The following is a 144,179-nucleotide window of genomic DNA, read 5'->3' as shown; positions in this document are numbered from 1 at the left end:
GAAACAGCAGGCCCAGGCTTCTGAGTATCTGCAATGTCAAGAAGACAAGAATAGAGAAGAGCCACTGAGGACTCAGGCTGGAAGACAACACAGAAAACGGATAGCAGTGTGCCTAGACTCCACTCAGCTTTTTCTATTCAAAGGGTTCCCCTAAGATTTTAATGGTGATAAAGAAATCAAACAGTTAAGAATTTTCAGAAATGAGATAGTTCTGCTGATAGAAAAGGACAAATGACAAGGACAACAGTAAATCCTGAGTCCTTACAAACCAAATTAACTTTGAAACTATTATTTGTGTGCATTTGTACAAAATAATGACTTGGGAACATAGGTCATGAAAAAACATTCATTGAACATTCATGGGTTTAATTCCCAGTACAAAGATAAATAAATAGAACTATGCCCTGGAATACTTGCCACCTGACTCTACCTGCCCTTGGGGCTTGAAGGTGAGGTGGTTCAGAGTCAAAGACACAGAGTCAAGAAGCAGGTGAGAAATACCAAAGCAAGCTCTCTAAACACTGCTTCAAGCTTCTTTAATATCTTCCACCCACACACCATTGGTCTCAAGAAAACGTCTCTTCTAAACAGCAGTTTTCAATTGGCTGGACTTGTCTGCAGTGGCAATCCTTGGTCTCTCAGGCAGTCTTCAATTAGATCCTCCTGCAGGAGATGCTTTTGAGACTGTGCGACTCCCAGCATTTGCATAGAGGCAGCCCCACCGTTCTTGCTACATATCTAGTCTTTTTTTTTTCAGATTTTGACAGCCTAGTGGGAGTTGGAGTACCATTGCCTTGATATTGTTGACCCCACCTCAGAGTATTCCCAGTATACTGGACTGTTCCTGTCTTAGGTTGTATTGTCTTCCATGATCTTACCCATCATTGACTACCAGGCCTCAAAGAGATATCACTCCAGACTCATGTCACACAAAGGGGAGATGAGGGAGAGCCTACATGGTTTCACAGATCTCTGTTAACCATGCTTTGATCACTTCTTTGTAGGGCCAAAATTTGGAATTTCAAGAGCCATCAGCACCTGGAGGGTCACCCTATTTAAGGAATGTTGCCTGGAGATATATCTCCAAATGAGACATTTAAACAAAATAATTATTAGTATGACAATTCCTCCCATCATATCATAAGTAGCTATCCACAAGGGATCAAACAGCCTCTTAATATTGTCCCACATTTTTCCTAAGAATCCAGCATCTAGGGAGAGCACAGATACTCTGGTCGCATAGAGGTTGGTTATGTTCTCCCTTAACAGCACAGAATAGTTAAGGTACCTTTAAGATATTGAACCAACTGTTGTTAGGCTTCAGAGGTGTTATGTACCTGGTAAGAGGTTAGGCAGATTGAGTGAAACCTTGGATCACATGCCAATAAAGACATGGCCCTAACAAGGGCCTACTCTTCTGCCAGTAAGTCAATCAGTAGTAAAATATGGATGGCTTGATAAAGATGTGGATTCAGTACCTCCTGTTCTTTCAGCATCTCAGCTGACTTAGAGACTACAGCATTGACAGTCTCCACCATAGTAGCTGTCTGGGTCAAGGCAACAGCCATCTGTTGTTGCCCTGGTAATGTCTATAATGATGGCTGCAATGATGGCAGCTGTAATGGATGCTCTTTCCCCAGTGTAGGTGTTTTAAGTGAGCCTGGGCCATCAGAGTGACAGCATGAAAGTGGATGGTATTTACCACAGACATCCAAGTAATGGCTGGTGCCCTCATCAGGATAGCTGCTGTTGAATATACCATTCAGCAGGCAGATAAGAGACATTTCTCACTAAAGCCAGAAAGAAAAAGGGAAGTACAACACAGACTAGGGCAGCTTTGTAGCAAATTTAGCTACCAATGGTAACATTCAGAAGAATTGCCCCAGTCCACATTTTGGCCGACCGATTTATGTGGAAATATGTCCCAGTAAAGAGATATAATTCAGAATTGTCCTTAAATACCCATTCAAAAACACACATAACTGGAATTCCTTTTTATGTGTGATTAGGAATGGCATTCTTTGCCAACTTACTAGATGGAAAGATGAAAATAAAGGAGATAGTTTGTATCGATGGTAAGAAGATAATTAAAAATAATCACATCATAAAAAAAGAGAGAGGTGACACCCACCAACTACCCACGACACCCGCCACAGGATCTTAAGACTTTTGGTGAGTGGAACACAGCTTCTGCTCCAATCCAATTGCGCACGGGGCCTGAGACTGCATTAGTTAGGGAAGCAGAAAACCGGCCTGAGTAGGGCCACAAGCCTCTTCCAGTCAGACCACCACCGGGGTAGCTAGGGCGCAGGGTCGGCTGACACTTGCCAGCTACCCACAACACCCGCCACAGGATCTTAAGACTTCTGGTGAGTGGAACACAGCTTCTGCTCCAATCAAATTGCGCACGGGGCCTGAGACTGCATTAGTTAGGGAAGCAGAAAACCGGCCTGAGTAGGGCCACAAGCCTCTTCCGGTCTGACCAGCACTGAGGTAGCTAGAGCGCAGGGTCTACTGACACCCACCAGCTACCCACGACACCCACCACAGGATTTTGAGACTTCTAGAGAGTGGAACACAGCTTCTGCACCAGTCCAATCACGCGGGACCTGAGACTGCTTTGGTTGGGGAGGCAGAAATCCGACCTGAGTAGGGACACAAGCCTCTTCTGGTCAGACCAGCACCGGAGTAGCTAGGGCGCAGGGTCGGCTGACACCCGCCAGCTACCCACGACACCCGCCACAGGATTTTGAGACTTCTGGTGAGTGGAACACAGCTTCTGCTCCAGTCCAATCGCGCAGGAACTGAGACTGCTTTGGTTGGGAAGGCAGAAATCCGGCCTGAGTAGGGCCACAAGCCTCATCCTGTCTGACCAACACCAGGGTAGCTAGAGCGCAGGGTCGGCTGACACCAGCCAGCTACCCACGACACCCGCCACAGGATTTTGAGACTTCTGGTGAGTGGAACACAGAGTCTGCTCCAATCTTTAAACAGTGACAATGATAACAACTAACCCCAGAGATTACCAGATGGCGAAAGGTAAACGTAATAATCTTACTAACAGAAACCAAGACCACTCACCATCATCAGAAGCCAGCACTCCCACTTCGCCCAGTCCAGGGCACCCCAACACACCTGAAAAGCTAGACACTGATCTAAAAGCATATCTCATGATGATGGTAGAGGACATCAAGAAGGACTTTATTAACTCACTTAAAGAATTACAGGAGAACATGGCTAAAGAGTTACAAGTCCTTAAAGAAAAACAGGATAACACAATCAAACAGGTAGAAGTCCTTAAAGAAAAACAGGAAAACACATCCAAACAGATGATGGAAATGAACAAAACCATACTAGACCTAAAAGGGGAAGTAGACACAATAAAGAAAACCCAAAATGAGGCAACACTGGAGAGAGAAACCCTAGGAAAGAAATCTGGAACCATAGATATGAGCATCAGCAACAGAATACAAGAGATGGAAGAGAGAATCTCAGGTGCAGAAGATTCCATAAAGAACATTGGCACAACAATCAAGGAAAATGTAAAATGCAAAAAGATCCTAACTCAAAACATTCAAGAAATACAGGACACAATGAGAAGGCCAAACCTGTGGATAAAAGGACTGGATGAGAATGAAGATTTTCAACTCAAAGGACCAGCAAACATCTTCAACAAAATTATAGAAGAAAACTTCCCAAATCTAAAGAAAGAGATGCCCATGAAAATACAAGAAGCCTACAGAACTCCAAATAGACTGGACCAGAAAAGAAATACCTCCCAACACATAATAATCAGAACAACAAATGAACTAAATAAAGATAGAATACTAAAAGCAGTAAGAGAAAAAGGCCAAGTAACATATAAGGCAAGCCTATAAGAATTACACCAGATTTTTCACCAGAGACTATGAAAGCCAGAAGATCCTGGACAGATGTTATACAGACACTAAAAGAACACAAATTCTAGCCCAGGCTACTATACCCAGCCAAACTCTCAATTAACATAGATGGAAAAACCAAAGTATTCCACGACAAAACCAAATTTACACATTATCTCTCCACCAATCCAGCCCTTCAAAGGATAATAACAGAAAAAAAACCAATACAAGGACGAGAACCATGCCCTAGAAACAACAAGAAGGTAATCCCTCAACAAACCTAAAAGAAGACAGCCACAAGAACAGAATGCCAACTTTAACAACAAAAATAACAGGAAACAACAATTACTTTTCCTTAATATCTCTTAATATCAATGGACTCAACTCCCCGATAAAAAGACATAGACTAACAAACTGGCTACACAAACAAGACCCAACATTTTGCTGCTTACAGGAAACTCATCTCAGAGAAAAAGATAGACACTACCTCAGAATTAAAGGCTGGAAAACAATTTTCCAAGCAAATGGTATGAAGAAACAAGCTGGAGTAGCCATTCTAATATCTGATAAGATTGACTTCCAACCCCAAAGTCATCAAAAAAGACAAGGAGGGGCACTTCATACTCATCAAAGGTAAAATCTTCCAAGAGGAACTATCAATCCTGAATATCTATGCTCCAAATACAAAGGCAGCCACATTCATTAAAGAAACTTTAGTAAAGCTCAAAACACACAATGCACCTCATAAAATAATAGTGGGAGACTTCAACACACCACTTTCACCAATGGACAGATCATGGAAACAGAAACTAAACAGGGACACAGTGAAACTAACAGAAGTTATGAATCAAATGGATCTGGCAGATATCTACAGAACATTCTATCCTAAAACAAAAGGATATACCTTCTTCTCAGCACCTCATGGTACCTTCTCCAAAACTGACCACATAATTGGTCACAAAACAGGCCTCAACAGATACAAAATTATTGAAATATCCCATGCATCCTATCACATCACCATGGACTAAGGCTGATCTTCGATAACAAAATAAATAATAGAAAGCCAACCTTCACGTGAAAACTGAACAACACTCTTCTCAATGATACCTTGGTCAAGGAAGGAATAAAGAAAGAAATTAAGGACTTTTTAGAGTTCAATGAAAATGAAGCCACAACATACCCAAACTTATGGGATGCAATGAAAGCATTTCTAAGAGGAAAACTCATAGCTCTGAGTGCCTCCAAAAAGAAACTAGAGAGAGCACACATTAGCAGCTTGACAACACACCTAAAAGCACTCGAACAGAAGGAATCAAATTCACCCCAGAGGAGTAGACGGCAGGAAATAATCAAACTCAGGGGCGAAATCAACCAAGTGGAAACAAGAAGAACTATTCAAAGAATCAACCAACCAAGGAGCTGGTTCTTTGATAAAATCAACAAGATAGATAAACCCTTAGCCAGACTCACTAGAGGGCACAGGGAAAACATACTAATTAACAAAATCAGAAATGAAAAAGGAGACCTAACAACAGATCTTGAAGACATCCAAAACACCATCAGATCCTTCTACCAAAGGCTATACTCAACAAAACTGGAGAACCTGGATGAAATGGAGAAGTTCCTAGACAGATACCAGGTACCAAAGTTGAATAAAGATCAGGTTAATGATCTAAACAGCCCTATATCCCCCAAAGAAATAGAAGCACTCATTAATAGTTTCCCAACCAAAAAAAAGCCCAGGACCAGATGGGTTTAGTGCAGAATTCTATCAGTCCTTCAAAGAAGATCTAATCCCAGTTCTTCACAAACTATTCCACAAAATAGAAACAGAAGGTACTCTACCCAACTCATTCTATGAAGCCACAATTACTCTGATACCTAAACCACAAAAAGACCCATCAAAGATAGAAAACTTCAGACCAATATCCCTTATGAATATTGATGCAAAAATCCTCAATAAAGTTCTTGCTAACGGAATCCAAGAACACATCAAAACAATCATCCATTCTGACCAAGTAGGTTTCATCCCAGGGATGCAGGGATGGTTCAATATACAGAAATCCATCAACGTAATCCAGTATATAAACAAACTCAAAGACAAAAACCACATGGTCATCTCATGAAATGCGGAAAAAGCATTTGACAAGATCCAACACCCATTCATAATAAAAGTCTGGGAAAGATCAGGAATTCAAGGCCCATACCTAAACATGATAAAAAGCAATCTACAGCAAACCAGTAGTCAACATCAAAGTAAATGGTGAGAAGCTTGAAGCAATCCCTCTAAAATCAGGGACTAGACAAGGCTGTCCACTTTCTCCATACCTATTCAACATTGTACTTGAAGTCCTAGCCAGAGCAATTCGACAACAAAAGATCAAAGGGATACAAATTGAAAAAGATGAAGTCGAAATATCACTTTTTGCAGATGATATGATAGTATATATAAGTGACCCTAAAAATTCCACCAGAGAACTCCTAAACCTGATAAACAGCTTAGGTGAAGTAGCTGGATATAAAATTAACTCAAACAAATCAATGGCGTTTCTCTACACAAAGAATAAACAGGCTGAGAAAGAAATCAGGGAAACAACACCCTTCTCAATAGTCACAAATAATATAAAATATCTTGGCGTGACTCTAACTAAGGAAGTGAAAGATCTGTATAATAAAAACTTCAAGTCTCTGAAGAAAGAAATTATAGAAGATCTCAGAAGATAGAAAGATCTCCCATGCTCATGGATTGGCAGGATCAACATTGTAAAAATGGCTATCTTGCCAAAAGCAATCTACAGATTCAATGCAATCCCCATCAAAATTCCAACTCAATTCTTCAACGAATTAGAAAGTGCAATCTGCAAATTCATCTGGAATAACAAAAAACCTAGGATAGCAAAAACCCTTCTCAAGGATAAAAGAACCTCTGGTGGAATCACCATGCCGGGCCTAAAGCTTTACTACAGAGCAATTGTGATAAAAACTGTGTGGTACTGGTATAGTGACAGACAAATAGACCAATGGAATAGAATTGAATACCCAGAAATGAACCCACACACCTTCGGTCAATTGATCTTCGACAAGGGAGCTAAAAACATCCAGTGGAAGAAAGACAGCATTTTCAACAAATGGTGCTGGCACAACTGGTTGTTAACATGTAGAAGAATGCGAATCGATCCATTCCTATCTCCTTGTACTAAGGTCAAGTCTAAGTGGATCAAGGGACTTCACATAAAACCAGAGACACTGAAACTTATATAGGAGAAAGTGGGGGAAAGCCTTGAAGATATGGGCACAGGGTAAAAATTCTTGAATAGAACAGCAATGGCTTGTGCTGTAAGATTGAGAATTGACAAGTGGGACCTCATGAAACTGCAAAGCTTCTGCAAGGCAAAAGACACTATCAATAAGACAAAAAAACCACCAACAGATTTTGAAAGGATCTTCACCTATCTTAAATCAGATAAGGGACTAATATCCAATATATATAAAGAACTCAAGAAGGTGGACTCCAGAAAGTCAAATAATCCCATTAAAAAATGGGGCTCAGGACTGAAAAAAGAATTCTCACCTGAGGAATACCGAATGGCAGAGAAGCACCTGAAAAAATGTTCAACATCCTTAATCATCAGGGAAATGCAAATCAAAACAACCCTGAGATTCCACCTCACACCAGTCAGAATGGCTAAGATCAAAAATTCAGGTGACAGCAGATGCTGGCGAGGATGTAGAGAAAGAGGAATACTCCTCCATTGTTGGTGGGATTGCAAGCTTGTACAACCACTCTGGAAATCAGTATGGCGGTTCCTCAGAAAATTGGACATAGTACTACCAGAGGATCCAGCAATACCTCTCCTGGGCATATATCCAGAAGATGTCCCAACCTGTAAGAAGGACACATGCTCCACTATGTTCATAGCAGCCCTATTTATAATAGCCAGAAGCTGGAAAGAACCCAGATGCCTCTCAACAGAGGAATGGATACCGAAATTATGGTACATTTACACAATGGAGTACTACTCAGCTATTAAAAAGAATGAATTTATGAAATTCCTAGCCAAATGGATGGGCCTGTAGGGCATCATCTTGAGTGAGGTAACACAATCACAAAGGAACTCACACAATATGTATTCACTGATAAGTGGATATTAGCCCAAAACTTAGGATACCCAAGATATAAGATACAATTTGCTAAACTCATGAAACTCAAGAAGAATGAAAACCAAAATGTGGACAATATGCTCCTTCTTAGAATTGGGAACAAAACACCCATGGAAGGAGTTACAGAGACAAAGTTTCGAGCTGTGATGAAAGGATGGACCATCTAGAGACTGCCGTATCCAGGGATCCATCCCATAATCAGCTTCTAAACGCTGACACCATTGCATACACTAGCAAGATTTTGCTGAAAGGACCCAAATATAGCTGTCTCTTGTGAGACTATGCCCGGGCCTAGCAAACACAGGAGTGGATGCTCACAGTCAGCTATTGGATGTATCACAGGGCTCCCAATGGAGAAGCTAGAGAAAGTATCCAAGGATCTAAAGGGATCTGCAACCCTATAGTTGGAACAACATGATGAACTAACCAGTACCACGGAGCTCTTGTCTCTAGCTGCATACGTATCGAAAGATGGCCTACTCAGCCATCACTGGAAAGAGAGGCCCATTGGACTTGCAAACTTTATATGCCCCAATATAGGGGAATGCCAGGGCCAAAAGAATGGGAATGGGTGGGTAGGGAAGTGGGGGGCGGTATGAGGGACTTTTAGGATAGCATTGGAAATGTAATTGAGGAAAATATGTAATAAAAATATTAAAAATTTAAAAAAAGAGAGAGATGGCCACCTTTTAGGAGAGTAAGGAGGCATGAATCAAATCAACTAGAGTGGCCACATAAATCCTAATTGCTCATAATGGGGTCATATCAGAATTTAATGGGATCCCTGTTAACATAGGGGGTAATATTGGAAGCATCATGTGAGATAAACCTCCACATATCAAGTGTGAGTTTAGATGACAATATTGGGGAGTCCCTGGCGAATTTTACCCCTAGTCAGACCTGCAGTGCTCCAAAGGCATAGGAAGTCCCACAAAAGTGAGCTTTTGAGGGACCCTTGGAAAGGGAGGCAATGGTGGATATGATATGCTTGGGGCATCCTTTGGGGATTCATAAACACTAAGGGTAACATGAAGTTCCATGCCTAAAATAGTGCTATAGGTTATGGTACCAAGAAAGCCCCCGCCATGGCCATATTGTGTAGTTTGATACAAGGGTCAATGAAGGAGACATTGGTACTAAAACAAAGAATTTCCTTTTTGGGCCAGGTGCCTTCTAATTGTCAGGTAGTGTGACTTAACTCTATGAAAGGCAAACCCAAACTCACATTGGAAGAGAAAAGAACAGGGTAGCCTGGGGAGATATAAAATATAAAATTTTCTTTATTTACATTTCAAATGTTATCCCCTTTCCTAGTTTCAACTCTGAAAATCCCCTATCCCCTCACCCTCCCCCTGCTCCCCAACCTACCCACTCTCCTGGCCCTGGCATTTGCCTATACAGAGGCATAGAATCTTCAAAAGACCAAGGGCCTCTATTCCCATTGATAGCCGATTAAGCCATCCTCTGCTACATATGCAGCTAGAAACATGAGTCCCTCCATGTATTTTCTTTGATTGGTGGTTTAGTCCCAGGGAGCATTGGGGGTACTGGTTAGTTCACATTATTGTTCCTCCTATAGTGGTGCAAACCCCTTCAGCTCCTTGGGTACATTCTCTACCTCCTTCATTGGGGGGCCCCATGTTCCATCTAATGGATGAATGTGAGCATCCACTTCTGTATTTGCCAGGCACTGGCAGAGCCTCACAAGACATGGCTATATCAGGCTCATGTAACCAAAATCTTGTTGGTATCTACAATAGTATCTGGGTTTGGTAGTTGTTTTTGGGATATATCCCAGGTGGGGCAGACTCTGGATGGTTATTCCTTCAGTATCAGCTCTGAACTTTGTCTCTGTAACTCTTTCCATGGGTATTTTGTTCCTCCTTCTAAGAAGGATTGAAGTATCCACACTTTGGTATTCCTTCCTCTTGAGTTTCATGTGTTTTGCAAATTGTATCTTGGGTATTCTGAGTTTCTGGGTTAATATCCACTTGTCAGTAAGTGCATATCATGTGTGTTATTTTGTGATTGGGTTATCTCACTCAGGGTGATAATTTTTAGTTCCATCCATTTGCCTAAAAATTTCATAAATTCATTGATTTAATAGCTGAGTAATACTCCATTGTGTAAATGTACCACATTTTCTGTATCCATTCCTCTGTTGAGGGACATCTTGGCTCTTTCCAGCTTCTGGCTATTATAAATATAAGCATAGTGGAACATGTGTCCCTAATACATGTTGGAGCATCTTCTGGGTATATGCCCAGGAGTGGTATTGCTGGATTTTCTGGTAGTACTATGTCCAATTTTCTGAGGAACCACCAAACTAATTTCCAGAATGGTTGTACCAACTTGCAATCCCACCAGCAATCGAGGAGTGTTCCTCTTTCTCCACATCCTAGCCGGCATCTGCTGCCACCTGATTTTTTGATCTTAGCCATTCTGACTGGTGTGAAGTGGAATCTCAGGGTTGGTTTGACTTGCATTTCCCTGATGACTATGGATGTTGAACATTTTTAGGTGCTTCTCAGTCATTCTGTATTCCTCTGTTGAGAATTCTTTCTTTAGCTCTGTACCCATGTTTTAATAGGGTTATTTAGTTTTCTGGAGTCTAACTTCTTGAGTTCTTTATATATATTGAATATTAGGCACCTATCAGAATTAGGATTGGTAAAGATCTTTTCCCAATCTGTTGGTGGCCTTTTTGTCTTATTGACAGTGTCCTTTGCCTTACAGAAGCTTTGCAATTTTATGAGGTCCAACTTGTCGATTCTTGATCTTACAGCACAAGCCATTGCTCTTCTGTTCAGGAGTTTTTTTCCCCTATGCTCATATCTTCGAGGTTCTTCCCCACTTTCTCCTCTATAAGTTTCAGTGCCTCTGATTTTATGTGGAGTTCCTTGATCCACTTAGACTTGAGCTTTGTACAAAGAGATAAGAATGGGTCAATTCGAATTCTTCTACATGATAACAGCCAGTTGAGCCAGCACCATTTGTAGAAAAGGCTGTCTTTTTTCCACTGGATAGTTTTAGCTCTTTTGTCAAAGATCAAGTGACCATAGGTGTGCGGGTTCATTTCTGGGTCTTCAATTCTATTCCATTAACCTACCTGTCTGCCACACCCACTCCAGTGAAGTCTATGTGACAAGTCCAAAAGCTTGGCCACAGTCCAGAGGCAAAAATTTCAGGGAAACTGGTCCCCTGGAGGTTCTTGGTGTCCTGTAACACAGATGTAGTCCATATTTGTTCTTGCAATAGTTGGTGGAGGATTTAGTGTGCTTTCTTTCAGTATTGTTTTATTATAGGTGCCCCAAGGAATGATTTGACAAATAGCTAAGTTAGATTGGATGTTGTTTCCTGGCCTCCATAGGTGTCCCAACATCGTAGTCAATAGTTGAGCTGACCTTGGCTTGGAATTTTGTAAGAATGTTACTTATTCAGACAAAATGCCTCCAGTATTGAAAGAAAGATTGTGAAAGAAATCAGGCATTGCAGTTTACTGGATAAGAGTTAAATCTCAGGGCAAGTTCAACAAAATAAACTTAGAATTCTCATTACAGTCATGTATGGTAGAATACATTATATAATAGAAGAAAGTTGGTAGGCTCCTCTGATAAATGGAGGTTCCCCACAAACACTTAGAATAACAGTTGAGTCACTTCCATATGCAGGAAATTACAGTGGTCTAGGAAGGAACTAGAGTATTGTATTATTCATGGAAAGGTTAGCAAGAACGAAAACTACCTGGTTCATGCTTTCACAAAGCCCAGAAGAATAGCATAATTTAAGTGTTTACTAAGGGACGCCTAGTGGTTGGTTATACAATAGACTAGAATTGTGGTTAGGCTGTGAAGCCCTTGCAAATGGAACATGAAGCCCTCACACCTGGCTCCTAAGAATAAGCTGACTTTAGATAGGGCTGCTTTTATCTGTTTTAACCACTGCCTGGTTCCTGCTTCTTTTGTGTATACATTTTTCTGTTTTGTGTAGAGTTATTATGCATCAGATGACCTCAATGTATCTTGGCTTATTTATCACCTAACTTTCATGTCTTCTTCTGTAATGACTATGTAAGTCTGATGCTTGCTTTGAAAAATTACACTCAAATTCAGCACTCTCTTATATTCCTGACTGTTTATCACTTGCCAACTCCTTGCCCACCAGAGTACCAGAACCTTGATTCTCCCGGGGTTGAGGGACCCTGACTGGTGTGAGGAATTGCAGGCTGGTACACAGTGGAGCTGAGGTCTGAACCCTGATGGTCATAATTCACCTACATGACACAGTTGGCATTTCGTCATGCTCCTGGAACTCCTGCCCCTGCCTAAGGTACCATCTCCCACAGCCCCCACAAGAGAAGCATGGTCAGTAGTCACATAAGCAATGGCCCTAAGATTCTTTCCTTCATGGTAAACTCCTCCCCAGTTACCTAGCATCAGTGAAGACAATAAAAAGGGGTGCTCAGCCTCCACCACATTCATTTACTCTTAATCCTTTGTTCCTTTACCTCTCACTTCTCTCTCCTCTTCCCTTTCTCTTTGTCTTCTTCTTTCCTTCTTTCCTCTCCTCTCTCCCTCTTTCTCTGTAGCCCCCCCCCTCTCTCCCTTCTCTCTTTCCCCCTGCATTTCTGTACTAAAGCTCTTAAACCATAAAGAGTCTCTGCTCCATTAAGACCCTCTGTGCACTCTGGTCAGTGTTGGGAACTTCTTCCCCTATTCCCTCTCTCCTATTCTGCACTAAACCCATCTGGTCCTGGGCCTTTTTTTGGTTGGGAGACTATTAATAACTGCTTCTATTTCTTTAGGGGAAATGGAACTATTTAGGTCATTAATCTGATCCTGATTTATCTTTGCTACCTGGTATATGTCTAGGAAATTGTCCATTTCATCCAGGTTCTCTGGTTTTGTTGAGTATAGCCTTTTATAGTAGGATCTGATGATGTTTTGGATTTCCTCAGGTTCTGTTGTTATGTCTCCTTTTTTCATTTCTGATTTTGTTAATTTGGACACTGTCCCTGTGCCCTTTAGTTAGTCTGGCTAAGTAAGGGTTTCTCTATCTTGTTGATTTTCTCAAACAACCAGCTCCTGGTTTGGTTGATTCTTTGTATAGTTCTTTTTGTTTCAACTTGGTTGATTTTAGCCCTGAGTTTCATTATTTCCTGCCATCTATGCCTCTTGTGTGAATTTGCTCCCTTTTGTTCTAGAGCATTTAGGTGTGCTGTCAAGCTGCCAGTGTATGCTCTCTCCAGTTTCTTTTTGGAGGTACTCAGAGCTATGAGTTTTTCTCTTAGGACTGCTTTCATTGTGTCCTTTAAGTTTTGATATGTTGTGGCTTCATTTTCATTAAACTCTAAAAAGTCTTTAATTTCTTTCTTCCTTGACCAAGTTATCATTGAGTAGAGTATTGTTCAGCTTCCATGTGTATGTTTGCTTTGTATTATTTATGTTGTTATTGAAAATCAGCCATATTCCATGGTGATCTGATAGGATGCATGGGATAATTTCAATATTTTTGTATCTGTTCAGGCCTGTTTTGTGACAGAATATATGGTCAATTTTGGAGAAGGTACCCTGAGGGGCTGAGAAGACGGTATATCCTTTTGTTTTAAGATAAAATGTTCTATAGATATCTGTTAAATCATTTGTTGCAGCAGAAAGAATGGAAACAGCCAAACTAAGGAGTAGGAGGTGCAGAGACTCTACAGAATATACTAGAGACCTGGGAGGTGAGAGACTCTCAGGACTCAAAAGGAGGGACCTTAGATGAAATGCCCTACAATGGGGAGAGGGAACTTGTAGAGCCCACCTTCAGCAGAAAAACAGGACATCGAGTGATAGATTGGTTTGCCACCCCACATTCACAACTCTGACTCATAATTGTTCTTGTCTGAAAGAACTGCTACACAGGACAAGATATATTTTACCAAAGTACTAGAATTTATGGACAAATTTGAAACAAACAAACAAACAAACAAAAATAACAGTAACAGTAGATTAGCTGATATATACATATTGATTATATAAAATAACTTATTTCATATACTGTATTAAATTATTTTCCTACTGCTATGATAAAAATTGGACAACAAAAATCAAATTAAGAGAGAAAGCCTATTATCTCAGACAGAGGATAGCTCTGCATAGTGAGCAAGGCTCCTTTCCTTGATTAATATATTCGGGTTGGGGGCATGTTCAAAGTCCCATTTCCCAGGTGATTTTATATTCTGACAAGTTAACAGTTAACACCATCACAAGAAGCAAAACAAAACTAAGGAGATTTTGTATAACTGAAATTGGGCTGTCATCAATTAAAAAGCAGTTGATACAATTGTGATCATAAAATGAGAAAGAGCTATAAGAGTATGTTCTGGCAGAGTGTGGGGAAAGGGGATGTCTCAGCGGGCCCATGCCAAGTCATTTCTTCCCCCTGAGAGACCAGACACACATGTATAGTATAGAATAGAGTTTATTTAGGGAATGGGGAGGGGAGTTAAGAGGGTAGCAGAGGCATAGAAAGTCAAGAGAAGAGAAAGTAGAGAGGCAGAGGCCAGCCATGACCATGAGGAAAGAAGGGGAAAAGGAGTAGGAAGTAAGGAGGCAAGAGGCAAGAGGCAAGAGGCAAGAGGCAAGAGGCAAGAGGCAAGAGGCAAGAGGCAAGAGGCAAGAGGCAAGAGGCAAGAGGCAAGAGGCAAGAGGCAAGAGGCAAGAGGCAAGAGGCAAGAGGCAAGAGGCAAGAGGCAAGAGGCAAGAGGCAAGAGGCAAGAGGCAAGAGAGAGGCAAGAGGCAAGAGAGAGGCAAGAGGCAAGAGAGAGGCAAGAGGCAAGAGGCAAGAGGCAAGAGGCAAGAGGCAAGAGGCAAGAGGCAAGAGAGAGGCAAGAGAGAGGCAAGAGTGTATGAGGGTAAGAGAGAGAGAGGAGGGTCCAAGCAGCCCCTTTTATAGGGCCAGGCCTACCTGGCTGTTGCCAGGTAACTGTGGAGGTAGAGTCCAGAAAGAATACCAACAACAATCATAATCTATTGTTGATGGGGATGACTGGAGCTGATGAAGTATTGAAAGTAAAGAGCACAAAAGAATGCCCTGAATTAATTAAAGACATCCAATCAGTCAAACAAAATGCAAGGTCCTCTAAATTTCAAAAAGAAAACACTGTTGGGCAAAAATGAAAACAATAAAGCACACAAGGAAAAGGACTCATTGCCTCTAAAGAAAGAACAATAAAGCTGCATTTTGTCAGCCAAAGCTACAGAAGCCAGAAATAATGACATGATATTTTAGATGTCAAAAGAGATGAACTGCTAAGCAAGGATTTTATAAACAGATAAAATATTCTTCAAAGAAGTATGTTCAAAGAAAGAAAAATGGAATTCCAGGCTATGTACTATCATTAAATAAACCACTACAATATTTATTTAGACACAGGGAAAGTGATTCATATAAAAGCACAGAAAGACAGGATTGGATTGAAATGGTCCACATGTGGCTATATTTGAGTGGGTACTGCCTAGATAAAATAGTAAAAATAATAGTGTATTCTCAAACTTAAAATATATTTAAAGGTAAATACAACATAGTACAAATGCTCATTTATGTTCAATTAGGGAAAGCAAGAGGGTGCATGGTGATTTCTTGGTGAACATTAAAAGAATAACAGAATATAATTACAAACCTAGTAGAATAGTCAAATTATGTATCGTATTCCAACTGTTTTTCTAAAAGAAGATTAAAAGGGTATGCAATGAGTAAAATAGTATATAGAAACTAAAATAAAACATGATGCTATTTATATGTAAAGGTCCGCTTGAATAAAAATGAACAACTTTAAGCTGCCTTCAAGAGACATACTATAAAATCTCAAAAAAAAAAAAAAGATATGAAGTAACTAGGTGGGAGAAAACACCAATTACTTAAAGAACATGCATGGAATTTCGAGCTACTACCACTTCATTGTGCTATAAGAGAGTAAGTTCCTCCATAAGGACTTCAACCCAACCGTGCAAACACCATAAGGGCCAGAGGACAAGGGGAAGAGGATGAAGATACTATGAAAGAGGATAAAGCACTTCTCACACACCTCGTGGAAGGATGTTTTTGTGCCCTGTGTATTCAAATGCTGACTTCAATACCCTGATATCTGTTCCCTGTCTGGATCTTGGGATTGTCATTATTATGAAGCATCTCCTGGCTTAGTACTTTGTAAAACATTGTTCTCCATTGCCTTCTTTTTTTTTAAGGATGATTCTGAATTGACTTCACTATTTATTCAACTACAACAAATAAGAGTAATTGACTACATAGAACACATATAAGATCCCATACAGATTTGCCAGGCTCTCCGGCACAGAGTAATAATGAAATTGACCATTAATTGATAGGAAGTGTACTGAAGGCTTTGGAATTACATTTTAAAAATTCCATGTAAATAGCAAAGGTTTAAAGAAAGAATTCTCTATCACAAGAAAAGTCTGTCAATTGTCCTCATGTCTCTTTGATATAGTTTTAGAAGTTCTAGCTCAAGCAATAAGGCAATTAAGAGAAATCAAGAAAATACCATTTGGAAAGAATAAAATAGTGATTTTTCTATTTTCAGATGATACGATAGTACACACACGTGAGCCAAAAAAATTCCACCAAAACATTACATTGATAAATGTAGCAGAGTGTCTGCATACACAATTGACTTGAAGAAATCATTAGTTTTGCTCCACAAAAAGTGATAAACAGGCTGAAAAAGAAGTCAGGGAAACAGAAGACTTCACAATAGCCACAACCAAGTAGATAAATAAATAAATAAATAATATACACTCATATTTCTCCAAGTAAGCAAGTGAAAAACTGCATGACAAGAAATTCAAGTATCTGAAGAAAGAAACAGGAAAATATCAGAAGCTGGAAAGATCTCCCTTGCTCATGTATCAATGGGATAAACATAATGAATATGTCCATCTTACCAAAAAGCAACTTAGAGATTCAATGCAATTCCCCTCAAAATTCTAGCACAATTCTTCACAGATTTTGAAAGAAAAATTATCAACTTCATATGGAAAAGCAAAAATCCACAGGATAGATAAAATATTTCTAAACAACAACAAAAAGAACTTCTGGAGTTATTAATATCTGTAACTTTAAGCTTTACAGCACAAAAAATAGCAATAAAAATTTGCACAGCACTGATATAGAACTAGACAGATGGATCAATGGAATTCAATAGAACACACAATAATAAACCCACTCACCTACGGACACTTAATCACTGGCAAAGAAGCTAAAACCATACATTGAAAGTGGAGAGCATCTTCTATGAATGACATGGTCTAACTGGATGTCTTCATGCAGTAAAATGCATATAGATCCATATTTATCACCCTGCATATCACTCAAGTCCAAATGAATCAAAGACCTCATTATAAATCTATGCACATTTAACCTAATAGAACAAAAATTGGGGAATAGCCTTGAACTCATTGGAATAGGAAACAACGTCCTAAACAGAACACCCACAGCCCTGACACTAAGGTCAAGAATTAATAAATGGAACCTCATAAATGTGAAACCCTTCTGTAAGTCAAAAGACAGCATGATCAGGATACCTATAGATTAGGCAAGTATCTTCACTTGTTCTACATACAATAGGCAAGGATTCCTGCTTCTAAGTAGAATGAGGGAAGACTTGAGTGAGGGGTTATAGGGAGAAGAGGAAGGGCTGATATTGTGATCTAATATAAACAAATAACTTCAATCTAAAAGATATGCATGAAGAATAGGAAGACCTTCATTTACATGGAAAACAGAAAATAGAAACATGACATGTGAATATGCATGTACTGCTTGCAACGTGAAATGATGATTGTCTAAAGAATACTCCAAATATTTCAGACCAAAAAAGTATAGAAATATGAATTGTCCTAATTTTACAATGCATTACAATTATCATTTCTATGTTTATTAACATACAAAGAGATATGAATGTATCTTGAGTGGTGATCTCATCATTCATATGCACAGTTCAGTAAATTGTAAACTCCCTAATATTTATTCTTATATAGAAAGTCAATTACATGGTCATTAGGAAAATCTTGAAAATAAATCTTGAAATAGGAAAATAATATTTAAAATAGTTTCATACAAAATTGATTATAGAGACAGAATATGAAAAAGAAAATTCATACCAATGATAAAAGAATCTCTGGTGGAATCACCATGCCTGACCTAAAGCTGTACTACAGAGCAGTTGTGATGAAAACTGCATGGTACTGGTGTAGCGACAGACGGGTGGACCTAAGGAATAGTACTGAAGACCCAGAAGTGAACCCACACACCTATGGTCACTTGATCTTTGACAAGGGAGCTAAAACCATCTTTTAAATAGAAAACTGGTTCAATGCCCAACCCCCATGGTGGCTGACAACAACCCTAAATGTCAGGTTGGGACATCTGATGCCTTTTTCTGAGTCCAGTTAGCAACAGCACAGAGCGTATACACATATGCTCTGTAAAGAGGTAAACCTCAGCTAAATTTAAAAAAAAAATCATTGAAAATGTATGGAAAAAATATGATACGGATTCTCCATTGCCTTCTATTGGTCAAATAAAGAGCTGAATAGCCTACAGTTGGGCAGGAGAGGGAAAGGTGGGATTTCCTGACACAAAGAGAGATGGGGTGAGGTGGGGAGAGAGAGAGAGTCTCAGGCGGGAACCAGAGGAGTGGCCATTGGGACACAGATAAAGAAGGAGGTGCCAGAGCAAATGAGAATGGCAAGTAACAGGCCACATGGTTGGAAAGTAGGCCAGGCCAATGTTGTTGTGCTAGAGCATTTCAGAACCCACCCAACTATAGTGTCTGAAGCTTTTAATAAATATAAAGGTCTCCATGTCATCATTCAAAGCAAGGGCGTGCACAGAAAAGCCCATAGTTTTACAAACATGCAACTGAACTCATACAGATGCTGAAGGAAAATGAGATTTTGTAACTTGTGATTCATGTAAAAGAGTTGTTTATGAGCCCTCCGAGAACAAAGCTGAACAGGCCCAGGCATGACAGGGCAGGGCTATTGTTAAGACATTCCTAAGAACAGCTTTACCTTAAAGATAAAAAGGAATGCAAGGACACAAGCAGGGCTATCTTGGCTGAGTCAACACCATCTGGCCAGAACCTCCCCTCTGTCTATTGCCCCTTAAGGCAGGGTAAAGTCATACATCAACTGGTTGCTATGTGAACAAAGATAAGCCCCCAGCCCCCAGCCCCCAGGAACAAAGTCCTGATGCCCTTTTACTGACATGTAATCTTTCTGCTAATGTTTGAATGAGCCAATCCCATACCTTTGTCGAAACTCCTCGCACCCCTAACCCTTTTCTTCTTTAAAAACCCCTAGCTTTAGAGCTAATTAGGTCGACTCCCCTGCCTCCTGTGTGAGGTATGTGTTGGCCCAGAGCTCTGCTAATAAAGCCTCGTGTGTATTGCATCAAGAAGGATTCTTGTGTGTTCATGGGTGCACCCTATCCCTGGACTAGAGTGGGGGTCCCCATATCAAGGTTCCTACAATGCAAATACTTGAAGAACGTTGTGCTAGGATTTAAGAGAAACTAAAATCAATATGAAACTATGGCATCGATTCCTCACATATGCTGTGACCAGACATTGTGTCATTGTTTAAGTCTCCGTGTATACAGATACACACATATTCTCACATGCCAGGGAGATTTGCTATGTGCATATATCCACAAATTTATGCAAATTAAACTTCAAAATATGGACGAATCTATGAAGGCCTAGAAATGAAAATTAGAAATACTTTAATTTGAATAACAAATCAATATTTCAGATATAAGAATAGAGGTAAATCGGTTGTTAGGGGAAATTCAAAACCTAATGTATGTGCTAGTGCAAAAGAACTCTAAAAGCAAATGACATGAGTATATAATATTTTTAGAACTAATTTTTATTCTATCTTTAGAATTAATTTTAAGATAAATTAGAAAGAAAGAAAAGAGTAAAAAATTTTAAAGCAGGAAAAATTCTGAAAGAAAATGCAATCAACAAAACTGAAATTTGGATATTTAACAATATTAACAAAATTGAGAATAGGAGAATAATTAGTAATAATTTAAAATAAAATAATTATATGACTATATTTGAATTGCTTTGCACAAAATAGAGTTAAAAAGATAAATTATTGAAAAAAACAAAACTAAAATTATTGAAAATGACCCAAGAAATAGATTATCTGCTTGGTATTGTTTCTGTGATGTGGAACCTTTATCTGACTAAGTCTTGAAACTCTTCTACAAAAATCTTCTCTCTAAAATAAAGCTATTACAATCTTATATTAATTGTTGAAAAATATAATTCAAGGGTAAAACATTATAGAACAAAGTTACAAACCTTTTATATACATCCTAGGATATTGAAGACAAATAGTCCCAAACTGCACTCATTCCCAAAATGTAATGGTTGTTTAAAATTCAAATTTCAATTGATGTGATACTCTCAGAAAAATCCAAAGAGAAGGAATAGTCTAAAAATATCTGACCTTTATTCTTCGAAAATGTCAGAGCCTTGAATTGAAGACAAAAACTTAGCACACCCCTTCAGAAGTTGAAAAACACAGAACAACCTTTGCAGGAAATGAAACGTGTGATCTTGAGCTGACCCTGTGCAGGACAGAAAAAAACAAAACAACAACAACAACAAAAAAAACAAAAACAAAAAAAACCCTCAATAAAAGATATTATTCCAATCATTAGTTCTAATAAAACATAAATTATATACTACGTGAATGTTTGCTTCTGAATTTGTTCATTGGGGTTGGACAAACGTAATGGTCCAAAAACTGCTGAAGGAAGACCTTGGACTCAGACAGTATGCAGAGACAAAGAGCCTTTATTCTACAGAAATAACCAGCATGTGGGGGTCAACCATTCTCCAAAATGGTGACCCTAGATAAAAGTGAGCAAGTCCTCTTATAGAAAACCAGAGGAACTCTCTAGAAGGATTAGGCAATCCAAAATTCCATAGGTGGTCAGTGCTCTTCATTCTTATGTTGTGAGCAGTTAACCACAAGAAGAGAAAGGGCTGCCCAGCACAGACAGCTCATTTTGAGATAAGGTATTTCCCCCATTTTTGTGGTTATCCCTGGACTGTTCATTGGGAGGGGGTTTTATGTCCTTGTTTCTGGATTTTATGGTCTGTTCCTGGAGCTAGTGCGTTATGGCCATCTTTTAAAAATCAATCCTGGTCCTTAGATGGAGAGAAATGGGGTTTATATCATCCTTTCACAAAGAGTTGACTGGTGATCTGTAATATTCTAACAGTAGAACTTATCTTTGCTATTTCTGACACACTTATCAATGGAAAATTACAAATTGAATTGTGGGTCTTATGAGCTTTCCTTTCTTTTCAGGTTGGAGCGAACCCTATTCTCCAGGCATGAGTGAGTTGCCCATGAGTGACAGCAGAACGAGGGTGGTCATAGGGAGAGGGAAGTATTGCCCGCCGCTTTTGTTCCCCCTGGTAAGAACACACTCAGGGCAACCGGAATCTTCTGCGGCACAAGCTTTATTGCTTACCCCATCAGGAGCCAGTGGAGAAGAGAGAGAGAGAGAGATGGCGGAGCCCCCTCCCTTTTATGGAGGACTGTCCTCCGCCTCGGACGTGTCACTCCCTGATTGGCTGCAGCCCATCAGCCAGAGTTGTCATCACGGGAAAGGCAGAGCACATGGGGTGGGAAACTACCCCAGCGCATGTGCAGATGGTTTGTTTACTACTTAGAACACAGGTGTCAGTGCCATCTTATAATGGCGAATGTGAGGACGGCTCCTTACATCTCCCCCTTTTCTTTTATTTAAGAGCAATAGGCCACCCATAATAATGAGAGTGGAGATAGAGGTCAAATCCCCAGTGTGTAAAATAGGGGCTTTACACAAAACCTCCTCCCAGGCTCATCACCCGAAGGGGTCTTGGTCTGCTCCCGTGTCGTTTTTCCTGGGGGAAGGACACTTGGACACTCAACCTTCTTGAAAGATGACATGTCTCCCTAGAATAGGCTCATAAATGCCACAGAGCCCTTCTACTGCAGTGCTTAGCCGTGCAACTCTCTCGGGCTGCTGAAGCACACTCACTCTATCCCGTGCAATGAGACTAGCCTCGTGGGGTGCAAGAGCTGAGTGGCCAGCGACCTATTGCTTAAGCATAGATAACCATATATCAGGGGAAGCACCATGTTCTAGTGCTGCAAGCACCTGGGAAATAACCACCATGTCTCTCCTAATTTGGGCCTTAAGCTTACAGACCAATCAGAGAAGCAACACTAATCCACAGCAAAGAACAGCTCCAAATAATTCCACCCCCACCCATTCTTTAAAGAAGGAAAATGTTGAAAAGATAGTCCTTAGGTCAGGGACAGGTCCAAGTGCGTGGGGCAAGTCTCAATTTTCAAAGGGTCTGTTCAAATTTAGCCGTCCAATTCTGTATCTCCCAACGCTGCTCTCCCTTTGTTGTTATCGCACTGGACATCACCAAGACGAGGGACATCAGTATTCCCTTGGTCAGTCTGGATTTTTCGGGTGAGTCTTTCTGGTATCCAAAATGGGTTGTCTTCATTCTGTGGAAAAACACAAACAGCTCCCCTGGATCTTATCAAAATAGGATCCGGGCCTTTCCATTTGTTATTTAAAACATCTTTCCATTTAACCATCTCTTTGGGCCTATCTGGCTCTGAACAATGACGTTCAGCCGCTGTATCTTTGTTAATTGTCCAGTGGCTTCACCTGTTCGGGAGAGCGCCTTCCAGGCCTTAATAGCCGTGGAGGAAATTTGGGCATAAGCTCCCCAGTGATAATTTGTTTGATCAGCGGTATAAGCTCCCTGACCTGTTAACAGGTCAAAGGTCCAATCTCTCTGCTCTGGAGTCAAAGCGGCAGCATTTGCTCGGGCCTGCGTTTGTGCAGCCTCTTGCCATAGAGCTCTCCATTCCGTATATTTGCCCGCACTGGGGAGAGCAGCTTTTGCAATCATTTGCCAGACAGCAGGAGTTAATGCCTTGCCAGCAAGCCTGCCTAACTGCACCAAGGTGAAATTAGCATTGGCTCCATATTTACGAACCGATTCGGCAAGCTCTTTAATCTGTGTATAATCTACCGGAGCGTGAACACACCCACCCTCAGCTCCTTCAAAGACCGGAAATGCCTGTTGTATCTTCCTTTGTGCCTCTCTTGAAATGAACGAGTCCACACACTGCCTCTCTGCACAGGGCTGACGCACTACGCAGGGAGGGGGCTCGCATAGGGCGGAGGTGCACTATGACCTTGAGGCCAAGCAGCAAGCTGGCCTTTGCCAGCTGCTTTTGGCTTTTTTCTTGACCTATAAGCTCGCATTTCTCTCTCATAACGAGCTGCTCCCTCCTCTAAGTCTGTTTTCTCAGAAGGGCTAATTTTTTTATCTGATTCACAGCTACTAAGAACTGGCTCTTTAAACTCATCTCTTTTCTCCTCTTTCCTTCTAATCTCTCCCCAGGTATTTTTCCCTGACATTAACTTTTCTTTTTTCCTTTGTTTTTTCTCCTCTTTCCTTCTAATCTCTCCCCAGGTATTCTTCCCTGACATTAACTTTTCCTTGGGTTCAAGACCCGTGGAAAGGCCTGTATACTTATTTGGCGCGCCATGCTTTCTCTTTTTTCCTGCTCTCTCTCCCCGCTTTACTTCTGATAGACTGTCTTGAATTTTGTCCAGAATTCTCCACCCTGCCTTAACCACTTCTTGACATGTGAAAAGAAATAAAAGGGCTTTTAACACTAGAGAAAGTTCAAGACCAGACATACCTTGTAAAGCTGTAACGAACGCGCATCCGTTCCCCAGCTGAAGAGTTCTGAACCCACGCCGGATCCTTCTCAACAGTCTGTTTTGTGGGAACACTTCATTACCACAGTTCCCCAGCTGAAGAGTTCTGAATCCACACCGGATCCTTCTCAACAGTCTGTTTTCCGGGAACACTTCATTAACCGCTCCTTCCCCGTGATGCAGTAGTTCGCGGGTTTCAGCACCATTTGTTGCCCGCCGCTTTTGTTCCCCCTGGTAAGAACACACTCAGGGCAACCGGAATCTTCTGCGGCACAAGCTTTATTGCTTACCCCATCAGGAGCCAGTGGAGAAGAGAGCCAGAGAGAGAGAGAGAGATGGCGGAGCCCCCTCCCTTTTATGGAGGACTGTCCTCCGCCTCGGACGTGTCACTCCCTGATTGGCTGCAGCTCATCAGCCAGAGTTGTCATCACGGGAAAGGCAGAGCACATGGGGTGGGAAACTACCCCAGCGCATGTGCAGATGGTTTGTTTACTACTTAGAACACAGGTGTCAGTGCCATCTTATAATGGCGAATGTGAGGACGGCTCCTTACAGGGAAGTGAAAACATGAATGCTCACTTACTCCAAGTTACTTCTCAGTATAAACTCAAGTCAAAAGGGCTTCCTTGTTACCTGAATCTGGGGGAAGACAATCTGTTCCCAGAAAAGGTTACAGAGGCAAATTGCTTGGTTTTGGGATCTGTTTACTTTTTCTTTCTTTCTTTCTTTCTTTCTTTCTTTCTTTCTTTCTTTCTTTCTTTCATTTCCTTATTTTATTTATATTTTATTAGATATTTTCTTTATATATATTTCAAGTGCTATACTGAAAGTTCCTTATACCCCCCCTCTGCCTTCCTCACCTACCCACGCACTCCCACTTCTTGGCCCTGGCATTCCCCTGTACTAGGGCAAATAAAGTTTGCAACACCAAGGGGCCTCTCTTCACAATGATGGCAGATTGGCCATCTTCTGCTACATATGCAGCCAGAGATACAAGCTCTGGGGGTACTGGTTAGTTCATATTGTTGTTCCACCTATAGGGTTGCAGACCACTTCAGATCCTTGGGTGCTTTCTCTAGCTCCTCCATTGGGGGCCCCGTGTTCCATCTTATAGATGACTGTGAGCATCCACATCTGTGTTTGCCAGGCACTGGCATAGCCTCATACAAGACGGTTATAACAGGATCCCTTCAGCAAAACATTGCTGGCACTGGCAATAGTGTCTGGGTTTGGTGGCTGATTATGGGTTGGATCCCCGCATGGGTTACTCCCTGGATAATCCATCCTTTCATCTTAGCTCCGAACTTTGTCTATGTAACTCCTTTCATGGGTATTTTGTTCCCTAAACTAAAGAGGAATGAAGTATCCACCCATTGGTCTTCCCTCTTCTTGAATTTCTTGTGTTTTGCAAATTGTATCTTGGGTGTTCTATGTTTCTGGGCAAATATCCACTTATCAGTGAGTGCATATCTAATGACTTCTTTTGTGGTTGGGTTACCTCACTAAGGATGATATCCTCCAGATACATACATTTGTCCAAGAATTTCATAAATCCATTGTTTTAATAGCTGAGTAGTATTCCATTGTGTAAATGTACCACACTTTCTGTATCCATTCTTCTGTTTAGGGACATTTAGGTTCTTTCAAGTCTGGCTGTTATAAATAAGGCAGCTATGAGCATAGTGTAGCATGTGTTCTTATTACCAGTTGGAACTTCTTCTGGGTATATGCCCAGGAGAGGTATTGCTGGATCTTCTGGTAGTATTATGTCCAATTTTCTGGGAAACCTGCAGACTGACTTCCAGAGTGGTTGTACAAGCTTGCAATCCCACCAACAATGGAGGAGTGTTCCTCTTTCTCCACATCCTTGCCAACATCTGCTGTCACCTGAATTTTTGATATTAGGCATTCTGACTGTTGTGTGGTGGAATCTCAGGGTTGTTTTGATTTGCATTTCCTTGATGATTGTGGATGTTGAACATTTTTTCAGGTGCTTCTCAGCCATTTGGTATTCCTCAGTTGAGAATTCTTTGTTTAGCTCTGAACCCCATTTTTAATGGGGTTATTTGAATTTCTGGAGTCCAGCTTCTTGATTTTTTTGTACTTATTGGATATTAGTCCCCTATCAGATTTAGGATTGGTAAAAATCCTTTCCAAATATGTTGGTGGCCTTTTTGTCTTATTAACAGTGTCTTTTACCTTACAGAAGCTTTGCAATTTTATGAGGTCCCATTTGTCAATTCTTCATCTTATAGCGCAAGCCATTGCTCTTCTGTTTAGGAATTTTCCCCTGTGCCCATATCTTAAAGGCTTTCCCCCACTTTCACCTCTATTAATTTCGGTGTCCCTGGTCTTATGTGGAGGTCTTTGATCCACTTAGACTTGAGATTTGTACAAGGAAATAAGAATCGATCAATTCACATTCTCCTACATAATAACCACCAGGTGTGCCAGCACCATTTATTGAAAATGCTGTCTCTTTTCCACTGGACAGTTTTAGCTCCCTTGTCATAGATCAACTGACCATAGCTGTGTGGATTTATTTCTGGGTCTTTAATTCTATTCCATTGATCTACCTGTCTGTCACTGTACCAGTACCATGCAGCTTTTATCACAATTGCTCTGTAGTGCAGCTTAAGGTCAGGCACGGTTATTCCACCAGAGGTTCTTTTATTGTTGAGAATAGTTTTTGCTATACTAGGTTTTTTATTTTTCCAGATGAATTTGCAAATTGCCCTTTCTAACTCAGTGAAGAATTTAGTTGGAATTTTGATGGGGATGGATTGCATTGAATCTGTAGATTGCTTTCAGCAGGATAGCCATTTTTACTCTATTAATCCTGCCGATCCATGATCATGGGAGATCTTTCCATCTTCTGGGACCTTCTTCAATTTCTTTGTTCAGAGACTTGAAGTTCTTATCATACAGATTTTTCACTTCCTTAGTTAGAGTCACACCAAGGTTTTTTTATACTATTTGTGACTATTATGAAAGGTGTTGTTTCCCTAATTTCTTTCTCAGTTTGTTTATCTTTTCTATAGAGAAAGGCCATTGATTTGTTTGAGTTAATTTCATAGCCAGCAAATGTACTGAAAGTGTCAGGTTTAGGAGTTCTCTGGTGGAATTTTTGGGGCCACTTATCTATACTATGATATCATCTGCAAATAGTGATATTTTGACTTCTTCCTTTCCAATTTGTATCCCCTTGATGTCCTTTTGTTGTTGAATTGTTCTGGCTAGAACTTCAAGTACTATATTGAATAGGTACAGAGAAAGTAGGCCACCTTGTCTAGTCCCTGATTTTAGTGGGATTGCTTCAAGTTTCTCTCCGTTTAGTTCGATGTTGGCTACTGGTTTGCTTAGATTGCTTTTATTATGTTTAGGTATGGGCCTTGAATTCCTGATCTTTTCAAGACTTCTGTCATGAACGGGTGTTGGATTTTGTCCAATGCTTTCTCAGCATCTAACGAGATGATCATGTGGTTTTTCTCTTTGAGTTTGTTTAAATAGTGGATTATGTTCATGGATTTCTGTATATTAAACCTTCTGTGCATCCTTGGGATGAAGCCTACTTGGTCATGATGGAGGTAAGTTTTGATGTGCTCTTGGATTCGGTTTGCAAAGATTTTATTTAGTATTTTTGCATCAATATTCATAAGGGAATTTGGTCTGAAGTTCTCTTTCTTTGTTGGATCTTTGTGTGGTTTAGCTATCAGAGTAATTTTGGCTTCGTAGAATGAATTGGGTAGAGTACCTTCTGTTTCTATTTTGTGGAATAGTTTGAGAAGAGTTAGAATTAGATCTTCTTTGAAGGTCTGATAGAACCCATCTGGTCCTGGGCTTTTTTTGGTTGGGAAACTACTGATGACTGCTTCTCTTTCTTTAGGGGAAATGGGAGTGTTTAGATTGTTAATCTGATCCTGATTTAACTTTGGGACCTGGTATCTGTCTAGGAAGTTGTCCATTTCATCCAGGTTTTCTAGATTTCTTGAGTATGGCCTTTGGTAGTAAGATCTGATGCTGTTTTGAATTTCCTCAGGTTCTGTCTCCATTTTCATTTTTGGTTTTGTTAATTAGGATACTGTCCCTGTGCCCTCTAGTGAGTCTGACTAATAGTTTATCTATCTTGTTGATTTTCTCAAAGAACCAGCTCCTGTTTGGTTGATTCTTTGAATAGTTCTTTTTGTTTCAACTTGGTTGATTTCGGCCCTGAGATTGATTATTTCCTGTAGTCTACTCCTCTTGGGAAATTTTGATTCCTTTAGTTCTAGAGCTTCTAGGTATGCTGTCTGGCTGCTAATGGATGCTCTCTCTAGTTTCTGTTTTTGGAGACACTCAGGGCTATGTGGTTTTCCTCTTAGGACTGCCTTCATTGTGTCCCATAAGTTTGGATATGTTGTGGCTTCATTTTCATTAAACTCTAAAACATCTTTAATTTCTTTCTTTATTTCATCCTTGACAAAGGAATCATTGAGTAGAGTATTGTTCAGCTTCCACATAAATATTGGCTTTCTATTATTTATGTTGTTACTGAAGATCAGCCTTAGTCCCTGGTCATCAGATAGGATGCATGGGATAACTTCAATATTTTTGTATCTGTTGAGCCCTGTTTTGTGGTCAATTATATGGTCAGTTGTGGAGGAGATACCATGAGGCGCTGAGAAGAAGGTATATCCGTTTCTTTAGGATAAAATGTTCTGTAGATAACAATTAAATCCATTTGTTTCATAACTTCGGGTAGTGTCCGTGTGTCTCTGTTTAGTTTCTGTTTCCAGGATCTATACACAGGTGAGAGTGGGGTGTTGAACTCTACCACTATTATTGTGTGAGGTGCAATGTGTGCTTTGAGGTTTACTAAAGTTTCTTTAATGAATGTGGCTGCCCGTGTTTTTAGAGCATAGATATTCAGAATTGAGAGTTCATCTTGGTAGATTTTACCTTTGATGAGTATGAAATACCCCTCCTTGTCTTTTTTGATAACTTTGGGTTGGAAGTCAATTTTATTCAATATTAGCATGGCTACTCAGCTTGTTTCTTCAGACCATTTGCTTGGAAAATTGTTCCCCGGCTTTCACTCTGAGATAGTGTCTGTCTTTTTCCCGAGGTGGATTTCTTGTAAGCAACAAAATGCTGGGTCCTGATTGTGTAGCCAGTTTACTAGTGCATGTCTTTTTATTGGGGAATTGAGTTCATTGATGTTAAGAGAAATTTAAAAATATAATTGTTGCTTCCTGTTATTTTTGTTGTTAAAGTTTGGATTCTGTTCTTGTGGCTGTCTTCTTTTAGGTTTGTTGCAGGATTACTTTCTTGCTTTTTCTAGGGTATAGTTTCCATCCTTGTGTTGGTGTTTTTCCTTTATTATCCTTTGAAGCACTGGGTTCATGGAAAGATATTGTGTGAATTTGGTTTTATCATGGAATACTTTGGTTTCTCCAACTATGGTAATTGAGAGTTTTGCTGGGTATGGTAGCCTGAGCTGGCATTTGTGTCTTAGGGTCTGCATAACATCTGTCCAGGATCTTCTGCCTTTCATAGTCTCTGGTGAGAAATCTGGTGTAATTCTAATAGGCCTGACTTTATATGTTACTTGACCTTCTTCCCTTACTGCTTTTACTCTTCTATCTTTATTTAGTGCATTTATTGTTCTGATTATGTGTCGGGAGAAATTTCTTTTCTGGTCCAGTCTATTTGAAGTTCTGTAGGCTTCTTGTATGGGCATCTCTTTCTTTAGGTTTGGGAAGTTTTCTTCTATAACTTTGTTGCAGATATTTGCTGGCCCTTTAAGTTGAAAATCTTAATTCTCATCTACTCCTATTATCTGTAGGTTTGGTCTTCTCATTGTGTCCTGTATTTCCTGAATGTTTTGAGTTAGGATCTTTTTGCATTTTCCATTTTCTTTGATTATTGTGCTCATGTTCTCTATGGAATCTTCTGCACCTGAGATTCTCTCTTCCATCTCTTGTATTCTGTTGCTGATTCTTGCATCTAAGATTCCAGATTTCTTTCCTAGGGTTTCTATCTCCAGAGTTGTCTCACTTTGGGTTTTCTTTATTGTGTCTACTTCCCTTTTTAGGTCTTGTGTGGTTTTGTTCAATTCCATCACCTGTTTGGTTGTGTTTTCCTGTTTTTCTTTAAGGACTTGTACCTCTTTAGCAGTGTTCTCCTGTATTTCTTTAAGTGAGTTATTAAAGTCCTTCTTGATGTCCTCTACCATCATCATGAGATATGCTTTTATATCCAGGTCTAGCTTTTTGGGTGTGTTGGGGTTGAGGTGGGAGTGCTGGGTTCTGATAATGGTGAGTGGTCTTGGTTTCTGTCAGTAATATTCTTATGTTTGCCTTTCACCATCTGGTAATTGCTGGAGTTAGTTGTTATAGTTGTCTCTGATTGAAGTTTGTTCCTCCTGTGATTCTGTTAGCCTCTGTCAGCAGAGTATAACTGGGAGTGTAGCTCTCTTATGAGTTTCAGTGATCAGAGTACTCTCTGCAGGCAAGCTCTCCTCTTGCAGGGAAGGTGCACAGATATCTGGCGTTCAGGCTTGCCTCCTCGATGAAGATGTAGGCCCAAAACAGGGCCTGTCCCAGAAGCTGTGTAGTTTCTGCCTGTCCCAGAAGCTGTGTAGCTTCTGTAGTCCACACAATCACCTGCACAGACTAGTCACTGAGAGATCCAGGACCCAATATGGCTTCTCCAGGTGCTCTGATGCAGAGCTCTCTTGGGCGGGGCAGATACCTCTCCTCTGGTGGAGAACGTGCCAGGATGTCTGGAGCCTCAAGTGGGGTCTGTCTCAGAAGATGTGTCACTTCTGCCTGTCCCAGAAGCTGTGTAGCTTCTGTAGTCTGCCCTGTCACCTGCACAGACTAGTCACTGAGGGATCCAGGACCCAAGATGGCTCCCCCAGGTGCTCTGCGGCAGAGCTCTTTTTTTTATTATTAGATATTTTCTTTATTTAAGTTTCAAATGTTATCCCCATTCCTCATTTCTCCCTATGAAGATCCCCTATCCCATCTTCCCTCTCCATGCTCATCAACCCACCCACTCCTGCTTCCCTGTTCTGACATTCCCCTACACTGGGACATCAATCCTTCACAGGAACAAGGGTCTCTCCTGCCATTGATGTCCAACAAGGCCATCCTCTGCTACATATGCATCTGGAGTCATGAGCCCCACTATGTGTACTCTTTGGTTGGTGGCTTTGTCCCTGGGAGCTCTGGGGATACTGGTTGTTTCATATTTATGTTCCTCCTATGGGGCTGCAAACTCTTTTCAGCTCCTTTGGACCTTTATCTAGCTCCTTCATTGGGGGGGGGGTGGGTGAGGCTCATGCTCAGTCCAATGGTTGGCTGAGAGCATCGATCTCTGTATTTGTCAGGCACTGTCAGAGCCTCTCAGGAGACAGCTGTATCAGGCTCCTCTCAGCAAGCACTTGATGGCATCCACAATAGTGTCTGGTCTGGTAGCTGTATATGAGATGGATCCCGAGGTGGGACAGTCTCTGGATGGCCTTTCCTTCAGTCTCTGTTCCATACTTTGTCTCTGTATCTCCTCCCATGGATATTTTGTTCCCCCTTCTAAGAATGAGGGAAGTATCCATACTTTGATCTTCCTTCCTCTTGAGCTTCAGTCTGATTATTTGTCATTTAACAAGAATGAGACAGTTGTGTGTGCTTTCTTTTGAAGCCTTGTGCAGTTTATTCCAAAACAAGGGCCACTCGGAGTATTTGCCTATGACCTCCAAGCCTAAGAGAACACAAGGATTACACTAATGTAAACTAATCACATTTACCTTCAGCTTGCCAGGTGGAAAACTGTGAGCCAATCTAATCACATGCAAGTCCATGCTAAGCATATTTCATACTGCCAAGAAAAGGAAACTTCAGGCCTCCCTTACCACATGACAGGGATATGAATATACTATGTCCAAATCATCGTGTGAATTTTGCATGATGAGCTGACTATCAGCTTTCCCACTCACACACCCAGTCTATTGTATAATTGGCTTTCCCTGTTGCTTTTCTCTTGAAATACTCCCAAGATGAAAACAAAAAGGCATTTTTATTCAGGGACATTTTCATTCAACCATTCAGTTCTTGTAGAATAATGAAATCAGAGTTCTGTGGCTCTAATTCTCTTGTGCTTCCTTCTCTTTTCTGCCTCCTCTGACATATTCTTCCCCAGTGCCCAATGTGGCAATAGTACCTGCTAATCACTAAATGTCAGCTACAGGAAAAAAAACAAAAAGACAAAAAACCAAAAAACATAGAAACCAAAGCTTTTGTTAATTACAGTAGTGCCTGAAGCATGTTCAGCTTCAGGACAAGTGTGTATCTTTCCCCCCACAGTAGCATAAATTTTGTGTGTCTTGTGTGTGTGTGTGTATCTTTTGATCAAAGGAGATTATCATGGCCAATTCAGAGCAATTCAGGGCCAAAATAATCTAGCCATATGAAAGTGACATAGGATCAGAGAGGGAGATGGGGTGTTTCTGCTTAAGTGGACATAGTTAAGAGATTAAATTCATTCCCATTTAAAGGCTGCAAGAATCTCTGGTTGATATAGTAGCTGAACACATGAGCTCATGTTCATCAATCTCCTGATGTAATAGAACAGAAAAAAAAAAAAGTGCTACCGACCTGAAGGACAAAGAGAATGCAGGAAATCCTGTTTACATGGTCCTAAACTTTTAGAGAGTAAAAAGCAAGTGAATAATGCTATCTGGCGACTTACGTATAGGGTGTAGGAAGATATATGTTAAAAGGTGAGTACTGAGGTGGAGTCAGTTTTTGCCTGCTTGCTGCTGAGGCCAAGAACAAGGTCACCTGACTCAAATAGGCAATTATCTTATTCCAGCAGCAAATGCCATGCTTGGAACATCAGATCTTACCCACATAGTGAAGAACAGCAGGAACCATTTTAAAATAATTTATAAATATAAACAACTGCTCTTGTTAATTTTTAACAAACACATAAAATAGTTAAAATCAACTTTCAACCTTCATTATTCCCTGAGGAGTGTTTGCAAATTTCCTAATTACAGTTTTCCCATTGGGCAAAGAGAGGAATGCCTGGGGAAAGTAGTTGACTATCCATAGAACAGGTCATCCTATCTACTTTGTTATTGAACTCCTCCTCAGTTGAAGTCACTTTTTATGAACATTTAAAGGGGTCACAGGTGTCTTTACATCCTTGGCCCATAGAGAGATCTATCCATGTACTTCTACCCCAGTTTTCCAACCATACTCTTTCCAGGACCCTGACCATTCAGACAACCCATTGGCTATAGCCCATGAATCAGTGAACAATCACCCATCTTGCCATTTCTCCTTCCAAATAAAATGTCTAACAGTGTGTACTGCCCAAAGCTCTGGCCACTGTCAAGATTTTCCCTTTGCCAGAGTATTTCAGGGCTGTGCCAAAAAAAGGTGTTATAATGCTGTAGTGGTCTATTCCTGGGTGATACCTGAATAAAATGCAAAATCATCAATGAACCAGGCCCTTTTCTTTCCCTCAGTCAACCGATCATAAGGAACACCCATAAGGCTACAGGTCCATGCTTGGTAACAAACAGCACGTTAATGGAAGGGAAAACATAGGCACTTGAGCAACTTTTTCACTTGCTTATGCCTGCAGGACCTGCTTGGGCTGGATCACAAATATGTCACTTCCATTTAGTAATAAATTTTTGTTGAGCACATCCCACTTTATAATGTAGTGAGACACATAACACTCAGCTCATGATGGGAAGCTCATATCTCATGATAATTGGTGGTCCACGGTCAAGCATTCAGTTGCCATTAAGGCCCAATAGCAGGCAAAGAGCTGTCAATGGGAAAATGGGTTTTGGTTTGGTTTGGTTTGGTTTGGTTTTTTGGTGTTGTTTGTTTGTTTGGAATTTTTGTAGATGATAGAGCCTTCCTCTAAAATCCCAAAAATCCATGCTGTGATTCATCTATAGGGTCATGCTAAAGGCTCCAGACAGTATCCCCATCTGCCACTGACATCTTAAATACCATCAGATATGATGGATCATATGATCCAAATAATAAGGCAGCCCACACAGCAGCCAAGGCCTGTTGAAGAGGCTTCTCCTGTTCTAGGCCCCACTCAAAGCTAGCCACCTTCTGAGTCACTTGGTATAAGTGAGAAGTAAACTGTCTCTAGAATCTAAATAGGCCCACTAAATACTGTGCTTCTTTCTTGATGGTATGGCAGGCCAGGTGCCATAACTTATCCTTTACGTTGGAAGGAATACCTGTGCATGCCTCATACCATTGGACTCCTAAGAATTTCCCTGAGGGAGAAGGTCCTTGGATTTTGGTTGGATTTATTTTCCATCCTCTGATGTGTGTATGTGTTACCAACAAGTTCAGGGTGGTTACTACCTCCTGTTCACTTGATCCAAAGACCATATGTCATCACTACTGTGCACCAATGTGACACTTTGTGGAAGAAACTGATTATGAAGATCCCTTCTAACTAAGTTATGACATAGAGATGGAGAGCTAAAATACCTTTGAGATAAAACTGTAAAGGTATACTACTAACTCTGCTAATTGAAAGCAAATTACTCCTGGTGGTTCTTATGTACAGATATCATTTGCTAATTCAATAGCTGCATACCATGTACCAGGAGATGTATTAATCTACACAAGTAAGGACATCACATCAGGACAGGCAGTGTCATCAGAGTCTACTTGACTGTGTTTTTCATATACATGTATATAGGTATGCGTATATATATATAGGAGATCTATAGAGAACTTTCACCCTGGCCTCTTTTAAGTCCTAGATGGTGGCACTAGTTTCTGCAGTTCCACACTGTTTTTGATTCACCATTTTCCCTGGCAGAGGCAATTCTAATGGCTCCCATTTAGCCTCTCCAACCATAACAACCCTCAGTCTAAGGGTCAGGGAACCAATGTGAAAATTCTGCCAACTAATTATATCTACCCCAATTATATATTCTGGGACTTGGAAAACAGCCATAAAATGAGTTCAGAGATGTGATGGACCTACTGTGAGTCAAACTTCTGACAAAATTCCATTAATCACCTGACTCCATAAGCCCCTAATTTAACTGGAGGGCCACAATCTTCCTTAGGGTATAGAGGAATGAGCATCAATTCAGAATCAGTCCAATAAATACTGAAACATCTCAATGTTTCCTGCCCCCATGTGTATATTTACCCTTAAAAAGCCTTAGATCTCTTGGGGAAGGACTAGAGAAAGGCTAATGGTAAAACTCACATACTTTAGCAAAGTTCAGATTGTCCTGAACTTCCCTTTATTCAAGGTCTTCTGGATCTGCAAACTAGCTAAAGTCTGGAAATTAGTTCACTAGCCAAGATTCCCTCTTGGCACAACCCAACATAGCCTTTCTTTCACTTTTTGAGAATTTTACCGAGACTTATACAGAGCAACAAAAAAGGAAGTAAACCTCTTATCATTTCATGCTTGGAAAAAAACATGATTGATTAGCCAGTACCAAAGGTCCCTATGAGTCATGCCACTATAAAAACTACTTTGCCTGTGCTGCCAATTTATAGATCAGGCTATCAAGGACATTGCTTTGTCTATGTGGCTCACTATGATAACTATGATTACCTTGCCTTGATTATTCAACACTGCTGCCATCTGTCCCCTGCTACTTAGGGGCTCAATTAAACCCATTGTATTTATTTCATCCAACTGAGCCTAAGCTTCTCCAACCCTAAGGTCTTATGCAAGGAAAAGTATAGTACAAACAATTTAAGCTTATCCCCGACTATCTTACAAATAAATGAGACTCAGACTATGGTTATTTTATTTGGCTTTGACAATTACTAGGGGTTAACCCAAATCTACTCTTCTAACTGTAAGTCTGGCTACCTGCCCAGTGGTATACCCCAGATACTTGCTGTCTCTCCTGACCATGTCCTCTTGGTTCCTCTCTCTTCATGGCTGCCTCCTCCTCTTCCCTTGTCCCCCCTACTTCCCCTTCCTCTCTCATCCTCCAACCAGGTCACTCTAAATCCACCTACCTCTAATCCCTCCAGTATATGCTAGTCAGTGGAGGAATGGACTTGTTAGTGAGAATGAAAGCAATCAGGCAAAGGCCAAAAGCTTGCTTTTTATAAGTCTTCATATAGGCTGCAACCAGAAAGTGTGTCCCAGATTAACCGTGGGTATTCCTACCTCAAAAGATCTGGATTGAAAGTGAGTCTTTCAAATTCAAATTTAATTAAGAGACAAAGACATCCCTCAAATATGTAACCAGTTGTTTGGGGTTTTAGTTAACTCCAGATGTAGTCAAGTTGACAGCCAAGAACAACCATTATAAAGTACAACAGCATATTATAGTGTTGTCATAAAAGGGGGGGGGGTCAAAAAAAACATGGAATCAAGATAAATAAATATGGTATCAAGTTCTAAGAAATGCAGAGAAAGACAAGCAAACAAACAAAAACTATGGCTCTTATTTCATGTAGGGAGAAAAACCGAAGTGGTAGAAAGATTTGAAATATCAGTTGTAGTTATTTGCTACTTTAAGTCTCCATTTCTGTTTGGTTTGTTGGTTTTGTTTTTTTCATTTCTTTGTTGTTGTTGTTGTTGTTATGTTTTGTTTTTTGGGGTTTTGGGGGGGGTTGTTTTGTTTTGTTCTGTTGCCTACCTATGTAGATATTTTAATAAAGTAAAGACAATATCTTTTAAAATATAAAATTCAATCTCCTGAGGATGCATGCTAGACTTATTCTTTTTGCCTAGCTTATATAAGAGCCTGAATTCTGGTTCCACACAGTATGTTTTAAGTCTATTGAAGGAAAACAGCACAATAGGCTGGTATTATGGTATGGCCAGGGAATACTTAAAGACAGTAGAGGACAAAGTAAAGCAAACTTTCTTAGAAGCCAAAGACTTCTAATTCCTCTCCTATCTATTATTTGTTGTATTACCTTGGCTAATATCTTAAGTGCTTGGGCCATAAATTATCCCTTATTAAGTTTGGCAGAAAAGCAGGGACAGTCACACCAAAATTTTCAACATCCTTTCAATCTCAAAGAGCATAAGTCTAGAACCCCCACACTTTCTCTACACCCAAGTCACACAAAAAAATGTTCAGGATTGAAAGTGATCATTTACATGGTAGCTAAATCTAATAATAATAAAAAAGAATGGTTTCTTTTTAGAAGACATTTTTAAATAAATATTAAAGAAATGTTTCTAAACATAATAATTTTCTTTTTTTCATTTTTTCTTTCTCTACTATAACAGATTGCAATTTCTATGAAGGCAGGCTTTTTCACTAATTATTTGGTGTTTTGTTTTGATCTGTCTTTTTTGGTTTTTTTTTGTTTTGTTTTGCTTTTTTATACTATTTAAGGGGATGAAACAGGTCCAGAAGTGAAATTTTGTAAAATGGGTTAATAAAACTCTTTAGAAACTGATAATGTTGATATAGTTCTCCTAAGGGTAAAAAAATAAGTGACTGATTACACAGAAAATATATTGTATTTATTGTTATGATTTTAAATATTTCTTGCTTCTGTTTATTTTACTATTTACCATTTGGCAATTACATTGTTGAGAGAACCAAGCAAAATGATTCACTTTTGAATATTTAACCCCAGTGTATACCTGAAACCTAATGGAAGAATGTGAATGCATTGAGTCAAATAGGTAAATCAAGATAAGACTATAGCATGCTGAAAGGTATAGACGACTAGATGGCATAATCACAAGTGTGAGATTTCAGAGATACATCCTCTGCAATAGTATTCAAGATACTTGAGACACTGGAGGCCAAAACTCAAACCTGAAAGCTGACCCAAGAGTTTGCCAAGACCTATCTACTTCAATCAATGTTTTCTTCCCACAAGGTTCTATGTTGGTTATTATCTAGTCCATGTTTTTCTAATATCCTAGAAGGAATAAAACTATAACTTTAACTTGTTTTTATGTCAATCTATATTTTTTCACTGTATTGGTTTCTTTGCCTTACCGTGGTAAAGCACCTCAACCAAAAGAGAGTTCTGAAGACTTTATATTGGTTTACTGATCCAGAGGGAGAGTCTATAATAGCGGTGAAGGCATGGCAGTGGATGGCTGGAGCAGGAGGCTAAAAGATCATATCTTTAACCACTGCAAGTGGGGGGATTCTATAAACTCTCAAAGCCTTCCCCCAGAGATGCACTTCCTTCTGTAAGTTTCTGTGTCCTAAAAGTTACATAATGTCTCCAGAGTGATCCCCAACTAGAGACCAGTTATTCAAATACATGTGCCTATGGGGGACATTCTCATTCAAACAACCACAGTTGCTATATGAAACCAGTTTTAGATTAGAAGTTTAGTACCATTTAGATAAATAATATTTTCCAAGAGCCTGTATGTTAGATGCTTGGTTCTAAGCTGCAATTATCAGGAAAGATATCTCTCTCTCTCTCTCTCTCTCTCTCTCTCTCTCTCTCTCTCTCTCTCTCTCTCTCTCTCTCTCTCTCTCTCTCCTCACTCCTGGCCCTTGCAATCAGTAGTTTTATTTCACTATGCATGCTCTGTTGAGATGTATTCCTTCACTTAATGCCCAAGTCTAAAGAATAATCAGTCATTAGTAAATTCTAAGTAAACTTTCTCTTGTTATCACTTGCTTCATATATTTGATACAGAACTGGAAGGTTACATAAAACAGGAAAAGCCTATAGGACAAAATTTTCTTTTTCATTTTGAAGAATTGTGAAAGTGATGGCTAATTCCATTATTATACTATTCATTGTTCAAATCTCAACAACTGTGCAAATAAAAATAATCCTTATATTATTTTTATATAGAAAAGATTGTTGCATCATATGCCAAATTTATGAAAGCTTACTTAGTGGAATCCATATGTGGGCATATATGTATACATATAAAAAAACTGAGAAATTTTCTTATAATTTGTTATGCTTAGTTATTCAACAGTATTAGATGTTTATATTAGTCAAATATAAAAATAATCACTATTCAGACATGGCCTTTAAGGGACTAGGGTTTTGTGCAGTGGAATGAAAGAAAGTAATAACTAGAAAGGCTTCTAGTGGTCATAATAACTCACAATATTCAGTGTGTTTCATAAGAAATATTCTAAAAAGACATACCAGTTTAAAGGATGACAAAATGTAGTATTTTATCTGTACAGCAATGGTGATTATGAAATACATAAAGGTGTAAGAAAGAAACACATTTAAAATGGTCCATCAATGGAATCACCATGCCTGACCTAAAGCTGTACTACAGAGCAATTGTGATAAAAACTGCATGGTATTGGTATAGTGACAGACAAGTAGACCAATGGAATAGAATTGAAGTCCCAGAAATGAACCCACACACCTATGGTCACTTGATCTTTGACAAGGGAGCTAAAACCATACAGTGGAAAAAAGGCAGCATTTTCAACAAATGGTGCTGGCACAACTGGTGGTTATCATGTAGAAGAATGTGAATTAATCCATTCCTATCTCCTTGTACTAAGGTCAAATCTAAGTGGATCATGGAACTCCACATAAAACCAGAGACAATGAAACTTATAGAAGAGAAAGTGGGGAAAAGCCTTGAAGATATGGGTACAGGGGGGAAATTCCTGAATAGAACAGCAATGGCTTGTGCTGTAAGATTGAGAATCGACAAATGGGACCTCATAAAATTGCAAAGCTTCTGTAAGGCAAAAGACACCATCAATAAGACAAAAAGGCCACCAACAGATTGGGAAAGGATCTTTACCAATCCTAAATCAGATAGGGGACTAATATCCAATATAAATAAAGAACTCAAGAAGGTGAACTCCAGAAAATCAAATAACCACATTAAAAACATGGGGCTCAAAGCTAAACAAAGAATTCTCACCTGAGGAATACCAAATGGCTGAGAAGCACCTGAAAAAGTATTCAGCATCCTTAAACATCAGGGAAATGAAAATCAAAACAACCCTGAGATTCCATCTCACACCAGTCAGAATGGCTAAGATAAAAAAATTAAGTGACAACAGATGCTGGCGAGGATGTGGAGAAAGAGGAACACTCCTCCATTGTTGGTGGGATTGTAATCTTGTACAACCACTCTGGAAATCAGTCTGGCGGTTCCTCAGAAAATTGGACATAGTACTACCGGAGGTTCCAGCAATACCTCTCATGGGCATATACACAGAAGATGTTCCAACTGGTAAGAAAGACACATGCTCCACTGTGTTCATAGCAGGCTTATTTATAATAGCCAGAAGCTGGAAAGAACCCAGATATCCCTCAATAGAAGAATGGATACAGAAAATGTGGTATATTTACACAATGGAGTACTACTCAGCTATTAAAAAGAATGAATTTATGAAATTCCTAGGCAAATGGATGGACCTGGAGGGCGTCATCCTGACTGAGGTAACACAATCACAAAAGGATTCACACAATATGTACTCACCGATAAGTGGATATTAGCCCAGAAACTTAGAATACCCAAGATATAAGATAGAATTTGTGAAATACATGAAACTCAAGAATAACGAAGACCAAAGCATGGACCAGTTCCACTTCTTAGAATTGGGAACAAAACACCCATGGAAGGAGTTACAGAGACAAAGTTTGGAGCTGAGACAAAAGGATGGACCACTTAGAGACTGCCATATCTGGGACCCATCCCATAATCAGCCTCCAAATGCTGACACCATTGCATACACTAGCAAGATTTTTCTTAAAGGACCCTGATATAGCCGGGTCTTGTGAGACTATGCCGGGGCCTAGCAAACACATAAGTGGATGCTCACAGTCAGCTATTGGATGGATCACAGGGCCCCCAATGGAGGAGCTAGAGAAAGTACCCAAGGAGCTAAAGGGATCTACAACCCTATAGGTGGAACAACAATATGAACTAACCAGTACCCCCCTGAGCTCATGTCTCTACCTGCATATGTATCAGAAGATGGCCTAGTCGGCCATCAGTGGAAAGAGAGGCCCATTGGTCGTGCAAACTTTATATGCCTCAGTACAGGGGAGCGCCAAGGCCAAGAAGTGGGAGTGGGTGGTGGGGGGGGAGGATATTGGGGACTTTTGAGATAGCATTGGAAAAGTAAATGACGAAAATACCTAATAAAAAATTAACAAAAAAGAAATGGTCCATCAAAAAGAAATACCTTAGCCTGATAAGGTATGCTTATAATAAAATAATAGCATGAATAAGAGTATAAGAGTAACCATTTTCTGTTTGTATGTAAGGCTCATTCCATAAGACCCAACCTAGCACCCTTGAAAAGACCAAGAACTATAACCAGATAGATCATATTCTCTATGTGAGAAATGACTAGTGTTATTCTGCTCCATGAATATTGAATTAAAATGACTCCTAATGACTTATTGCAATAGCCATAGATCCAAACATCTTTCAGCTCTCATCTGAGAAGTTTCTTCTTGAGATATTTTAGAATGAACAAAGATCTTCAACTGGTCAATATACAGAGAAGAAAAGGCTGTGAAGTGCTCAGCCCTTTCTGGGACATCTATATCCCACTCATCCTCACATGGCTCGGGGATCTTCTTGGAAGAAAGGGAAGAAACAAGGCAAGAGCTAGAGGTGGTGGAAACCATCGAGAAAACAGACACAACAGGGCAGTTTGCAAATATAGACTCATGTTGATTGTGAAAGCACATGCAAACCTGTGCAAGCTCCAGCCAGACAAAATCCAGGCAAAACATGTGGAAGGTGGACATACATCACAAGCCAAGCAGCTTTTGACTTTTCATAGGCTCTGGAAGAGGTTAAACCAGTTGTCTTTAATGATATCACACATGGTAGATCAAAAAATGCCAAGGCATGAAGACTAACTTATTAAACAAACAAAGGAAGGAAGGAAGGAATATCAAAGTTGTATGGGAAAGAATGGGAGGGAGCTCAAGGAAGGAGTTGGAGAGGAGGTGAAGTTTTTCAAAATATATGAACTTCTCAAAGAATTGATGAAAATGTTTAAAATAATAGATACAGAATACATTCTAGCTTCTCAAGTATCCAGCAAAATGCAGCCTTTGTGCCAGGTCCAGGAAGCACATTGGATCAAGGAGAGGATGCTACAGTTGGTAATGTAAACAGTGGAGGCTATTGCACTCACTGATATGTGGATATTAGCCAAGAAACTTAGAATACCCAAGATACAATTTGCAAATTCACACAAGAAAATCAAGAAGGAAGACAAACACGTGAATACTTCATTCCTCACTAGAGTAGGTAACAAAATACTCATGGAAGGAGTTACAGAGACAAAGTTTGGAGCTAAGATGAAAGGATGGACCATCTAGAGACTGCCCCACCCAGGGGTCCATCCCATAATCAACCACCAAATGCAGACACTATTGCATATGCCAGCAAGACTCTGCTGAAAGAACCCTGATATAGCTGTCTCTTGTGAGGCTATGCCAGTTCCTGGCAAATACAGAGTGGATGCTCACAGTCATCTATAGGATGGAACACAGGGCCTCCAATGGAGGAGCTAGAGAAAGTACCCAAGGAACTGAAGGGCTCTGCAACATTATAGGTGAAACAACACTATGAACTAATCAGTAATCCCAGAGCTCGTGTCTCTAGCTGCATATGTAGCAGAAGATGGCCTAGTTGGCCATCATTGGGAAGAGAGGCCCCTTAGTTTTGCAAACTTTATATGCCCCAGTACAGGGAAACACCAGGGCCAAGAAGCCCACTTCTTGGGTGGGTGGGTAGGGGAGTGGGGGAGGGGTAATAGGGGACTTTTGGAATAGCATTTGAAATGTAAATGATGAAAATATCTAATAAAAAAAGAAATGGCATACAGACTGATAGTGTCAATCACTTAGAGCAGATTGTGTGAGCAGGACTAGGGACATTAAACACAATCATTTAAACTCAACTTCTAGTCATTTTAAAAGAAACACAAAAAAGGAAAAGACCATGATAGCCCAACACATTCCTATTTCTTTTGTGTATAAGAGTTTTCATGTATGGTTTCCTTTTTCTTTTTTTTTTTTTTTCTCTTTTTCTTTTATTAGATATTTTCTTTATTTACATTTCAAATGTTATACCCTTTCCTGGTTCCCCCTCTGAAAACCCCTTATCCCCTCCCCCTGCTCATCCACCCACCCACTCCCACTTCTCTGCCCTGGCATTCCCCTAAACGGGTGCATAGAGCCTTCACAGGACCAAGGACCTCTCCTCCCACTGATGGCCTACAAGGCATCCTCTGCTACATATGCAGCTGGAGCCATAACTCCCTCCATGTGTACTCTTTGGTTGGTGGTTTAGTCTCTGGGAGCTCTGGGAGTAATGATTGGTTCATTTTGTTCTTCCTCCTATGGGACTGCAAACTTTTTTTTTTAATTTTTAATATTTTTATTACATATTTTCCTCAGTTACATTTCCAATGCTATCCCAAAAGTCCCCCATAGCGCCCCCCACTTCCCTACCCACCCATTCCCATTCTTTTGGCCCTGGCATTCCCCTATATTGGGGCATATAAAGTTTGCAAGTCCAATGGGCCTCTCTTTCCAATGATGGCCGACTAGGCCATCTTTCGATACATATGCAGCTAGAGACAAGAGCTCCGGGGTTCTGGTTAGTACATCATGTTGTTCTGACAATAGGGTTGCAGATCCCTTTAGCTCCTTGGGTACTTTCTCTAGCTTCTCCATTGGGAGCCCTATGATACATCCAATAGCTGACAGTGAACATCCACTCCTGTGTTTGCTAGGCCCCGGCATCGTCTCACAAGAGACAGCTATATTTGGGTCCTTTCAGCAAAATCTTGCTAGTGTATGCAATGGTGTAAGCGTTTAGAAGCTGCTTATGGGATGGACCCCTGGATATGGCAGTCTCTAAATGGTCCATCCTTTCATCACAGCTCCAAACTTTGTCTCTGTAACTCCTTCCATGGGTGTTTTGTTCCCAATTCTAAGAAGGGGCAAAGTGTCCACACTTTGGTCTTCATTCTTCTTGAGTTTCATGCGTTTAGTAAATTGTATCTTATATCTTGGGTATCCTAAGTTTTGGGCTAATATCCACTTATCAGTGAATACATATTGTGTGAGTTCTTTTGTGATTGTGTTACTTCACTCAAGATGATGCCCTCCAGGTCCATCCATTTGGCTAGGAATTTCATAAATCCATTCTTTTTAATAGCTGAGTAGTACTCCATTGTGTAAATGTACCATAATTTCTGTATCCATTCCTCTGTTGAGGGACATCTGGGTTCTTTCCAGCTTCTGGCATGTATGGTTTCCTAAGCCAAACAGTGCAACTTGTCCCTCCTCTTAGTCTACTCCCATACTGACTAACAAAGTACATTTACTGCACTTGAGACGTGGAATGATTAGCACTTTCCCTAATGAGAACCTGCAGTATTTGTCTGCAAGAATGGTCAGGTGGATACAGAGCATGTGGAAGAAGTAGGAGACAGACTCGGGTTTTCCACACTTGGTTGACTTTGACTTGGGATTTTCTTGGCAGAATCACTTGGTTTTGAATCTATTGTCATTAGGAGAGAAAAAAATGGTTCCTCACTGAATACAAATGCTCCTGAAAAAAAAAGAATAACTGTTTCATTTTAATTTTTAATTTCCTTTGCTTCTATTCTGTTCCCTTACACTCACAAGTTTTCTCACTAATCAATTGCCAGCAATTTTACACATTACAAAAATATAGGGCATTTTATGTGATCTTGATTCTCAGGCCCCTGTCAATACCTTGGAAGCCCCATGATTGCCAAGACACCGATGAAAGTTAATAAGTTAATTTCTTAGTACATTGGTTCCTCAGTAGCTAGTGTCCGAATAAATTTATTGTACACTTAGAAGAAGACCTATGCACAGCGTTTTTTCCTGATCTCTAGAATTATCTCTCACTCCACAGGACAAGTGGAACCACACCTACTTTCTAAAGACGTCTCTGCAGCCACAAGAGCTATTGCAACAACTCTGAATGTGGAAATCACTGCAAATAACTCAAAACCATAGAAACTGCTATGCTTAGAATTTTGGGGTTTCTGCTTATCTAAGCTAATTATTTCAAAAGTCAGAGTTTCGACACAATGTTTATTCTGTCAACAGTTTAGGTCACTGTTAGGGTTTTTGGACTGTACTTGTGTTTCCCAGTAGTATAAAGAAGGACGCTTTGGATGTTCACACAAACCCCTGCTTAGGGTGTGAGTCTTTGGTTTCTATAGCCATTCAGAGCTTAGGTTCCTGAGCACAACTAGGTCAATTTGAAGGTAAGTGATCTAATGATTTCTATTTCAATTTTAATATTTCAAAATTGTAGATCATGTTTCCAAGAGACTCCCCATGTCAAGGAGAAAGTATACTTCTCAGACTATCAGTGTTTCTTTGTCTTTCTTTTGAACTAAGAAATATCTACTTTGCTTAAATTTCAAAAGAACCAAAGGTTCATAGACTTTGAGTCTCTTGTGAGTTAAACCGCAGTAAAAGGAAGAGCAGACACATGCTTCAGCCAAGGTTAGCTATGTGTCTGGACTCCAAGCCTACAATTAGCAGTGGTAAGTATCCTTTTTAGAGCCTCTGGGACCCCATAGGATAAAATGTGAGCTCTAAGAGGTTCAAGAAGTCTGCAAACAGATGAAAATGGAAAGATAAACTGTAGCATCTGCTGAGTTCTGTCAGGCCAGGTGCACTGAACTGCCCTGCAGATATGTTGTTTATGAGAGTAATGTGTACCTAAAGGTGATGGGAAACTGTGAACTTCCTTCTCAACCAGGATTCTCTAATGGTCACCAAGCCATCTTCAATGGTTCAGTGAGACTGTTGACTTCTGGAGAGGTCAAGAGGGTAGAGCAATTACCAGAAAACTGCAAAAACAGCTGCCCTTGTACTGTGAGCCCAGATTAGAAGTTGTTTCTCAATGATTCTCAATAATTCTCCCTCTCCCTCTCCCTCTCTTTCTCTCTCTCTCTCTCTCTCTCTCTCTCTCTCTCTCTCTCTCTCTCTCTCTCTCTCTCTCTCTCTCTCTCTCCAATCAATTCTACTGAACATTTGTTAATTTATATTTCCATTAAAAATATGTGCCACTGAGTCAAATATTTACATTAACTATTAGCTACCCTTAAAGTGTTTAAAGAAATTAAGAATCAGCAAACAAGGAACTATATGATAATATATGTTGAATGATGATAACATTAAATTAAAGAGACACTTTTCTTTGTATGAGAATTCCTCTTTTAACAACAACAAAAAAATCACCCTTTTTCCCCCTAATTTACTTATCTTAGTACCCAAGAAAGACACTCAGGACCTTGTACATACATGCAAGACAAGCAGTCAAATGCTGTGGCACTAATTGACATGCAAACCCAATAACCTTTCATCAAAACAAAATTGTTATAAAAGGAGAAGTTGACAGCCAGTTTTGTAACTAGTGTCATCAAATAAGTTGGGAGTCACCATCTTTTTTATATTCCCCTAGCAGATGTACGATCAAATAATAGATCAGAATATTTTATGTAAGCTCTGTCCTGGAAACTTTGATGATAATTGTGAAGAAAATCCACCTCTGATTTCAAACATCTACAAATCAAAGCAGATGGTATTTACTAAGAACTGAGGCCTAGTGATGTCACACATTGCCAATTATCCCAACCATTTCCATACTAAGTATACAAAATTAAGAGTTTGTTTTCTTTCTAATATGTATAGGGAGATTTTAGAAAGAATATATCTCTGCAAAGAATGATTCTTTAAGACTTGCAAGCATTTACATGGATAAATCACCCACATTTTCTCTGATCTCTCTCATCCCTGTGCTTTTAAGATGCTGAGGCAAAAACAAACAAAACAGGAAATATGAATTACCAGGGAACAACAGTGAATAGGCAAGTTGAGTGATCTGTAAAGGAGACCTGATTTGACTATCAAAATAAACTAGGGCTACAGAAGCTTATGAGTTGGGTTAAAAGAGACTAGCCAAAAAACATGAGGAAGATCTTCAATGTCTGCCTACCCTTTGCTGACAGAGACAATGGCTTCCATTTCTCTGTATCATGTTCACAGCCCACCAGGATCAGATACACAAATGCAAGTAGAATGCCATTAACATTGAAGACTGTATTCAACATGTGGCCCTTTCCTCTGATCTGTCAGATAAGATAAAAAAAAAAAAAGTCTAGCAAGAAAGTCCTCATTTCTGAGTCCATTAGAGAAACAATTCTGACACCCACCGTTGGCTTAAAATAAAATCCATTGTCCCATTGTATTGTTGCTGACATATCCTTTTATCACAAATAAGAAATGTAAGCTCATTACATTAAAATATAAGCAGAAAATAATCCTCTGAGACAGTTAAAAGAACTATAATTCAGTAGGATAATTGGGCAATATTAAAAATTGTATGTTTGCAACATACTTGCTGTCTTCATGGATATGCATCTAAAGTGTACTAACACCTAATTACAGAGTTGTGGCAATTGCTTATACTGAATTTTCACAATGATGATAATTGTTAAACACAATTGAGGAATAAAACTATGTAGCCAACAACAGTGAATAGAAATAGCCAGCACTGGGGCCTAAGCCTGTAATTCTAGCCATAAGAAGTCTGAGGCAAGAGGATAGGAAGTTTCAGATCAAATTGAGCTAGTTAAGTGAGTTCAAGGCTAAAATGGGTGAATTGGCAAGACCTTATCTCTAAATAGCATATCAAAAGAGATCTGGAGACATAGATAGTGGTAGAATATTTGTTTAACATGCATTGGTTTAATGTATAGTACCAGAAAACAAAACAAAAATTAAGGACATAAATATTTCCCTATTAATAGGAAAGATATTATGTCTTGAAAAACCTAAGCAGCATAATATGACTTCTTCTGCTGTGCTTGCATACATATAGCTAGGGTGTGTCCATATATTTTTATTGACATATAACAAGACATGTAACTATTAGTTTTTGTTAGAAATAAATAAGCTGAGACATAATGAAGGTAAGTGAATGTCATTTTTTGTTTTAGATGAAAGTTACTATATTAACTGCAAGAGCATATATTGTATTCATTATTAGAGCAAATTCAAATTGTGAATGTCAGGAACTAGTGGTGACTTTTAAATAACTCCAGATACTCCCACAGCACACCAAGAGAACACACACACATCCTGATTTTTATTCAAGCATTAGTCATGTAAATCTTTCTTGTACTCAGGGTAGTATAACTCTGGACATCCCAATGTTCCAGTAATCTGATAATTAATATTGCTAGAAAATTGGCAAAAGAATGCACTTCATTCAAGAGTCAAGCATTTTGAATCAGCTCATAGCATGCTGCCTCAATTGTACCTCCTTGAACTTCACTGTCAGTGATATAGAGAAGCGTGGTTCTTTCTCTCTTTTTTTAATTGAAAAATAGATTATTTGCTAATCTAGATTTCCTTTTCCCCTACCCCTCCCAGTTCCTGCCTCCACTCCCATTCAGGTCCACGCCCTTTCTGTCTCTCTTCAGAAAACAAGCATCCACCTTTGGAATAATAACAAAATAGATTAAAACAGAGTTAATTAACTAATTGATTAATTAATTAAAATATGACAAAGCAAACAAGTAAAAGAACCAAAGAAAACACAAGAGATGCTGTGAATATAGCAGAATTTCATTAGGACTTATGAATTCTAGTCCTCAGGACTGAAGGCTCTAGGCACTAGCTCAAGTTCTCCATGTTCAATGAGTGTGTAGGTGTTGTCTTAAAAAATAGGGCTTTAATGTCATTTTGTGGAAAGTCACCAATAGCCTTGGCAGTACCTGGGTTGTTTAGGAATTCCTATGGTACCCCATTAACCAACAACTTAATTAGATATAGCATATTTCAAATACTGGAAATTTCATTTGGCGATGAGAAATTTCCAGCTGGGCTTCTGTTGCCCTCCTCCCCATTATTTGGCAATTTAATGTACATCACCTTCATATGTTTATATATTTTAGGAAGATTCTACTGTATTCAGTTTCCTTATGACTCATCAACTACCCCTTTGTTTTCCCATCCCATAATCCCTCCCTTGCCTGCTTTCCTTCCCCTCTCTGTTTGATCCTCTCATTCCTGTCTCCCCTTCTCCCCCATTCATAACTATCTACCATATTTCTTATCCTAGAGGACTCTAATGTGTATCACAGCTCTAACTTTCTATGAACCATCTATAAAGGACCAAGGCAGTGAACTCTTGCTTGAGCTCCCTACAGAGTAGCCTAGACTTCTCCCCCAGTTTCCAGAAAGTATGAAAAAACTGAGTGTACCCAAGCTAGCACAGCATAAAATGAGTGGCTATTCTGAGAAATATACTATAAAATTTTCAATATTTTCATGAATTAAGTGTCTTCCAAATACATACTACATAATGTATCTTGTTTATTATCACTAGTTATTATATATGAAGTATATATTTAGGTTATCACTCTGTTAATTTTTATCCTAAAAAAATCTTTTTAAAAATCACACTTATATGAATTCACATATGAATTTATAGATTAACTTGTCATGTGAAACCTAGAAGAATGAAAGATAAGTAAATCTCATTACTTACCTATCAGGGCATTCTATTTCAGGGTCTGGAGATTGTGGAAGCATGACCAGACATCTTACCTTGTGTTTAATTTTGCTGGTCATACTGATTGACAAGAGTAAAGCCTGTTTCTGTGACCACTACCCATGGACTCACTGGTCCAGCTGTTCTAAGTCCTGCAATTCTGGAACCCAGAGCAGACAGAGGTGGGTGTGAGATATTCAGAATATTCTGAAGGATATCAAGGATGGGATAAGCAATATCAAATAGATCTTACTGTGCAATGAAGAACAATTATATTTCAACTAAGAACTTAGTATATCAGTCAGGATTTGAGTTCTATTTTACATGAAGTTGAAATGAAGTTTCTACTTTTGTTCTTTCTGCAAAATTAAAGGACTTCATAAAAATGATTAAGAATCTATACAGGGTGTTTATCTTTAATTCCTTAAAGCATCACATAACTCTCTGCTTGCCTACAGTTAATGAGTTAATTATACAGAATTTTATAGTCATTAAACAAATCCAAACTGGACATCAACTGAACAGCACTGCTATTTCCTTGATTGTTGGCACAGTTGATATAGCAAGAAAATTGTGCTTACTTACCAATATTTAATAATTCAATCTTTTCACAATTCAGACTCCTCAACTATACATCTTGCTTGTATCCATTAGATTTTTCTGTGCTCTTTCTTGATTTGCTCACATGACTTAGAGAAATTTTAATCCAGAAATATGGCTATTCTGGCAAGGGATCACACACAAAGACCTAGATCTGTGTGATCTGGATGAAATGCAGACATGCCACACACCTTTAATCCCTCTGCCTGTAATACTACAGACATGCCCTTAGTACACACCTTTAAGGTAAAATTAGTTTGTAGAAGGAAGAAGCCATGTTTGAAAGTGGTATGTAATTGAAGGGCAGACAACGTGATGAATCAGATAACCATTTGACAGAATAAGTCAGTGATAGGATATGCCTATCTCTTGTGAGAATAACACAGAAAAGAGAAGCTATTTAAGAGCACAGAGAGTCAGGCAATTGGGACTCAGTGCAGTGAGTACAGTGCAGTGGAGTTGAGTTCATTCATGAGATCATGCACTGCAGTGTAGGTCAACAGAGGCAGTTGAAGCCAGAGAATAAGGAGCCAGAAGAGTAAAACAAACTGCTAGAGTCAGTTTGCAGCCAAGCAGAGCAATTCATTTTTTTAAAAAATGAGAAAAGCCATATTAAATCAGTCCACCTGGGGAGGAGTATTTAACCAGAGCAGCCAAGTTGAACCAACCAGCCAAAGTTCAGGAAGAACTAGAAAGAGTGAGCTTATTCATCAGTAAGCCTCCAAGACAATTACATCAGGCGACTAAAAGTCACTTGTACTACATGACTTAAGAGAAAAAACACATAGTTCACATTGTTTACTATTATACTTCTTTTAGAGAATTATTTTTAAAAAGTATTTTTCTGTATCTCATTAAATTTACCAATTGACTTCCAATAAACAGTCCATGAAGTATGCGAAGAGACTCTTCTTCAAGAGTCATTCTAGCGTTCTCAACTGCCTTCTAGAGAGAAGGAGATGTAGTCCATCCCTCTCAGCTGCGCGCTGTCAAGCTCCTCCCTGGGTTCTCAAGCTCTCTTCAATCTTTAGTTTTCACTGCTTTCATATAGCAGTATATTCCTTTCCATTTCTACTTAGGGAATTTACATCAGTATTGTGAATTTTCTCCCTGATGTCAATATCCTAATCCAACTCAAACATTCCATTTTGTGTCAGCATCTTTCAAACATAGAGTAATTCATGAACAACCTTTATACTTAGAAGGGCTTCTTGTGTGGCTTAATGATTGGCCATCACTGTCTTGAAATTCTCCACTTTTGACTCTCCTTTTCATTATGATCTTGAGCTCTGTAAGGTTGTACAAACTATCCATGCACCATCCTTCCTGATGTCTATGATAATGTTATATTCTTATTCTTGGTAGGTAATGCCATACAATATTTTATTATTGATGTGAAGGCACTGTGAAAACACTGACTTTGAGTAACTTTTTCTCACTGTTACAGACGAATAGTAGTGAACAATTACTATCGGGAAAACTCATGTGATAAGCTTTGTATCAAGCAGGAGACCAGAAAGTGCAACTTGCAGACATGTCCCATCAACTGTGTCCTAGGAGACTATGGGACATGGTCAGACTGTGACCCTTGTACTGAAAAACAGGTATGTGAGCCACAGACATACCCAAATAATCTGAGTCCCAAGTAAGTGTCAGTATCCCATAACAGATTCAGTATAAGAGACATTGAATTTTTGAAAATACATTGTCCTAATTTTCATTAGAGGAAAATTGTGTTTAGTGGTGATGGTGGCAGTGGTGATGGTGATAGGGTTCTATTACATGAACTTTGGACATATGAACACCAAAAGGAAAGTCCACCTCTGATCATACCACACTTATCCATATCGGAACCCCACTGACTTCTCCTGAGACTTCTGAAAGCAAAAATAAATGCTAAAAACTTCTGCTTTTATCCAGTGCTTAAAACTAAACTGAAATAAGGGAAATAAGTCAAGATCCTGACCCTTTGTTCTTCCTCTAAACTCTGTTTACCCTTCAGAAAGTCCCTTAACTTGTTTATTTTTTCCAGCTGCAGTATTTACCCAGCTCTTAGGCATTCCTGTAAAGGCCACATCATATGACCAACATTAACCTCAGTCAGAGTCCTGTGTTCCCAACAGCTACACATTACAGAGGAAGAAGAAACTTCATTTGTGGAAGACAAACTCCGAGAACTGTGCTGGTTCCCTTAAGTCAATCATGAAAACCGCATCCTAGTTTATGTTTATATACAGCGTATGTTCCAGCTCCTTAGGGGACTAAGTATTTTGACCAAGAATGTACCATTAATTAATACCGGATCTGTATTTTGAACTCAGGCTTTCCTGGAATTTAAGTCAGCACCGGCTAATTCTGTCATATTTCTACCCTCACTCTCCATTTTCCTCCTCATCAAAATGTGTCAAAGTGTGGCGAATATGTCAAATCAGTTTCCATAGTGACTACTTTCTGATGCAAAAACATCTCAAGAACCTTTCCCATTTGTCACTTGACACTGTCAGAGATATAAAAGGACTATTTTATTGCCTGCACCCAGGAGACCCTCAGTAAACACTTTTGCATTTGCTGTTGGTGTAATTTAGAAATCATATGATTTCGGAGTGAGGAAAAGCCTTCTCATTTTTCACTCTGGGAAACTGAGGCAAACCAAGTGCTGATTTACTAAAAAGATGCACTATAATGAAATTGAGGGGAAGTATTAGTGCAGTCCAGGTACTGTCACGATGGGAAAGATTACAACTGTGACTGACAAGGACATCCTAGGATGGATTCTTACTTTGACTTTGGTATTGCTTTGAAATTATTCACTCACCCTTACTTCTCTTTCAGGTTAAAGTTAAATCTGTCCTGCGCCCAAGTCAGTTTGGGGGGCAACCATGCACAGAGCCCCTGGTGACCTTTCAACCATGTGTCCCCTCCAAGCTCTGCAAAATTGAAGAGACTAAGTGCAAGAATAAATTCCTCTGTGACAGTGGTAATATATTCTGCTAAAAAATTCAGTCTCCACTAAAAATACTGACTGCCAGGAAAAGCTATGAAAGAAAAATCCTTCCCCATTGTAAGCATTCAGGGGACTGTTGTTATGTTACAAATTACCCAGGCACTCAGGTGTGAAATTAGCTTTCGAGACTTAATAATCTTGACCAGTTCCCTGATACGTTTGCTTAAGTAACAGTGTTCAAAGCCCTACTTTATTATAGCGGTGGAGAGGGAAAGAAGAGGACAAAAGAAAAGACAGTAGCAGATTGTTTAACAAATAGATATTAATACCACAAATCTATAATGAGGATTACCCAAAAGTGATGAGACAGGGGGTGGGGGTGGGGGACAGGAAAATGGCTCAGTGGATGAAGTAGCTTGCAGCCAGCCTCATAACATGAATTCCACTCCAAGCGCCTCCGTTATAGAGAACTGCTGATAGTTACTCTGATCATGTTCATCTGGCATGTACATGCGCGCGCACGCACACACACACACACACACACAAATAAAAACACATACACATACTCTACATAAAATAAACAAACACATAAATAAATAATAAATGAATCAATGCAAAACCAGTTTAAATAATAAGTGACAGACCTTTTTTTAACCGTTGAAACAAGACTGATGAGATATTATTATGTCATGTGAATCTTAAATAAATTTTCATGATTGGTCCTCAAAGGTTGTCCCCCACAATAATTAAAAGTCATGTTGGTTTAAATGTTATCAGCATTAGGTATAAAGTATCCTAAGATTTGTAAGAACTGATATTTAAGTTACATTAGAATACAGTCAAGTCTTAAATACTTTAATCATAGGGACTCATCTGTTGATTACTAGCTCACTAACTCCTACCATTTTGAACAGTTTAGATGTAATTTCTACAATGCTTCAGCAAACATCCAAATAACCAAGGTCGATGTTACAGTTGTCTGGTCTATCTTGCTATCAGTCAACTGTCAACCCTCCTACATCAATATATGTGCTTGTATCAACTCGTGTGTGTGTGTGTGTGTGTGTGTGTGTGTGTGTGTGTGTGTGTGTATGTGAGTGTGAGTGTGTATGTGCAAGCATGTAGGCCAGTGAATCCTATTTACAAAAATGAACTCAAGTCAATTTTGGCATCTGAGCCATAGTTCTTTGATCTTCTACATAAAAAACCAATTGTAGTTATAAAAAAGAAAGAAATTTCACATGGATAAGCCCCAGATTGCTTCTCTGTGCTAGCAAAATTTTATGTAATAGTAACTAGGAAGTTTTAGATTTTATAGATAGTTGCCTTAAGACCTCAGAACTAAAATTCTCCCTTTCTTACGCTCTGCTCTTGACCTTAGTCTCTGCCAGCTTCTTCTAAATACAGATGAAAGTGTTAGTGTCAGGGTTTTTTCCTAACCTAGAAAATGAGGGTACATTTTGGGTTCAGAGATAGACCTTGTACCTTCATGATGAGGTCACATCACAAATTAACTTAAGAGAAGATAATAAAAATTTTGATGGAATTGGCTGAGAATAATCCAGACATGAACATTACATCCAAAATCCTAAAATCAAAATTTACAACTGAAGTGCAGCTCTTACAGGTTTTAAATGCAGTTATTATAGTGAACAACTGAGAGGCTTTATTCAGCAGACCTATGAAATTGGATGTAGAAGAGGTCTATGTAGATAAAATGTTCATGAGCCTACAAAAGCCTTAGAGTCACATAGTGATCACTAATGCACTATGGCAAATTTAAGGCAAGTCTGCAGCTGCGGCTGCTGTATTCCAGGTCAACAGCATTATGTCCACAGCCACTGTTTAAAGACTGGAATGACAAGATGGTTCAGCATCCTGATGAGCAACCAGAGTTCATTCTCTGAGAATTACATGGTAGAGAGAGAACCAAGTCCTGCAAATTGTCTTCCATTCTCATGTACCCCACTACCCATGGCTGCTGCACCATCGTCCCTCCAATAAAAACTAATTAAGATTTATAATAAAATTAATACTTAAAACATGCAAATTATCACAATGTCTGTAATTGTTGGTAAGCTGTTGTGTCCATATTTTCTGATTGAGTGATTTGAGGCAAGATGATATTTAGTCTGTTTAAGACTCAGTCTTGGCTTTCAGTCTTCTCAGAATCCTCAAGGCTACAATACCATTTTAATATTTGTATGGAATTTTGAGCCTTACCATGGCACTAGATGTAATAGAGTATGCCAGTTTACCCCCCAGGGTTCTAATTTTAAACAATGAATAAAAAAATTATCTAGTCTTTCAGGAATTTATAAAAATAATATGCAATCACAATAACACAGTCAGTCTAATTTAAAAACAAAGGTTTATAATGTCTAAATGACTACCTGGAGCCAACTAGCGATCTGTTTTATCCACGATTTCAATTTTGTGATTACAGTCACTCATGGTCAGCTACAGTCTGATATTTTGAATAAAACAAAGTCCAGAATTAAATAATTGTATCTTTTAAATTCTATGTCAGAAGAGAGCAAGGAAACTGTGTGTCACCCCACCATGTCCTTCCCATGCTACTGATCACCTCTTTGTTTTGCATTCCACAACATACACTACCTGCCCATTGTGTCAGTTATAAGATCACTGCAACAGTCAGCTGTAGCAGCACACCTGATCATCAACACTTATTTTACTTATAAATGGTCCCTAAGTACAAGGGCTGTGGTGATATCAATTCATGTGAGCCCAAAAGAAGCATGAAGTGTCAAGATGGAAGTTCTCGACTTAAAGAACTTAAGAAAATAGTATACTGAGGAGGGTAAGACCCAGGGTAGGAAAAAGCTAGTGTCTGTGCACTTGTAAAGAAGGGAAAATAAACTAGACTAGCATAGCTGTCTCATCTCAAACTACAGGGGTTTGGGACGAAATGTATGATGGGAACTTGAGGCATGAATTACAGGACTTTGTGCTCCCTAAAGTCTAGACATGTGACAAGTCTTGTGAATTGTCCCTCACAGGTAAGAGGGACTACTGCATATGTATTCACTAACCTTAATAAATTCTGAAGCATTCAAACTGCTCTTCAACTTCCCATCCCCCACTTTGGTATAGGCTTCAATCATAGCTCATAATGTCACCTCCTTCCTGCTTCTTATTCCATTGAGTTGGTATTGCCTACGGTCATTCTCAGCTGTGTCCCACCTTGCCTATGTAACCCTTGTCCTCTATTACTAAACACTACTCCAAAAGTATCTTGCTTCTTTCATCTCAGCACTTGTCGACATATCCCTTCCAATGTCTAGAAGTGTCAAAGCATAGTTAAAAAAACAAAAACAAAAGCAAACAAACAAACAAAAAAACAAAAAACATGTGTTTTCCATGAGTATCCTTAGAGCTATCTAAGAAAATATAATGCCTCTCTAAAAGGAAACACTACCCCAAACTGGATTTTTTCTTCAATATGTTAGCACCAAGAGCAGTACTTTAAAAATGCATCATAAGTCAGAATGGCCCTCCTCTCTGTTTCAAATTAAATAGCCCGTTCTCTTCTCTTTACCAAAAAAAGACTAAAAATACATAAAAACAAAAACCCTAGACTTTATACATTACACTATAATGTACAGTTTCCTAAAAGTAACTTCTTCTGGTTTATATCTTAAAATTGACAGAAATCCAATCCCATCTTTTAGTTCTGTATGATTATGATCATAGCCATGATTATAATAGCTGTCTACAGAACATAAGACAAGATCTTGAATAATCTAAAGAAGACAGTTAATTTTGAATATGCCTTATAACTAGAAGTTATTAACCAAACTCAGTGAAACTAAGTGTTTGCAGAAGTCCTTTGTAGTAATAAGAAATTTAATTCAGCAAATACTCAAGTCCCCATGCCAAGCATGATTTAGTCTAATTAGTGGAACACAGTGTAAGGGAATCACCTGACACAGCTTCTCAAGCTGGTAATCTCCAGGAAGATGTATATGAGATGAAGATTAGATGTCTGGCTTCTTCCACGCAACATAAACTTTTAGAGATTTGGAGATGTATTGTTTGCACAAGTAGATTCCAAAAGTAATTGGGTTTTTTTGGGGTTTTTTTTGTTTTTTGGGTTTTTTTTAATATTTTTATTAGGTATTTTCCTCATTTACATTTCCAGTGCTATCCCAAAAGTCCCCCATACCCTCCCCCCACCAAGTAATTGTTTTAAAACAAAAATAATGTAGACTCTACCTAGAAATCAAAACAAAATTCTGAACCTGTTACTACTCGCTTTCTTCAAACCAATATCTCTGTAGAAAGCTCACTATAATGTAAATTTAAAATTCTCTTTGGAGAAAAAGAAGAAAATTCTCTTCTTGAAAATATACCAAATGCAACTAAATAATCTTACAGTAACTCTTAGACACTCAAGCCCTAAAGGTGACATCAGTTTATCACTTCACTTCATATATCCCTCATACCTTACCTGCAACATTCTCTTGACATTTTAAACATTTGTGTCTCACCTGAATAAATGCTTTCCTGAGTAATAACACATTGGTGATGCTGTGGTGTGCTTTCTTGACCAGGGCGCTGTATTCCCAGCAAGTTAGAATGCAATGGAGAGAATGACTGTGGAGACAATTCAGATGAAAGGAACTGTGGGAGGACAAAGCCAGTGTGCCCACAGATAAACACGCCCATCCCTAGTGTGCAGCTGATGGGCACTGGGTATGTAACATCCTTTTATAATTTTGGAAAGAAAGTGTATCTTGGAAATAGTGGGAGGCATGTCAACAACAGAACTATAGAAAGTACACAAAGTCATGAAAAGTAAGCAACTTGCTGTTGTATGATGTTCGGGTCATTGAAGAAATTGATCAGGAAAAAGAGAACATTGCTTATGGTTGTATTTATAAGTCAACATCCCAAAAGGAAAATCCATCTGGTTTTGGCACGAGAGGGTAGGACAGGGTAAATAATGGAGGGAGGATGGGAGGAGAAAATGGAGGAAAGGAGGGAGAGAGAGAGGAGAAGAGACAGAAAAAGAGATAGAGAGAAAGAGACAGAAACAGACAGAGAGAGCTCCTCATCACCTTCAAGTGGGAGACTCTCCTTAGGAACAGCACTGGGCTCCTCCAATGTCACTTCATCTTCATCAATACCTAAGCCTAGCTTGATCATATAGTTGATCATGTGGCAAAGAGTTAGAGTTCCTATTGGAAAGCCTGTGCCTTCTGTTGTCCCCCACTCCCATAGTTCTTTCTCCCTCTCCCACCTAGTTTCTCTCTCTCTCTCTCCTTCCCTCCCCCTCTCTCTCCCCCTCCTCCTCCTCCTCCTCCTCCTCCTTCTTCTTCCTCTCTCTCTCTCTCTCTCTCTCTCTCTCTCTCTCTCTCTCTCTCTCTCTCTCTCTCTCTCTCTCTCTCTCTCTCTCTCTCTCCCTCTCTGCTGCTATCTAATGACTGCTTCCTTCTCTACTTTTCCTGTGTCTAAGGCAGAAAAAAATCCCCTCCCCCTCCTCCTCTCCTGACAACAAGGTTGTGAGGATTGTTTTGTTTTGTTTAATTCTGATATTTAAGTATTCTAAACAGAAACAAGAAGAAAGAAGGGAGGGATGGGGGAGAGAGGAAAGGAAGGAAGAGGAGCTAAACATTCATAAAAATAAAGAATTATTATGACCAAGTGAAGATGTAGAATAAGATGTGTGTCATTGTGGCCTGAGATTCCCTCCCCTAGACAGTATGATTTATGGATAGGTCAGTGCTTCTCAGACAGAACAACCTTCTGGTCTTACCTTAAAAATGAGAAACTGAACTTCAGGAGGTTTAATTAAGTATGCCAAGTTGTGAATGGTGGGACTAGAACTCAAGGAGAGATTTATCAACCAAATTTGTTTCTATAACCCCACAGCAGCACCACTTAGAGAAACTATGAAGGAAATCTGAGACCTGGCAGCCCTTGTTGACTGGGACTCAAAAATCCTCATGTTGCTATTTCAGGAGGGCACCTACGTTTAGCAAGGGGATCTATATTCTTTAAGCTGTGCCTATGTTTTCAAATAATTTAAAGACTATGAAAGGAGTCAAAGAAAAAGGAACTGAACCTCAGTTTGAAACATAAGAGAAAATGTATAAAGATAATCTTCCTTTTCCCCTATTCCCATGATGAACCCAACACTTTAATTTGGGGTCAGGACACCAATTAGCTGTCAGGTTCTATTGCTTCATACTGGAATTTTAAAGCATTTAACTCATCTTGGACTGGAGAAAGGACTCGGTGTGTAAAAGCAATGGCTGCCCATGCCTGGCCACCTGAGTCTGGACCCCCAGAACAGAACACATGTAAGACTCAGGTGTGTCAGAGGCAGGAGACTGCTATATGCTTACAAGCCAAATACTTTGGAGTTTGCAATGCAGAATAAGCAACAAGAAAGACCCAGTCTCAAAAACAGAGGAAGGACAGAGTGAACTCTTAAAACTTGTCCTCTGACTCACACGTGTATGCCATAGCATGCCACTGTGCACAAGTGCAAAATGAAGATTCTAAGTCTTTAAATTTAATTTAAAATAAATCCCTCAGTGATGTTTTCAACATTACTTTTTTTGCCACAGTTGCATAACACAGAATCCTGCGTCTGAAAGGCTATCAGCAATGCCATTATAGCCTCATTTGATTTACAACAAAAACCAGTAACCACTGGGCCCAGCTCCAGAACACTTGTGAAATACAAAAGACATTAGCCTGGAATGAGGGAAGTTGGCTTCCGCATGTATTTCTGCATTAACTATCACAACCAAGTTATTTAATATCATGGGCCTCAGTTTCCCCATATGTATCCCGTGTGACTACAAACTGATCTGTGGTACGGCCCTAAGACTTTCTGTTTCCCACTCACAGGAGAGTGTTTTGATGTCTTTATTTTATTTTTTTTTAATCAACGGGTAGAAATATCTTCCCTATTATCTTTTCCCTGCAAGAAAATCCCAGACCCCAAATGCCCACTGATGATCACAGTGTTCCTGATGCTCTGATTTTCAAGAGTTTGTTATGTTCCTAATGGAAGGAACATTACTTTGGCAGGCAAACTGTGTGGCCTTCTGACAACCAGAACTGTTGTCTCTAGGCTTCTTAGAAATGAACAGAGGCTGCCAACTCAAGGACAGCCAGTCCTCTCTGTTCTCCCCTGAGGGAGAGACTTGAGATTTACTATAACTTCTTTCTAATCAGCTGGCCTAAGTGTCTCAGCCTCCTTCTTCAGGCTTCCAGTAATTTTCTGCCCACAAAAGATATATTTTAGACATCTGGCTATTTTTTAAAATTACCTCTTTCTGAGAAAGAAAATTAGCAATACAATATTTCCAACATCAATCACTAAGCCCCATACCTACAGCGAGTGTCACACAAGATGAACGTGTGTGGTTCATTTTCTTTTTCTTTTTTTTTTAATTAGGTATTTTCCTCAATTACATTCCCAATGCTATCTAAAAAGTCCCCAATACACTACCCCCCAGTCCCCCCCCCACCCCCAAACCTTGGCCCTGGCATTCCCCTGTACTGGGGCATATAAAGTTGGCAAGTCCAATGGGCCTCTCTTTCCAGTGATGGCCGACTAGGCCATCTTTTGATACAAATGCAGCTAGAGTCAAGAGCTCTGGGGTACTGCTTAGTTCATAATAATGTTCCACCTATGGGGTTGTAGTTGTAGTTCTCTTTAGCTCCTTGGGTACTTTCTCAAGCTCCTCCATTGGGGGCCCTGTGATCCATCTAATAGCTGACTGTGAGCATCCACTTCTGTGTTTGCTAGGCCCCGGCATTGTCTCACAAGAGACAGCTATATCTGAGTCCTTTCAGCAAAATCTTGCTAGTGTATGCAATGGTGTCAGCGTTTGGAAGCTGGTTATGGGATGGATCCCTGGATATGGCAGTCTTTAGATGGTCCATCCTTCCTTCACAGCTCCAAACGTTATCTCTGTAACTCTTTCCATGGGTGTTTTGTTCCCAATTCCAAGAAGGGGCACAGTGTCCACACTTTGGTCCTCATTCTTCTTGAGTTTCATGCGTTTAACAAATTGTATCTTATATCTTGGGTATCCCAAGTTTTTGGGCTAATATCCACTTATCAGTGAGTACATATTGTGTGAGTTCCTTTGTGAATATGTTACCTCACTCAGGATGATGCCCTCCAGATCCATCCATTTGCCTAGGAATTTCATAAATTCATTCCTTTTAATAGCTGAGTAGTACTCCATTGTGTAAATGTACCACATTTTCTGTATCCATTCCTCTGTTGAGAGGCATCTGGGTTCTTTCCAGCTTCTGGCTATTATAAATAAGGCTGCTATGAACATAGTGGAGCATGTGTCCTTCTTACCGGTTGGGACATCTTCTGGATATATGCCCAGGAGAGGTATTGCTGGATCCTCTGGTAGTACTATGTCCAATTTTCTGAGGAACCGCCAGACTGATTTCCAGAGTGGTTGTACAAACTTGCAATCCCACCAACAATGGAGGAGTGTTCCTCCTTCTCAACATCCTCGCCAGCATCTGCTGTCACCTGAATTTTTGATCTTAGCCATTCTGACTGGTGTGAGGTGGAATCTCAGGGTTGTTTTGATTTGCATTTCCCTGATGATTAAGGATGTTGAACATTTTTTCAGGTGCTTCTCTGCCATTCGGTATTCTTCAGGTGAGAATTCTTTGTTCAGTTCTGAGCCCCATTTTTTAATGGGGTTATTTGACTTTCTGGAGCCCACCTTCTTGAGTTCTTTATATATATTGGATATTAGTCCCTTATTTGATTTAGGATAGGTAAAGATCCTTTCCCAATCTGTTGGTGTTTTTTTTTTTTTGTCTTATTGATCTTGTCTTTTGCCTTGCAGAAGCTTTGCAGTTTCATGAGGTCCCACTTGTCAATTCTCGATCTTACAGGACAAGCCATTGCTGTTCTATTCAAGAATTTTTCCCCTGTGCCCATATCTTCAAGGCTTTTCCCCACTTTCTCCTCTATAAGTTTCAGAGTCTCTGGTTTTATGTGAAGTTCCTTGATCCACTTAGACTTGACCTTAATACAAGGAGATAGGAATGGATCAATTCGCATTCTTCTACATGATAACAACCTGTTATGCCAGCACCATTTGTTGAAAATGCTGTCTTTCTTCCACTGGATGGTTTTAGCTCCCTTGTCAAAGATCAAGTGACCGTAGGTGTGTGGGTTCATTTCTGGGTATTCAATTCTATTCCATTGGTCTACTTGTCTGCCACTATACCAGTACCATGCAGTTTTTATCACAACTGCTCTGTAGTAAAGCTTTAGGTCCTGCATGGTGATTCCACCAGAGGTTCTTTTATCCTTGAGAAGAGTTTTTGCTATCCTAGTTTTTTTGTTATTCCAGACGAATTTGCAGATTGCACTTTCTAATTCGTTGAAGAATTGAGTTGAAATTTTGATGGGGATTGCATTGAATCTGTAGATTGCTTTTGGCAAGATAGCCATTTTTACAATGTTGATCCTGCCAATCCATGAGCACGGGAGGTCTTTCCATCTTCTGAGATCTTCTTTAATTTCTTTCATCAGGGACTTGAAGTTCTTGTCATACAGATCTTTCACTTCCTTAGTTAGAGTCACGCCAAGGTATTATATATTGTTTGTGACTATTGAGAAGTGTGTTGTTTCCCTTATTTCCTTCTCTGCCTGTTTATCCTTTGTGTACAGAAAGGCCATTGACTTGCTTGAGTTACTTTTATATCCAGCTACTTCACCAAAGCTATTTATCAGGCTTAGGAGTTCTCTGGTGGAATTTTTAGGGTCACTTATATATACTATCATATCATCTGCAAAAAGCGATATTTTGACTTCTTCTTTTCCGATTTGTATCCCCTTGATCTCCTTTTGTTGTCTAATTGATCTGGCTAGGACTTCAAGTACAATGTTGAATAAGTAGAGAGTGAGTGGGCAGCCTTGTCTAGTCCCTGATTTTAGTGGGATTGCTTCCATCTTCTCACCATTTACTTTGATGTTGGCTACTGGTTTGCTGTATATTGCTTTTATCATGGTTAGGTATGGGCCTTGAATTCCTGATCTTTCCAAGACTTTTATCATGAATGGGTGTTGGATTTTGTCAAATGCTTTTTCAGTATCTAACGAGATGATCATGTGGTTTTTGTCTTTGAGTTTGTTTATATAATGGATTACATTGATGGATTTTCATATATTGAACCATCCTTGCATCCCTGGGATGAAACCTACTTGGTGAGGATGGATGATTGTTTTGATGTGTTCTTGAATTCGGTTAGCGAGAACTTTATTGAGGATTTTTGCATCAATATTTATAAGGGAAATTGTTCTGAAGTTCTCTATTTTTCTTGGGTCTTTATGTGGTTTAGGTATCAGAGTAATTGTGGCTTCATAGAATGAGTTGGGTAGAGTACCTTCTGATTCTATTTTGTGGAATAGTTTGTGAAGAACTGGGATTAGATCTTCTTTGAAGGTTTGATAGAACTCTGCACTAAACCCATCTGGTCCTGGGCTTTTCTTGGTTGGGAGACTATTAATGACTGCTTCTATTTCTTTAAGGGATATGAGACTGTTTAGATCATTAACCTGGTTTTGATTTAACTTTGGTACCTGGTATCTGTCTAGAAACTTGTCCATTTCATCCAGGTTCTCCAGTTTTGTTGAGTATAGCCTTTTGTAGAAGGATCTGATGGTGTTTTGGATTTCTTCAGGGTCTGTTGTTATGTCTCCCTTTTCATTTCTGATTTTGTTAATTAGAATACTTTCCCTATGCCCTATAGTGAGTCTGGCTAAGGGTTTATCTATCTTGTTGATTTTCTCAAAGAACCAGCTCCTCGATTGGTTGATTCTTTGAATAGTTCTTCTTGTTTCCACTTGGTTGATTTCACCCCTGAGTTTGATTATTTCTTGCCTTCTACTCCTCTTGGGTGAATTTGCTTCCTTTCGTTCTAGAGCTTTTAGGTATGTTGTCAAGCTGCTAATGTGTGCTCTCTCTAGTTTCTTTTTGGAGGCACTCAGAGCTATGAGTTTTCCTCTTAGAAATGCTTTCAATGTGTACCATAAGTTTGGGTATGTTGTGGCTTCATTTTCATTAAACTCCAGAAAGTCCTTAATTTCTTTCTTTATTCCTTCCTTGACCAAGGTATCATTGAGAAGAGTGTTGTTTAGTTTCCACATGTGTGTTGGCTTTCTATTATTTATTTTGTTATTGAAGATCAGTCTTAGTCCATGGTGATCTGATAGGATGCATGGGACAATTTCAATATTTTTGTATTTGTTGAGGCTGGTTTTGTGACCAATTATGTGGTCAATTTTGGAGAAGGTACCGTGAGGTGCTGAGAAGAAGGTATATCCTTTTGTTTTAGGATAGAATGTTCGGTAGATATCTGTCAGATCCATTTGTTTCATAACCTCTGTTAGTTTCACTGTGTCCCTGTTTAGTTTCTGCTTCTATGATCTGTCCATTGGTGAAAGTGGTGTGTTGAAGTCTCCCACTATTATTGTGTGAGGTGCAATGTGTGCTTTGAGATTTACTAAAGTATCTTTAATGAATGAGGCTGCCCTTGTATTTGGAGCATAGATATTCAGAATTGAGAGTTCCTCTTGGAGGATTTTACCTTTGATGAGAATGAAGTGCCCTTCCTTGTATTTTTGATGACTTTGGGTTGGAAGCCAATCTTATCAGATATTGTAATGGCTACTCCAGCTTGTTTCTTCCTACCATTTGCTTGGAAAATTGTTTTCCAGCCTTTCATTCTGAGGTAGTGTCTATCTCTTTCTCTGAAATGAGTTTCCTGTAAGCAGCAAAATGTGGGTCCTGTTTCTGTAGCCAGCCTGTTAGTCTATGCCTTTTTATTGGGGAGTTGAGTCCATTGATATTAAGAGATATTAGGGAGAAGTAATTGTTGCTTCCTTTTATTTTTGTTGTTAGAGTGGGTGTTCTGTTCTTTTGGCTGTCTTCTTTTATGTTTGTTGAGGGATTACCTTCTTGCTTTTTCTAGGACGTGGTTTCCATCCTTGTATTGGTTTTTTTCTGTTATTATCCTTTAAAGGGCTGGATTCATGGAAAGATAATGTGTGAATTTGGTTTTGTTGTGGAATACTTTGGTTTCTCCCTCTATGGTAATTGAGAGTTTGGCTCGGTATAGTAGCCTGGGCTGGAAATTGTGTTTTCTTAGTTTCTGTATAACATCTGTCCAGGCCCTTCTGGCTTTCATAGTCTCTGGTGAAAAATCCGGTGTAATTCTGATAGACTTGCCTTTATACTTTACTTGACCTTTTTCCCTTACTGCTTTTAGTATTCTATCTTTATTTAGTGCATTTGTTGTTCTGATTATTATGTGTCAGAAGGAATTTCTTTTCTGGTCCAGTCTATTTGGACTTCTGTAAGCTTCTTGTATATTCATGGGCATCTCTTTCTTTAGGTTTGGGAAGTTTTCTTCTATAATTTTGTTGAAGATATTTGCTGGTTCTTTGAGTTAAAAATCTTCATTCTCATCTACTCCTATTATCTGTAGGTTTGATCTTCTCATTTTGTCCTGGATTTCCTGGATGTTTTGAGTTAGGATGTTTTTGGATTTTGTATTTTCTTTGATTGGCGTGCCAATGTTCTCTATCGAGTCTTCTGCACCTGATATTCTCTCTTCCATCTCTTGTATTCTGTTGCTGATTCTCACATCTATGGTTCCAGATTTCTTTCCTAGGGTTTCTATCTCCAGCGTTGCCTCAATTTGGGTTTTCTTCATTGTCTCGACTTCCCTTTTTAGGTCTTGGATGGTATTATTCAATTCCATCACCTGTTTGATCTGATTTTCCTGCAATTCTTTAAGGGATTTTTGTGCTTCCTCTTTAATGTTTTCTACCTGTTTAGCAGTGTTCTCCTGCAGTTCTTTAAGGGATTTTTGTGCTTCCTCTTTAATGTCTTCTACCTGTTTAGCAGTGTTCTCCTGCAATTCTTTTTTTTTAATATTTAATATTTTATTACATATTTTCCTCAATTACATTTCCAATGCTATCCCAAAAGTCCCCCATAGAGCCCCCCCCCACTTCCCTACCCAACCATTCCCATTCTTTTGGCCCTGGCATTCCCCTATATTGGGGCATATAAAGTTCGCAAGTCCAATGGGCCTCCCTTTCCATTGATGGCCGATTAGGCCATCTTTCGATACATATGCAGCTAGAGACAAGAGCTCCGGGGTTCTGGTTAGTACATCATGTTGTTCCAACAATAGGGTTGCAGATCCCTTTAGCTCCTTGGGTACTTTCTTTAGCTTCTCCATTGGGAGCCCTGTGATACATCCAATAGCTGACTGTGAACATCCACTCCTGTGTTTGCTAGGCCCTGGCATCGTCTCACAAGAGACAGCTATATTTGGGTCCTTTCAGCAAAATATTGCTAGTGTATGCAATGGTGTCAGCATTTAGAAGCTGATTATGGGATGGATCCCTGGATACGGCAGTCTCTAAATGGTCCATCCTTTCATCACAGCTACGAACTTTGTCTCTGTAAGTCCTTCCCTGGGTGTTTTGTTCCCAATTCTAAGAAGGGGCACAGTGTCCACACTTTGGTCTTCATTCTTCTTGAGTTTCATGCGTTTAGCAAATTGTATCTTATATCTTGGGTATCCTAAGTTTTGGGCTAATATCCACTTATCAGTGAATACATATTGTGTGAGTTCTTTTGTGATTGTGTTACTTCACTCAAGATGATGCCCTCCAGGTCCATCCATTTGGTTAGGAATTTCATAAATTCATTCTTTTTAATAGCTGAGTAGTACTCCATTGTGTAAATGTACCATAATTTCTGTATCCATTCCTCTGTTGAGGGACATCTGTGTTCTTTCCAGCTTCTGGCTATTATAAATAGGGCTGCTATGAACATAGTGGAGCATGTGTCCTTTTTACCGGTTGGGACATCTTCTGGATATATGCCCAGGAGAGGTATTGCTGGATCCTCCGGTAGTACTATGACCAGTTTTCTGAGGAACCGCCAGACTGATTTCCAGAGTGGTTGTACAAGCTTGCAATCCCACCAACAATGAAGGAGTGTTCCTCTTTCTCCACATCCTCGCCAGCATCTGCTGTCACCTGAATTTTTGATCTTAACCATTCTGACTGGTGTGAGGTGGAATCTCAGGGTTGTTTTGATTTGCATTTCCCTGATGATTAAGGATGTTGAACATTTTTTCAGGTGCTTCTCTGCCATTCGGTATTCCTCAGGTGAGAATTCTTTGTTCAGTTCTGAGCCCCATTTTTAATGGGGTTATTTGACTTTCTGGAGTCCACCTTCTTGAGTTCTTTATATATATTTGATATTAGTCCCTTATCTGATTTAGGATAGGTGAAGATCTTTTCCCAATCTGTTGGTGGTTTTTTTGTCTTATTGATGGTGTCTTTAGCCTGGCAGAACCTTTGCAGTTTCATGAGGTCCCACTTGTTAATTCTCGATCTTACACCAAAAGCCATTACTGTTCTATTTAGGAATTTTTCCCCTGTGCCCATATCTTCAAGGCTTTTCCCCACTTTCTCCTCTATAAGTTTCAGTGTCTCTGGTTTTATGTGAAGTTCCTTGATCCACTTAGACTTGACCTTAGTACAAGGAGATAGGAATGGATCAATTCGCATTCTTCTACATGTTAACAACCAGTTGTGCCAGCACCATTTGTTGAAAATGCTGTCTTTCTTCCACTGGATGTTTTTAGCTCCCTTGTCGAAGATCAAGTGACCGTAGGTGTGTGGGTTCATTTCTGGGTCTTCAAATCTATTCCATTGGTCTATTTGTCTGTCACTATACCAGTACCACGCAGTTTTTATCACAATTGCTCTGTAGTAGAGCTTTAGGTCCGGCATGGTGATTCCACCAGAGGTTCTTTTATCCTTGAGAAGAGTTTTTGCTATCCTAGGTTTTTTGTTATTCCAGATGAATTTGCATATTGCACTTTCTAATTCGTTGAAGAATTGATTTGGAATTTTGATGGGGATTGCATTGAATCTGTAGATTGCTTTTGGCAAGATAGCCATTTTTACAATGTTGATCCTGCCAATCCATGAGCATGGGAGATCTTTCCATCTTCTGAGATCTTCTATAATTTCTTTCTTCAGAGACTTGAAGTTTTTATTATACAGATCTTTCACTTCCTTAGTTAGAGTCACCCCAAGATATTTTATATTATTTGTGAGTATTGAGAAGGGTGTTGTTTCCCTAATTTCTTTCTCAGCCTGTTTATTCTTTGTGTAGAGAAAGGCCATGGATTTATTTGAGTTAATTTTATATCCAGCTACTTCACCGAAGCTGTTTATCAGGCTTAGGGGTTCTCTGGTGGAATTTTTAGGGTCACTTATATATACTATCATATCATCTGCAAAAAGTGATATTTTGACTTCATCTTTTCCAATTTGTATCCCTTTGATCTCCTTTTGTTGTTGAATTGCTCTGGCTAGGACTTCAAGTACAATGTTGAATAGGTATGGAGAAATTGGACAGCCCTGTCTAGTCCCTGATTTTAGAGGGATTGCTTCAAGCTTCTCACCATTTACTTTGATGTTGGCTACTGGTTTGCTGTAGATTGATTTTATCATGTTTAGGTATGGGCCTTGAATTCCTGATCTTTCCAAGACTTTTATCATGAATGGGTGTTGGATCTTGTCAAATGCTTTTTCCGCATCTAACACGATGACCATGTGTATTTTGTCTTTGAGTTTGTTTATATACTGGATTACGTTGATGGATTTCCGTATATTGAACCATCCCTGCATCCCTGGGATGAAACCTACTTGGTCAGGATGGATGATTGTTTTGATGTGTTCTTGGATTCAGTTAGCAAGAACTTTATTGAGGATTTTTGCATCAATATTCATAAGGGATATTGGTCTGAAGTTTTCTATCTTTGTTGGGTCTTTTTTGTGGTTTAGGTATCAGAGTAATTGTGGCTTCATAGAATGAGTTGGGTAGAGTAACTTCTGTTTCTATTTTGTGGAATAGTTTGTGAAGAACTGGGATTAGATCTTCTTTGAAGGTCTGATAGAACTCTGCACTAAACCCATCTGGTCCTGGGCTTTTTTTAGTTGGGAAACTATTAATGACTGCTTCTATTCCTTTGGGGGATATAGGGCTGTTTAGTTCATTAACCTGATCTTGATTCAACTTTGGTACCTGGTATCTGTCTAGGAACTTCTCCATTTCATCCAGGTTCTCCAGTTTTGTTGAGTATAGCCTTTGGTAGAAGGATCTGATGGTGTTTTGGATGTCTTCAGGATCTGTTATTATGTCTCCTTTTTCATTTCTGATTTTGTTAATTAGGATGCTTTCCCTGTGCCCTCTAGTGGGTCTGGCTAAGGGTTTATCTATCTTGTTGATTTTCTCAAAGAACCAGCTCCTTGATTGGTTGATTCTTTGAATAGTTCTTCTTGTTCCACTTGGTTGATTTCGCCCCTGAGTTTCATTATTTCCTGCCGTCTACTCCTCTTGGGTGAATTTGCTTCCTTTTGTTCTAGTGCTTTTAGGTATGTTGTCAAGCTGCTAATGTGTGCTCTCTCTAGTTTCTTTTTGGAGGCACTCAGAGCTATGAGTTTTCCTCTTAGAAATGCTTTCATTGCATCCCATAGGTTTGGGTATGTTGTGGCTTCATTTTCATTGAACTCTAAAAAGTCCTTAATTTCTTTCTTTATTCCTTCCTTGACCTAGGTATCATTGAGAAGAGTGTTGTTCAGTTTCCACGTGAAGGTTGGCTTTCTATTATTTAATTTGTTATTGAAGATCAGCCTTAGTGCATGGTGATCTGATAGGATGCACGGGACAATTTCAATATTTTTGTATCTGTTGAGGCCTGTTTTGTGACCAATTATGTGGTCAATTTTGGAGAAGGTACCATGAGGTGCTGAGAAGAAGGCATATCCTTTTGTTTTAGGATAGAATGTTCTGTAGATATCTGCCAGATCCATTTGATTCATAATTTCTCTTAGTTTCTCTGTGTCCCTGTTTAGTTTCTGTTTCCATGATCTGTCCATTGGTGAAAGTGGTGTGTTGAAGTCTCCCACTATTATTGTATGAGGTGCAATGTGTGCTTTGAGATTTACTAAAGTTTCTTTAATGAATGTGGCTGCCTTTGTATTTGGAGCATAGATATTCAGGATTGATAGTTCCTCTTGGAGGATTTTACCTTTGATGAGTATGAAGTGTCCCTCCCTGTCTTTTTTAATGACTCTGGGTTGGATGTCAATCTTATCAGATATTAGAATGGCTACTCCAGCTTGTTTCTTCATACCATTTGCTTGGAAAATTGTTTTCCAGCCTTTCATTCTGAGGTAGTGTCTATCTTTTTCTCTGAGATGAGTTTCCTGTAAGCAGCAAAATGTTGGGTCTTGTTTGTGTAGCCAGTTTGTTAGTCTATGTCTTTTTATTGGGGAGTTGAGTCCATTGATATTAAGATATATTAAGGAAAAGTAATTGTTGTTTCCTGTTATTTTTGTTGTTAAAGTTGGCATTCTGTTCTTGTGGCTGTCTTCTTTTAGGTTTGTTGAGGGATTACCTTCTTGTTGTTTCTAGGGCGTGGTTCCTGTCCTTGTATTGGTTTTTTTCTGTTATTATCCTTTGAAGGGCTGGATTCGTGGAGAGATAATGTGTGAATTTGGTTTTGTCGTGGAATACTTTGGTTTCTCCATCTATGTTAATTGAGAGTTTGGCTGGGTATAGTAGCCTGGGCTGGAATTTGTGTTCTTTTAGTGTCTGTATAACATCCGTCCAGGATCTTCTGGTTTTCATAGTCTCTGGTGAAAAATCTGGTGTAATTCTGATAGGCTTGCCTTTATATGTTACTTGGCCTTTTTCTCTTACTGCTTTTAGTATTCTATCTTTATTTAGAGCATTTGTTGTTCTGATTATTATGTGTCGGGAGGTATTTCTTTTCTGGTCCAGTCTATTTGGAGTTCTGTAGGCTTCTTGTATGTTCATGGGCATCTCTTTCTTTAGATTTGGGAAGTTTTCTTCTATAATTTTGTTGAAGATGTTTGCTGGTCCTTTGAGTTGAAAATCTTCATTCTCATCCACTCCTATTATCCGTAGGTTTGGTCTTCTCATTGTGTCCTGTATTTCTTGGATGTTTTGAGTTAGGATCTTTTTGCATTTTATATTTTCCTTGATTGTTGTGCCGATGTTCTCTATGGAATCTTCTGCACCTGAGGTTCTCTCTTCCATCTCTTGTATTCTGTTGCTGATGCTGGTATCTATGGTTCCAGATTTCTTTCCTGGGGTTTCTATCTCCAATGTTGCCTCATTTTGGTTATTCTTTATTGTGTCTACTTCCCTTTTTAGGTCTAGTATGGTTTTGTTCATTTCCATCATCTGATTGGATGTGTTTTCCTGTTTTTCATTAAGGACTTCTACCTGTTTGATTATGTTATCCTGTTTTTCTTTAAGGATTTGAAACTCTTTAGCAGTGTTCTCCTGCAATTCTTTAAGGGATTTTTGTGCTTCCTCTTTACTGTCTTCTACCTGTTTACCAGTGTTCCTTTGTATTTCTTTAAGTGTGTTATTAAAGTCCTTCTTGAAGTCCTCTACCATCATCAGGAGATATGCTTTTAGATCCGTGTCTAGCTTTTCCGGTGTGTTGGGGTGCCCTGGACTGGGCGAAGTGGGAGTGCTGGGTTCTGATGATGGTGAGTGGTCTTGGTTTCTGTTAGTAAGATTATTACGTTTACCTTTCGCCATCTGGTAATCTCTGGGGTTAGTTGTTGTCGTTGTCACTGTTTAAAGATTGGAGCAGACGCTGTGTTCCACTCACCAGAAGTCTCAAAATCCTGTGGCGGGTGTCGTGGGTAGCTGGCCGGTGTCAGTCGACCCTGCGCCCTAGCTACCCCGGTGCTGGTCAGGCCCGAAGAGGCTTGTGGTTCATTTTCTTATCAGGCTCAGTCAAGGTGGATGTGTAAAAATTTTGGCCACATGTATATGCATATATACATGCACATGCATCTCTTTTAATTTATTTGTTTATAGCTAGTACAAGGCCATTTACCCAATATGTGTGAAACTCCAGTTCCTCAGCACAGAAACAAAAACAAAAACCAAAACAGGCTGAAATATAAAGCAAGTGTGATAAAATCAATTTAGAAAGCTAAAGTATTTAGTATCAGTATATATTGAAACACAAAAATATGGGGTCAATAAACGTTTCAACAGTGACTGAAAATATAAGAGGTAAGATCTTGTGCATAGTTGGTTTAGCTCTGACCAAAAAGTGACTTTGAGCAGAAAGGGTTTAATCTAGTTAATTGGTTCTGATCCATCACTGAGGGAATCCAGGACAGGAGCTAAAGGCAAAAACCTGGAGGCAGGAACTGAAGCAGAAATAGCAGAAGCCCTGCTTTCTCCAGCTCACTCAGTTGCATGGCACTGCCCACAGTGGGCTGGACCCTTCTGTATCAGTTAGTAATTAAGAAAATGCCACACAGACATCAGCCAATTCGGCCGGGGAAAGGTTTCAGTTCAGATTTCCTCTTTCCAGATAATTCTAGGTTTGGGTCAAATCTCTAGCCAAAGCTAACTGTACGTGAGTGACAAGCTCCAAAAGGTTCCCACAGGTGCTCTGAGAGAGTAACCTTCACAAAAAATCTTGTCTTTGAACTCTGCAAGCAGCGGCACAGATTCCTTGAGACCAGGGAGTTAGTTTTCTATTCTGAAGCTCCTTCTCACTTGTTACAAATGCAGGTACACAGTCCGAAGTAGTCCTATAAGAACCATCCTTTACCCTTCATTCATCCCTCTTAGAGAAGGCAAACACGTGAGTCTCACACTTACTTGTGCTTCTCCTGTTGAGAACTTCAGAAAGCTCTTCCCAGATCAACTTACAGTAGTGCATCATTCAGATACTGGCTGATATAAATTGAAACCTGAGTGGACGCAAATCTCAAGTTGTACTTGGAGCTATTTGAGTATGTGGTGCTTTTTATGAATAATTTTATTTGTTTACATTTCAAATGTTATCCCCCTTCCCAGTCTTCCTCCAAGAACCACCTCCCATCTCCCTCCCTTTTGCCTCTAAGAGGGTGCTCCCTCCACCCACTCATTTTCGCCTCATTTCTCTAGCATCTCTCTTCTCTGGGGCATCAAGCCTCTACCAGACCAAGCACCTCCCCTCTCACTGATGCCAGATAAGGCAATCCTCTGCTACATATAGACCAGACCATGTATACTCTTTGGTTGGTGGTTTGGTCCCTGGGAGCTCTGAGTGGTCTGGTTAACTGTTGTTCTTCCTATGGGGTTGCCATCTCCTTCAGCTCCTTCAGTCCTTCCCCTAACTATTCCATTGGGGTCCCAGGGCTCAGTCCAATGGTTGGCTTAAGTATCTGCATCTGTTGCTGGCAGAGCAAAACCATACCAGGCTCCTGTCTGCAAATACATCTTGGCATCAGCAATAGTGACAGGGTTTGGTAATTGCAGATGGAATAGATCGCAGGGTGGGGAAATCTCTAGACAGCCTTTCTTTCAGCCTTTGCTCCGTTTTTCTCCCTGCATTTTCTTTAGACAGTGACAATTCTGGGTTAAAAATTTTTAGATGAATGGTTGACTCTGTCTGTCCACTGGGGACCATGATTATCTGCTGGAGGTGGTCTCTTCAGGTTCTATCTCCCTGCTGTTGGGTATTTAGGCTAATATTGTCCCCACTGGATCCTGGGAGCCTCTTGAATCCCTGGCATCTGGGACGTTCTAGTGGTACCCCAAGTTCCCTGCCCCCGGCTGCTACTTATTTCTACTCATTCTGTTGGCCCCCTGGACTTCTCTCCTATCTCTTCCCATGCCTGGTCCTGCAATCCCCTTTTTTCCTCCCCCTCTCCTTCCCCACCCAGGTCTCTCCCTCCTTCTGCCCTCCATGATTATCTTGTTCCCCCTTCTAAGTGGGTTTGAGGCATCCACACTTTGGCTTCCTTCTTATTAAGTTTCATATGGTTTGTGAGTTGTATCGTAGGTATTCTGAGCTTATCAGTGAGTACATACCCAAAAGGACATAGATGGTATGTGCTCACTGATGAATGGATATTAGCCCAAAAGCAGTGCTTCTTAAAGAACTCATCGAACCCATTTCCACTCAGAACAGTATCACGGAGCTGTACTCAACATTCACTATGCATTCAAATTGGCCATTCGAAGCAAGCACATTGGAGGTTGAGCAAAAGATCATGGTTTGCAAGCTGGATTGTGCTATTCAGCATGGTTCTATTTCAAAACAGTTTGCAAATCTATAGTTTCTTGGTATATTCACAGATTTAGATAGCCACCACATGAATATAATTTTAGAACATTTTATACAGATTTTTTCAGAGCAGCTGCAACATTTTATGTTTTCATTGTTTTGTTTGATTGAAAAATTAGTCTCCCTTTAGTTTGCCTTTTATGGAGCAAACGTTTAATTACTGGTAAGTGTTGGAAGTAAGTTACTAACAAAAAATGTATTTTATTTTATTTATTTATTTATTTATTTATTTATTTATTTATTTATTTAGTGTGTGTGTGTGTGTGTGTGTGTATGTATGTATGTGTGTGTGTGTGTGAAAATGGGCATCTATGAACCACAGGTCACATAAGAACATCAGAAGGCATATTTTCTGGAATTAATTTTCTTGTTTCACCCTGTTTTGAGGCAACATCTTCTCTTATTGTTTCTGATGCTGTACTGCAGACCATTGTATCTGGCCCACAAGCTTCAGGCTAATTCCCCTGTCTGTACTTCCTGCCTCACTTTTAGGGCACTGGGATTATAGATGTGTACCACCTCATAGAGCTTTTTGACATGTTGCAAGGATCACACTCAGGCCACCAGGTCATCGGGCTCACTAACAAACACATTTGCCCTCTAAGCTATCTCCCTATTTTCCAACAGTTGTTTCGAATGCCCCTTTCCATTAAGGCTGTCTATCCTAGTGGGTATAAAAGGATAGCCCATTGTGGTTTGGGTTTTTATTTCCTGAATGTTTCACAATGTTGAACAACTTTTTGCATGTTTGTTACTTGCTTCCATTTGTTCTATAAAGAAATGTCTATTCAGATATTTTGATCACTTACACACTGTAGGCTAAGATATTCTTTATATTATTGGGTTAGAAGTATCCTTTGTATATTCTAGATGTAAGTTCCTCAGCAGATAGGTAATTTATTTATAAATATTTTTCTCCATTGGGTTGTTTTAATATTCTAGGTGTCTCTAGAAGTGTAAAAATTTTAAAGACATTGGTGGGTTTTTTTTTTTTCTGAGTATGTGTGAGCACCTTCATGCATTTATGTCCACAACAGGCATGTAGGAGCCTGCAGAGTCCTGAAAGGGTATCACATCTCATAGGAGAGAAATGTATAGGTGGCTGTAAGATGCTATATGGGTTCTGGAAATCAAATATATGTCCTCTGCAGGAGTAGTAAGTGCCCTTAAAGACTAAGCTACATCTTCTGCATACCTAAAGTATAAAAGTATAAATTCTTAATTCCAATAAACTCTAATATATACATATATGAAGAAGTGTGTGTGTGTGTGTGTGTGTGTGTGTGTGTGTGTGTGTGTGTGTGTGTGTGTGTGTTGAGTGCTTTCAGCATCTCATCTGAGAAGATTTTGCCTATATAAGATCATAAAGATTTAGTTGTATAGTCCTACATTGTCTTGATCACTCAGGCTTTAACTATCTTTCATAACAAAAACTGTGATTCTTCTGATTTTGTTCTTGTTTTTCAAGATTCTTTTTGGCTATTTCCAGATGACTTTTGGAATCTGTTTGCCAATTTTTATGAAGAAAATGTCAGCTTATATTTTATGTTACAATTTTCATTGTTGTAACAGAATATCTGATAGACATAACTAAAAGGAAGATTTGTTTTCAGATCTTTCCCATAGTTTCTGAAAGTTCAGTCTCTAGTCATTGGCTGTTTATCCCAAGTCAATAATGAGAAAGAGCACCATTGTATGTGTTCAGAGATCACTCAGCTCATAGTTAGAAGACAAAGAGATAGACATCGAGAGACCCAAGACAAGACACAGCTACAAGACTCAAATAATCATTCTCCTATCAGTCCCTGCCTCCTAAATATTCTAGAATCTTCTAAGGTCTCAACTTTACAACTGGGTACTAACCTTCACCACATGGACCATCTGGGAGGACACTTCCAATCTATACCATAAGAGAGTTTGATGGGGTTGTTCAATATCCAAATGTCAGTTTGGAAAATACTGCCACATGAATAAAGGAAGTGCTCTAAGTCCATGAAGATGGGTGTCTTTTGATTCATTGACCCTCTATTTACTCTTCCAACAATTTTTATATGTTTCAGGATACAGGTCATAGATTTTTTTTTTTTTTTTTGCAGTATGTTTCTAAAACATTTCTTATAAATGTCATTATAAATGAAATTGTTTCTTAATGTTATTTTGAGTAGAAAATGAATTTTATTTGTACCATTCAACATCTTGAATCTATTTTAATCAGCACATAGTAGTCATGAATATCTGTGAATTATGGTGTAGCATTTAAGTATGTATGTGCAGTGTGTATTTATCAGATCAGAGAAATTGACATATCTGTCATCTAAGCACTTCATTTCTTTCTGTTGAGAACACTGAAAATACTTTCTACTACCTATTTTGAAATATTCAATTAATTCAATTAAATGTGGCCAAGTTTACAAACCCTACTGTGCTATAGACATAGAGGTTTTCCTTCTTTATAACTTTACCTGTGTATCCATTATTTATCCTCTTCCTATTCCTTCCAAGACATAGGTAGTCATTTTTCTACATGTCTCTGAAATTACTTAGCTTCCACATCTAAATGAGAACATGTGGCATTTGCCTTTCTGTGCATGTTTGCCCCATTCAGTATAGTATCTTCCACCATTCATGTTGGTGATGATGTATTTTCTTCGTATACTAGTTAGTCACTATGCATTTAGATTAATTCCAAATCTTCACTATTATGAATAGTTCTCTAGTAAAATGTGTATAGATGTTTCTTTGACATACACAATTTCTACTCCTTTGAATATGTATCCAATAGTAAGGATGCTATATCATGGAACAGTCATAGTGTATTTCAGGAGTCTTTATGCTGTTTTCCACAGTAACTATACTGGCTAACATTTCCACTGTCCCCTTTTTGTTCTCTGCCCACATATCTTATTGTTGTCTTCTGAGTAATTGCCAGTCTAACTGGAGAAAGATCATCTTTAATTGTGTTTTAGGTTTGCCTTGGTTACATGGTTGACCTTTGTCCATTGGTCTTGGATACTACAAGAAAAAACTCTTGAAGTTAATGTGATCTCACTTAATGGAACTAAAATCCATTCTCTCCATTAGAAAATTAGGAAAACTAAAATGCACTATTCCATCTTGCAGGGCAGGCTAACAGGCTAATCTTGTGCTAACCACTATTAACTTCCCAAACTACCTGAAGGCAGTGACTGTTACCTCCATCTTTTAATGGGAGATAACAGCTGCACATGGTTTAAAATTGTATGTTCTACATTCATATTGGTAGAAAAATAACAGCTATTTATACTAGACAAGTATTTGCTTTTAAAGTTCTAACTTCATTTTCTAACTTTCTAATTATTCCTGTTCCTCTCTTAACTTTCTTAGTCATTTATTATTCTGACATTTTCATGTCCATGCAGCTGAATTGCTGTAGTGTTCACATCACTACACTCTGTTCCCATCCCACCCCATTCACCTTCTCTTCTTCTTCCTCCCATTGTTTGTCTTCCTCTAAGGACACTGTGCCAATAGGTTAGAGCTAAATGTCTGAATAATTAATTCTATAATGTAAGTCCAAATGTCTAGCAGCAGACTACCCAAATTCACATATTGAATTGCTTCATGATGCCTTCCCAGAGAAATGGATCTGTTTGTCTTTGCTTAGCTGTGTAGGAAGTTAACAGTGCAGCCTCTGAGAAAGGTGAAGCCATGTAGACACCACGTGTTTTCTAAACTAACACTATAGGGCGACAGATATCAGAAGCACACGTGTGTAAGTGATGCATGATTTTCCTGAGGATGTGCATGCCCACGTGAGCACCTGAGCATTATCAGAATGGACGTGTGTATCATGAGTGAGGCAGGGCGGAGGAGAACACTCCTACTACATGGAACTTCTGAATATTTCCTAAAACTGAAATATGTCCTATGGAAAACAAAGTTAACTGGTCAAGTATATGTAGAAATTGACTATATATATTTTTAAAGTCTAGCGTAATCTTAATAAAGACAATTTTATCATCTATAATAAATTTGGTAAATGCAAAATTACCAAACTTTTGATTAAAAAAAAAAAAAAGACAACTTCTTTTCTTAGAGAATATGCACCACAGTCTCTAAGAAACTGGAAGACTATATGAGGTGAATGAAATTTTCCTCACGTTGCTAACAATTTTTTGAATATATGAATTTAAATAGGCTAATCTTTGTGCCTCAATTTCTTTATTTGTAAAAATAAGTATAAACAATTTTATCAAAAATATATATTCATTAAGTGTTAAACTCCTTAATATTTATAGAACACTTACTACTTTTTAGTTTATAGAATGCTAATGATAATCATTTAATAAACAAAATACATTTTAAATGTAATTATATGACAATATAGGACTATTTTTACAATACTATTAAATAGTTGCTATTGCTATTTTATAATTTACTTTCTATCAATGTTCTCTTACTTTATCATAATGTGCTTCTGATATCTCTATCAACATTGTAAATGATAAAAATTATAAGCTCTAATTTTATCCCACGTTGAGCTCCCAGATCTTTCTGAGTCAATAGGGCTGGGTTTAGGATATCCAGTTCTTTATGCGTGTCTCATTAGAGAGTAGAAAAAAAGTGAGCCTTCCTCTGGAGTCATTTGTCAGAAGTCAAGAATCTCTAGAAAAAGGAATGTCTTCCATATAAGTAAGATAAATTTTAAAGATTGCTCTATGTCCACTGAATTCTTCAAAATTGCTTTGTTTCCAGGTTTCATTTTCTGGCAGGAGAGCCCAGAGGAGAAGTTCTTGATAACTCTTTCACTGGAGGAATATGTAAACTCGTCAAGACCAGTCGAGCCAGTAATCCATACCGTGTTCCAGCCAATCTGGAAAATGTCAACTTTGAGGTATGACAGTGTGGCGTGGTGGTCACTCCCACACTGATAATGATTATAAGTTTCCAGTGGCAATTTTGATGCACGATGGAGCTGAATGGAAGAATAATGAACAATTTCAATCACACATTTTATGTTTCTATTTAATCTTACCAAAACCCAATGAGGTCAAGATTATCTTCATTTTTTTTTTAAACTAGAGGAAAGGGAAAAAAGAATGAGTCATTTACCCAGCATAAAACAAAGTAGGAAGTTACAGACTTAAGCCCACATTTCCTTGACTGCTCATCTTTTCTCCGTGAACATAGAACTTTAAAACATATCCATGCCAAGAAAATTTAATTATTCAGAATGTTCTCTTGCCGGGCGTGGTGGCGCACGCCTTAATCCCAGCACTCGGGAGGCAGAGGCAGGCAGATTTCTGAGTTCAAGGCCAGCCTGTTCTACAAAGTGAGTTCCAGGACAGACAGGGCTACACAGAGAAACCCTGTCTCAAAAAACAAAAACAGAATGTTCTCTTATCATAGCTTTTTACATGAGACAGAATAGTCTCAAAGTTCCTACAAAACAACAACAAAAACAAAAAAACAAACAAAAAATCATGATGAGTCTGAATATAAAACACAGTTGGCTTACCGCTCTTAATAAAGTAGAAATTTTATTGATTTGATTGTTTTCCTGTATAGTAATGAGCAGCACAGTGCAGTGCTGGAGAATAACCTAGTAATCAAAAAATAAGTGCTCCATTCCTGTTGCACTAAAGTGAATGGTGGGGGGAAATGGGGATCTGAATAAAATAGGCTCAAAGTTCAGTCACCAGGGAGTGGAACTGTTTGCAAGGATTAAAAGGATTAGAAGGTATGGCCTTGTTGGAGGAAGTGTGTCATACAGTATAGGCTTTAATGTTTTAAAAAGCCCAGGCAAGGTCTACTGTTTTGTAGATCAGGAGGTAGCTCTCAGCTACTTCTCCAACAACACACTGGCCTGATGATAATGGATTAAGCCTTTGAAACTATAAGCCCCCAATTAAATGCCTTCTTTTATAAGAGTTGCCTTTACTAGGTGTCTCTTCACATCAACAGAACAGTGAGAAAGACAGAGAGCAATACTTTTCCTTTAATTTTTATGGTTTTAATAGTCATGTTCTTGCATACAGACTATACTGCCCAAGATATTTTTGAAATCTAACCGTTTGTGAGACCTTCTTTATGATAGTAGGTACTCAATAAGAATTCGCTCAACATTTCTTTACAGCACTCATAGGTTAATAGGCTTATTGCCAAGTTCAAAGACTTAATTTGAATCCACAGAACTTACACTGTGGGAAGGAGAGAACAGACTCCTGTACGCTGTCCTCAGACATCTAAATGTGCACTGTATCATGAGTCTGCCCATGCATATAAACACAGAATAAATGAATAAATATATAAATGTAATCTTTAAAAATTATGACACCTCCATACATGTAAATACAGGCACTTTCCAATCTAATGCACTCCATTTAAAAACATATAAGATATACATTTGGGTTTAGAAAGTAACTTGAGAGTCCAACAGCATATTCTAACACCCCTGGAACACTAATGACAATATTTTCAGGGTATACAATATTGAATGAACTTTGAAGAAAGAAACATACCTGTGTTTACATGTGATATTCTGCTGAAGGCATTTTCTAGCTTCCAAACAGGGAGTCCAGAAGCTTGCTTTCAAAAATACAATTTTCACAAACAACCACACCCCAGTATTCTCAGCAGGGATCTACTTCACCCAGTTTACAGAACAGCATTCCCATGATCCTTCATTCCATCTCTGGAATCATTTATCTTTATAATGAGTGTTGATTTACCTTCTAAATGCCCTTCCCAAAATACAAATGTGATTGATATTAAACATTTTATTCATACACTTGGTATTTATTAATAATGTATAATTAAAAGTGCTTTTATCAAGGAATATGAATTCGTAAGAAAAAATGTTTACTAGACCTCATTCCAATTTCCCTGTCTAATATAATTTTTTGTCACTGCTCACTTATAAATCCATCTCCTTCCCAGCTAACACATTTGGCAAGAATCTTCTCTAAGCTTCTGTTCAGGACATCTACCCCGCCCCCCACCTCTTGCCTGCCAACATCTGACACCTGCCTTCAATAAATTATTTTTATTATCTACTTGTTTATTCATGCTTCTGTGTGTCTGTGTGTGTTTTTGTGTGTGTGTGTGTGTGTGTGTGTGCGTGTGTGTGTGTGTGTAAGAAGAAGACAATGTACACACCACAAGTTGTAATCAGAGGACAACTTTCATAATTCTACCTTGTGGGTCTTCGGACTTAAATCCTGTCTTAATCAGTGTCCTGTTGCTGTGAAGAGACTCCATGACTAGGGCAACTCTTATTAAAAAAGGCATTTAGTTTGGGCAGACTCACAGTTCAGAGGTTTAGAACATTGCCATCATGGTGGGAAGCATGGGGGCATCTAGGCAGACATGGTACCTGACAGGGAGCTGAGACTTCTACATCTGTATCAGCAGGCAGCAGGAAGAGACAGACACCCGGCCTGTGTTGAACATTTGAATACCCAAAGCCCAGCCCAGCCCATGACACATTTCATCCAGCAAAGCCACACCTATTCCCATATGGCTACACTTCCTAATCCCTGTCAAGTACGGCCACTCTCTAATGACCAAGCATTCAAATATATAAGCCTTTGGGGCTCATTCTAATTCAAACCTCCACAAACCTATTAAGCCATCTTGCTGGCCCCTAATATCTTATTCTTTGAGCTCATACAGAGTAAAAAAAAAAAATTACAGTCTAGGCTTTTTTTTAAGAACCTGTGAATAAATCTACACAGCTATGTTTATATGCACATATTCTATAATAGCATGGCCTTACTAGTTTGTAACTGACTAAGAGGTTCATTATGTGAGCATTTTAGACACTAACCATTGCATTCTGTGGTTTCTGAAAGCAACAGTGAGATGTTGGTTATGTCACCATCATTGAACAGTCATCTTTTGCAGCAGGGTTAGGTTTCTCTCTTTTCTAGGTTAATTTTGAAAGTTGTTTAATACAACATATGATTTGTCTTTCAGTGGATTTTACTAATGAGTGGTTTGGGTTTTTGTTTGTTTGTTTGTTTGTTTGTTTGTTTTTGTATTTTTGTTTTTTCTATTGCTGACCAGACCAGATAGATCTCATACATTCTGAGTGACTTAAATCAATCTTGTCCTTACTGTTGTGACAATGGCAGAGGCTTAAGGTCCTGAGACATGACCCAGTTTTACTCTTTGCTCAAGTGGGTTTCAAAGCTGTCCTGCATCTCAGAGGCATAACCAATAGATGATGAGAGAGAGAGAGAGAGAGAGAGAGAGAGAGAGAGAGAGAGAGAGAGAGAGAGAGAGAGAGAGAGAGAGTCCAGCTAGGGTCATACCTCACCCTCTTTTGTCTCAGTAGTAGATCTCTGAAACATAATTTAAATCAAATCTCAATACATTAAAGTCATTAGCAGTCTTAAAAATTGACTTTATCACTGGCAATATCATGAAGAAATGATTTACTTTGTATAATTAAGAGCACCAGCTGATCCTGTAGGGAAGTTAAGTTTGGTTCCCAGTGACACATGAATGACAGCTTGTAGCAGAATTTCTCCCCACTTAATTTAAATATTAATACAACAAGAAGCCTGTGATTGGACAGTGGAAAAGGAAGACTGAGAATTTTAGAGATGAAGAGAGACAGATAGAGGAGAAAAAGAGAAGGAGAGAAAGAGATAAGATGGAACCTATCGTAGAGGAAGAGGAGCCAGAACCACACAGGCCTGGGAGCCAAAAGTATGGGGGATTTCTTAGATAGATGATTAAATAATAAGTGGGGTGCGTTTCCCCATCTAGCTGTGTAGCTTGTGTTTATTTCAATTGAGTTTTTTTGTTCATTGTGCGGGCGTTTTGTGGGTTGAGAATTTACTGATATAAATCTGATAAATTACAAGCCTCTAGAGTTTTGATTTTGCCGGGTTGCTGAGATTTGTGACCACTGACCACAGGGGGTAGATGGCTGGGAATGTGAGCAGGATCCACAGCAAGAGAACTGCCAGATGGGCGGTCGCTGCAATGGGTTAGTCATCGATGCGGCAAGACCGCTGGGGCAAGAGGGTAGCCAGTGCTAGCATGGGATGGTGCATTATTTAATATGTCCCACAATAGCTCATGACTTGTTTCTGCAGGCATCAGGCACACAAGCCGTGTGCAGACATACACACAAACAAAATGCTTATACATATAACATTATGAGGGTAGCCCTCGCTGCTTATTATCTTTCAAGTCTCTGGTTTTGTGTTCTCTCCTTAGTTGAGATTCTTGAAATACAGACTCTCTTGGTCTATGTTGATCTGTTATCCAATGAGTACTGTGTCCACCATACTGTATTCTCTCCCTAACTAAACTATTAACTCTCTGAGTGTAAGGATTAACAGATTCTCTTGCTCTCCAGTAATATGAGATGGGTAATGACTACTTGTTGACTGCTGAATGGATGAATGATCATTGTGCAAGATGACAGCAAGTAGCTCTGCTGTGTATTCCCCAAGTTATGTTTTATTTCTTATGCACTTTTTTGGTCAGGTACAAACTATAGAAGATGACTTGAAAACAGAATTCTACAAGGATTTAACCCCTTTTGAAAATAATAAAAATGAAGACAGTCTTTCAGTGGGTGACAGAGAAGAATTTTTCTCTATACCAATTTTCTATTACTCAAAGAAACATGAATATTCCCATTATAGCTCTTCCTTCAACAAAGTCATTAAAGCTTCCCACAAGAAGGTAAGGGAAATAGTTGATGATTCACTCTTTCTTCAAAATGAATAACTAACAAAGCAATCAAGCAAGCAGAACAAGAAGCAGAACATTTCTGTATCAGTAGGATTTCTAAAAGATGCTCAAATAGACTCTTTTCATAATTCTCAATGTAGTATTAAAAGATGTGCTGCATGGAGTTGTTCTTGTCTTATTTTCAGTTTTCTCTCCCAGGTTGTGGTCAATATGGATTGTTTTCAATAAATTTTAAGGCTCGTTTTTATTTTCATATACTGTGTATATCTGTGTGAATAAGTATATGCCACGGGAGTGGGTACCCACAGACCCAGAAGAAGGTGTAAGATCCCTTCCAACTGGAATTACAAATAATTGTGAGCTGCTGGATGTGGGTGCAGGAACCAACCCCAGGTCCTCTAGAAGAATAATCAAGTAACTTAACTGATGATTGGTCTCTCAAGCCCCAAAGAGAGCTATCTTTCTAAGCATTTGGAAGCTATACAAAGTAAAAGGTTTCATCATGATGCTGCCAATGATGGAGATAGTTTTTAGACTGCTTGTGATGTTAATGTATTTTTTTATTTTAAAAACTCTTTTGAGACTTTTATATATGAGCATTTAAGATTTATATCATTTCTACTTTTTCTTCTGTCCTTCTAACTCCTCCTTTGCCCCTTCATTCTCTCTGAAATTTAATACCTTTACTTCATTATTTAGTATTGTTATACACACACACATATTTAACTTACTGAGTCCATTTAGTACATTTGTCCACATACACGTGTTTAGAGCTGACACCTTGAGATTTTGTAATCTATTGGGTGATTCATCCCTGAAGAAAACTGATTCTTACCTCCTCAGCAGCCATCGATTGCCTGGACATCTTTGCCCAGGGGTAGAATCTTATGAAATTTATCCCCTTCACTTTGGCATGTTTACTGATGTACCTAGCCATTATGCAGATCTTGTTTAGGTAACCATATTGTTGAGACTTGGTGGGTTGAAATTTCCCCATCATGTTTAAAGAAACTTTTTTAAAAAAAAATGCATTTAGTGTGTGTGTCCGTGTGTGCAAATGTACACACCCTACAATATGTCTATGGAAGTCAGAGCATCACTTGTTAGATTTGATTCTCTATTTCTATTATATGAGTCTCAGGGTGCACCCTCAGATTGTCAGGCTTGCCTTAACTAACTGAACATGTTTCTTACAAAGGACATATAATAACTTTGTCTTTTTATGCGATCTGTTTCGGACTTTCTCTAGACATAGATTATCTTGGGATCTGGTCTTTGATCAAATCCCCAGCTCGCCCTGACAAAGCCTTCATGGCTATACATTATTGTCTAAAAGTACAGAATAGACAGGGAAGGAGATGAAGATGCTGAAAATGTGTAGGTTACATGCAAGTAGTGAGCTGACTTTGAGACAAATCTCACAGAGTAATATATAAATGTTTTAAACATACTAGAGAGCACACATACAAACTCTTTTCTATGGATAAAGAGCTAGTTTTTATCTTAATAGCCTTTCCCAAAGTCAAAACATTTGGAGCTATTAAGAGATTAAAGTATATGAAAGTCCTACTTTTCAACCATTCTGCCTTAGAATTGTCACTCTTGTATAGCTCAGGACAGTATCAAGATGGATGTAGAAGAGAGGATCCATCTGAATAGAGGATTCCTTATTCTGGCCCATCTATGGAGAAAATGCTACTGTGACCTTTCTTAGTCTGCAGATACTGAGACACACCAAAGACTTGGGAATTAGTGCAGGCCATTCAGCTTCACCTAATATGTGTTGTTTTCTTTTGTTAGTCTCAGATCTGAATAAACATTCATTGGGCAGAGAATCTCTTCAGAGCAGAATAATAATCCTGTGAGGCTTGGTGGTTACCTCATTTATGTTACAAAGCCAAAACCATAAAATACAATTCAAGCACAGCACAGCACAGCACAGCAAGATCTCACAAATGAAATGTGCTTAAGAGCCTGGTATAATGTAACTTCTTGATCCAAATTGCCAGTTCCAGCCATTGTACAGTAGTAATGTATCAAGCCTGTGCTTCTGTTATGTTGAGCTATCAAAGTTGCATGTGTGTTTCCAATGATTTAGTCTGTTAGAAAAGCTATAAATATTGAACCTCCAAAAGCTTACAATAAGGGTACATGTTTCTTAATAAAAGCACAGAGATACTCCAAGTTTGAAGGCTGTTGGATAAAATTCAAGTGTTAAATTTCAGAAATAGAATTCACAAGCATCCAAAGAAACATAAACTTCTCAAAGCAACAAACTTTCTCTGCTTTGTTCGCTTCTATAACAAATGCATCTGACACAGCTGAATAAATTTAAATTGAAGACCAGAACATAGGACAGGAAGAAAGCAGAGTGGGGAAGAGAATAAATGATAGCTTCTTTCTAACTTTGCAAGGTTTTGGATTTTGCATTAGCAGCGTTTTGATTTTGTAATTACAACATGCAGGAAAATGGCTGTTTCATAATTAGCAGTTACAATAAAATCCTTTTGCTAAAGCCTGGTAGTTATTCTGTAACCATTGCTTGTATAACACAATTTGTTAGAAGCAGGAGAGCAGATGAAATGCATAACTTGTAAACACAGCATACCTGAGTATGCTCATAAATGCCAGTAGTTACGTGAGAGAATGGACAGGAATGAAATCACAACACAGTATCAATTGTTTGACCTTGGATTAACCTACATATTAAGAAGTGAAAAAAAAAAAAAAAAAACAAGCGGATGTGTTTGCAAAAAAAAAAAAATGCCAAGAATAAAAAAACCTTCACACTTCTGCACATGGGTGTCAGAGTGAGAATATAAAGAATTGGTTTAATTTCATTATTTAGTGATGAAAAATGTGGTGTCCTTTGGCTTTAAGAGTATGAAATGTCACTTGGTACACATTTCCTCAGTCTGGCAGTAGATAACTAAAGTCTACAGAATTTAATGCTTCTTTGTGGTTAGTGAATATTGCCTTAACGCTTCAGTTGAATCTTTGTGTCATCATTTTTACTCTTGTTTATTTGCATTAGGGCATTGCAAATTAAAACTCACTGATGGTCCAGCTATGCACTAACTGTCGGAAAGACTAGTGCGTCTGACCACTGATCTCTTCCTTGCTAGAGAATTCATAACAGAGGCATGCAGTAGACATTATTAAGGTGGTCTCATCTGTTTAGTCCTTTGAACATCGAAGGGAAAAGATACTGGAGTGCAGCCTGAAGACTGCGTGTATGAGAACACGAAATAGAGTTGAATTATTTTACATCCTGCAGTAGGAATGGGGCTAATCAGAAGTTAATGACATTTAAAGAACCTCTCCATCTCCATCTCCATTTCATTATTTTCCTTCTCATGCTTTTGCCCTTTTTACTTAGGATTCTAGCTTTATCAGGATCCATAAGCTGATAAAAGTCTTAAACTTCACAATGAAAGCGACAGACCTGCAGCTTTCAGATGTCTTCCTGAAAGCCCTTGTCCACCTGCCTTTAGAATACAACTCTGCTGTGTACAGCCGGATATTTGATGACTTCGGGACCCACTACTTCACCTCGGGCTCCCTTGGGGGCAAGTATGACATTATCTACCAATTCAGCCGCCAGGAGCTACAGAACTCAGGTGTGTGCGCTTCGGTTAATTTGTCCCGATAATAACTGGGAATGCCTCTTTTCTCATACTCCCTCATTCTAATGGATCTACTCTTACTTCATTTAGATCTTTTGCTGTGACTGTTGCCAAAAGTGATATAAAGAATAATCAAAAACAAACACACCTAAGTAAAATAAAAATAGTAAATAAGAAAAAAAAAAGAGGAAAGTATGTTTGATCTCTGTGGCCCAATATCAGTTATGGTCACTAAGAAGGGATATGCTAGCCAATACCAAAACAAGAACAGAATTCCTTAAATTTTATATAATTTATATATAATATTTTATAGGAAATAACTATAATAATTTACAGCAAATTCATTATCAATTATTCTCTTTTAACGATTTTAAGTACAGACCAGTGGTATAAGATAAAAGAATAATCAGAGATTTGACAAGGGACTAGGTTAATATAGGCCAAATATTCGTAACTATTAAAACCTGCAAACAAGTTCGAAGTATTTTATTTTAAGAAAGTTTTCAGTGTTATGTCCTAAGGAATAGAGCAAATATTTGAGCTTTTATACAAAATTACAATATATTAAGCATCTTGCTTTCTTGAGTTTCATCTCAAATTTCAAATACTAATTATCACTATTATTATATGCATAAGAGCTTTGGATTACTTTGCTTTCAGACACTTGTGTGAAATTAGACAGTCCCCTTGTGATGGTTTCTCATTTGCCCCTTGAGAAAAAACCTGGGAAATAATGGTAACCAGACAACAACTCCTAAATTCACCCAAGTAAGAAAAACATTATTTTTCACCAAGTTTTGTTTTAAGAGACAGTAGCAGACCAGCACTGGTGTTAAAAGCCATCAGTTCTTACGTCTCATTATAGAAAATACTGATGTGTAATATGCTCTGCTCTGAGTTCTTCTAAACCATGAGTTCTCTCTTGATCTGCTTCCTAATAAAGGGGATGAAACAAATGGCATTGCAAGTTTTCAGTAAAACAAATTTAAAATTGATCTGGTATAAAGCTATGGTACAGACAAAGCATCATGACATGCTATCTATAGTGCCTGTCCATTGTGTTATATTTTAACCATTCTCTCTATTGAATGCAGCTTTCATGATGTATTGGGTGTATTGCACAACTAAAAAATGGCATCAACATTATCACTGTGCACAAATGGTTAGAATAAACCCCATGCCCTCGCCTTGACTTCATCTAGCCTGCAGATGAAATTATTCTGGCCACTGCTGCAGTACCATAGGCAATGGGTTTCAATTTGATGACTGTTCTCATTATGTCTTCAGAGCAAAGCCTCTTAAGGCTTAGAGACTAGATCTAAGAACACAATTAAACCAAACTGTGTTTGCTTGCTTGCTTCACCATTTCATTCCTATGTTGGTCTGGGCCCCCATCAGTACATTGATGAGTCTTGAAACAATTACCCAGTATTTCAGAAGTCAAAGGTTTGTAACCAAAATGGAGAAATTACAGTCTCTGCTTTCCTCCAAAAATATTCCCACCTTCAATCTTTTCCTATATAAACAGAGGTAGAGATTGCTAATTGTAGACAGAAACAAAGAAAGATTGAGATATGATAGGAAACTAAAATTAAATATAGAATTAATATGTACATATTCATATATATGTGTACATATAGACATTATATACACCAGATATTATATATATATATATATTCACTATATATATTCACTCATCAGTGAGTGCATATCTAATGACTTCTTTTGTGATTGGGTTACCTCACTAAGGAAGATATCCTCCAGATACATCCATTTGTCCAAGAATTTCATAAATTCATTGTTTTTAATAGCTGAATAGTAATCCATTGTGTAAATGTACCACATTTTCTGTATCCATTCCTCTGTTGAAGGGCATCTGGGTTCTTTCCAGCTTCTGGCTATTATAAATAAGGCTGCTATGAACATAGTAGAGCATGTGTTCTTATTACCAGTAGAAACTTCTTGTGGATATATGCCCAGGAGAGGTATTGCTGGATCTTCTGGTAGTATTATGTCCAATTTTCTGAGGAACTTCCAGCCTGACTTCCAGAGTGGTTGTACAAGCTTGCAATCCCACCAACAATGGAGGAGTGTTCCTCTTTCTCCACATGCTCTCCAGCATGTGCTGTCACTGGAATTTTTGATCTTAGCTATTCTGACTGGTGTGAGGTGGAATCTCAAGGTTGTTTTGATTTGCATTTCCTTGATGATTAAGGATGTTGAACATTTTTCAGTTGATTCTCAGCCATTCGCTATTCCTCAGTTAAGAATTCTTTGTTTAACTCTGTACCCCATTTTTAATGGGGTTATTTGAATTTCTGGAGTCCAGCTTTTGAGCTCTTTGTATATATTGGATATTAGTCCCCTACCAGACTTAGGATTGGTAAAAATCATTTTCCAATCTGTTTGTGGCCTTTTTATCTTATTGACAGTGTCTTTTGCCTTACAGAAGATTTGCAATTTTAAGAGGTCCCATTTACCAATTCTTGATCTTATGGCACAAGCCATTGCTGTTCTGCTTAGAAATTTTTCCCCTGTGTCCATATCTTCCAGCCTTTCCCCACTTTCTCCTCTATTAAGTTCAGTGTGTCTGGTTTTATGTAGAGGTCATTGATCCACTTAGACTTGAGCTTTGTACAAGGAGATAAGAATGGATCAATTTACATTCTTCTACATGATAAGTGCCAGTTGAGCCAGCACCATTTGTTGAAAATTCTGTCTTTTTTCTACTGGATGGTTTTAGCTCCCTGATCAAAGATCAAGTGACCATAGGTGTGTAGATTCATTTCTGGGTCTTCAATTCTATTCTATTGATCTACCTGTCTGTCACTGTACCAGTACCATGCAGTTTTTTCACAATTGCTCTGTAGTACAGCTTAATGCCAGGCATGGTGATTCCAACAGAGGTGCTTTTATTGTTGAGAATATTTTTGCTATCCTAGTTTTTTTTTATTATTATTCCAGTCGAATTTGCAATTTTTCCATTCTATCTCAGTTAAGAATTGAGTTGGTATTTTGATGGGGATTACATTGAATCTGTAGATTGCTTTCGGCAAGATAGCCATTTTTACTATATTAATCCTGCCAATCCATGAGCATGGGAGATCTTTACATCTTCTAAGATCTTCAATTTCTTTCTTCAGAGACTTGAAGATCTTATCATACAGATCTTTCATTTGCTTAGTTAGAGTCACACCAAGGTATTTTATATTCTTTGTGACTATTGTGAAGGGTGTTGTTTCCCTAATTTCTTTCTCAACCTGTTTATCCTTTGTGCAGAGAAAGGCCATTGACTTGTTTGAGTTAATTTTATATCCAGCTACTGCACTGAAACTGTTTATCAGGCTTAGGAGTTCTCTGGTGGAATTTTTGGGGCCACTTATATATACTATCATATCATCTGCAAAAAGTGATATTTTGACTTCTTTCTTACCAATTTGTATCCCCTTGATGTCCTTTTGTTGTTGAATTATTCTGGCTAGAACTTAGAGTGGGTGGCCTTGTCTAGTCCCTGATTTTAGTGGAATTGCTTCAAGTTTCTCTCCATTTAGTTTGATGATGGCTACTGGTTTGATGTAGATTGCTTTTATTATGTTTAGGTATGGGCCTTGAGTTCCTGATCTTTCCAAGCCTTTTATCATGAATGGGTGTTGGATTTTGTCCAATGCTTTCTCAGCATCTAATGAGATGATCATGTGGTTTTTCTCTTTGAGTTTGTTTAAATAGTGGATTATGTTCCTGGATTTCTGTATATTAAACCATCTGTGCATTCCTGTGATGAAGCCTACTTGGTCATGATGGAGAATAGTTTTGATGTGCTCTTGGGTTCGGTTTGCAAGGATTTTATTGAGTATTTTTGCATCGATATTCATAAGGGAATTTGGTCTGAAGTTCTCTTTCTTTGTTGGATCTTTGTGTGGTTTAGGTATCAGAGTAATTGTGGCTTTATAGAATGAATTGGGTAGAGTACCTTCTGTTTCTATTTTGTGGAATAGTTTGAGAAGTGTTGGAATTAGGTCTTCTTTGAAGGTCTGATAGAACTCTGCACTCAACCCATCTGGTCCTGGGCTTTTTTTGGTTGGGAGACTATTGACGACTGCTTCTATTTCTTTAGGGGAAATGGGACTGTTTAGATTGTTAATCTGATCCTGATTTAACTTTGGTACCTGATATTTGTCTAGGAAGTTATCCAATTTATCCAGGTTTTCTAGTTTTGTTGAGTATGGCCTTTTGTAGTAGGATCTGATGATGTTTTGAATTTCCTCAGGTTCTGTCTCCTCTTTCATTTTTGGATTTGTTAATTAGGATACTGTCCCTATGCTCTCTAGTTAGTCTGACTAAGGGTTTATCTATCTTGTTGATTTTCTCAAAGAACCAGCTCCTGGTTTGGTTGATTCTTTGAATAGGTCTTTTTGTTTCCACTTAGTTGATATCAGCCCTGAGTTTGTTTATTCCCCACCACCACCACCACCACACACACACCCCTGTCTACTCCTCTTGGGTGAATTTGCTTCCTTTAGTTCTAGAGCTACTAGGTATGCTGTCAGTCTGCTAGTGTATGCTCTCTACAGTTTCTTTTTGTAGGCACTCAGGGCTATGAGTTTTCCTCTTAGGACTGTCTTCATTGTGTTCCGTAAGTTTGGATATGTTGTCGCTTCATTTTCATTAAACTCTAAAAAGTCTTTTATTTCTTTCTTTATTTCATCCTTGACCAAGGAATCATTGAGTAGAGTGTTGTTCAGTTTCCACGTGAATGTTGTCTTTCTATTATTTATGTTGTTGTTGAGGATCAGCCTTAGTCCATGGTGCATAGGATAGTTAGTCCATAGGATGCATGGGATAATTTCAATATTTTTGTATGTATGGAGGCCTGTTTTGTGACCAATTATGTAGACCAATTTTGGAGGAGGTGCCATGTGGCGCTGAGAGGAAGGTATATCCTTTGTTTTAGGATAAAATGTTCTGTAGATATGTATTAAATCCATTTGTTTAATAACTTCAGTTAGTGTCCATGTGTCTCTGTTTAGTTTCTGTTTCCAGGATCTGTCCATCGGTGATAGTGGGGTGTGTGTGAGGTGCAATGTGTGCTTTGAGCTTTACTAAAGTTTCTTTAATGAATGTGACTGCCCTTGTATTTGGAGCATACATATTCAGAATTGATAGTTCCTCTTGGAGGATTTTACCTTTGATGAGTATGAAGTGCCCCTCCTTATCTTTTTTGATGACTTTGGGTTGGCACACAATTTTTTTCAATATTAGAATGGCTACTCCAGCTTGTTTCTTTGGACCATTTGCTTGGAAAATTGTTTTCCGGCCTTTCACTCTGAGGTAGTGTCTGTCCTTTTCCCAGAGATTTATTTCCTGTAAGCAACAAAATGTTGGGTGCTGTTTATGTAGCCAGTCTATTAGACCATGTCTTTTTATTGGGGAATTGATTCCATTGATGTTAAGAGAAATTAAAGAAAAGTAAATGTTGCTTCCTGTTATATTTGTTGTTAAAGTTGGGATTCTGTTCTTATAGCTTTCTTCCTTTAGGTTTGTTGAAGGATTACTTTCTTGCTTTTTCTAGGGAGTAGTTTCCATCCTTGTATTGGTGTTTTCCCGTTATTATCCTTTGAAGGGCTAGATTTGTGGAAAGATATTGTGTGAGTTTGGTTTTATCATGGAATACTTTGTTTTTCCATATATGGTAATTGAGAGTTTTGCTGGGTATACTAGCCTGGGCTGGTATTTGTGTTCTCTTAGGGTCTGTATAACATCTGTCCAGGATCCGCTGGCTTTCATAGTCTCTGGTGAGAAGTCTAGTGAAATTCTAATAGGCCTGCCTTTATATGTTACTAGACCTTTTTCCCTTACTGCTTTTAATATTCTATCTTTATTTAGTGCATTTGTTGTTCTGATTATTAAGTGTTGGGAGGAATTTCTTTTCTGGTCCAGTCTATTTGGACTTTTGTAGGCTTCTTATATGTTCATGGGCATCTCTTTCTTTAGGTTTTGGGAAGTTTTCTTCTATAATTTTGTTGAAGGTATTTGCTGACCCTTTAATTTGAAAATCTTCATTCTCACCTACCCCTACTTCCGTAGGGGTCTTCTCATTGTTTCCTGGATTTCCTGGATGTTTTGAGTTAGGATCTTTTTGCATTTTGTATTTTCTTTGATTGTTGTGTCCATGTTTTCTATGGAATCTTCTGCACCTGAGATTCTCTCTTCCATCTCTTGTATTCTGTTGCTGATGCTTGCATCTATGGTTCCTGATTTCTTTCCTAGGGTTTCTATCTCCAGAGTTGTCTCACTTTGGGTTTTCTTTATTGTGTCTACTTCCCTTTTTAGATCTTGGATGGTTTTGTTCAATTCCATCACTTGTTTGGTTGTGTTTTCCTGTATTTCTTTAAGGGCTTCTACCTCTTTAGCAGTGTTCTCCTGTATTTCTTTAATTGAGTTATTAAGGCCCTTCTTGATGTCCTCTACCAGCATCATGATATATGATTTTTAAATCCGAGTCTTGCTTTTCGGGTGTTTCAGGGTATCCAGGACTTGCTAAGGTGGGAGTGCTGGGTTCTGATGATGGTGAATGGTCTTGGTTTCTGTTAGTAGGATTCTTACGTTTGCCTTTCACCATCTGGTAATCTCTGGAGTTAGTTGTTATAGTTGTCTCTGGTTGGAGCTTGTTACTCCTGTGATTTTGTTAGCCTCTGTCAGCAGACCTGGGAGTCTAGCTCTCTCCTGAGTCTCAGTGGTCAGAGTACTCTCTGCAGGCAAGCTCTCTTCTTACAGGGAAGTTGCACAGATATCTGGCATTCTCGTGGCCGAAGATGAAGGCCTGAAACAGGCCTGTCCCAGAAGATGTGTTGCCTCTACAGTCTGCACGCTCACCGGCACAGACTGGTCCCCGAGGGACAGGGGACACAAGGTGGCTCTGTCACCTGCTCTAGTGATCAGAGCCCTCTCAGGTAGATACCTCTCCTCTGGCCAAGAAGTTGCCCAGATATTTTGAGCCCGAAATGGGGTCTCTCCCAGAAGCTGTGTTGCTTCTGTAGTCTGCTTGATCACCCTTTGCAGTCTGTGAGCTGACCTGTGCCGACTGGTCTCTGAGGGATCCGGGACCCAAGACGGCTCCCTCACCTGCTCTGAAAGAGCCCTCCCAGGTGACACCTCTCCTCTGGTGGGAAAGGTTCCCGGATATCTGGAGCCCAAAACGGGGTCTGTCCCAGAAGCTGTGTTCCTTCTGCCTGTCCCAGAAGCTGTGTCACTTCTGTAAACCACACTCTCACCTGCACAGACTAGTCTCTGAGGGATCCAGGACCCAAGATGGCTCCCTTACCTGCTTTGTCTGAGCCCTCCCGGGCGGACATCTCTCCTCTGGCAGGGAAGGTGCCGGGATGTCTGGAGCCCAAAATGGGGTCTGTCCAAGAAGCTGTGTTGCTTCTGCCTGTCCCAGAAGCTGTGTCACTTCTGCAGTCCACTTGCTCACCCTTTGCAGTCCGAGAGCTGACCTGACTCAATATTCTTATAATTTACATATTTTTCATTAAGAAAAATTTTGAGCTTCACTAGTATTGCTGTGCAATCTTTTTTTTTTCAGTAGCAGTAGGTGTTTTTAATACTCTATTTTCTCCACACTATTCATCTTGAAAATAATTTAATGGAGAAACATTAGAAATAAATGTCATCATACATCAAAATTGTCCTAACAAATATTTAGTAAATATTACATTAAAATGCCAAAGAATATATATAGTACTCAACAGCTTATAACAGCATCTCTAAAAATATATTCATTATAAAACAAAAATTTAATCCCAGTACACATCAAATATTGAAATTCCATGCATATTCTATCTGACTACAATTTAATAATCTCAAATTCAGTAGCAAAATACTTTTTAGTTGCTATAAAAATTTTTGGAAAATTAAAATACAATACTGAATAGAGACTAGATCAATGAAGAAATCAAGAAACAAATAAAAACTAATCTTTAAAATTTAACATAACAACATAAAATACTTTGGTAACATATAGAAATTAATACAAAGTATAAAATTAAAATTGTCATTTTTTCTTTTATTTTTATTAGGTATTTTCCTCATTTACATTTCCAATGCTAACCCAAAAGTCCCCCATACCCACCCCCCACTCCCCTACCCACCCACTCCCCCTTTTTTGCCCTGGCATTCCCCTGGCATATAAAGTTTGCAAGTCCAATCAGCCTCTCTTTCCAGTGATGGCCGATTAGGCCATCTTTTAATACATATGCAGCTAGAGACAAGAGCTCCAGGGTACTGGTTAATTCATATTGTTGTTCAATCTATAGGGTTGCAGTTCGCTTTAGTTCCTTGGGTGCTTTCTCTAGGTCTTCCATTGGGGACCCTGGGATCCATTCAATAGCTGACTGTGAGCATCCACTTCTGTGTTTGCTCAGCCCTGGCATAGTCTCACAAGAGACAGCAATATCTGGGTCCTTTCAGCAAAATCTTGCTAGTGTATGCAATGGTTTCAGCGTTTGGAAACTGATTATGGGATGGATCCCTGGATATGGCAATCACTAGATGGTCCATCCTTTCGTCACAGCTCCAACTTTTGTCTCTGTAACTCCTTCCATGGGTGTTTTGTTCCCAATTCTAAGAAGGGGCAAAGTGTCCACACTTTGGTCTTCATTCTTCTTGAGTTTCATGCGTTTAGCAAATTGTATCTTATATCTTGGATATCCTAAGTTTCTGGGCTAATATCCACTTATCAGTGAGTACATGTTGTGTGAGTTCCTTTGTGATTCGGTTACCTCACTCAGGATGATGCCCTCCAGGTCCATCCATTTGCCTAGGAATTTCATAAATTCATTCTTTTTAATAGCTGAGTAGGACTCCTTTGTGTAAATGTACCACATTTTCTGTATCCATTCTTCTGTTGAGGGGCATCTGGGTTCTTTCCAGCTTCTGGATATTATAAATAAGGCTGCTATGAACATAGTGGAGCATGTGTCCATCTTACCGGTTGGGGCATCTTCTGGATATATGCCCAGGAGAGGTGTTGCTGGATCCTCCGGTAGTACTATGTCCAATTTTCTGAGGAACCGCCAGACTGATTTCCAGAGTGGTTGTACAAGCTTGCAATCCCAACAACAATGGAGGAGTGTTCCTCTTTCTCCACATCCTCACCAGCATCTGCTGTCACCTAAATTTTTGATCTTAGCCATTCTGACTGGTGTAAGATGGAATCTCAGGGTTGTTTTGATTTGCATTTCCCTGATGATTAAGGATGTTGAACATATTTTCAGGTGCTTCTCTGCCATTCGGTATTCCTCAGGTGAGAATTCTTTGTTCAGTTCTGAGCACCATTTTTTAATGGGGTTATTTGATTTTATGGAGTCCACCTTTTTAAGATCTTTATATATATTGGATATTAGTCCCCTATTCGATTTGGGATAGGTAAAGATCCTTTCCCAATCTGTTAGTGGTCTTTTTGTCTTAATGACACTGTCTTTTGCCTTGCAGAAGCTTTGCAATTTTATGAGGTCCCATTTATTGATTCTCGATCTTACAGCACAAGCCATTGCTGTTCTATTCAGGATTTTTTCCCCTGTACACATATCTTCAAGGCGTTTCCCTACTTTCTCCTCTCTAAGTTTTAGTGTCTCTGGTTTTATGTGGAGTTCCTTAATCCACTTAGATTTGACCTTAGTACAGGGAGATAGAAATAGATCAATTCGCAATCTTCTACATGATAACAGCCAGTTGTGCCAGCACCATTTGTTGAAAATGCTGTCTTTTTTCCACTGGATGGTTTTAGCTCCCTTCTCAAAGATCAAGTGACCATAGGTGTGTGGGTTCATCTCAGGGTCTTCAATTCTGTTCCATTGGTCTACTTGTTGGTCACTATACCAGTACCATGCAGTTTTTATCACAATTGCTCTGTAGTACAGTTTTGGTCGGGCATGGTGATTCCACCAGAGGTTTTTTTTTATCCTTGAGAAGAGTTTTTGCTATCCTAGGTTTTTTGTTATTCTAGATGAATCTGCTGATTGCTCTTTCTAATTCGTTGAAGAATTGAGTTGGAATTTTGATGGGGATTGCATTGAATCTGTAGATTGCTTTTGGCAAGATAGCCATTTTTACTATATTGATCCTGCCAATCCATGAGCATGGGAGATCTTTCCATCTTCTGAGACCTTCTTTAATTTCTTTCTTCAGAGACTTGAAGTTCTTATCATACAGATCTTTCAATTCCTTAGTTAGAGTCACACCAAGGTATTTTATATTATTTGTGATTATTAAGAAGGGTGTTGTTTCCCTAATTTCTTTCTCAGCCTGTTTATCCTTTGTGTACAGAAATGCCATTGACTTGTTTGACTTAATTTTATATCCAGCTACTCCATTGAAGCTGTTTATCAGGCTTAGGAGTTCTCTGGTGGAATTTTTAGGGTCATTTATATATACTATCATATCATCTGCAAAAAGTGATATTTTGACTTCTTCCTTTCCAATTTGTATCCCCTTGATCTCCTTTTGTTGACTAATTGCTCTGGATAAGACTTAAAGTACAATGTTGAATAGGTAGAGAGAGAGAGGACAGACTTGTCTAGTCCCTGATTTTAGTGGGATTGCTTCCAGCTTCTCACCATTTACTTTGATGTTGGCTACTGGTTTGCTGTAGATTGCTTTTATCATGTTTAGGTATGGGCCTTGAATTCCTGATCTTTCCAAGACTTTTACCATGAATCGGTGTTGGATTTTGTCAAATGCTTTCTCAGCATCTAATGAGATGATCATGTGGTTTTTGTCTTTTAGTTTGTTTATATACTGGATTTTGTTGATGGATTTCCATATATTGAACCATCCCTGCATCCCTGGGATGAAACCTACTTAGTCAGGATGGATGATTGTTTTGATGTGTTCTTGGATTCGGTTAGCAAGAACTTTATTGAGTATTTTTGCATCAATATTCACAAGGGAAATTGGTCTGAAGTTCTCTATCTTTGTTGGGTCTTTTTGTGGTTTAGGTATCAGAGTAATTGTGGCTTCATAGAATGAGTTGAGTAGAGTACCTTCTGTTTCTATTTTGTGGAATAGTTTGTGAAGAACTGGGATTAGATCTTCTTTGAAGTTCTGATAGAACTCTGCACTAAACCCATCTTGTCCTGGGCTATTTTTGGTTGGGAGACTATTAATGACTGCTTCTATTTCTTTGGGGTATATAGGGCTGTTTAGATCATTTACCTGATCTTGATTCAACTTTGCTACCTGGTATCTGTCTCCATTTCATCCAGGTTCTCCAGTTTTGTTGCATATATACTTTTGTAGCAGGATCTCATGGTGATTTTGGATTTCTTCAGGATCTGTTGTTATGTCTGCCTTTTCATTTCTGATTTTGTTAATTAGAATGCTTTCCCTGTGCCCTCTAGTGAGTCTGGCTAAGGGTTTGTCTATCTTTTTGAATTTTTCAAAGAACCAGCTCCTCGTTTGGTTGATTCTTTGAATAGTTCTTCTTGTTTCCACTTGGTTGATTTCACCCCTGAGTTTGATTATTTCCTGCCGTCTACTCTTCTTGGGTGAATTTACTTCCTTTTGTTCTAGAGCTTTTAGGTGTGTTGTCAAGCTGCTAATGTGTGCTCTCTCTAGTTTCTTTTTGGAGGCACTCAGAGCTATGAGTTTTCCTCTTAGAAATGCTTTCATTGTGTCCCATAAGTTTGGGTATGTTGTGGCTTCATTTTCATTGAACTTCTAAAAAGTCCTTATTTTCTTTCTTTATTCCTTCCTTGACCAAGGTATCATTGAGAAGAGTGTTGTTCAGTTTCCACGTGAACGTTGGCTTTCTATTATTTATTTTGTTATTGAGGATCAGCCTTAGTCTATGGTGATCTGATAGGATGCATCGGACAGTTTCAATATTTTTGTATCTGTTGAGGCTTTTTTTATGACCAATTATGTGGTCAATTTTGGAAAAGGAACCATGAAGTGCTGAGATGAAGGTATATCCTTTTGTTTTAGGATAAAATGTTCTGTAGATAACTGTCAGATCCATTTGTTTCATAACTTCTGTTAGTTTCACTGTGTCCCTGTTTAGTTTCTGTTTCCATGATCTGTCCATTGTTGAAAGTGGTGTGTTGAAGTCTCCCACTATTATTGTGTGAGGTGCAATGTGTGCTGTGAACTTTACTAAAGTTTCTTTAATGAATGTGGCTGCCCTTGTATTTGGAGCATAGATATTCAGAATTGATAGTTCCTCTTGGAGGATTTTACCTTTGATGAGTATGAAGTGCCCCTCCTTGTCTTTTTTGATGACTTTGGGTTGGAAGTCAATTTTACTAGATATTAGAATGGCTACTCCAGCTTGTTTCTTCATACCATTTGCTTGGAAAATTGTTTTCCAGCCTTTCATTCTGAGGTAGTGTCTATCTTTTTCTCTGAGATGAGTTTCCTGTAAGCAGCAAAATGTTGGGCCTTGTTTGTGTAGCCAGTTTGTTAGTCTATATCTTTTTATTGGGGAATTGAGTCCATTGATATTAAGAGATATTAAGGAAAAGTAATTGTTGCTTCCTGTTATTTTTGTTGTTAAAGTTGGCATTCTGTTCCTATGGCTTTCTTCTTTTAGGTTTGTTGAGGGATTACCTTCTTGTTTTTTCTAGGGTATGGTTCCCGTCCTTGTATTGGTTTTTTTCTGTTATTATCCTTTGAAGGGCTGCATTCGTAGAAAGATAATGCGTGAATTTGGTTTTGTCGTGGAATACTTTGGTTTCTCCATCTATGGTAATTGAGGGTTTGGCTGGGTATAGTAGCCTGGGGTGGAATTTTTGTTTTCTTAGTGTCTGTATAACATCTGTCCAGGCTCTTCTGGCTTTCATAGTCTCTGGTGAAAAATCTGGTGTAATTCTGATAGGCTTGCCTTTATATGTTACTTGACCTTTTTCCCTTACTGCTTTTAGTATTCTATCTTTATTTAGTGCATTTGTTGTTCTAATTATTATGTGTTGGGTGGAATTTCTTTTTGGTCCAGTCTATTTGGATTTCTGGAGGCTTCTTGTATGTTCATGGGCACCCCTTTCTTTAGATTTGGGAAGTTTTCTTCTATAATTTTGTTGAAGATATTTACTGGTCCTTTGACTTGAAAATCTTCATTCTCATCCACTCCTATTATCCGTAGGTTTGGTCTTCTCATTGTGTCCTGTATTTCTTGGATGTTTTGAGTTAGGATCTTTTTGCATTTTACATTTTCTTTGATTGTTGTGCCAATGTTCTCTGTGGAATCTTCTGCACCTGAGATTCTCTCTTCCATCTCTTGTATTCTGTTTCTGATGCTCACATCTATGGTTCCAGATTTCTTTCCTAGGGTTTCTATCTCCAGCATTGCCTCACTTTGGGTTTTCTTTATTGTGTCTACTTCCCTTTTTAGGTCTAGTATGGTTTTGTTCATTTCCATCACCTGTTTGGATGTGTTTTCCTGTTTTTCTTTAAGGACTTGTAACTCTTTAGCAGTGTTCTCCTGTATTTCTTTAAGTGAGTTATTAAAGTCCTTCTTGATGTCCTCTACCATCATCATGAGATATGCTTTTAAACCCGGGTCTAGCTTTTCGGGTGTGTTGGGGTGCCCTGGACTGGGTGAAGTCGGAGTGCTGGGTTCTGATGATGGTGAGTGGTCTTGGTTTCTGTTAGTAAGATTCTTACGTTTACCTTTAGCCATCTGGTAATCTCTGGAGTTAGTTGTTATAGTTGTCTCTGTTTAGAGATTGTTCCTCTGGTGATTCTGTTACCCTCTATCAGCAGACCTGGGAGAGTAGCTCTCTCCTCTGAGTTTCAGTGGTCAGAGCAGTCTCTGCAGGCAAGCTCACCTCTTACAGGGAAGATGCACAGTTATTTGGCATTTGGACCCCCTCCTGGCTGAAGATGAAGGCCCAAAACAGGACCTTTCCCAGAAGCTTTGTTGCTTTGGCCTGTCCCAGAAGCTGTTAATTTCAGTAGTCCACACACTCACCTGTGCAGACTACTTTCTGCGGAGTCCAGGATCCAAGATGGCTCCCGCGGATCCTGAGGCAAAAACCTCTCGGGCCGGGCGGACCCCTTTCTTCTGGCCAGGAAGGTGGCCGGATGTCTGGAGCCTGAAAATGGTGCTGCCTCAGAAGCTCTGTGGCTCTCGCCTGTCCCAGAAGCTGTTAGCTTCTGTAGTCCACACTCTCACCTGTGCAGGCTGCTTTCTGCCAACTCCGGGAACCAAGGTGGCTCCCACCGATTCTGAGTCAAAATCCTAGCCTCCCAGGACGGGCTGCTGTGCAATCTTAATTGTGATTAGAGTGAAACACACTGGGTCAGAACAAATCTTAAATGGATGAAATCCTCCAAAGAACAGCCTCCCCCGCTTTTATAACCTCCTTTCCTTGGGAAAGAAAGAAAAAAATCCTTAGTTAGAACAATCTGAACATAGTAGTTTGACGAGTCGTGTCAATTTGCTCATTCAGAACAGGCTGAAATGCAGCAGAAACAACTCATCCCTCTACCATAGCATACAGACAGTCAGGTGTCTGGGAGATCCGCAGTTAATATGTGCAGAGACCACACAGGCTACTATGTATGGGGATAAACAGAAACACATAGAAAGTCACCAAAGAGACCTTGATTCATTAATCACAATACTGCTAACATCATAGGCCATAGTCATCCTTCACTTCTTTAAAGATTCATACGTGGCTGTCAAATATATGAAGTTAACTTTGCCCTTATGTAAATTGTTGTGTTATAATCAATTTGTCATGTAAAACTTAATTCTAACTTACAAAATTTAAAAAGCAAATGAAAGGATAAGAAAAACAACTATACATTGTAGTTGCAGCAAACCAGTACAACTGCTCCAAATTTTGATTTATAAAACCAGTTGTCAGATATCCACACTTACTCTTCAAGACTGAATGAAATAACTATCCTTTTTTATTTGTTAGAGTTGAAAATGTATATACAGGGGCTTCAAAACTAATTTTTTACTCCTAATAACATGTACCTTCAAATGGGTCAGACTTAAAACAAAAAAAGTAAAAGAAAATTGAACAATATTGACATATCTCACATCTGCCCACATCTCCCCTGAGAAATCTGTGTCTTCATGTCTTCATTTTGGCATCAGACCTGATCTGATGTCTGCCTAAGCTTTCACAATACATGTCCCTGCAACCATAAATGCCATAATTTAATAAAGCCTTTGCTTTAAAGGGAACACTGTGAAGGAAATAGAAAGCATCAATTTCCTTCACATTATCCCAGACAAGTAGTACAAACTCTACCTTTAAGTACACTAGTCCTGTCTGTGCTGTTCCAGCCTCATAGACTAAGAGGTCAGTGAGCATGCTTACAGGCTTTGTAATGGAAGTGATTTGGGCATTCAGGTGTCAAAAGCTTTAACAATGGATGATAAGAAATTGGTAAAGGGTTGGGGTTGGTAAAGGTGTTCTAATGGAATGGCTTTAACCTCAGAGCATTAGTTTTCACATGATGTATAAGATAGCAGAGAGCCACCAATGAAAGGATTTCTGGGGATCCTGTAAGATGTTAATTCCATCTTCCAGCATGAACAGACAGGAATTAGGTAGTGCTGCCTCCCTTGAGCTAACAAGAAAATTACATCAAATATAGATTTGAATTAAGATAAGGAGACCAAACAGCCATCAGAGTCTGAAGAGCTCATTGGTCAAGAATTTAGAATTTCTATTATAATAAAAAAGGTTTGGGGAGTGGGGACAGAATGAGTAACCAAGTCATGGGAAGGAAGCCCAAATAAATAGTGAGTGGTGAGTAACAGCCAAGTGGCCAAGATTCACACTTGAGATGGTGTGCAAGCCAAATGGCGTATATCTCACAAAAGCAGTTACGAGTCTAAAATGTGCATCACAGTGAGAAGCAGACTTGATGTCCATGGCAGAAACAGTGCACAGCGGTAAAGATAATTCATGTGATTCATTGTGTACTGTGACAACAATAGCAGGCTGGGAGAGACAACAAGAGCCCCATATGATGCGCTACAGTGGTCACAGATGCATCAAAAGTGAAGACTCACAGAATCTCTTCCATTTGTGATTTCCTCGGAAGCCATGTGGGGCTGAATCTTGGAGCAAATCAACCTATGAGAGCTAAGCAGGACAAAAGCCGGTGATCATATCCAGCCCCCGAAAGTAGCCAGAGCTGAGTGGTCCACTTCCTTGAATTCTCAACGGTGCATTTTCATGGGAGTTTGCTTGGGTTTATATTTTTCAGGTTTAACAGAAGAAGAAGCTCAAAAGTGTGTCCAGTATGAAACAAAGAAACTTATTGTTGTTTATGTGGAAATATACAAGGAAGACAAGTGCACCACAAACAAGCTGTCTGAAAAATACGAAGGTAACAGTGTTCTCTGGGCACTTTATCCAGTGTGTCCTGAGGCTGCCTGTCATTTAACCATATTGTACATGACTTCTGTGTTTTTGTTTATATTATTTTTCAGCCTCAAAACACCATGTGCTATGAGAGGAGGTATAAATTAAAAATTACCATCAGCACTGCTTAAGAAGTAGGCATTGCTAAGGTGTTCTTTTTCTTATTCTTTCACTGTTCAATTCAATGAACAGTATATTGATTTTTCTCAAAAGTAGAATCTTTATCCGGCGTTGAAAAGTAGGCTTGACTAAAAACCAGGCACCCCCACTAAGAAACTTAGGAAGCAAAGATATGTAGGTAAGTAAGCATTAAAAAGCTAGATTTGTAATGAGAATGCTGGAATTCATGCCACCTGTTCCCACAATGGCACATGTGCAGAGACAGGAATTGAATCTTTAAATTCTACTTTATTCAGACCTATGATCTGAGAAGGGAAAAGACTGACATGTTGTTGAAAGCTGTATTACACTTCACCAGCAAAGTTTATAAGGATGAGGGAAATGGATACAGCAATTACAAGAGGAATCAATCATGCCACATTCAGACCCACCCTTTGGTCATATTGTCATCCACATTCCTATGACTTGTGGATGTCTGCTGTTATCATTCCTTGCAGTATTCCCTCATTTTCTGAATATCTGGACTCAGACCCTTCTAGGAACACTGAGTTTAGTTAGAGTTTGCCTGATTCAAGCATGGATTCTGTCTGGTGTATCTAGGCTGAAAGGTAGAATGGGAACTTAACTTAGAACACACCAGTCATTGACAGTGTGATGTTAAAAACGAGTATGTGCTGACTTCTTTTTATAATGTTCCATCTTACAGAAGCATCTTTATAATGTAAAAACCATGGAAGGGGCCCATGGTCTTGTCCGTGGTCTTGTCCCTTGCTACCTCCCATTATCTCGTATTCATAAGATTTGTAATATACCGTGGATGGCATCCTGAAACTGTGCAACTTGTTGAGAGTAACTGTAGCTTCTTACCTGAAAGGCAATTCTCTGGCATAATTTTGCATGTAGAAGCAAACACATACACTTATTACTTAATGTGATTTTAAGCACCTCTGTGTCTGAAGCAATTATTATAAACAGAATAAAAATAGAAGTCAAGATTAGAAAACATTTAGTTATGGTCAGGTATCCATGTATGAATACCCTTTTTCCTGAACCTCTTAGCTTTAGCTTGTCTTTAAAAGACGATATGAAAGACTCCATTCTTGTTTCTAGCCTTTAGAAAAGGTCTCCCTATGAACCTCAGGCTGTCTTCTAACTCGTTAACCTACTCTTTTAACTTCCTAAATTGGAGGATTAGAGACTAGTGCTACTATGCATAGTATAAACATTTTGATTCTGGCAATTTCTGCTCTTATCCCAGAATAATTTTCTCAAAGTCATTATTGATTAATCAGCAATAGTTTGATCTTGATTGCCCCTCTAACAAGGCAAAACACATCTGAGTTTGTTTGATCTAATTCCACGTCATAATACCTAAATTATCTTCATTACATACTGTGATTAATTAAGTCGCTTGTTCATATATTGTTAAACTATAAAGTTTTGTTCTGTTTTTATTTAATTGGGGGACTTATAGAATTTCATACAAAAGCACTGTATTTACAATATTTCTACCCTTTTTTATTCCTCCCAACTCCTCCCATGCCCCTTCTCCACCTTCTCTCATATTCATGACCTCTCTTCTTCTATAATTATTATTATATACATATATATTTTACATATCTATATATATAGAGAGAGAGATATAGATATGCATTTGTACATAAAACCTACTGAGTCCATATAGTATTGCTCATATATCCATGTGTTTAGTAATAACTACTTGGGATTATACAACATAGGTAGACACTCAACCCTAAAGAATACTAATTCTCCCTTCTCGGTACCAATTGCCTATAATTCTTCTAGAGACTGAGCCTTGTGAAATGCCCCACCCACCCAGCATGCTGACTGGTGTTATCATTCTAAACTCTTGTTTCCTCAACTATACTGAGACTTTATGGATTCAACTTCTTTAGCGTGTGTAGGAGATAGTATCCAGCAGCAGGCATGCTGGTTTGCTGGCTTTTGCAACCTCTCTGGCCTCTTTTCACCAGTATTCCCTCAGCCCTAGTGTAGGATTCCATTTGATGTAGGGGTTGGGGCTGGGCTTGTCACAGCCACTTACTCTCTTTATGACCAGTTGTGGGGCTATGTATTAGCCTCTATCTGTTCCAAAAGGAAGCTTCTTTGATTAGGGATGGGGGCCACGTTTCTCTGGATAAAAAGGTAACTTTTTAGAGGGGGATTTATTAGATATAAAGTTTTTGTTGGCTGTTAGGACTTAGGAGGGCTTTATTGCTACTGGATTTTAAAAGGTTCTTACAAATTAATTTCCTTGCCTCGTAAGCATATGAGAGTTATAGAGAATACTAGATTCTAATAAGAGTTGTCCAAAATAACAGCGAGTTCAATGACCTTGTACAGTGAGCCATCTTGTCTGGGGAAAAAGTTAGAGGGAAAGAGAATACAGAGAAAGCCACAATTCTTTATACATTCACCTTAATTGAGGTTTAGAATGCAACGGGCATCTGTTCTCAGTAGAACTGGGAAGAAAGCAAAAGGCTACTTTTTCTTTTCCAGAAAGGCATAAGGACAGTTAGAGCAATTTTTTAGAACATTCTCTCAAGAGGCCACCATGAGGAATGAAGCTTGTGCCACCCATTCCAACAGTTATAGCTCTGAAAGAAGTCAAACTGAACTGACTACACCAAAATGTGCCCTTAAGAGGCCACAAATGTCTTAATGGAGAAAAGAGAACAAAAGAGGCCTGAAAGCATTTTAAGACCAGAAGCAAGTATGCCCTGGTCCCACCCAGATGTGAGCCTAAGGCCTTACCTCTTTCTCTACAGAGCCAAACTTTTTCAATCATCTAAATAATCATGTTCTCGCCTATGCCTTGAAATTATAATTAACTTCTACTATAAAATTCTTCTCTTCACTTAACAGCCTCATTGAATGTTATACATTCTGCTCTGAACACACAGAAGGTACATCATAGAGACGCCCAAATTTGAAATTTTCATTCTCACAAGGAATACATCTGAGAGCAAATACAAGTGTTTTGTTGCAATAATTAATAGAAAATTCTAAATATAGTATTGGAACATATCAGGGTGTGTGTGTGTGTGTGTGTGTGTGTGTTAAGCATAATCAAAATAAAAATAATAAACTTGGCAACTGCATTTACACTATATTCTACCCTCCAAAAATGTAACATGGAAAATAGTATGTAATAGAGACCAGTCCTCTCACAATATAAAATTTTGAAAAATCAATAGTATTCTGGGTAGTTTTATGTCAACTTGACATAAGCTGGAATCATTTTGGAATTGGAAACCTGAGTTGAAAAAACACCTCTACAAGATTGACCTGTGGGCAAGGCTGGGAATTATTTTCCTCAATTGGCTCTACTGATCAACTTTACACACATACTCAGAAACTGACTTTAATATGGCTTTAGTGCGCACACACACACACAAAAGACATGAACATAGAAGAGCAACACATTGAGAAGGATACCAGTGGTCCAGAGGAAGATATAAGAGAAAGAGATGGGAGGTGAAACTACTAAAAGTGATTATGTAAATGTATAAAACTGTCAACCATTTTTTCAATTCAAGAAGAAATGAAATGTCTTAGTCAGGGTTTCTATTTCTGCTAAACATCATGACCAAGAATCAAGTTGGGGAGGAAAGGGTTTATTCAGCTGACACTTTCCACATTTCTGTTGATCACCAAAGGAAGTCAGGACTGCAACTCAAGTAGGTCAGGAAGCAGGAGCTGATGCAGAGGTCATGGAGGGATGTTCCTTACTGGCTTGCTTCCTCTGGCTTGCTCAGCCTGCTCTCTTATAGAACCCACAATGGGCTAGGCCCTCCCTGCTTGACCACTAATTGAGAAAATGCCTTACAGCTGGATCTCATGGAGGCATTTCCTCTAGGGAGGCTCCTTACTCTGTGATAACTCTAGCCTGTGTCAAGTTGACACACAAACCAGCCAGTACATAGAATAATTCACACGTCCATGGGTAGGATTTCTTCTGTCCTAAACAGAACCCAACATATCTCTCAAATTCCCATTCCTTCTAAATAGTAGAAAAATATATAATTACCAGTGAAATATAAATCCATCTCTCTGGGTTTAAACTTTTACTTTTAAGTCAGATATAGGACTCTAACTGTTCCCGTTTGGTGATTCCCTGGCCTAGTTTTATTATGGAGTTGTCTGTGCACGTGAGTACATGCACACTTGTTGAGGGAACATTAGGGCACTCTGGCATCAGAGAGTGAATCCTTGTGAGCTTGTTGCTCTTGCATTTCCTCTCATGTACCATCTACCTGCTCTGGCCACTGTTGTCATGCACAGGACCTTGTCTAGTGTTGATGATCATCCCTAGGCCTGTGATTGTTGAACCCAGAGTCATGTATAGACAGGTTGTGTCTACACAGCTTGAATCTATAAAGCTATGAAGATTTCATCATCTTCCTCTAGGTTCAGGAAAGTCCAAGCTATGTTATATACATAGCAGATAACTATAAATGACTTTTCAAAGAAATTAACACTAACATGCATGCAACATTAGATGAAAGTATCCATTCACATACAACTAGAGAAAAATGAAATACAAATTTACTTCCATCAGATGTATCTAGTAAACTAAGCCCACCAAAATTCAACTCAAAGTAATAGGGCCCTCATTCTCTACTGAGGAATACATCAAATCTAAATCTCCATTCATCCTACTGCTCAAAACATTTTGTCCTTTGAAAAGGAAAATGGCCCATGTCATTGTACATTTCTATCATTCTATAGTTAATATCTTAACTTAAGTCATAAGAGGCTTGGCTTTTGATTTTTTTTCATTTAAATATTAAGAGCTGGACAATTGCTTTTTTCCCTCGGGATACTGGTCCTACTAGGTGATAATTATTAACTTCCAAAGTACGATTCCCACCAGATTTAGACAAGTGTACTTGAACATTCAAAAGGCAATGCTTCCTATTTTCTCCAACCCAGGTTTATTCATTTGTAAAGGCCATGATGTAGCTTGAATAAGGAGAGGACTAGGGAAAATGGAGTTTAGGAGTACAAGCAAAATAATTAATATCAAGAGTCTAACCCAATGAGTAAATATAGAACTCAAGGGTAGAGACAGTGTGCCCAAGGAGGCCCTGAGAACAGAATCATCCCGCATGTAAAACCACCGAGGAAAGGGTACAAGGAGTATTTCTGAATTGCTTAAATGTTTACTATGCTGACAATGTGATGTTTTGTTTTTTTTTTTTTTAATTTGAAGTCACCCAATATTGAAGTTATAACTTTCAGGAGGCAGTCTAGGAGGCTCTTCCTGACCACCACATCCATCATGCCTTCCCACAGGTTCACACTGCAGCCTGCACCCATGCTCTCTCAGCATCCGTCACACTATGCCATGTTTACTTCTTCTCTTTTATTAACTTTTAAGATAATCTAGGACCCTGTCACCATCTCTAAGCTCTCTATTCTTAAGGAATTACAAATACACATGACAGGCAGAAAGAAAGAGAGAATGAGGGAAGAAAAAAGGAGGAAGAGCAAGACGGAAGGGTTTCAACACTTTTCAAGATCTTCCTATATCCCGGGCACTATTTTGTTGTGTGTGTAAAGTTAATTAATTCATTGACTAATTGATTAATTTAAAAGAAACATTTCAAAGGGATGTTTTCCTAGTTATGACATGCACTGAAAACACTAAGTAATACCCTTGCCAGCCCACTGCCTGAATTCAAACTTTGTCTCCAGTATAGATTCACTATGTGACCAACATCAAGAGCTTAATCTTTCCTTTGTCTATGGTTTTTCACACACACATGAAATGAAAATAATAGTAGTATTTACTTTGTGTGCATATCTTGAAAATCCTCATTAAGTGAGAAGAACAACATCTGCCTTCTATTAAACACTGCATTTGTAGTCACTGACTTTGTAGTTGACCATAGGACACAAGACAAAAGGCTGCTAAAGATATAACTTCATGGTAGAGTGCTTGCCTAGCAAGCAGAGGGCCCTGAGTATATTGAAATTGAATTCCTTTAAAAGCCAGCTAATAGTATTTTATTAATGATTTTCATTCCTTAAGACCACCTGCCTAGCATATATAACTTCTTGGGATTAATGTATCTGTAAAAATGTGGTATCAAACCAAATATTCGCTACATGACAGTCACTGTCCTGTCAATCAATACAACATCAACATAAGATCAGATATTAATTTAAACTCCCGGACCCTGATGTTCAACAAAAATAAATACAAAAACATTTGAAAGAATTTTTCTTATACTATCAAAAGGTTGAGATCTCTTTGCAAGTATTTCTCCCATTCTATACCATCTCACTTGAGAATTTCTGACAGTAATGACATGCCTAACTTTTACTGGAAGTCTAGAGCAGTGGCTCTCAGGCTTCATAATGCTGTGACCCTCTAATATAGTTCTTCATGTTGTGGTGACTCCTAGGCATAAAATTACTTTTGTCACTTCATAACTGCAATTTTGCTGCTGTTATGAATTGTAATGTGAATAGCTGTGTTTTTCGATGATCTTAGGTGATTCCTCTGAAAGGGTCATTCAAAGCCCAAAGGGCAAGACCCAAAGGTTGCAAATCTGTAGAGACCTGGGTAATGCTACTGACTCTCAGTCATATCTCTGGTTGTCATTCGGTCTATTTCATTCCCCATCCATGTTGATAATTTTAAGTCTATAAACATTCCATCATGTTTTTTCTTGGTCTGGAATTTCTAAGTTTCTAGCATAGCAGTAAAAGGTTCATGGTTTGTGTTACTCCACAGACTCCAGACATAGGGGAGGATAAATCCAAAGCTAGGAGGTCTGCTTCAAATCAAGAGAAGAGAAGTTGGAAAATAGGGTACGTGTACATTCCACTGCAGCAGCCTGTTGCTAACTATGCATTTCAAAACAAATTGCTTGCAGCTTCAGTATCCGCAGTGGCAGTAATATCTACTTAGCTTCGTCCTGACAGTTATGTAGGATAATGAGTGTAAAGAGCCTGGTGTGTACCCTGTGCTGACTAAATGGCACCATTGGCACCGTTACTGTAATTTGAGTTATTAATCCCCCTGTAGAGATTAAAAAAAAAAACAAAAACAAAAAAACGCTCTCTCACATTTTCCTCCGAGCTTACTTCTTGGCAGGACCTGACTGTGCTATCTACATTGCCCTCCTGAGAAAATTGACTTGTCTTTGAAGTATGAATTTTCAATAAAATTAAATGGATCATTTTCTTGAATCATCTTGCAGGTTCCTTTTTGCAGGGATCAGAGAAATCCATTTCCCTGGTCCAGGGCGGGAGGAGTCAGCAGGCAGCAGCCTTGGCTTGGGAGAAGGGCACCTCTGGTCCAGAGGAGAATGTCTATTCTGAGTGGCTAGAATCGGTGAAGGAAAACCCTGTTGTGGTTGATTATAAGGTGAGACTGAAGAGTTCTGTGGGTAAAGGGGCTCCACAGTTCATCAGCCCAAAGTGCATGCCACACCATTCCCTTTTCCGTTTCCTCTTTAGACGATAGACAGAATGTCTGCTTCCAATGTACAGTCGTGATGCACACTTACAAAAAGTCTTAAATTGCACATCTATGGCTCTTATAATTTAAGTGAGTGTTCTATAATTGCTAGCATACATGAAATACTGAGAAGAGATATTTGGTTAGTAAAATTGTTCACACTTGCCAGGGACTAGCAAACACTCTTCATCTCACTGTGGAACAGAAACATTCAGGTTTGGGGGTTTCATGCAACTCTACCTTGTGAGCATATGAGGAAAGTTTTAGATCCATTTGGTTTCCAGCCTCCATCACCCTCGATTCAATTTTCCAATTTTGTATTTGTTATAATTAGACCAAATGGTGAGTTCTGTCACTCATGGGATCCTTTGTATAATATCACATCATTTAAAGTCAGATTTGCCTATGGCATAACTGCATTTTAAAAGGCACCTCAAAGCTATTCTGTTGCCTTCATCTAAATAGAGATAGAACATTGGATCATTATGAACATGGGATTATTTACATGCAGCAGAAAAACATGTGTACTCCAGGAGTTATGGTAGGAACGAGGTCAGCTGTCCAGATGAACAACATTGTAGCACACACAACCCTAGGTGGTTGTTTCTTTCAGCTTTATAGAAAGGTTACAGAGCAAGCAAGTTTTTCCCTCTTGCAGCTGTTGCTTGCTTTATTTGTTACAATCCTCCCACTCACGTGAATGGCAAGTTCACCTCTCCATTTCCTCCCACTGGGCATTTTCTCATCTTACTCCAACAAAAGCCAGTGTGCATCCATAGACAGAGAGGGAGGGAACCTCCCCTCACCCTCTCCAGGCCTCCTGCCTGAGTCAAGGTTAATGAGCTAACTGCAGAGCACTAATGAGCTTTGGTAGTTCTTGGTGGCCTAGCTCAGCACTTTTGCTGCTTATGTTTGATGTTTCATAAATAACATGATGCAAGCCTAAATAAACAACATGTGGCTTCCTTCACAGCAGACCTGCAGGGACGGTTAATTCTACAGTTTTTTCCTGCCCTCACGCACTAGGCTTTCCCCTCCTGGCTCAACAGCCAGCTGACTACACTGGTTTCTCTAATAATTCCTTGGGAATGTGGGTTTGTTTGTTTGTTTGTTTGTTTGTTTGTTTGTTTGTTTGTTTGATGTTTTTGTTAAGCATTGATTTGATGAGAACTAGGTAGTGCTGACAAAACACTGACTTCCAGAGTGGAAGGGACCAGAGTTGTCTCTGTCACCTGTTCGCAGCTTGCCCCAATCACAGACTTGGTCAGAAACATACCATGTGCAGTGACAAAACGGAACAACCTCAGGAGAGCACTTCAAGAGTATGCAGCCAAGTTTGATCCTTGCCAGTGTGCTCCATGTCCCAATAATGGCCGCCCCAGGCTCTCAGGCACGGAATGCCTGTGTGTGTGCCAGAGCGGCACCTACGGTGAGAACTGTGAGCTCAGGTCCCCGGATTACAAATCTGGTAAGTGTCAGGAACTGATTGTCAGGTCAGTATTTTTCCCTTTAAAATATATAATTATAGGTTGATGAATTTGACAAAATAAAACTCACATGTGTACCTCGTGTTGTGAACAAGCTCCCAAATATTAGATGCCAAGGACAAACCAATGCCCAACTCTGCTGTAATCTATGAGCCGAATGACACTAGAAAAATTATCTAACCGCTCCAAGGTACAAGATCCTGATCAATAAAGATGGGGTTAATCCTGTTATTACTTGAAGGTTGAGGTGTGTGTGTGTGTGTGTGTGTGTGTGTGTGTGTGTGTGTGTGTACACAGATGTGTGCGTGTGTGTGTGTGTACAGATGTGTGTGTTTAGTTATGTTCTAAAGCATATATAAAGGATTCATAGTAAAATTATAAAATTAGACATTATAAAATAAAAGCACGATAGTGTGTTATAGTTTTTCTTTTATTGCTGTGACACAACATCATGAACAAGACAGCTGAGAGAAGAAAGGGTTTCCTGGGGATTGCATTTCCAGAACGTTGGAATGTTATGGAAAAAGGAAGCAGAGAGAGAACACTAGAAACAGTGCACAGCTTTTGAAACTTTGAAGTCCACCCCCAGTAACTCACTTCTTCCAGCAAAGCCACACCTCCTAAGCCTCCCCAAAACAAGGATACCAACTAGAATTCAAATATTCAAATGCCAGGAACTATGGGGCACATTTATTTTTCAAACCACCACGTTACCAGAGAAGTATATTAGTATGTGTGTTATAATGTATAAGCATGATATTTCATAATAAAGAATAAATTAAGCTATATGCAAAGTTTTCGTGCATGGCTAAATAAACTCAGATTTTTCTTAGAGAAGAAATGAGGTCTATGAGTAAGAATATGTTCTAATAACTATAAGAGTGTAAATGTGATATACACTTCTGTTAGTGTTCTATTGCTGTGAAGATGCATCATGCCCATGACAACTCTAAGAATGGAAGGACTTAATTAGGGCTTGCTTATAGTTCTAGAGAGTTAGTCCATTATCAACATAGTGGGGAGCATGGAGGCAGACACTGTAGCTAAGAGTTCTACACCCAGATCCAAAACTTCAAAGCATACTCCTAATGACACACTTCCTTCGATAAGGTCACACTCCTAATACCTCTCTGGTAGTACCACTCCCTGATCATCAGGCATTCAAATATATGAGGCTATGGAGTCCATTCTTACTCAAACCCCAATATTGTTCAGAAGATTTTTATTTTTGTACATATATATTTATTAATAATTTAAATGATTTCTCTCTGTTGCCATTTTATTCATGTCTGTGAGAACTGGAAAAAGAATCAGACATTGTATCAGACCCCTGCCAACATGGCTCCTTGCAGCCTTCACTGCAAAGCTGCAACATCCCACAAAGCATGTCACGGAGCCAATGTGAGGAGACCATGTTGCCTGAGTCTCAAAGCCCAGATTTTCTTCAAACCAGGATGGCTATGGGTCTTCCTCTGTTACAGATGCAGTGGATGGAAACTGGGGCTGCTGGTCTTCCTGGAGTGCATGCAATGCTGCTTATAGGAGATCAAGAACCCGAGAGTGTAATAACCCTGCGCCACAGCGAGGAGGACAAAGCTGTGGTGGCAAGGATCATCAAGAAGAAGACTGTACATTCTCAATAATGGAAAATGTGTAAGGTCGGGTGTGAGGGAGCAAAGGATCACTGGTTTGCATTTACCACTGTTAGTTGAGAAGTGCTTAGAATTTTAGATCTGCCTACACAATATACTATTGAAGCACAAAATCTGCTACTACCCTTAACTCACTAAGTAGCAGGTTCCCTATTTAATCAGTATCAGTATATGATGAATATGTTAGACAGACTGGCCATGTTGCTTTAATGTATGCATGCATGAATATATGTATGTGTGTGCACATGCACATATTGATTTCTTTCCCTTTTAGTGGACAACCATGTATCAATGATGATGATGAAATGAAAGAGGTAGACCTTGCTGAGCCAGAAGCAGATTCAGGGTGTTCTCAACCACCTCTCCCAGAAAACGCATTTACCTGGGTGAGTGTCCTGAATGTAACTCTTGGTTTGAAGTTCAAAAAAGAGGACTTGAAAGCAAGTCCAAAAGAAGGTTTTCTTTTAATTACAGTTGTTATTTCCCTACTTTAATAATATGCCGACTCAAAAGCACAAGGGACCATCCAGAAATGCTGGAACACCCTTTCATCTTGAATACCCTGGGGTACCTTCACATCTGTCAGTCAAGGAGGAGCCAGGTGATGTTTTCCTTTGTACCACTCCAGCCATAAGAAGGTGACAGACTGAGTGAAGAATGAAGGTTCAACACAGAGTAGCTTTGGATGACTGGAACAGTTTCCAACTAAGACCTGGCTGTTTCCTTGTGACTCTAAGGCATATTCCCCAAGACATAAAGGTGACCTGGACATAAGCATAAGAGTTGAACCTTCATTGATTGGTTAGGTTAGAAATTTGTAGACCCTTGACCAGTCAAAACAATTCTAACATCTTTTAAAATTTGTCCTTTTCATTAAGTCACAATATGTTTCTATGCTTTTTATAAGATATGAGTCTTGTCACATGAGTCTGTGGCTTTAGACTGAATCATATATATATATATATATATATATATATATATATATATATATGTATATATATATTACATCTTTTCCTCAATTACATTTCCAATGCTATCCCAAAAGTCCCCCATACACTCCCCCCCCACTTCCCTACCCACCCATTCCCATTTTTTTGGCCCTGGCGTTCCCCTGTACTGGGGCATATAAAGTTTGCATGTCCAATGGGCCTCTCTTTCCAGTGATAGCCGACTAGGCCATCTTTTGATACATATGCAGCTAGATAGACTAAATTCTTTAGGAGATATATAACATTAAAATTGATCACAAAAGGCTTGCTCTCTGGCCATTTTACATTTTTTAAATGAATAAAACCTTTAAATTCATCTTTTTTCCAATAGTATATTTATTATCAAAACTCAGTATCATACAAATCTCCAACATCACCATCATAGATATCCATGACAGATAGCCCATGCCGCGTGTACTAATATACCTTGCCTTATGGTCATAAGAAGAGGCATTTTGGAAGGAGATCATTTCAGTCTTTATTCCAGGGTAGAGGACTTGGTCTCACCAATGCAATGGAAGGCATGTTAAAACACAGAGCAGGCACTTCCATTCCCACAATCTGGTTCACAAGCTCTCAAGTGCTGCCTCAAAAAGACAATATCCACAAATGTCCACACTGTGCTAATGCTGCTAGATTGGAAGTCACAGAGCAGGGAGCGATCCTTTAGAACAGGCATCAGCAAAGTACAGCCTCAGGGCTCAATCTAGTTTGTTACTTTAAAAAAAAAATTACAACACAGCCATATTTATTTACATATTACATATGACTGCTTCCATTAAATAGTAGAAAATATGAACAACTGTGACAGATGCTTTTATGACCAGCAACTGACTAATGCAAGCCCTTTATAGAAAAATATTTTCTAGTTCCTGCTTTAGAAGACCCATGTCAAAATTATATATTGTCATATAAAGCTGCCTAAATAATGTTTAACATGTTTACACCAGCTGAACATTAAAACTTTTAAATTTTTTTATTATTTAATTTTAAAAACCCAATGGGGCTTTAAACAGGAATTCATTATGCTTATGGATATTTTTATAAAATTAGATTATGTCCCTTGCTCCATTCCCTGATGTAACCAAGTCCCATAGACTAGATCAATTTATGTATTAGGAAGAGTTATTTAAACCTGGTGTTATGGAGTACATCTTTAGTCCCAACACTCAGAAGGCAGAGACAAATGGATCTATGTGAGTTCAAGGCCAGCTTGATATTCATAGTGATTTATAGGCGAGGCAGGACCATGCAGTGAGATCCTGTCTCAAAAAATAAAACCAAGCAAACAAACAAAGTAGTAGTTTAACAGACAGTTGTGGGATTTGGGAAATAAAAGTGTTTGAGAATCTCTCTGCCTTCTGATCTCAGTAACTGCAACATATTTGTATATGTTATTGCTTCCTGGGAGAAATGGAGGCAAGAATTCAAAGCAGTGACTTATTTCAGAAACAAAGTGACAGGAGGTAAGGGCAGTAGCATGAGTTAGCTTTAACTAATAGTTTAAGAAGTGCAAGACCCAATTTTTATCTTGAAATTTTTAGTGACTCCCCATAAAAAAATACCTTATCCATTATCTGGGAAATGTATAATGACTAATCTGCTTCTAGGATTGGCACATGCTTCTTATAAATGTAAGATGGCCATGCAATGAACAGCCATGACACTATGAGCATAAAGCTTTTCTTTTCTAGCAACATTGGGTATTTGTGTCATGTCTCATTGCTGTGGCCCATGTTCTAGCAAACATGTGAATGGAGAAAAAGAATATGACTAAATCCTTAAACAATTACTTACAGAATTAATTCCAGGAGGATATATTTTGGCTCATGGTTTCGGATGGGAATGTTGTAGCTGAATAAGCAACAGTGAGGGAAGAGCCTGTCCATGGTGGCAAGGGCCTGAGGAGGCCTGCTCACATCTCCACAGACTAGGAAGCACACAGAGTCCAGGTGGAAAGTGTGAACCAGCTGTAAGGTCTAAGGCCTGAACCCCAGGAGCACACTTCCTCCCACTAGACTCCATTTCTTTACGGTTTCTGAACGTCCCGTCCCAGCACCACTGTATAGGAAACAAGTGTTCAAACAGATAAACCTGCAAGGAATGTTTCACAGTCAACCCATAACATGAGGCATCATCACATAGAGTTTTGTTTGGTTGAGTGTGTGTGTGTGTGTGTGTGTGTGTGTGTGTGTGTTGTATATCTATGTGCACATTTGTGCATGTGTATATACAGGTGTGCATGGGGGCCTGACAACAACTTTAAATGCCCTCTTCTGTTGCTTTCTTTTTTATTATTTTTGAGACAAGCTCTCTCACTCAACCAGGAGTGAGACTAGACTAGACTAGACTAGACTAGACTAGACTAGACTAGACTAGACTAGACTAGACTAGACTCAGTGGCTAGATTAAGTGCCCAGCAAGCCCCAGAAAACCTCCTGTCTCTGCCCACCATCAATGTTCAAGTTACAGATAGTTGTCACCACATCTGGATTTTACATTGGTGGGGAAGATTGAAAATCAGGTCGATGTGCTTACACAGCAAGCCCCAAGGAGGAAGTTTTGCCATCTGTTTGGTTTTGGTTTTGTCCGTGGGTGCAAGAGCCCAAGAAGGCTTGCTTAGCTCTCCACAGACCCCAGAAGCACAAAAAGCTCAGGTAGAAAGTGCAACCTGTCTGTAACGTGTAAGGCATACTAGTTCCATTGTGTAGTCTTGGCTAGATTTAAACACATAGAGTTCTACTACCTCTGCCTCCAAAATACTGTGATTAAAGGCATGTACTATCATACTCAAAAGCAGAGGGAATTCCAGTACAAAAGGTATAATTAGTTTAAGGCAGAAAAATGAATTCAGAGAATGAAAAGCTACAAAGTTATCCAAGAACAAAAATGAGGAGGAGGAAGAAGAAGAGGAGGAAGGAGGAGGAAGAATGAAAAGACATTTGGACTGAATTTAGGAACAGAATCTTAAGAAGACAGTTGTGTAGATACCAAGAGGATGCACTGGGCAGAATCCAGGGAGACCTAGGGTATCCAGAGATGATAATTCATCACAGTCATGATTTCTTCTTTCTCTTTTAATTCTAGGATGAGAAGAAACTGTACTCAGTTGGGGAGGAAGTGGAAATTTCATGTCTTACTGGATTCACAGCCATTGGATTCCAGTACTTGAGATGTTTACCAGACAGAACCTGGAGTCAAGGAGATGTGGAATGCCGAAGTAAGCCTGGGGCAAGCACAAGCATTTGCATGACTCCCACACAGAATGGATGCCAGTACAAATAGAGCAGAGTCAGTTCAGTTCATCTTACGGATTTGTTAGCAACAGTGGTGAAAAGACTTAGTGAAGCAGTAAAAGGGGCTCATTTGCTAACGTTATATTTCATAATACCAGATTTCAGCTCTCCTGCCCTTGCATATTAACCTTATACACACAGCACTATGAAGTATGCCTCCAAAAAGAAATTTATGGAACCAGAAAACTTATTTAACCATGGGTATCTGCCTTGGGTGATGTAAAAATTGAAACAAATGGATAAATCTCAAAAGTGTAATACTCAGATTTGGAATTTTGTATAAGATACCATAATCTACAAATCACTATGTTTTGGAGGGTTCAATTACATCCTTCACCAGAAAAGACTGAGTCAAATATGTGTTTTCTGTGACTATCCATGCTATTGGAAGGTAAAAACAGATTCAAACAAGACTCAGAAAAGGTACCTCAAACACCTCTGGAATCACTTATGTAGAGCTGCGAGCACTGTCAACTAAAATGATCTGTGTCTGTCATTCACAGTGTAGTGACTTACCTTAAGAAAAACACAAAAGGAAGGTAGAGGGATGGTTCAGTAGTTAAGAGCACTTGCTACTCATGCAGAGGATGCAAGTTTGATTCCAAGAACCCCATGGCAGCTCACAACCATCTATATATACAGTTTCAGGAGATGGACATCCTCTTCTGTCTCCTTAGGCATGACATCAGGCACACCTGTGATACACCACACACACACACACACACGCAAATACACATATAAAATAAAAAATAGATAAATTCTTTAAAAGGATGAAAAGCTCAAGAGGTAGAAAAATAAAGGAAATTATTTCTTGACAGAAAAAATATTCAAAAGATTTGACAAAAGGTGAGTGTGGGGCCAGTTCCTCAGTAAATCATCGTTTGTTATCAGGATTACAGGATTTGTTTTAGTGGGGTTACTGAGAAGCTAGAGATTTTTAACTACAAAGTTCACTGATTAAAAGGAGGTACCACAGCTGAGCAAACACAGTAAGTCTCACTTGCATCACTGCTTTGGTCACACATCATCATCTGAGTACATTTGTTGACTCTTCTGCTCCACTGAACACATCTGAGATATTGTTCTCCCTGCAGGGACCTCGTGCCTCAAGCCCGTTGTTCAGGATGTCCTGACCATCTCCCCATTTCAGAGAGTGTATCAGATTGGGGAGTCCATTGAGCTGACATGCCCCAGAGGCTTTGTTGTTGCTGGACCATCAAGGTATACATGCAAGGAAGACTCCTGGACACCTCCCATTTCAAATTCACTGACCTGTGAACAAGGTGAGCAGGGGTGCGGGATTTATGATTCCAAAAGGTTTGGCTCCACAGGATCCGTAATTCAGCATCCAAAGCATTGCTTCTGCTCAACTAGATGTCAGAATGAAAAGGGAATCTTAGTTTGCCCTGTGCAGATGATGAGATAATACCTTATTGGCCAAGTAAGTGTTTACATCTTAGAGGATGTGTTCAATTTCCCTTTCCAATAGAAAACTTCAAGCGTTACAGGGAGTCCAAGATCTCTCATCTAACAAGACAGAACTGATAATAACTGAAAGTTATGGTTCCAGTAGAAAATAGTGGGAAACCTATAATTAGGCATTGTGTTCATTACCTATATCTGAAGTTTTCTAATTCTTTTAGTCTGCCATCTGATTCTCCTTATATCAGCTCCTCTAAATGATGTATTTTTCTGCTACGTAGAATCCTTTTAATTTCTGCCCAAGTCCCACCTTCCTAACATTGATGTTATTGAACCAGAAAGAAATTGGTGTCTGGTATTTGTCCCAGCTAGAGAGAAATTTAAGTTTTTTTATTACAAAAAAATAGAAGAAATAGATCTTTTAACCTTGATTTGCACACAAATTTGTACCAAATGTCCCATGGAATACCACAACTATGAAGATACTTTATGTACCAATTTTAAAAATTTTTTAGTCAATATAAAATTTTAAGAACCCTCCCCTGGTGAGTACTGCTTCTCTGGAGCTGAAATCAATTGTTTTGAAGAGAAGAAACTATAGGCATATCTTTGAGACAACTCACTAGAGAACAGTATGAATTTTCATATTTCCCTAAATCTTCTAACTGGTTTCATCCACAACTAATTTTAAAATGGGCTTTGGAAATTGCTTTAATTTGACTGTTTAAAACCTTTGTTTTAAAAGCAAGTCTATTTTTCAATTTTGACAGTTTATATATTGAATCTATATAATAACAATGGTAGCTGGCTTTGTCAAAAATGTCTAATTACTTTTTGGAGACAGAGAGAGAGAGAGAGAGAGAGAGAGAGAGAGAGAGAGAGAGAGAGAGAGAGAGAGAGAGAGAGAGAGAGAGAAATTATGAGATTATTGTGGGGTATACTTAACATGCATGTACATGAATGGGTGTTCACGCACATGGATGTCCACATAAATGGAGGCTGGAGGTTGAAACTGATGCTTTCTTTCATCACTGCCCACCTTATTTTTTTTTAAGAAGGGAATTCTTAGTAAACCTGTAGCTCATCTATTTGGTTACCATTTAGCTCACTGAGCAGAGAGATCCAGGGATCTGCGAGTTGCATGGTTTCATGTCCCCAGTGCTGGGAATACAGGAATACCTTGCCATCCCAACTCAGATCCTCCCGCTTGTGTGGCAAGCACTCTACCAACTGAGCATGTCCCCAGCCTTACATTTTTCAGCTTTCCTTAAACTGACTTTTGCAGTTTATGTCGAAAATAATGGTTTTCATTACAATATTCTCATTTATGTGCATCAATGTTTCTGGTTCATATTTGTTCCCACTTTCCACCCCCATTCTCCCCCTTCTCTCTCTTTCTCTCCCTCTTGTTCTTCTTCCTCCCATGTATTCCTCCTTCATATTCATAGGTATAAATAAATCTAAATCTAAATCCTGCATATGAAAGAAAATACATCATTATTATCTGTCTTTCATCTGGTCACTACCCTCTTGTGTGCCCACTCTCTTTCAATGAGAGGAAGCATCTGACATTTGTACTTTTGAACACTGTCTCACTTTTAATCGGAATTCTTGAGGATGCATCTGAGATAACATATTAGACTAATTTCACTTTGAAAAGGAACAGAGACACAGAGAGGGGAAATTAGACCAAGTGTATGCATCAGCTCTGCTAACTCCCCTGTGCCTTGCTGCCCTGTCCTTTCTTCTCTTCTGGGATCTCACAATCTTTGAAAGAAATGGAGAAAGTTAACCTATCAACTAACCTTAAATAGATCCTGTGGGAACCAGTGAGAACTTCAGGTGAATGTTGTATCTTGAATCACAGGCCCCTAATCATAATAATAATAAATAATATGAATATCAGAAGAGGTGTGGTTGGACATTTCAGGCTTCCAAAGTTAAGATATTCTGAGGAGCATTTTGTTCATAAGAGTATATGTGGCTACATACATACATACATACATGCACATATATGTACATAGCCAAATCTGTCTTTGGAAATTTAAATAATAAGGAAATAAAGAAACATGAGATGGATTCCATCTAGATAAAGGAAGTAAGCCGGGTGTTGTGGCACATGCTTTTAATCCCAGCACTCGGGAGGCAGAGGCAGTCGGATTTCTGAGTTCAAGGCCAGCCTGGTCTACAAAGTGAGTTCCAGGACAGCCAGGGCTATTCAGAGAAACCCTGTCTCAAAAAAACCAAAAAAAATAAATAATAAATAATAAATAAAGGAAAGGAAGTAAAATACCTGATATGCAATATCTTTTGTGACAGTAATAGACTCTAGTCAAAAGAAAGAAAAAGATTTTAAAAATAAATAAATAAATAAGTCCAAGTAAGGTAGAGACACTTTCAGGCTGTTACTAGCCAAAGACAGACTCTTTGCTCTTTCCTTATAAAAAGATGTTTTTATCATGAATCAAGGTACTTATCATTACTTTCCTCTACAGCCATGTTCTTCCCTCCTTTTAGGACCAACCCCTTACATACACCTCAGGAAATCCTCCCGCTCTCAGCATTTCAAAGATTAAAAAGTATTCTCCTTATGTTGCTCCTGAGTTTGGCCTTCTGTCATACTCAATACCAGCACCAGCTTCCTCACACAGGATCAAAGAGGATGAAAAGCCCCTGTGTGCCCACTGAGCACTTCAAACTGGCAGGGGCTAGACAGTGTTCCACAGCACTTGAAAGTCCATCTCTCACTGCAGATAATGCATAGCTCTGAGCCTCCTCTAGCCTGTGTGAGAAGGGATAGAAAACAATTATGTAAGAAACAATGGAAACCTCTTCCACATCAGCGTACATCTGCAGAGCTGCAGTGGACCTCACCCATCCCTTCTGATATTCTTACGACTAATCACACTAGAGCTACAACCCCTCCCTACTTAGGTTCCTGGCCACATCTCGACAGTTGAAATGAGGGTTCAAAAGTGATGATGGTGGGAAACAGAAATAATAGCAAAGGAAGAAAAACTGCCATTGTTTTCAGTATTCCATTGTGTCTTTAATGAAAACCTTGCTTTCTCAAATCTTGTCCGTAATAGGCTGAGTGAGAACCTGTGAGCCCAATCTCCTGTTCTGCTACATAATTTAAGGAATATCAGCGTATGGCTATTTATTTTCTCTCTTGACAATTAGCCTGTTCACAAAGGCATTCTTGTCCTGTGGATGCTGATGAATCAGATCCAGCTCAGGGATATTTGGCTCATCCCGCACGGTTGGGATGTCGGATTTAGAGGATGCTAAACACCCTCTGCATAGACTTCAATGGAAACAAAGACAACCAAGGCTTCTCCTTACAGAGGATGCACTCTGTCTTCTTCCCATGTTAGTCCCCTTCCTTTATGTGGACACTATTCAGTTCTTTATCTTCGCTCAAGCATACTTCTTTGGGGATCCTTCCTTATTTTTCCCAGTTGAGATGAGTATGGTATACGGTCTCCTGAATCCAAGTTGCCATTTAAGAGATTGACCCTACTTTCAATTATAAGTCCATTGTTATATTATTTTATGCACATGAGATAAACGTCTTGAATGTATCTACTTCTCTCCAGTTTTGTCTGGTATCTTGATCCAAATTACTGTCCCCTTTCTCCTGAATTACTAACAAACCAAACCCCTTTTAGATTCTTCAAAATAATGCTGTCTCTTCCTTCCTGTTTTCATTGAGATTTCTCCTTCCTTGTTCTTTTCCTCCCTCCCTCCCTCCCTCCCTCCCTCCCTCCCTCCCTCCCTCCCTTCCTTCCTTCCTTCCTTCCTGTTTTGCTAACCATGAAATCCTCATATATAATATGTACATGGATCAGCTGTTACATTCATTCATCTTGAAAATCAGACTTTCAAGTCATTACTCCCACCACCACCACCAAATTTCTCACGTCTCATAGTTAATGCTCATAGAGCTATGTCTCACAGACATTAGGTGATTTTATGTGTGTCCTTGTATTCTTTGACCTTTCCACAGGTGTCAACTATGTTGACTTTCTCTACATCTGTTCCAAGACTCATTATTTTGTTGTTGAAGGTGGCAGTTTGGATTTTAGGTTTGACTGGTGTCTTAAGGTTTTCATTCCTGTGAAGAGACCCTTTGACCAAAGCAACTCTTATAAAGCCCAACATTTAATTGGGACTGGCTTACAATTTTAGAGGTTCAGTCCATTATCATTATAGCAGTAAGCATGGCAGTGTGCAGTCAGACATGGTACTGTAGAAGAAGCAGAGAGTTCTACATCTTGTTCCAAATGCAACCAGGAGAATACTGTCTTCCAGGAAGCTAGGAAAGGGTCTCAAAGCCAACCACCAAAGTGACACACTTACTCCAACAAGGACACACCTCCTAATAGTGCCACTCCTTGGGCCAAAGATATTCAGACCATCACAGGTGGTGGGGTTTTTTGGTTGGTTGGTTGGTTGGTTGGTTGGTTGGTTTTGACTTTTGATTTTTGTTTTTGTTTTTGTTTTTTTAGACAGGGTTTCTCTGTATAACCCTAGCTATCCTGGAACTCACTCTGTAGACCCAAAATGTGCCTGCCTCTGCCTCCTGAGTGCTGAAATTAAAGGCACACACCACTAACACCTGGTAAACAAGTCATTTTGTTTAGTGCCTACCTCACTAGCAGTTTTCTTGTTTTTCACAGGTTCTTGTCTTAGACTAAGATCTGCCAAATCACCTCATTCTCTCTGCAGTCTTATGCCAGGGAATTCAACTCACAGTGGCAGCCTTAACAGTTTCCTAACAGATTTAATGAATTTAATCCTTAGCACAGATTTCTTTGCTGAGTTCTATTGATTGATGTTGAGCATAGGTGCCGCAGCAGACAGAGAAGGTCACCAAGATGCTAAGCCTTCATTTTCCGAAGGAGCAGAGGGGTTCAGACTTCTAAGAAAAGACTGACACTCATCTAAGTCACTCCAGTTACTATATTCAAACATTATATAAGGTTAATTGGGGCTTGAAAAGGTTCCAGCTTCTGAAGTTATCTTGCCCTTGCTACCCATGAGAGAAGACGGCCCATAGGAATCTCAGTCCCTTTTGACCATGGGTAGCCATAATCAAAAGTAAGAACTCCAAGCTTGCCAGGAGTGTCTGAGGACCAAGGTTGGTGCAGCTGCATGTTTTCACTTAATACAGAGAACAGATTATCTAGAGACAGCATTTCTTCAAGGTTCAAACAGTCTCACAACAATTTCTCAGCCTCCAGTGATTGACCCAAACATAGCAAATGCTTTGCTGAAATATTTCACTCAAAGCCAGACATAAAGGCTTTACTATGAATTTCACTTAAGTCCAGACATGAAGGTTTTACTATCCATGTTACTTCAGAGTTCTAAACAGGAATACCCAAAGTCCTCTCAGTCTACTTTGCTTGGCTAAGGATACCACAAACTCAATATGAGTAGGAAGAGATCTTGGTTCATCTTTCCCTGCCTGAAATGAACCATCCTTTGATACTTTCTCTTTCAGAAAAGGCCCCAGTATCTTTCTGTATGTAAACCAGACAGTAAGAATTAAACTTGATTCCTAGCATAACTTCCCACAATATTAACACAACTAACACAACACACATACAAATATATTTCATTCTAGTTCACCACACACCCACATACAATTTATCTACATTTCTCTTCTTTCACATCTGGCCCTTGTTTTAAATTAGCATCTCTTTGTACATGAAATCACTATAATAACACCATAGATTATGTACCATAGTCCTCTTCCCTATACCTTTCCAAAATGAGTTTTCTGCAGAAGTCAGAGCCTATCTCGTTTTCAAAATCTAGACCTGCTGTTGCCAGGTGCTTCCTTGCTTAGAAACCATCAAAGATGCACTGCTTGGGAAATAAAGGGGGGCAGCCTTATTAGAGCCCTTAATTCCCATCATGTGCAACTGTAGCTACACTGCATTGTGTGCTTTTTGTCCTTCTGAGCTCAGCCACACTGGCCTCCTCTCAGTTCCAGGAAAGTCACATGCTGTCTCCTTTCAGAATGTTTTCATATGTGATGTTCCCTCTGCTTCCAACCGTCCCCACATCCCATCCCTGCCACACACAGGTCACTGTTCCCAACCTTCCTGGGAACATCAATTTTTTTTCTGATTGCCCACATTCCTTTTAAAATCACTAATATTGTTAGCAACTCTCTATGTATTATTGTGTTTGTCCAACCAACATCTGTCTTTCCCCACCAGGTACAGATTGTGAGACACAGTTTTCTCAGTCAGTCCCAGAGCCTAGCAGGGCCCTCAGAGCATCAAGAATGATCCATAAGGATCTAGAAGACAAGTGACCAAAACTCTCTCCATCTCCAGTTTTTGTTTTAGCTTTCTGAGCTGGACAGCAGTCTTAGTTTGGAAAGCAGTGAAGGGAGTGAGCTGGGAAGGACTTTTCAGATGGAATGTTTCACAACAACTTATTTAAATAGGCCATGATGAATGAGCTAATCCACCAGATAAGAGATATACTGTATCCCTTCACCACACCCTGTCCTCCCGAGTTCAAGCCTAGCAGTCAGAACACTTAAAGACCTCTGCTTTTCTCTCTCTCTTTTCTTCTGTTTCAGCTATTCTGACAAAGTCAAAGGACCTTTGTCCACCAGGACAAAAACAATCTGGATCCGAGTGTATTTGTATGTCCCCAGAAGAAGACTGTAGGTATGAAACACTCTGAAGTGGGTTTGCAAATTAAGGAAACCAATCTGGTGTGGCCAGTTTGATGGAGAAGCTGACGTTGACATACAAACATGCAACATTAATTTTCACATAGCTGAAACTCCTACATTCAGTTGAATTAGTCTCTTCCTATTGGGGAGCAAGCTCTTTTTAATTATTTTATTTTTGAGATTACAACTATGCCATTTCCCACTTCACTTTCTCCCTCCAAACCTTCTCATATTCCCTTCCTGAGAGCAAGGGTTGTTTTTAATTATGTCTTATCCTGACTCCCTACACTCATATTGCATTTGTCTATTTAAGCAGTCCAATTTTTGTGTTAAAAATTATTCTTGTCCATTTAAAACTTTCAAACTAAACTCTGTCAAAACCTTCCCTTCTTACTGACTATAGTTGAAAGTAGGAACTCCAATAAGTTATAATAAAGAAAGTATTTTGAGTATGGAATACACACTCACACACACATACATACACCACACACACATGTCACACACAGCTACACCACACACACACACACAAACATACCTATATCACACACACATACCACACATGCACACAAACACACACCATACATGCACAAATGCCATACAAATATACATGCATACACCACACGCATACCACATATACACACATACTATATAAACATATATATATATATACAACACACGCACACATACCATTCACACCATACACATACACCACCCACAAACATATACCACACATACACACACACATACACATCATACACAAACATATACACACTCATCCCACACACAAACATAACACACCACACACAATACACAGCCCACAAGTGGAAATATCCTTGCTTTGTTTAGTTCTGTTTTCCTGGAAATTCACCTTCTGTTTTATCATGTTAACTTTCTCTGAATAAAATTAGATGTTGCAAGAGGAAGTCAACAGACTACACACCATTGTGAATGTGTCACTTTTAACACTCATTAGCCCCCAGACTCCTCTGTGCAAATATGAACAAACACTTGTAAGCACTGGGTCTCCATCATCTGATGAGCACAGTGGGCCATTTTCTCTTTAAGCCCACCAGCATATATCAGACTCCTTGGACGTTTCCACAAATGATTTCTTCCTTTAGGGGTCCAATCACCAGAAGATTTCTGGAAACTATTCACTGTATCCACACTGTTCTTTTAACAGAGGAACCATCTTTCTGGGTCTGTGCAATACCAAGTCTTAAACATACACACTACCCTCAAGAGTTCATCAGTGCTGTGCTACACCCTCCAGTCCTTCCTCTACCCATCTGTTCCCTTTATACAGAGTAAAGGTGTTGGGGGTAGCTAGCCCACAGCTTATTTCTTCTGAATAGAGAAAGCAGTCTTTTGTTCTAGGGGATAAGCTCTACTTTCTGGAAATAACTTTACACACTGGTGCACTGACTGTTAACTCTGAAGTAGACATTACAGGAAGAGCTCAAATTTAAAGTACTCAAAGAAATTTGTCACCTCCACCTAGAGAAAAACTGATTTTGTGTTACATACATAGCAAAGGATTCATCCTTTTATCTGTGGAAATGAAGCTTGTCAGTCAAGGAATGAATTAAAGCCTCATGCTCCAAATCACAGCACAGACACACTTAAAACATTATATAGCAATATAAATATTGTATGGCATGTGCTGAACCATTGCAGCAATTAATTAGTATTTTGGAGTTGCAAAAAGATCCTGGGCTATGTTGATCAGGATAACCTGAAACTACACTTAATATCGGTAGAAAAGAGAAAGGATGCCATGCTGGTGGGTGTTCGCAAGAAAACAATCTTATGAGTCTAGAAATTTAATTGATACCATTGCCAACAATGAAGAGGGACTTAGTGAGGTGAGAAAATAAAACAGGGCAGTTGGTTGCAGTTAATCAAAGAAAAATATTGTTTATTCAGTTGATCAGACTCCAACTTGAATTGAGTTGCAAGCATTTGCAAGATTAAGATAGAAGTTCAAAAGATGAGTTGCAGAGGCATACCAAATGGAAGTGGGAGGGCGGGTGGAAGGAGAGAAACTGTCAGTGCAAAAACCTGGTGGAGAAAACCTGAGTGGCCAGTGGCCTGTACATGTCATCTGCATGTTCTATATGCCCTCCAACCTAACACTTGCTTCCCATCCTCCGACAGTGGTTATTCAGAAGATCTCTGTATATTTGATGGGGGATCCAGCCAGTATTTCACTTCATCTGCTTGCAAATTTTTGGCTGGAAAATGTTTAAACAACACCCAGTCCCACTTTGTCCATTCTGGTTCCTGCCAAGAAGGCCTACAGTTAGAATGGGGCCTTGAGAGGCTCAAACTTGCAGTGAATAGCACAAAGAGAGTGTCCTGTGGATACAACACCTGCTATGACTGGGAAAACTGTTCAGGTAAGCCATATGCTAGAAATGTTCTCACTCTGTTCTACTCAGATCATATGGCATATTTCCTCTGCATTTATACATCATATAAATATATATGTATATGTATATATATGTATATGTATATGTATATATATATATATATATATATATATAATGACTTTACACAACCTGACTTTAATCAAAATGTGTTTACTTTGTTAAAATTTTCATGATCTAAACAGAAAAAATGGAAGATAACCAACCATAAACTAAAAGTAACTACTTTAATGATTCAGGTAAAATAAGGTAAAATAAATCTTTCCAGTCCTTTCCTATGCCCATGTACTCAGTGTTATCCTTAGATCCCAGTAAGACAGCAGTCTTCAATGTATAAGTCATGACCTTTTCCTGGGTCAAATGACTCTTTCACAGGGGTTGCCTAAGATCCCAGGAAACAGAGATATTTCCATTATAACAGTAGCAAAATTACAGTTATGAAGTAGCAACGGAAATAATTTGGGGGTTGGAGATCACCACACTGTGTGGAACTTTATGAAAGGGTCACAGCATTAGGAAGATTGAGAACCACTGCAGAGCAGTAAGAGGAACACTGTTCTGCTCAGCAGCTTCAAGTAGTACCTTCCATAGCCCAGTTGAAGAATCTTCATGAGAATTATCTGATTTTTCCCTGTTTGTTCATACTCAATTGATCCAAGAGCGCTACTTAGGTCAGATTGGGGTTCAATGTAATGCCAAATGCTAAAATATTTTCCTTAAATTGCTTTAATTCCTCTATCAGTGACTGGCACTTTTGAGGACTGGCAGTACTACTCAATCAGACATTCTGAGCCCAAGTTCAGGGTCCCACTGGACTCAAGTACTAGTTTTCAACTATGGAACAATCTTTATTTTCTACTGTTTCTCTTCCAATCTGTGAGGTTAACCAGATGTCCACAGAAACATGTGACCCATGTGTACAATGTCATTTGTCATCCAAAGGTAAATTCTCATACTCGGGGCACAGCTTAGGGAGTAAATAATTCCTATTGGCCAGAAAGGACTATTTGATAAAATTGCTTGTAATTGAAATATCCATATTGTACTCATATTCTCATTTGGGCCACTATAAAGACAATCAACTTCACTAAAAAAATTGTTCCTGGTAATCTACACATCTCAGGTATTGCCCTACATACAATAAACATACATAAAAGATAAAATGGAAACATATTTTATATAATGTTTTACAAATTGATATGTTCATTTAATATAGCATGACATAAATATAACTTTTTCATGTTCTGATATTATTATCACATAAAGTTAAATATCTATAAAATCTGTGTGAAAATATTAAATATAAATTATTTATCCAATATTTAATTAGGTTCACTTCTCCCTGATACATTTGTATTATGAGCAATGTTATGACAGATAAATATATCACAAAGGGTTCTGTTAATCTAAAATTATTTCTTTAACATGTTTTAGAAAATGGAACTTAAAAGTAAATAATATTTAATGATGTTTTCTTTCTTTATATATTGATAATTCCTTACAGTATTCTTATATCATATTCTCCCCTTCCCCAATCTCCATCCAGATCCTCTCCATAAATACTATTTTTAAAGTATAAAATGTTAACTGATACTATGCATTAGTCTACTTTTCAGAAGTGTTTTTGTGACAATATGTTCAACTTTATCATATATGCTACTCACCCACTGACTTTGCCAAGACTAGTCATTGTCACTCCTTTAGAACCTATCAATCATCCTTAAGATGCAGCATCACAACTCCATCCTCCCTAAGTGGAGTGCTGTTCGCATCATGTGTGAACTGAAAGGAAGTAATCTTCACAGCACTGCATCTACACCGGGAAAATGTCTGCCCCTAAAGTGGGCCATTTCATACAATTTACAAAAATGGTTAGAGATTAGGATTTAACAGATCAAATGGGCACCCAGATTCCTCTTGTGACACATTTTCAAGAAGTGTTTCTGAAACTTGGAAATAAAGCACCAGTGGAAACCTGTGTGGTTGTTCCATCTAAAACCACCTCAGGTTTGTAAGTATCCCTTTTCGAGGTCCTGGTCCAAGGTTTTTCATCTCTGAGAGAAGAAGAACCATCTTACCCAAGTCCATACTCGTCCTGACCCATTTAAAACTGAGGACCAAAATCATCATCTTTGGCAAGCCACAAGCTCTTCCCATAATGGAGCAAAGATGTGGCCTCATAGAGCACAGGCCATCTGATGGAGCCCTCATGTAGAACAAAATACCTCAGTCTTCAACCTCCATGCCACAGCTAAACAGGGCAATTCCACACAAGAGACAGAAAGCAGGAGCTTGTCACCCAGCTCTAGTTACTGTGAGATCTCATATAGATAAAATCTCTAGAATCTATATTTTAGCTATTTGGCCAAAAACGTCAACCACCTAGCTCCTCGCTCAGTAGTATTTTGTGGTAGAACAAAACCTATAAGTGTTATCCAGGATCCTTCCTCTATTTACATACAAACATATTTCACTGGGAATTGTAGTACAAAGATATTATTGTCAGAAATAGAGAGAGAGCTCAACATGGGAGCTCAAACCTGAGATCCTAGGACTTGAAAAGTGCATTCAGGAGGATTTGATGAGTTCAAGACCAGCCAGGGCTACACAATGATTTCCAGACCAGGGCTCCCAAGGACTTACTCTGTCTCAAAAATCTGTCCCTGAGCCTTCTGGATGGGTAGGATTATATAAATGTCCTATTTAAGGCTGGGGATTCAAAGTTTCCTATTCTCTGCACTTTCACTAACTATTAGTCTCTACATTGATTGCCCATAGCCAAAGGGAAAAAAAAGATTTTTGAACCAAGGTTGAAAGTAGCATTAATCTATAGGTGTAAACATCAATATGTAAAAGGCACTTTGACAATATGTCCACTTAACAGAACAAAAACAGCAGAGGCAACACACACACACTCACACACACACTCACATCACACTCACACACACACACTCACACACACACACACACACACACACACACACACACAGCTCCTAGAGCCTGTGAGATCCCTGACTATAGGCTTTTAACCAGTCTTAGAGCACCAGATATGTTGTACCTCCTGTGGATGAGGACTCAAATCCAATCAGAAAGTAGCTGATTATGTCTCCACTAGTCTTTAATCTCTCCAAAGTCAGCATCACAGAGAACTATGCTAGAAGTAGAACAATTAAGGAGCACACACCAGTATACTTACAAAGAAAGAGAAATTTAGAAATGTATTTCACACCCAACCCATTCACAGCAAGTTGTGGCCCTAGTAATGTTAAGTTGAATTGAATGCCATCTTGCTTAAACTATGCTGGCGATTACATTCTGCCCTTTGCTACTCTTTCCCTTCTCTATCAAAGATGAATTTAAGAGGGAAAAAAGAATACAAAGTGGAATATCAAAGTAATAAGGCATTCTCTTTTCAAAATTTAGAAAAGAAATGGCTCCCTTAGGGAGCCTATTTTTATGGATATAAAATGTTCTGTCTGAATTACAGAAATACCCACTACCAGCCAACCAACAGGAAGGGGAAATTCATTCAGCAACAAACCATTTAGCATCCCACCTATGGAAGTTTCCGTACAGTCTGGTGAGGGGGTTGAACATAAAGGGCTCTTTGTTCCTTTCAGATTGTTCACCATCCTTAGAGAACTCACATTAGATAGTTCTTGCATGACTCACTTTAATGCAGAGCTGTGGGATAAAAACTGTGAGAACTGAGCTGAATTTTGTAATGGTGAAAGTGTGAGGGCCGAGTGTTAAATGAATCATTGTTAGACGGGATGGGAATGTCCCTTAGGTGTTGAAAATAAACAGGCTTAGTGCACAATGACACAAAAATAGTGGTGACGGAACCATAGCAAATCAGGAAAGAACTGGCTTCTTAAGCAAGGTAGAGCAATCCTTTGGTCTTCTCCAGCTTCATCCTTTCTGACAATGAATGAGATTTTCCCAGAACTCTTACCTTCTCCAGTTGGCTACAGACTAACTAAAGTAGGCACATTCCGAGTTCAACAAGACATTCTGCCTCTGTAAGATAAGGTAGAGAGTAATCCAAGAAGACATCTGATGACAGCCTCTGTCACCTACACACACACATACACAAACAACCAGAGACACAGACACACACACAAAATAAAACAGGAAGGCCATTTCCTGAACACAAGATTTCTGTGAATTATGCAGAGATAAGGTGCATCCAAAAGCAGCCCTCATAGGAGAATCACCCAAATTAACTGCTTCTTAAAACTACAGGCCACAGAATATTACAACCAAGTAATATTCTAGTATAAAATGAGTAAATATTATGTAGGGTTATGTCAACATGCTGAAGTTTGTGGGTCACTTATTAAAATACCTGTCCCTAACATCTTCTGTTTGATCCCTGACAAATGCTGCAGGATAGGTCATGGACTTGTAAGGATTCAATAAAGTATGCAAAATGCATTGTATAATGTACTGTTTCAGTGTTCATGGCTAATAAATAATAACTGTAATGTTAATAAGAAGTGCCCAGAGAAAAGGACCAATCACAGGCCTTGGATAAATGGTGTTAACATTGTGAATGAGAGAGATAGCTCACATCCTGGTTGGATGTGGACCATAAGGCCCAGCAGGGATCACATGGGCCCAGTTCTGGAATCTTAGGAGATTAGGAGAGAGCACTCTACTGCCTCAAATTCTTATCTCACCATGCATCAACTGTTGGGTACTTTGGGACTTCACTCTAGTTCCGGCTTTCTATTAATCGCCATCAAGGAACCGAGTCCTATGGAGAAGGGTTAAGTAAACCGGGATCCAAAGGATTGTCTGTTGTGCCTCACACTGTCTCTTTCCTTGCAGCCCACACTTCCAATTGTGTCTGCCTGTTGCCCCCACAGTGCTCCAAGGATGAAAATCAACTCTACTGTGTAAACATAGGGTCATCGTTGCGTGGGAAAACAGTAAACATCTGTACGCTGGGAGCTGTGAGGTGTGCAAACATAAAGGTGGAAATACTGAACCCTGGGAGGTGCCCAGATTAGCGTGGCTAGTGATAAGTAAATTTACTATTCAAAAACAATGGACAGGAAGTGAGGAAACTGAATGGATGAGAATGCAGTATAATGATACATAGGTTCAGGGATGTCATAATAAAAACCTATTACTTTGTATAACAACCTAAAAAATTGTAAGTCATTATACGTAGAGTAAACTGGCATAGTCATAAATTGCTGGACAAAATTCTCTTGTGTCATTCGTTGTCATACTGTTACTCTTCCACCCACTCTGCCGTTTGATCATCCCCTATCTAATGCCAGCATCTGTTGTCCTGTGTCACATCTCTGAGTCAAAATGCCTTTATCAATTGAGCAAACTGTCTCACATTGCACAAAGTACATAGAGACATCAGAGGGCCTTTAAAACCAGTGAGAAACACTATTCTCACAATTAAAAGTAATAAAAATCCATAGCATTTTTTCAACAGAACAGACAGAAAGCCACAGAGTTCATAATAAATGTCACAAATACCCAACCTTCGTGTATTCATTTAACAAACCACTTCTCAGTTTGCACAGTGTAGCAGGAACTGATCCGGGTCCTAGGAGGTACTGCTGGCAACCACCACAGGGTCACTTTTAAGAATGCCTAGTTTTGAGATGAATCACAACACAGCTGACCCTTATCTTATAGTTGATGTCAAAACCTTAGGGTCTTCCTTCTCCTTCCTCACCCTACACGGGGATGTGTAGAAGCTGCTTCTGTAAGTCTCCAATTCAGGGGGGTAGGGGGCAGACACACACTTCAGGCCACAAGCCACAGCCACCTGGTAGAAATCTTCCTGCATTTGCATATTAAATGCAGCTCTTCCTCCTCTCATTAATCCTAAAACCTTGACAACATCATAAAGATTTTGTAAAATGAAAAAAAAAATGAGAAAAAAAATGAGCAGGAAAGGCCCTGAGAAAACATATTTTCCTAGTGTAATTAGAGTTGAGTGGGCATCTCCCCTAGGATTCACTGGTCCATCCTCTGCCCACACAAGCCACCCACGGACTTCTGGCACTGAGAGTAGAGAAAGCTTGTATGCCTCCTACCCTCAGCCTTCCTGAGACAATTCACGAATAAGATCTGTTAAATAAGACCACATCCCAAAGTAAGAGTCAAGAAGCTTTCTCCAAAGCTGACTTGGCTGCTCTCCCCTACAAAACAGATCTCAGAGAGGAAAAGAACCCCATGGGGGAGAGGAGATGGTCCCACAAGAATCTGCATACAACATTCATAGTGGTAATTTAACCCTTCTTCTGAAAGAAAGGTGAAATTTCAATACCTGTAAGTCATATAAAGTACTCAGAAATTGCTGATTGTTTGTGAGCCTAGAGGCTGCCTGGGGCTGAGAAAAAAAGAAAAACAAACCCAGGCATTCCCCATACTTAAAACATTCCTGGGAACAACTTGACCATAAAGACAAAGAGGAATGTGAAGAAAAACAGGCCAATCTGAACTGAGTCAATAACTCACAGAACTCTGACACCCTGCACGTACATGTAATTTTTCTGCTGATGTTTGAATAAGCCAATAGTGTGTTGCTATGCTGAATTCTCCATGCCTAAGCCCTTTACCCCATAAAAACCCCTAGGTTTCCAGCCTTGGGGTCGAATCCACTGTCTCCTGCATGAGATACATTTCGACCCAGAGCTCTGCCATTAAACTATCTCATGTGTTTACAGCAAGAAAGGATTCTTGTGTTTCTTTGGGTGCTCTCTCTCTCCTGAGACTAGAGTGGGGGTCCCCGAAAGGGGGTCTTACATCTTGGTGCATTGGCCGGGAATTGGGGGCACCCAGAAACCCGAGAATACTCCTTGGAGGTACGTTTGTTTGTGTGAGTCTTGCATGTTGTATGTTGTCTAAGTGTGGCACCACTGAACTTGTGTCTTGGTTTTTCAGTTCTGGGATTGTGGGTTCAAGTCCTGCCTGGGTACCCAGTTCTGGTATTCTGTATTCTGGCAGCTGCCACTGTGGACCGTGAGGGCCACAGACGTTCTAAGGCCCCACAGGCTGCGACTTCTGGAAGACTTTCCAAGGGTGACCCTGGAGGAAGTACCCAGGGTGAGGGACAGTCAGGAAGGACTGACTGTCATCTGGCAAAGTGAGGAAGATAAGGTGTTTTTTTTTTTTCTACCAGAAAGGGAGTGGAAGCAGAGTCTCCCCCCCCCCACCCCACCCCCGCTCCCATCAGAAGTAGCATTTGGCTGGTTGTACTGGTGTCTTCTGTCTCTGTTGCTGTTCTGTTTTTGTTTGTGGTTTTCGTTATGGGACAGACTGTGTCCACCCTTTGTCTTTGACTAAGGACCATAGGATGGCCGTTAGGGCAAGAGGACGGAATCTGTCAGTAATAGTTAAGAAAAAGCCTTGCCTAACTTTCTGTTCCTCGGAATGGCCCGCCTTTGGAGTAGGGACGTTCAACCTTCCCACCATTAGGGCTGTAAAGGCCATTGTTTTTCAGGAAGGACCAGAATCGCAACCATACATCACAGTGTGGGAGAATTGGGCACAGTATCCACCCACGTGGGTTCGCCCACTTCTTCCCCCCTTACACATAGGTACTAAGATCCTAGCAGTCCAAGAGTGTTGAAAAGGAGAAATGGAAACTACAGCCTGAAGGAAACGGCGAGAACAGTACCCTATCAGCAGTAGTCCCCAAAATCTACCCAGAGATAGAGGATCCCCCTGAGTGGCCTGACCCCCCACCACCACCTTATCCTCTGGCCTCCCAACCTATACCCCAACCCTTAGCTCCCCCAGCTCCTCTTTCAGCTGCGAGGACCAGGAGAAGAGGTCCCTCAGCCAGAATGAGAAGTCTGTGGGGAGCCACTTCAGAGGGGCCAGCTGACTCAACTGTAGCACTTCCTCTCAGGGCTGTGGGGCTTCTCTGACCAAACAGAATGGTCTACAACTTCTGCAGTATTGGCCTTTTTCCTCTTCTGATCTCTATAACTGGAAAGTCAATCACCCCCCTTTCTCAGAAAATCCTGCAGGGCTCACAGTACTGATAGACTCTCTGATGTACTCCCACCAGCCTACCTGGGATGATTGCCAGCAGCTCCTGCAGACCCTGTTTACCACCGAGGAGAGGGAGAGAATTCTCCTCAAGGCACGGAAGAAAGTACAGAGATGAGACCGGACAGCCGGTCCAGACCCCGGTCGAGATAGATGAAGGATTCCCCCTGTCCTGGCCCCAGTGGGATTATAACACAGCACAAGGTAGGGAATGGCTGTCCAATTATCATTGGACCCTAATAGCAGGTCACAGAGGTGACACTCGCAGGCCCACCAATTTGGCTAAGGTAAGAGAAGTTATGCAGGGGGCTCCTTTAGTCTTTTTATAAAGACTCATGGAAGGATATAGGAGGTACACCCCATTTGACCCTACATCTGAGGGGCAGTGGGCCTCAGTACTTATGACTTTCATTGGGCAATCAGCTCCTGACATTAGGAGAAAGTTACAGTGGATTGAAGGGTTGCAGGATTATACTATAAGGGATGTGCTTAGAGAGGCTGAGAAAGTGTATCACAAGAGGGGGACAGAAGATGAAAAGCAGGAAAGGGAGAAGAAAGAGAGAAGAGAAGATGAGGATAGGAGAGACAAGAGGCAAGAGAAAGTTTTGACTTGGATACTGGCCGCCACAGTAGAAAAAGGAAGGGGTAGGGCTAGGCAGCCAGGGGACCTGAGAGAAGAAAAACGGCAGGGGCCAAGGAGACCCAGAAGAGATAAACCACACCTAGGAAAAGACCAATGTGCATACTGTAAGGATACGGGCCATTGGGCTCACAAATGCCCTAAGAAGAAGCAGGAAACACAGGTACTGTCCCTTGGAGAGGACGAAGACTAGGGGAGACGGGGCTCGGTCCCCCTCCCTGAGCCTAGGGTAACATTAGAAGTGGAGGGGACCCCTGTTAAGTTCCTGTTTGACACGGGTACGGAATTTTCAGTACTCCAGACGCCATTGGGAAAAATAAAAAAGAAATGAAAGAACACTAGTGATTGGAGCCACAGGGCAGAAGTCATACCCATGGACTACATCCCGGACAGTAGACCTGGCGTGGAATCAAGTAACTCATTCATTCCTGGTCATTCTGGATTGTCCCATGTCCTACTAGGAAGAGACTTGTTAACTAAATTAAAAGCGCAAATAACCTTCGCTCCTCCTGGGCCAGAAGTATCGTGGGGGATGGAAACACCTCAGACCTTAGCACTGTCTTTGCAATTAGGAGAGGAGTACCGGATTTACCAAGACAAATTAAAGCCCCTGGAGGGGCTATGAGACTGGTTTAACCGGTTCCCTCAAACATGGGCCGAGATGGGAGGAATGGGAGTGGCAAAACAAGTTCCCCCAGTGGTAATAGAGCTCAAATAAGGAGCCACTCCCATTGGGGTTCAACAGTACTCCATGAGCAGGGAAGCACGAGGGCATCCGCCCCCACATTACCAGATTGCTTCAGCAGGGAATCATAGTCCCCTGCAAGTCTCCGTGGAACACTCTGCTGCTCCTGGTAAAGAAACCAGGAACCAACGACTACCGCCCTATCCAGGACCTTAGGGAGGTCAATAAGAGAGTACAAGACATCCACCCCACAGTGCCAAATCTTTATAATCTGCTCAGCATGCTACCACCTGAGCGAATCTGGTACACAGTTCTAGATCTTAAAGATGCCTTATTCTGTCTGAGGCTACACCCCAATAGTCAACCCCTGTTCGCCTTTGAATGGCAAGATCCAGAAAGTGGAAAGACTGGACAGCTCACATGGACAAGGCTACCCCAGGGATTCAAAAATTCACCCACTTTGTTTGATGAGGCCTTGCACTGAGACCTTGCCTCTTTTCGAGCCAACAATCCTCAGGTGACCCTTGTACAGTACATTGATGACCTTTTGGTAGCTGCAAGAATCTGTGAAGAGTGCGAACTTGGAACCTAGAACATCCTGGTCGAGTTGGGTATCAAGCCTCGGCTAAAAAGGTGTGGTTATGCCAAACAGAGGTGACCTACTTGGGATACATCCTGAGGAATGGACAACGGTGGCTCACCAACGCCAGAAAACAGTGATGTGAATCCCAACTCCAACCACCACTTGCCAGGTAAGAGAGTTCCTGGGAACAGCAGGATTCTGTAGACTATGGATCCCAGGGTTCGCCACCCTGGCAGCCCCACTGTACCCCCTAACCAAGGAGAAGTGGGAATTTGTTTGGACCCAAGAACATCAGTCGGCTTTTGAGACTCTGAAAAAGGCCTTGCTACAGTCCCTGCCCTAGCACTGCTGGATGTAAATAAGCCGTTCACTTTGTATATCGATGAGACAAATGGGGTAGCCCGCAGAGTCCTCACTCAAACCCTAGGGCCCTGGAAGCGCCCAGTAGCTTATCTATCAAAGAAGCTGGACCCTGTGGCTAGCGGATGGCCTTCATGCCTACGAGCGATAGCAGCTACCGCCATGCTGGTAAAAGATGCTGATAAGCTGACTATGGGCCAGAATGTTACTGTGGTGGCCCCACACTCTCTCGAGAGCATTATCAGGCAACCACCAGACCGCTGGATGACCAACACCTGAATGACTCACTATCAAAGCTTGCTGCTGACTGAGCGAGTAACTTTCACTCCCCCTGCTATCCTTAATCCTGCTGCCTTACTACCCAAAACTAACAAAACTCCCATGCACAACTGCGAGGAGATATTGGCAGAAGAAACTCGAACTCCACCGGACCTCACCGACCAGCCGTGGCCAGGAGCAACAACCTGGTTCAAGGAAGCAGCTTTGTGGTAGAAGGTAAGCGGGGGCTGGGGCAGTGGTAGTAGATGGAAAATCTGTTATATGGTCCAGCAGCCTACCTGAGGAAACCTCAGCTCAAAAAGTGGAGCTCATCATTCTATCCCAGGATTTGAGGCTGGTAGAGGGTAAGACTATCAATATTTACACTGACAGCCAATATGCTTTCTCTACGGCTCACGTCCATGGAGCAATCTATAAGCAGCAGGGTTTATTGACCTCCGCTGGAAAAGGCATTAAGAACAAAGAAGAGACCCTTGGACTGTTGGAGGCTGTTCATCTGCCTCTCAAGATAGCGATCATCCACTGCCTAGGGCATCAAAAAGGAACCGGGCCAGTAGAAAAGGGTAATGGCAGACCAAGTGGCTAAAGAAGCAGTCCAAGGGCCAGTGGCTCTGGTAATTAAAACTGCACCCCAACTTGCTGAAAAAGAGACAGAAAAAAAAGTTCTCACAGAAGAAGAGGGGCTAGAGTACTTAGCTGATATACACTGTCTCACACATTTAGGACCTAAAAAGATGATAAAATTAGTCAGTAGGTCCCCCTATTACATTCCTGGACTACAAAGGACTGCAGAAGACTTGGTGAGAAAATGCCAGACCTGTGCGCTCACCAATGCCAGATCCAGCAGGCTCCAGGGTGGAAGGCATCTGCGAGGAGACAGACCTGGGACCTACTGGGAAACTGATTTCACTGAGGTAAAACCAGCCCGGTATGGGAATAAATATCTGTTAGTCCTTATAGATACCTTCTCTGGGTGAGTTGATGTGTTTCCCACCAAGAAAGAGACAGCCACCATGGTAGCCAAGAAGATACTTGAAGAAATTCTCCCTCATTTCGGGATACCCAAGGTAATCGGGTCAGACAATGGGCCTGCCTTTGTCTCTCAGGTAAGTCAGGGTTTGGCCAGACAATAGGGGACAAATTGGAAATTACATTGTGCATACTGACCCCAGAGTTCAGGACAGGTAGAGAGAATGAACAGAACACTAAAGGAGACCTTGACCAAAATGGCCTTAGAGACCGGCGGGAATGATTGGACAGCCCCTCTCCCTTTTGCTTTATTTAGGGTCCAGAACACTCCCAGAGCTTCTGGTCTAACACTTTTTGAACTAATGTATGGGGTGCCTCCGCCCATTTATGTGACAGTAGAGAGTAAAATTTGCCCAGATGTATCCTTCATCCCCTCTTCTCGCCTCTTAGCCGGGCTCAAGGCTCTTGAAACAGTAAGAAGGGAGGTTTGGGAACAGTTAAAAGAAACCTATGTTGCTGGTGATACCCAGGTGCTGCATCAGTTTGAAGTAGGAGATGCTATACTGGTAAGGAGACATCGCGCAGGGAACCTTGAGCCACGGTGGAAAAGACCCTACCTAGTGTTGTTAACAACACCCACCGCCGTTAAAGTAGAAGGAATCCCCCCCTGGGTTCATGCGTCTCATGTCAAGAAGGCACCCCCGGAGGCTGACCAGAATGAATGGTCCCTGGAAAAGACTGCTAACCCTCTTAAGCTGCGCCTGCTTTGCAGGAGCAATCCCAAAAGACTTTAACCCCCACACTCCTGTTCAGCAAACTTGGGAAGTGCTTAATGAGGAGAGGAGCATTGTGTGGGGGACCACTGCAGTGCACCCCTCGTGGACTTGGTGGCCTGACCTCACACTTGATATTTGTAAGTTAGCAACAGGATCACTTGCCTGGGACCTCCCCAATCATATTGATCTCAATAACCCACCCCCTGGAAAATGGTGTGTCCCGAGTGGGGTAGGGAGCACGTATGGGTACTCAGGGCAGTTCTACTGAGCTAACCTTAGAGCTGCAGAATTCTATGTTTACCCTGGCCAAGGTCAGAGCCGAAGGCTTCAACAGGAGTGTGGACGGGCATCAAGGTTTTTTTGTGGTAAATGGGGATGTGAAACAACAGGACAAGCCTACTGGAACCCCTCCTCTACCTGGGATCTGATCACGGTAAAACAGAGCAGTAACTCTGATGGGCCAAATCAAGGTGAGAGAGACAGTTCTAAATATCCGGAGAATGGGTGTGCCTATAAAAACAGCCCCTCTGGACCATGCAAAGGCAAATACTGCAACCCCATACTTATAAAATTCACTGAGAAAGGAAGACAAGATCATCAGAGTTGGCATAAGGGAAACAGGTGGGGTTGGCGAGTATACGCTCCAATGAAAGACCCTGGATTCATTTTCAAGATTAGACTGCCAGTGGGAAACCCAGCTGTAGCACCCATGGAGCCCAACAAAGTCCTTCTCAAGCAGGGCCCCCCTGCCAGAGCCAAACCTCTGGCTCCAATAACTGTTCAGCCTGTCCAGATGACCATGGGCCCCTTTAATATTACCACCCCCACTCCCACTGCTGCTCCACAAAACCCCCACAAACCCTTCAACAGGACAGAGAATGTTTAACTTAGTGAGAGGAACTTTTTATGCCCTTAACAGAACAAATCCGGATGCTACTGAGGACTGTTGGATATGCTTGTCCTCGGACCCCCCTTATTATGAAGGAATTGCTTTTAATGGAGATTTCAATAAAACCAGCAGCCATACTTCCTGCTAATGGGGAACAGGACAGAAACTGACCCTGACCAAAGTATCGGCAAGAAACCCAGGACTCTGTATAGGTACTCCCCCTCCTACCCACAAACATCTGTGCGGCCAAATTCAGTCTGTGTCCAAAACAGAAACTATTACCTCGTGCCATCTCCGGTTGGTTGGTGGGCCTGTCACACAGGGCTCACCCCCTGTGGATCAACTACGGTTTTGAACCTTCTCATGATTTCTGTTATGATCCAACTCTTACCTTGTGTGTACTACCACTCTGCATCTAGTCTAGAGGAAACATAGTCAAAGATTTAAAAGAGAACCAATCACCTTAACCCTAACCACATTCCTGGGCGTTGGGATGGCAATGGGAATGGGAACAGGAGTATCGGCCTTGATCGAAGGTAAACAAGGGATCCAGTCTTTAAGAAATGCTGTTAATGAAGACCTAGAGATGTTAGAAAAATCTATTGATGCTTTAGAGGAATTCTTGTCCTCCCTATCAGAAGTGGTGCTACAGAATAGGAGAGGCCTTAATCTGCTGTTCCTAAAAGAAGGAGGATTGTGTGCAGCCCTAAAAGAAGAATGCTGTTTTTATACAGATCACACTGGGATAGTGAGAGACTCTATGCAAAAGCTAAGGGAAAGACTCGAATGGAGAAAGCAAGACTGAGAGGCCCAACAGGGCTGGTTCGAGTCATGGTACTCTCGGTCTCTGTGGATGGCCACTCTATTTTCTGCCTTAGCTGGGCCAGTTCATATTATATGCTTGATTTTACTTTTTGGCCCCTGTATAATAAGTAGAGGGATTGCTTTTATTCAGAGCAGAATAGATGCAGTTAAACTTATGGTTTTGCAACGACAATACCAACCTATCGTTCAGATAGAAGAGGAATGGGGAGAAACAGACCTCTAAAATTCTAAGATTAGAATTACTTAGTAGAAGAAGAGGGGAATGAAAGAAAGGTGAAATTCCAAGACCTGTAAGTCATATAAAGTACTCAGAAATTGCTGGTTGTTTGTGAGCCTAGAGGCTGCCTGGGACTGAGAAAAAAAGAAAAACAAACCCGGGCATGCCCCATAGTTAAAACATTCCTGGGAACAGCTTGACCATAAAGATAAAGAGGAATATGAAGACATAACAAGGCTATCTGAACTGAGTCAATAACTCACAGAACTCTGACACTGTGCACATACATGTAATTTTTCTGCTGATGTTTGAATAAGGCAATAGTGTGTAGCTATGCTGAATTCCACACCCCTAAGCCCCTTACCCCATAAAACCCCTAGCTTTTGAGCCTCAGGGTCAAATCCACTGTCTCCTGCATGAGATATGTTTCAACCTGGAGCTCTGCCATTA

At 39.6% G+C, this 144,179-nt stretch overlaps 1 protein-coding gene across 1 annotated transcript; it reads left to right on the top strand.

Moving 5' to 3' along the window:
- The first annotated feature begins 44,954 nt into the window (after positions 1-44,954).
- Positions 44,955-136,183, top strand: C6 (complement C6). Its single transcript, XM_021183668.3, has 18 exons — positions 44,955-45,087; positions 49,411-49,573; positions 51,439-51,595; positions 52,824-52,968; positions 57,510-57,651; positions 78,913-79,051; positions 83,662-83,862; positions 87,251-87,491; positions 103,725-103,847; positions 111,238-111,404; positions 112,740-112,965; positions 114,466-114,637; positions 114,911-115,022; positions 118,713-118,845; positions 120,016-120,204; positions 126,948-127,038; positions 129,204-129,445; positions 134,309-136,183. The coding sequence occupies exons 2-18, from the start codon at positions 49,431-49,433 to the stop codon at positions 134,488-134,490; spliced, it is 2,805 nt and encodes a 934-aa protein (XP_021039327.1). The 5' UTR covers positions 44,955-45,087; positions 49,411-49,430; the 3' UTR covers positions 134,491-136,183.
- Positions 136,184-144,179: the final 7,996 nt, after the last annotated feature.

The sequence above is a fragment of the Mus caroli genome, unplaced genomic scaffold, assembly GCF_978045245.1.
Source record: "Mus caroli unplaced genomic scaffold, Mus_caroli_1 scaffold_16, whole genome shotgun sequence".
In the NCBI taxonomy this organism is placed as follows: domain Eukaryota; kingdom Metazoa; phylum Chordata; class Mammalia; order Rodentia; family Muridae; genus Mus; species Mus caroli.
Note: the sequence above shows the minus strand (reverse complement) of the source record. Positions and strands in the feature narration are given on the sequence as shown.

Coding starts and splice junctions, on each gene's coding strand:
- C6 (XM_021183668.3), top strand. CDS start 49,431: ATGACCAGACATCTTACCTTGTGTTTAATTTTGCTGGTCATACTGATT. Junction 114,638..114,910: donor TTCTCAATAATGGAAAATGT/GTAAGGTCGGGT, acceptor TTTCCCTTTTAG/TGGACAACCATGTATCAATG. Junction 129,446..134,308: donor TGACTGGGAAAACTGTTCAG/GTAAGCCATATG, acceptor CTTTCCTTGCAG/CCCACACTTCCAATTGTGTC.